General features: G+C 44.1%; 2 protein-coding genes and 1 long non-coding RNA gene across 3 annotated transcripts; 1 reads left to right on the top strand and 2 right to left on the bottom strand.

Moving 5' to 3' along the window:
* Positions 1–9,324: 9,324 nt before the first annotated feature.
* On the top strand, positions 9,325–13,011 carry INO80E (INO80 complex subunit E). Its single transcript, XM_063429065.1, is given in 8 exon segments — positions 9,325–9,526; positions 9,529–9,563; positions 11,451–11,521; positions 11,644–11,696; positions 11,831–11,906; positions 12,069–12,162; positions 12,328–12,456; positions 12,626–13,011. Coding segments are annotated over 8 exon segments (750 nt in total). The 5' UTR covers positions 9,325–9,456; the 3' UTR covers positions 12,848–13,011.
* A 2,233-nt stretch (positions 13,012–15,244) lies between these two features.
* Positions 15,245–20,366, bottom strand: LOC134572037 (uncharacterized). The gene is made up of 2 exons (XR_010085221.1): positions 20,190–20,366; positions 15,245–20,115 (listed from the first exon to the last, which is right to left on the bottom strand). It is a non-coding gene; the product is annotated as an uncharacterized LOC134572037 (long non-coding RNA).
* Positions 20,367–20,507: 141 nt separating this feature from the next.
* Positions 20,508–73,470, bottom strand: DOC2A (double C2 domain alpha). The gene is made up of 11 exons (XM_063429064.1): positions 73,315–73,470; positions 71,671–71,928; positions 68,287–68,366; positions 54,365–54,439; positions 53,841–53,950; positions 52,021–52,147; positions 44,964–45,023; positions 39,675–39,832; positions 29,724–29,805; positions 21,601–21,697; positions 20,508–21,233 (listed from the first exon to the last, which is right to left on the bottom strand). The coding sequence occupies exons 2-11, from the start codon at positions 71,918–71,920 to the stop codon at positions 21,097–21,099; spliced, it is 1,176 nt and encodes a 391-aa protein (XP_063285134.1). The 5' UTR covers positions 71,921–71,928; positions 73,315–73,470; the 3' UTR covers positions 20,508–21,096.
* Between the last annotated feature and the right edge of the window lie 51,934 nt (positions 73,471–125,404).

The raw sequence follows: 125,404 nt of genomic DNA, 5'->3' as shown, positions 1-125,404 counted from the left end.
AAGTCTCTCTTTACTAGAACTCCACAGCAGCACAGAAAAAACAACCAATCAGAAAAAAGTTAGGTACTATAAAACTCCCCTCTCCATGCATCATTTCCTCTTTCTTTGCTGCTCCGCATCAGTACAGGTCAGAGTACCACTGCCTCCTGCTTATAGTGGGTGGCTTTGGGTTGTATTATGATTTATTAGGTATGTATATTTGATATCTTAGTATATTTACTTTTTTGTTATCTGTACCTTTTATTTAGTACCATGTGTTCTGTACTTCTATATATTATATGTTATTTTTTTGTGTTATTGTCTGCTTATATATATTTACTTCTTGCCTGTCTTCATAGGGATTCCTTCCCTTTCATGTGGTAGTTTTAGGGGAGTTCTTGGGGGTTTTTCCCTTTTCGCCATGCCTTTCCCCCCCCCCCCCCCTCGCTGCCCACTTTCTTTGCCCGCCATTTTCCGCGGGCTGCCTGCGCGGTATAGGGGTTTCAGGAGACTAGCCTCTGGCTGCCTCCTGATTTCCCCGTTCCCCTAGTTCCATTCCGGCAACCGAGGTACTCGCGGTCGGACGCGAGTACCCGGCGGTCGCTCCACTCACCCACGTGGCCGACCGCCGCGCTCAACTTCTTCACAGAGCCGCAGGCGGCCGCCCACGGTGGTCGGATCGCGGCTATTGTTGCCCTGCTTTTTCCCCGGCGGATTGCCTTCAGCTTTTACTAGGAACGGAAGGCAATGTAAGGTATCCTATGTACTATCTCCTATGTACTATATATTTTCAGTGTGTCCCACAGATTACTGTGTGTCTTTGGGCATTTTTCACATCAGATATATGGTAATCTGTGAGTTTTTTAGTGGAATATATCTCCTATCTGCTGTGAGTTTTTATTGGCAAATATTCTGTTTTGCTGTGGTTTTCACTGACAGTGTACATCACATATTAGTTTTCTGTCCGTGTATATCACAGACAGTGTATATCACATATTAGTTTTCCTGACAGTGTATATCACATATTAGTTTTCCTGACAGTGTATATCACATATTAGTTTTCCTGACAGTGTATATCACATATTAGTTTTACTGACAGTGGATGTCACATAATAGTTTTACTGACAGTGGATGTCACATAATAGTTTTACTGACAGTGGATTTCACATATTAGTCTTGCTTTGCTGACAGTGTATATCACGGATTCTGTGAGTTTTACCGACAGTGTGTATCACGGTTTACTGTGGGTTTGTTGTCGGTGTAGATCGCGGATTGCTGCGTGTTTCTGTTGACTGTGTATATCGCAGATTGATGTGAGTTTTTGCTGACAGTGTATGTCACGGATCGCTGTGAGTTTTACTATCGGTGTATATCAACAGGTTTCGGTGAGTGCCTGATGGGATATATCACAGGTTATTGTGAGTTACAGGTATATATGAACTCAGTTACACAGACTCTGTACAGGGTGTTTACAGTGCCAGTTAGCTCTGGGATTCATCTCCTTCTCAGTATATATTTTTTCCGTCCTGCTGGAGGTCTCTAATGAGACTACTCTGGTATGATTTCTCTGTCCATGGCATATATTTCTCGCTTACAGACCTGGCTCTGACTCAAACTGGTAAGGGAGACCAGTCTACGCTGATACCATAATTTTTTATCAGATTCCCGGGGGAATTCATTGAGTTGGCTATCGTTAGCCCTCCTCCTGGAAGTGCCCATGGTTACAATACCCTTCAGGTGGTATGATGATGGTAATCTATAATATGATAAGAAATTTACAACAGATCTGTGTGAACATGGGCATAGCAATTCACAGTTTAAGGAGAGTATTGCTCAGTGTATCTTACATTCATGGACATGATAGCCTCTGGTACAACTTCCGCTTATACCCAATACGGATGGAATACCACTATTTGCCTGCTGGGCATTTAGGGACTGCCAGTCCCGGTTCAGGTTATTCATACGGCATTACGCTGCCTAATGGGTTGGCGTCTAGAGGTCCTATGTCACAGGATGCTCTGAGGACCTACTATTCTTAGGGACCTCTACTGAAACTCGGAGGTCCCCATTACTCATTCCATACCCATTGTAACGCGCTACGGAATCGGAGGGCGCTATTTTGAATAACATGTTATCATAATATAACAATAATACACAACCCAGGATTGGCCTGCTATGTCTGTGCCCCATTGATTGGCCTGCTATGTCTGTGCCCATAAGAACGGCCTGCTATGTCTGTGCCCATAAGAACGGCCTGCTATGTCTGTGCCTATTAAGACGGCCTGCTATGTCTGTGCCTATTAAGACGGCCTGCTATGTCTGTGCCTATTAAGACGGCCTGCTATGTCTGTGCCCATAAGAACGGCCTGCTATGTCTGTGCCCATAAGAACGGCCTGCTATGTCTGTGCCCATAAGAACGGCCTGCTATGTCTGTGCCCATAAGAACGGCCTGCTATGTCTGTGCCCATAAGAACGGCCTGCTATGTCTGTGCCCATAAGAACGGCCTGCTATGTCTGTGCCTATTAAGACGGCCTGCTATGTCTGTGCCTATTAAGACGGCCTGCTATGTCTGTGCCTATTAAGACGGCCTGCTATGTCTGTGCCTATTAAGACGGCCTGCTATGTCTGTGCCCATAAGAACGGCCTGCTATGTCTGTGCCCATAAGAACGGCCTGCTATGTCTGTGCCCATAAGAACGGCCTGCTATGTCTGTGCCCATAAGAACGGCCTGCTATGTCTGTGCCCATAAGAACGGCCTGCTATGTCTGTGCCCATAAGAACGGCCTGCTATGTCTGTGCCCATAAGAACGGCCTGCTATGTCTGTGCCTATTAAGACGGCCTGCTATGTCTGTGCCTATTAAGACGGCCTGCTATGTCTGTGCCTATTAAGACGGCCTGCTATGTCTGTGCCTATTAAGACGGCCTGCTATGTCTGTGCCTATTAAGACGGCCTGCTATGTCTGTGCCTATTAAGACGGCCTGCTATGTCTGTGCCTATTAAGACGGCCTGCTATGTCTGTGCCTATTAAGACGGCCTGCTATGTCTGTGCCTATTAAGACGGCCTGCTATGTCTGTGCCTATTAAGACGGCCTGCTATGTCTGTGCCTATTAAGACGGCCTGCTATGTCTGTGCCTATTAAGACGGCCTGCTATGTCTGTGCCTATTAAGACGGCCTGCTATGTCTGTGCCTATTAAGACGGCCTGCTATGTCTGTGCCTATTAAGACGGCCTGCTATGTCTGTGCCTATTAAGACGGCCTGCTATGTCTGTGCCTATTAAGACGGCCTGCTATGTCTGTGCCTATTAAGACGGCCTGCTATGTCCATGCCTAGTTGCTTGGCCGACAACCCTGTGCCCATTCATTTGGCCTGCTGGGCCTGTGCCCTTTTGACGGGCCTGCTCTATTGGTGCCGAACCCCTTCTAGGCCACAGGCCTGGGGGAATATCACTGAGGAAATGCCGGTGCCCACCAGTGACAGGCACCATTGCCATACTATCCAAGAGGACACCAGTATACGGCCATCCGAATATGGTGGGTAGGGTGAAGGCCCTATACCTCATGCCTGAAGGGCAGGGTTTTTTTATAAGGACCCCGATCATACATCTCCAAGGAAAACTTTGCACAGGCAAGGATCGGTGCTCAGACACCTAAAGAGAACGCTGTGTTTTTCCTTGTTTTTTACATCTACCTCCGTATCTGCTTCCCGGTATCCTTAGAGGTATCGGTGGTTATTTCCCACGTTAGGTTAGCTCCTGGCTCTGTCCAGTGGGGCTTACCTGTCTTACCTTCCGGCCTGCTATTTGCTTTCTGTCTGATCTAGAATTTATGTATCTTTCTCTTGTCTACGTTATTTTTTTCGTTTTCGCGACTTCCTTTTCCTTTCGCTCGGGTCGTCGAGAGGCCTGACTAGACCTCCCCCGACCTCCCGGGCGCTTGTGGATTGCAGAGAACGTCTCCAGCTTTCCTCAGGCTACCGACGGTCGTCCTGGACCCCGCGCGCGCGCACGGGATCCGGGCGGTCAGTTGGTAGTTTTCTTTTTCATTGTTGTTTTTTCCGTAGATTGCCATCAGCCTTATACTGATATTGGTATTCGGTGTACCCTGCAATTGGTCACCCTGAGTCTCTAGGGACTCTAGTTCGGAAAACAGGAGGGTGCGACCCTCCATCATCTCAGCTCTATCATACACTCGACACTCTACGGGGCCGGCCATTTGCTCACCAAACAGGCTTGTACCTGTGCGAGACATCGTTGACTACATAGAGGGGCGTCCCTCCTGCATTCAATTGGAGCTGACGTCCATACTACTGATTTAGTTATAGAGGACTGCCTAGTCATACAAGATATACATTTTAGACTGGATCCCTCTATTCTATCTCCTGTTATGGATCTGCTGGATCCAGACCGCTCTAACCCACGCAAGACATTCTCACTGAGGTATAACGGGGGGAGTCTCCCACTTATTTACACACACTCCTGGTGATGATATAGCTAACGGAGGGTCCTCAGGTATTACGGGAGTGCAGATTTTGGTATATGCTGCACTATTTAAACAGAGGATTGCTTTCTGTTTTGGATATCCAGACCATTGCGGAAAACTGCGCAGACAGTTTCTCCCATATTTAGGTCACAGGAGATACGGAGACCTTCATAGAGCGAACGGGCACTGCCCTGCTCGAGTAACTAGATTAAGGAAGGCCTTTTACCTGGTCTGAAGGTAAATCGTTCGCATGGATCACATGGCAAGACCGGTAACCCCGGTTGTAGTGAGTACTCCGGCCATTACGATCTTGGGATGAGATGACAGGATTACCCCATCTCCTTGGAAGGCATACCTGGTGATCAGGGTTCAGAGATGGGGGTCTTCCGTCTATACTCTATTTATCCCTCAAGGGAGCCGTTCGGTTCTGGATTTGCACTAACCTACTTTTCAACTACCGTCATGGAGACCTACAAGACTTTATGGGGGTACCTGGTGTTCCCCCGACTCCTACTCAGACACCTTTCACTCTTAGACGAGGACATATCTGGTTAGAATTCTGCACTCCGGTTTGGCACTGCCCATCACTTTATTTATTCCTTGGACTCGCTACTCCCAGAATAGTCGACCACCGTTCCTCCAGACAAGTTCAGTTCGGATCCCTGAATGGACGTCCCGTTTGGAGTCTTGCAGCTACCGTGTCCGAAGATTCCAATATTCCAAGTGACCTGTGTAATCACTTGGGATACGGCTAGTTTGATCACACTCTTGCCTGCATTATAATTTATTCTCGGAGGAAACATCTCATCGAGTAGGCCAGGAGGGAATGACAGGTCCTACTCGGTTCTATTGCGATTGGGTGGTGGTCTTAGACGCATTACTTGAGATTGAAGATCTGCCTGCAAGGCCACATTGCCAGGTGACCCTGGCACGATCGGTGGAGCAACCTTATACATCAAGAGTTGAGACATGGTGGCAGTGTCTTACCGCGGCTCTAAGTCCGCAAATGACCTTCGAAATTTTATGACTGCAAGGAAATGGCTAATAGGCCAGTTTGCCAGCTCAATGGACCAGCTGGTAGGTAACAGGTCGCGACCCCACGTACATTGGATCTATCAGCAGAGGATGTTTTCCGTTTTTTGGGATACTTCATCAACTGGCATTCCCATCGGTCGCTGCATTGTCATCTATCGCAGTTGGAAAGTCCATTTGGGATTGCTCGGGTAACCCCGAGTATAGGTACCAGCGAAACAAACAGCGTTGGATTTGTTGACTGAGCGTTAAAACAGCAAATACGAAGCCTCCTGTCATGTTATAAAATTGTAGATTATGCTAGCTTTAGTGTACCTATAATCTTAATTTTATTAATGACAGGAGGCGAGTATTTCCCACCCATTCTTTTCCCACCCTCGTTTTATGTTAAAAATTTGGATTAATCAGGTACGTATGCAACTTTGTTTGTTGTCTCTGCTACCTGTCGCCTGTTCTTATATCTATGTTTATTTTCATAAGTAGGGTTGGGATATCTACATATTAAGGTTATTTTGGTTGCTACATTGGGTACCTACATGTTTATTCAGAGTACATTTCATTGGATAATCAACCTGTTCGATTCTGTTTTTCTCTTGTTTCTCTCGGATGGTGGACGTCGTTATTTCATCGTATCTAGGACTTCGTTTCTTCCCCATGATGTTCTCTGCCTTTTATTCTGTTTTTGTCGCAGCTTGAAAGAGGAAATGATGCATGGGGAGGGGAGTTTTATAGTACCTAACTTTTTTCTGATTGGTTGTTTTTTCTGTGCTGCTGTGGAGTTCTAGTAAAGAGAGACTTAAGCAAATACTCGCCTCCTGTCATTAATACAATTAAGATTATAGGTACACTAAAGCTAGCATAATCTACAATTTAAGACTATGTCCTCTTGTTGTGGTAGTTTTCTTCTTTTAAATATAGCCGCTAGAGGCGGTTCCGCGCTTCTCAGTGTGATTTTCACAGTGAAGACGCCAGCGTCTATAGGAAAGCCTCTCCCCCCCCCTCTATGACTGATCCCCTCTCCCCCCCCCTCTATGACTGATCCCCTCTCCCCCCCCCTCTATGACTGATCCCACTCTCCCCCCCCCTCTATGACTGATCCCCTCTCCCCCCCCTCTATGACTGATCCCTCTCTCCCCCCCTCTATGACTGATCCCCTCTATGACTGATCCCCTCTCCCCCCCTCTATGACTGATCCCCTCTCCCCCCCCTCTATGACTGATCCCCTCTCCCCCCCCTCTATGACTGATCCCCTCTCCCCCCCCCTCTATGACTGATCCCCTCTCCCCCCCCCTCTATGACTGATCCCCTCTCCCCCCCCCTCTATGACTGATCCCCTCTCCCCCCCCCTCTATGACTGATCCCTCCCCCCCCCTCTATGACTGATCCCCTCTCCCCCCCCCTCTATGACTGATGCCCTATCCCCCCCCTCTATGACTGATGCCCTATCCCCCCTCTATGACTGATGCCTATCCCCCCCTCTATGACTGATGCCCTATCCCCCCTCTATGACTGATGCCCTATCCCCCCCTCTATGACTGATGCCCTATCCCCCCCTCTATGACTGATGCCCTATCCCCCCCTCTATGACTGATGCCCTATCCCCCCCTCTATGACTGATGCCCTATCCCCCCATCTATGACTGATCCCATCTCCCCCCTCTGTGACTGATGCCCTATCCCCCCCTCTATGACTGATCCCATCTCCCCCCCCTCTATGACTGATCCCATCTCCCCCCCCTCTATGACTGATCCCATCTCCCCCCCCTCTATGACTGATCCCATCTCCCCCCCCCTCTATGACTGATCCCCTCTCCCCCCCCTCTATGACTGATCCCCTCTCCCCTCTATGACTGATCCCATCTCCCCCCCCTCTATGACTGATCCCATCTCCCCCCCCTCTATGACTGATCCCATCTCCCCCCTCTATGACTGATGCCCTATCCCCCCCTCTATGACTGATCCCATCTCCCCCCCCTCTATGACTGATCCCATCTCCCCCCCCCTCTATGACTGATCCCATCTCCCCCCCCTCTATGACTGATCCCATCTCCCCCCACCTCTATGACTGATCCCATCTCCCCCCCCCTCTATGACTGATCCCATCTCCCCCCCCCTCTATGACTGATCCCATCTCCCCCCCCTCTATGACTGATCCCATCTCCCCCCCCCTCTATGACTGATCCCATCTCCCCCCCCCTCTATGACTGATCCCATCTCCCCCCCCCTCTATGACTGATCCCATCTCCCCCCCCTCTATGACTGATCCCATCTCTCCCCCCCTCTATGACTGATCCCCTCTCCCCCCCCCTCTATGACTGATCCCCTCTCCCCCCCCTCTATGACTGATCCCCTCTCCCCCCTCTATGACTGATCCCCTCTCCCCCCCTCTATGACTGATCCCCTCTCCCCCCCTCTATGACTGATCCCCTCTCCCCCCCTCTATGACTGATCCCCTCTCCCCCCCCTCTATGACTGATCCCCTCTCCCCCCCCTCTATGACTGATCCCCTCTCCCCCCCTCTATGACTGATCCCCTCTCCCCCCCTCTATGACTGATCCCTCTCCCCCCCCTCTATGACTGATCCCCTCTCCCCCCCTCTATGACTGATCCCCTCTCCCCCCCCTCTATGACTGATCCCCTCTCCCCCCCCCCTCTATGACTGATCCCTCTCCCCCCCCCATGACTGATCCCCTCTCCCCCCCCTCTATGACTGATCCCCTCTCCCCCCCCTCTATGACTGATCCCCTCTCCCCCCCCTCTATGACTGATCCCCTCTCCCCCCCTCTATGACTGATCCCCTCTCCCCCCCCCTCTATGACTGATCCCCCTCTCCCCCCCCTCTATGACTGATCCCCTCTCCCCCCCCTCTATGACTGATCCCCTCTCCCCCCCTCTATGACTGATCCCCTCTCCCCCCCCTCTATGACTGATCCCCTCTCCCCCCCTCTATGACTGATCCCCTCTCCCCCCCCCATGACTGATCCCCTCTCCCCCCCCTCTATGACTGATCCCCTCTCCCCCCCCTCTATGACTGATCCCCTCTCCCCCCCTCTATGACTGATCCCCTCTCCCCCCCCTCTATGACTGATCCCCTCTCTCCCCCCCCTCTATGACTGATGCCCTCTACCCCCCTCTATGACTGATGCCCTCTACCCCCCCTCTATGACTGATCCCCCCCATTACCCAGCATGCTCTGGAGGAGGCTCCATGAGGTGACGTCACGCTGTGGCCCTTACCTGAGGTCCCGGGCTCCGCTGGAAGAGCCCCCGGGTGAAACTCTGCATCTCGGTGTCTCCATCTCCCGCCATATTTAAACAGCCGTGCGCGCTGGCAGCAGGCTCCGCCCACAGCGTACTGATTAGCCGCTCAGACATGGCTCCGCCCACCGGACGCTGATTGGCAGCTCAGACATGGCTCCGCCCAAAGCGCACTGATTAGCCGCTCAGACATGGCCCCGCCCCCGGACGCTGATTGGCAGCTCAGACATGGCTCCGCCCACAGCGCACTGATTAGCCGCTCAGACATGGCCCCGCCCACCGGACGCTGATTGGCAGCTCAGACATGGCTCCGCCCACAGCGCACTGATTAGCCGCTCAGACATGGCCCCGCCCACCGGACGCTGATTGGCAGCTCAGGCATGGCTCCGTCCACAGCGCACTGATTAGCCGCTCAGACATGGCCCCGCCCACCGGACGCTGATTGGCAGCTCAGACATGGCTCCGCCCACAGCGCACTGATTAGCCGCTCAGACATGGCCCCGCCCCACCAGACGCTGATTGGCAGCTCGGGCCAGCCTCTGACTGTGAAGCTCCATTAACTCCTCCTCCGCCCGCTGATTGCTCGGCTCCGAACCGGAAGTGACGCAGGGTACGCGGTGTTTGTGGTTCCTGGAAGTTCGGGGTTCGGGCTGCGGTATCGGGGCGCCCAGCGTGACGTCACCCCCACCCCGACATGTAACGGGATGTCGCTGCTATTCCCGGCCGCGGAGATGAACGGCCCCGGGGAAGGAGAGGTGGATTATAAACGGAAATACAAAACCTGAAACGGAAACTGAAATTCCTCATCTATGTGAGTCACCGGAACCCCATAACCCAGAGAGAGACGGGGGGGGAGAGAGAGAGGAGAGAGAGAGACAGGGGGGGAGAGAGAGAGAGAGAGACTGGGGGGGGGGGAGAAAGAGACTGGGGGGGGGAGAGAGACTGGGGGGGGAGAGAGAGAGAGAGACTGGGGTGGGGGGGAGAAAGAGACTGGGGGGGGGAGAGAGAGACTGGGGGGGGGAGAGAGAGACTGGGGGGGGGAGAGAGAGACTGGGGGGGAGAGAGAGAGAGAGAGAATGGGGGGAGAGAGACGAGGGAAGGAGGGAGAGAGGGAGAGAGGGACGAGGGAAGGAGGGAGAGAGGGAGAGAGAGAGACGAGGGGGAAGGAGGGAGAGAGGGAGAGAGAGAGACGAGGGAAGGAGGGAAGGAGGGAGAGAGAGAGAGAGAGAGAGAGAGAGAGAGAGACGAGGGAAGGAGGGAGAGAGAGAGACGAGGGAAGGAGGGAGAGAGAGAGACGAGGGAAGGAGGGAGAGAGAGAGACGAGGGAAGGAGGGAGAGAGAGAGACGAGGGAGAGAGAGAGACGAGGGAAGGAGGGAAGGAGGGAGAGAGAGAGAGAGAGAGACGAGGGAAGGAGGGAGAGAGAGAGACGAGGGAAGGAGGGAGAGAGACAGACGAGGGAAGGAGGGAGAGAGAGAGACGAGGGAGAGAGAGAGACGAGGGAAGGAGGGAGAGAGAGAGACGAGGGAAGGAGGGGGAGAGAGAGACGAGGGAAGGAGGGAGAGAGAGACCAGACGAGGGAAGGAGGGAGAGAGAGAGAGACGAGGGAAGGAGGGAGAGAGAGACGAGGGAAGGAGAGAGAGAGAGACGAGGGAAGGAGAGAGAGAGAGACGAGGGAAGGAGAGAGAGAGAGACGAGGGAAGGAGAGAGAGAGAGACGAGGGAAGGAGAGAGAGAGAGACGAGGGAAGGAGAGAGAGAGAGACGAGGGAAGGAGAGAGAGAGAGACGAGGGAAGGAGAGAGAGAGAGACGAGGGAAGGAGAGAGAGAGAGACGAGGGAAGGAGAGAGAGAGACGAGGGAAGGAGAGAGAGAGAGAGAGAGAGAGAGACGAGGGAAGGAGAGAGAGAGAGAGAGAGAGAGAGACGAGGGAAGGAGAGAGAGAGAGAGAGAGAGAGAGAGACGAGGGAAGGAGAGAGAGAGAGAGAGAGAGAGAGACGAGGGAAGGAGAGAGAGAGAGAGAGAGACGAGGGAAGGAGAGAGAGAGAGAGAGAGAGAGAGAGAGACGAGGGAAAGGAGAGAGAGAGAGACGAGGGAAGGAGAGAGAGAGAGACGAGGGAAGGAGAGAGAGAGAGAGAGAAGAGAGAGAGACGAGGGAAGGAGAGAGAGAGAGAGAGAGACGAGGGAAGGAGAGAGAGAGAGAGAGAGACGAGGGAAGGAGAGAGAGAGAGAGACGGACGAGGGAAGGAGAGAGAGAGAGAGAGACGAGGGAAGGAGAGAGAGAGAGAGACGACGAGAAGAGAGAAGAGAGAGAGACGAGAGGAAGAAGAGAGAGAGAGACGAGGGAAGAGAGAGAGAGCTCTCCGGCCTCCGTGTCCCTTCCTCTCTCGTCTCGAGCCTGTCCTCTTTGCCGGCTCGCGCGCTTCGCGCTGAGAGAGAAGAGAGAGGGAGACGGTGGAGAGGGGGGGGCTGTCTCCTTATATGGGGAATCGTACTGAAGGTGTATATGACAGGACTTGTTTAAAATCCTTTTTAATAAATTTCAATGGAAACTATTACTGATTCATTGGAATTAGTTTGTTCCCTACCGTCTGCCTGGAAGATGGAGATGGCATGACTGGTGGCTCTAGAGTCCTGTTAATGGCAGTTATGTCTGGGGATTAGTAAAAAATCAGGCTAGGAACCTCTGTATGTGTTTTTCAGGAGCAGGAATGTTTTCAGGAGGAGCTAAGGAGAGCTCAACGGAAACTTCTCAAATTATCCAGAGATAAGAGGTAACCCTGCTACTTGTGCATTCTATCTTGCTATTCTGCTCGTGGGTTAAACACACTGTTAGCCTTCCTTCATATTCACCCACTATTTGACAACTTACACTCCATCTCTCTTATCTTTCCAGTTTCTTGTTGGACAGAATCCTGCTGTACGAGAATGTTGATGACGATTCATCAGGTACAACATAAGTGCTATGACTAGTAAAAGGAAGAAGATGAAGAATTGAATAATAAAGGATAGATAGGAGGGAGAGGAAGGAATCTATAGACGGCTCAGTACCAGACAGTAAAACTGTGTCTTCTCTCATACAGACTCCGATGTCACCGCTTCTTCTGAAAACAGTGATACAGAGGGAGGCCGTGGGCAAAGTACACCCACTGCCAAAAGGTGAGTGCGGCGTCTTGGTTTTAAAGATTAAGTATATTTAAGAAAACGTAAGTAGAACATTTAAAATGTAAGTGAAAAAGTATTTTAATCCACACTGTGCGCACAATCTTTAATTGATGTCAAAGATTGGACAAATTGAAAATCTTTCTTTGTTGCCTTTAGGAAACGGAGCCCTCCTCCTGGAGCAGCCTCCCCACCCCCTTCTTCTTCCACGGCCCTATCCCTGCATTCATCAGGGGGCCCATACCTTAGTGCAGTGAGTATTACCTTCGTCGTATACACCAGTCGCCTCCCGTCATGCACTCATTGCTTTATCTCTCTCATCTCTTCCTTTCTGCTGCTTTCTCTTGCTGACTCTAATTTTGCACCATCCCATCTCATAATTTTTGTTCTCTCCCCTTCACCTTTCCCCCTTCATCAGATGAACTCACCCCCCTACACCCCGTTCCCCTCGGAATACCTGGCTCCTCTCCCCAACTCCACGCCCCCCAAACCTGAGCGAGCCAAGAAAGACAGAAAGAGCCGTGGGGTTAAGTCCAAGAAGCCTAAGGTACCTGTGTGTGTCTGTGTGAGCACGTGTGTATGTACTCTGGGGCTGCCATCATGACAGATGTGTAATAAATGATGTAAGCTTTTAATATTTTCTTCCTTTTTTTTTTCCTTCTGCCTCTTCCCTACTGCTTATGTGTCTTCCTTGCCCCACACCATGTCCTTTCCAGATCCCGCTTGGCTCACCCACCGGCTGTAGTAGTGTGCTGCCTTTCAGTTCCCGAGCATCTGGACTTCCATCACTTTCCTCGTCCAACAAACTTGCCCCACCTTCCACCATCCTCAGCACCGTACCGCAGCAGATGTTTAGTGATGGTGGGGAAGGTAGTGGTGATGAAGGCCCTCTGGATGGCGATGAAGAGGATGATTTGGTTATAGACATTCCTGAGTAGAATCATGAGAAGTTTGCAGATATCTCATCCCATGATGCATTAAAGCAATCCATTCTCTTTTCCTGGGAGTCAAAACACTGATTGAAAGGCAAACTGCTAACCGTTCAGCTACTGTTACTGATTGAGTGGACACTTGGTTTGAGAATGGGCTTGTGTACCCCCCCCCCCCTTTGCGAGAGACACACTGATGATGTTTAATACAGATTCTTCGTGATTTTCTATGAGGTTTTTCTGTCCTTCATCCATAATTGTACAGCAGCGGATACATCCCTGCTCAAACCTGATTACATTATTCTGGGACAAGGCTCGCTGTTTTCCAGAAACAAACGTTATGCATCAATTTAAATGAATTATTTGGAATAAAAATAACTGCAATGAGCTAACGGTGTCCAGTCTTCTGGTCTGACTCTAATAAAAATTGATAATGAGTCTGTCAATTGAAAGGTACAATTTGGTGACATTGGCATTTTTTGTTTCTAGCATGTGAGTTTTTCAATGTGCGTATGGTGTAATGAGAAATAATCGAGGAAGACTTAGAGGGCTTATTTAGTAAACTGTATACAGGTTAAGGATCAGCACACACACAGATAATACCGTGTTAAATTGTATGTACTTAAAATCGCTTATCTTGGCAAACCAATACGGGGATTCAGTTCCACCATGCGCCCACATTGTGTTAGGTCTACCACTATGTCACAGTAGCCCAGTGTCGGGGAGGTCCTACACTAATTCCAACGTGGGAGATAATATTTACGGCTTCCAGAAACTCTCCTCAAACTGTATTGTTTTTGTGTGTCCTGTTCCTTAATCTGTAAATAAATAAATAAAAAAAAATTGTTCTCTGTGTCAGCACCACTCCTGAGAATTGCGTTTTCTGGGTCTGTCCAAAATGTCCCTTTTTCTATTTATTAAACCGTGGAATGCGGAAAACCTAGTCTGCAGTGAAGAAAGTTATTTACGTGGCTCCAACATCTCAAACTGAGCAAAGTATGAATGACCATGTTCAGGCTTTTTGTTTTCAACCCAGTAATTCACGCATTGGCGAACAAATCTGTGTTTAGTGATTAACCATCCCGTGTGATGGTGTAATCAGAAGTGTTTCTGTGTGAAAGGAATATGGGCTGTGGGGCGAAAGTAGATGGGGTAACATACATGTTTGTGCAATAATACATTCTGTTTACAGATTGTATGAGACATTGTATAAATTCAGATCAAGGAGTGCCTTACTCACAGCCTGCATTGATTATCCCTGCAATAAATCAGTCAAACCGACCTCAGATCTGTCCTTTGACTGCTTGCAACACTTGGATCTTCCTCTTTATGCTGGCCAATGAGACAGTGATTGCTAAGCAGCCTATCGTGTGGTGCTATAGTTTATATACAGCTAGGAATCCATTTCAATCTAACGCTGCAAGGAGCGGTATTAGGCAAACTATGGTTCCTTTTATAATGCACCCCAAAGGGTTAATATAAATTACGTCACAGGATGATTGAAGTGCAGGCCTTTGTTAGAAAACTGATGCCTTCACTTAACTATTACAATGTTTTGTTTTTTTAATTTTATTTCTTGTAAAGCATTTAGATAATCAGTTAAAATGCATGTTTTGGGAGTTGGTGTTCAGTTTCCAGCATTCAACTCGAGCACGGGGACTATTGTGGATCTTCTCAGTTTGGCCCACATTCTGCTGCTGGTAAGGACTTTCCTTTTGGCAGCAAGTGGAATCTGTATAGGAGAACTAGTTAGGGCCCCCTCTGTATCTGGCGCTGGGAACGTATTCAGCAGTTGGGTTGTATGGAGGCTTGGTGACTGAGAAATCCCAGTGCATTTTTAGGTTGGAATTCCTTACTTACCACAATTTGCATTGAGAAAACTTTGCACAGAGTGTGTCCCTCTAACCCTTTCTTCTGTTGAGGTTTTTATTAATTAGTTTTTAACATACCTGAAAACTATGTGCCATATATTTTCGAATCCCCTTACACACTCTATATCTCTGTAGAACTATATATACTTTATTAACTGTGCAAGGAAGGTCGAGGGTGTCTGTGGCATTTATAGCTAATCTGAGCTCGAGTGCAGCCGGACCATCAAAAAGAAAGGACTTTGCTTGGACAGAAAGCACTGTGAAGGTAAGTGTGCTTTATACTGACCTCCATTTACTGGGGTGAGGAAAGAAGAAACCATCTCTATCAGAGGAAAGACCGTGCTGTCTGCCTCAGTCTGAAATCTTTAACTTCCATTGTATTGCTCCATCAAAGTGTTAGGAACTGTCCCTCCTCCAGTGACTCTTAGTTCTCAGGTATCTTGGTATCCATTGAACGCTGGCTATTTATAAAATGTTCTAGAACACGCTTTTCATCTAAAGAGGTCTCCACCAATAAATCAGTCTGAGACGGGTGTAGTTTAATTTGCATTTATTGAGTGCAGGTTTCAGGAGGAGGCTGTGACATGCAAATACGGTGAGCCCCTTTTCCCCACGCCAGACCCAACGCAAACAGCAGAACTACCTTCAGCTGGTAAGACTGGGGACATGCCTGGTAATATACCTGCAGCCATCTACTTCATACCAAATATCCAAGCAAGTCAGCTGCTCCCCCAATAATTCACTTTTAACCAACTCGTAACTCATACCTAACTAAGTAACCATCTTTTTCATCAGTATCCTCTCAACATTACTGGAGAATTGGTCAAGATCACATCTTTAACTGTAGTAACATTCCTCATGCTATTTACTATTTGAGGAGTCCGCATAGTCCACTAATTAACTAGATAGTCGATAGGTCTTCCCTTTCCACCTCTTGACAATTCAACAATCGCAATACTTAGATTAGCTGACTTCTTTTAGCTGACTCTACCAGTAGAAAGCCATTAATTCTGCTCACAACCTTTGTGGACATACTTCCAAATGTTCTTCAAAATTCGTCAACAATAGCCTCACAGGTACATGATTTCTCATTAAACATAGTGAGCCACTCGATTGCTACCACTTGGAGATGTCACCCAGGTGAAGGCGCTCTTTAAATATCATAATAGTTATAATAATTCTTCAAACCCCGAAATTGGTACATCTACCATGGCTGCCTTGGTGAAATTTAAAATTAAATGCCCACTGCTGTGGCATAATTATGGGCAGATTTTAATATTTACTTCTTTCCATTGACGCATTAAATATCATCTAATAAGTCACTCTGTCCTCCAATTAGCCCAGGCATCCAGGAAGCCATCTCAATAAACAATGGCGCTATGCCAGTGATCCCTGCAAAGCTACACACACAGTCCTTATACAATAAGTATTCATCATTACAACACGAGAAACCTCCGGTGGTGACATGTTCTACTGGTGAATGAAAGCCTGCAAGCTAAACATACTTTAGGTAGGACAGCCAAAAGGTAGATCTCCAGCTGTTTAGGAACTACAACTCCCATGAGGCTATGCTCCCTCTGCTCTAAACCATTTCCCTACTCACTCGTGTAGGAAGAGAATTTCTCTCTTCACAACTCATTTATAGTCAACTGCTCAACCCCAAGCTACGTCATGCAGCCCGGAGAAGCCTGCAGACCACTGATCTGCTCACTGCTGGGGTACATAGATTTAAAAGCTGCGTAAATTAACAGAGCAATGTCCCCACCAACACAGACCAGCAAAGGATTACACAGCCATCCCATCCACTGTCCAGTGACATCTTATTATTAAAAATCATGAAATGTGATAAAGTTACAAAAAACACAAACCTTGCATAAATGCAGTGCCAGCGTGCAAATCTTGGGCACTGACTCACACCCATTTTAGAAAACAAGTCACACCCCCAACGTACAAAACGAGAAGTCACAAAACAGTGAAAAAAACGTGCAAATAGTATGTTCAGTGTGTGCATAGCCCAGAGTTAGGTGCATGTGCATAGCTGTGTGTGTTATATATATATATAGCGGCATTTAATATCGGTTACAAAAGGTACACAATGTGCGTCTGCAGTCTGACATCTATTGGGACTTCTTCCATTCCCCATAGCCCAGCCTCTCCTATACTGGGACAACCCCTGTACCCCATAGCCACAGCCTTCTGTATACTGGGACAACTCCTGTACCCCGTAGCCACAGCCTTCTGTATACTGGGACAACTCCTGTACCCCATAGCCACAGCCTCTCCTATACTGGGAAACCTCCTGTACCCCATACCCACAGCCTCTCCTATACTGGGACAACCCCTGTACCCCATAGCCACAGCCTTCTGTATACTGGGACACCTCCTGTACCCCATACCCACAGCCTCTCCCATACTGGGACAACTCCTGTACCCCATAGCCACAGCCTCTCCCATACTGGGACAACCCCTGTACCCCATAGCCACAGCCTTCTGTATACTGGGACAACTCCTGTACCCCATACCCACAGCCTCTCCTATACTGGGACAACCCCTGTACCCCATAGCCACAGCCTCTCCTATACTGGGACAACCCCTGTACCCCATAGCCACAGCCTTCCGTATACTGGGACAACTCCTGTACCCCATACCCACAGCCTTCCATTTACTGGAACACCTCCTGTACCCCATACTCACAGACTCCCCTATACTGGGACAACTCCTGTACCCCATACCCACAGTTTTCCCGATACTGGGACAACTCCTGTATCCCATTCCCACAACCTTCCCTATACTGGGATCTTTCCTGTACCACAAACCCACAGCCTCTCCTATACTGGGATCTCTCCTGTACCCCATACCCAGTGGGACAACTCCTGTACCCCATACCCACAGCCTCCCCTATACTGGGACAACTCCTGTACCCCATACCCACAGCCTCCCGTATACTGGGAAACCTCCTGTACCCCATACCCACAGGCTCTCCTATACTGGGTTCTCTCCTCTACCCCATACCCATAGCCTCCTATACTGGGATCTCTCCTGTACCCCATACCCACAGGCTCTCCTATACTGGGTTCTCTCCTCTACCCCATACCCACAGCCTCCTATACTGGGATCTCTCCTCTACCCCATACCCATAGCCTCCTATACTGGGATCTCTCCTCTACCCCATACCCATAGCCTCCTATACTGGGATTTCATACCAACATCCTCTCCTATATTGGGATCTCTCCTGTACCCCATACCCACAGCCTTCTCTGTCCCATGCTCTGTTTGATATCTAATTCTTGTATATATAAATAATTGTTTGAAATGATGGGGCTTGTTGCAAATACAATACACCCACTCTGTGGAGGCAGAACCTGTACCCTCCCGGAAAAACACAAAATCTGAATTTGGCGTAAAACAGGGTAAAATGGCAAAGCCGCCAAGTAGAGCATCAGACATCGAACAGGAATTTGGGGGAAAAAAGCCCTGTAATAGACAGGATTTGTGTGCACAATAGACTAAAAATAAAGGTTTTACAAGAACTTAGAAAGTCTAGATGTTCTTATCGAGTTTGGAATCCAGTCCAATAGAAACCGCCGTGATGGATTCCTCCCTGTGCCTAAGTCACTGTCACCATAGTGATAATGGCTGAATCGGGCTAGATCTATCTATGTACATCTGAGAGTGTGCGCGCCAAGACCATTGGTGTGCGCACATAGTTGGCTGTGTCTGTTTGTGCATAGTACATTGTGTGCAGACCGGAGCGCTATAGGGAGCATTAAGCTACTGATCACATATTTGATTGTGGACATAATGCTGCATTGCCTGTAAAATAGCACTGAATGAGTAATACTGGCGAGGAAAAAAATACATTGTGAACTCTACAGGTGTGTACTCAAAATCCCATGTACAGCGCTACTCTGCCTGCTAGAGATATGACGGAAAATATTATTTTATAGATGACATGAGCTGCTTTGTGGAAACACCGCAATAAATCATTTTCAAACCAGATGCCGTACTCTATAAATGAATATGGTACGTTGTGTGTAGAAATAATCACTAATCTGGCACTGGTAAGTAAAATTCAGTGAATTACCCCCGGGATCTATCCCAACCCTCCGCGTAATGGTATGGGGGAACTCAAACCATACAGAACGCGTTATTGATTAGAATGGAAAGTTGTTTCACGTTGTACGGCCAATGATATTTGGGGGACAAAATAAATAAAAATATATAATTTTGCTACTGAGTAAAATATGGTACTAGTGAATAAACTGATGACATTTCATTGTAATTTAACCCTTTTACCAAGTGTTAATATCGCTCAGACGTTTTAAAGCGACTGTCCTAACGCCAAAATAGCCAATCTGTGACTAGCTGGGTGGAGCACTTTTTCCAAATCCGCAGTTTTTGTGCCCATTTTGCAGTATGGTTTTCGGAGCTTAGTGTATAATCCGCTGTTTGTTCCAGAATTCCAATGGGCTGTTTCTTGCTGCAAAAACAACTACGTTGAAACCCAGGGGAAAACAATACTCAGAGCCAGCATATTTACCAAACTAAAATGCGGAGAATCGAGAGAGAAACTGCAAATTTTGGGCAAAACTAGTTAAAAACAGTCCAGCTGTGCTCATTTGTAAGGTCTGTTCTCCACAATGTCCAGTTTAGTGAATAATCCCTCAGGGGGGAATCGTAAGGAGCAATAAATATCGATATATTGGGATTTCTTAACAAATAGTATGTAAGAACAGGATAATAAGTAGGAGCCACTTCTGACACAATACAAATTATTCGTGTCCAAGTGATCCCAATTATCGAAGCATCCGTGAGAGACGCTAGGGATGTCTCAGGGCATAACCCTGATATCTCTGAATACTCATTCTACTTTAGACTTCATATAATATATTTGATCTAGATATACTGCTATCCACATCTCCTGGTAGAGCTGTAGGTTCACTCTAAGTGCTCCTATATACCTGTCTTTGTATGGTTTTATTAACAAATAGCTAATTTTAATAAACCGATAGCCGAATTGTGGAATTCTGCCTAAAACAATCCCGGTGTGCCTAGATAAAAGCTGGAGAATGTTTTAATTCCAATTTTTGATATTTGTTTTCAAGTTCAGTAGAATTCTCTGTTTAACGAATATGAAACCTATTATAATCAATAATTGATGACCCTCGCATGCAGTGCCTCCCCTATTAACAGGCTCTGTGCGGTACTGCACCTGTCAGCCATATAGTGGGATGCCCAGCATGTAATAAATATTATATAAGTGGCATTTCCTTCTGCTGAAACTATTTAATTTAAATTCTGTATTTTTAGCAACATATTCAGTGTTCTGCGTCTTCTCTACAGTTAGCGGACAATAAGGAGTAAACCTTATATAATCCCTTCCCTAATTTGAACCAACTCCGGGTCCTTATCTTTTAACCTCCCACCCTTCAACCAATCAGCTTTCACCATAGGGGACGAATTAAGATGGCTGCCTCCACAGACATACATTTAATAAATATAGACTGCATTTATACTGTAAATATAATGTAGTTTGCATCTTTAGTGCAGAACATTGGGCAAGGAATTATAAAATTAGGAATTTGGAAAAGTTATAGGTTTATTTTAAATTGAGTCTGAAAATTCTTAGAATTATCTCATCATTGAAACCAAAAATGTAACGGGGCTATTTATTAAACCATGGGATGTGCACAACTGAGGCCAAATATCCAAGGTTTTAAAATAGTAAAAACACTTTTTTGGCTTTTTTTCATTTTAACCACAGAACAAACCGAGTTAAATAATCTGGCCTAAAATTTGCACAATTCTAATTTTTGACAACCCTCCAAATTACGGATAATTCTCAATTACTATTCAGCTATTTCCCCAGCTTGGCTATTTTGGTGTCCGGTTTGTAATACACTTGTAATTTCTACATCTCTTTGGGGATACTGAGAATCAATGAGTTCTTTTTTTTTTCTTTTTTTAAATCTGGCCATCTAATGTGGCATACGTTTCTAAATTATGTGAGATGGGTCCATTGAGATAGATCCGCAGGTTCTGAGAGTCTATCCCCCATCTTTGAAGGTCACCCCACTTTTTGTAAAAGAACAGTTTGTCTCCTCTGGGCACAAAGTGCTTGGTCATAGGCTGGCAGTGAGATGGAGGTCACCCTGACTCTGGCAGTCTGGAGGGATCTTGGAGGACAGGAGGACAAGTCCATTCGGTCCAACAATGACAGGAACAAGCTACTGATACGCTGAATTCCTGGTCAACCCGACATTGTTAAAGTGCCTATGACTTATCTCCCAGCCCAGGAATTAAAGTAGTGAGTAATGTGTGTGAGTGAGAGTGTGTGGTCCATCTTCTCTTGTTCTTCTGCTTGGTTCTTCACCCAAGATGTATCCTTCAGTCAGTGTAAGTGGATCCTGGAAGCTCATTAGTTAGTGTATGCCAGTGCTCTATTCTCTGATTGGAGGATGAGAGACACTCCATCCAGTGCTTCAAACACTCACCCTTGGAATTAATTCCCAGGGTGACTCCCCCTGCAGGATGAGAGAAGGATAGACAGTGTAGAGGACACTTAGTCAAAGGCCAACAGAAGTATCTGCTCCAGGTCAAATATCTCAATAGACTAGAACAACACCTGCCCTATTTGTCAGCTGTGCATTTAATTAACCAATCACAAGATGCAGCAAAGGAAGAGTGCATATACAGAATTAATTGCAAGCTCTTTTAGGAAATAATTTAGGAAATAATTTCCAAGACGTGTTTTACAATATTTGCACCATTTTCACCATCACCCTTGCTTTTGCACCTGGTTAAATAAATACCTATATTCCACCAGCACTGTGCAGCATTCATTGTGACTGTTTGCCAGATACTAAAAGAATATCAGAATATGATCCTCACCTATGAAGTCATTGGATTTTCCAAGGTCGTAATCCCACACAGTCACCTCCAGACTCCTCTTGTGCAGTTCAACCTGACCGATCTTATAGAAGAATTCCTGAAACAAGTATTGAAATATATAACACTATATACAAATGACTAGGGATTGTAACATATTACACATCCTACAGGGACTATCACCGGGATTATAACATATTACACCCCATAGTATAGTAACCGCATCCTATAGGGACTATCACCGGGATTATCCCATATTACACCCCATAGTATAGTAACCATATCCTATAGGGACTATCACCGGGATTATAACATATTACGCCCGATAGTATAGTAACCACATCCTATAGTGACTATCACCGGGATTATAACTTATTACACCCCATAGTATAGTAACCGCATCCTGTAGGGACTATCACCGGGATTATAACATATTACACCCCATAGTATAGTAACCACATACTATAGGGACTATCACCGGGATTATCCCATATTACACCCCATAGTATAGTAACCATATCCTATAGGGACTATCACCGGGATTATAACATATTACGCCCGATAGTATAGTAACCACATCCTATAGTGACTATCACCGGGATTATAACTTATTACACCCCATAGTATAGTAACCGCATCCTGTAGGGACTATCACCGGGATTATAACATATTACACCCCATAGTATAGTAACCACATACTATAGGGACTATCACCGGGATTATCCCATATTACACCCCATAGTATAGTAACCATATCCTATAGGGACTATCACCGGGATTATAACATATTACGCCCCATAGTATAGTAACCACATCCTATAGTGACTATCACCGGGATTATAACATATTACACCCCATAGTATAGTAACCGCATCCTATAGTGACTATCACCGGGATTATAACATATTACACCCCATAGTATAGTAACCATATCCTATAGGGACTATCACCGGGATTATAACATATTACACCCCATAGTATAGTAACCATATCCTATAGGGACTATCACCGGGATTATAACATATTACACATCCTACAGGGACTATCACCGGGATAATAACATATTACACCCCATAGTATAGTAACCACATCCTATAGGGACTATCACCGGGATTATAACATATTACACATCCTACAGGGACTATCACCGGGATAATAACATATTACACCCCATAGTATAGTAACCACATCCTATAGGGACTATCACCGGGATTATAACATATTACACCCCATAGTATAGTAACCACATCCTATAGTGACTATCACCGGGATTATAACATATTACACCCCATAGTATAGTAACCATATCCTATAGGGACTATCACCGGGATTATAACATATTACACATCCTACAGGGACTATCACCGGGATAATAACATATTACACCCCATAGTATAGTAACCACATCCTATAGGGACTATCACCGGGATTATAACATATTACACCCCATAGTATAGTAACCACATCCTATAGGGACTATCACCGGGATTATAACATATTACGCCCGATAGTATAGTAACCGCATCCTATAGTGACTATCACCGGGATTATAACATATTACACCCCATAGTATAGTAACCACATCCTATAGGGACTATCACCGGGATTATAACATATTACACCCCATAGTATAGTAACCACATCCTATAGGGACTATCACCGGGATTATAACATATTACGCCCGATAGTATAGTAACCGCATCCTATAGTGACTATCACCGGGATTATAACATATTACACCCCATAGTATAGTAACCACATCCTATAGGGACTATCACCGGGATTATAACATATTACACCCCATAGTATAGTAACCATATCCTATAGGGACTATCACCGGGATTATAACATATTACACATCCTACAGGGACTATCACCGGGATAATAACATATTACACCCCATAGTATAGTAACCACATCCTATAGGGACTATCACCGGGATTATAACATATTACACATCCTACAGGGACTATCACCGGGATAATAACATATTACACCCCATAGTATAGTAACCACATCCTATAGGGACTATCACCGGGATTATAACATATTACACCCCATAGTATAGTAACCACATCCTATAGTGACTATCACCGGGATTATAACATATTACACCCCATAGTATAGTAACCATATCCTATAGGGACTATCACCGGGATTATAACATATTACACATCCTACAGGGACTATCACCGGGATAATAACATATTACACCCCATAGTATAGTAACCACATCCTATAGGGACTATCACCGGGATTATAACATATTACACCCCATAGTATAGTAACCATATCCTATAGGGACTATCACCGGGATTATAACATATTACACATCCTACAGGGACTATCACCGGGATAATAACATATTACACCCCATAGTATAGTAACCACATCCTATAGGGACTATCACCGGGATTATAACATATTACACCCCATAGTATAGTAACCACATCCTATAGGGACTATCACCGGGATTATAACATATTACGCCCGATAGTATAGTAACCGCATCCTATAGTGACTATCACCGGGATTATAACATATTACACCCCATAGTATAGTAACCACATCCTATAGGGACTATCACCGGGATTATAACATATTACACCCCATAGTATAGTAACCATATCCTATAGGGACTATCACCGGGATTATAACATATTACACATCCTACAGGGACTATCACCGGGATAATAACATATTACACCCCATAGTATAGTAACCACATCCTATAGGGACTATCACCGGGATTATAACATATTACACATCCTACAGGGACTATCACCGGGATAATAACATATTACACCCCATAGTATAGTAACCACATCCTATAGGGACTATCACCGGGATTATAACATATTACACCCCATAGTATAGTAACCACATCCTATAGTGACTATCACCGGGATTATAACATATTACACCCCATAGTATAGTAACCATATCCTATAGGGACTATCACCGGGATTATAACATATTACACATCCTACAGGGACTATCACCGGGATAATAACATATTACACCCCATAGTATAGTAACCACATCCTATAGGGACTATCACCGGGATTATAACATATTACACCCCATAGTATAGTAACCATATCCTATAGGGACTATCACCGGGATTATAACATATTACACATCCTACAGGGACTATCACCGGGATAATAACATATTACACCCCATAGTATAGTAACCACATCCTATAGGGACTATCACCGGGATTATAACATATTACACATCCTACAGGGACTATCACCGGGATAATAACATATTACACCCCATAGTATAGTAACCACATCCTATAGGGACTATCACCGGGATTATAACATATTACACCCCATAGTATAGTAACCACATCCTATAGTGACTATCACCGGGATTATAACATATTACACCCCATAGTATAGTAACCATATCCTATAGGGACTATCACCGGGATTATAACATATTACACATCCTACAGGGACTATCACCGGGATAATAACATATTACACCCCATAGTATAGTAACCACATCCTATAGGGACTATCACCGGGATTATAACATATTACACCCCATAGTATAGTAACCATATCCTATAGGGACTATCACCGGGATTATAACATATTACACATCCTACAGGGACTATCACCGGGATAATAACATATTACACCCCATAGTATAGTAACCACATCCTATAGGGACTATCACCGGGATTATAACATATTACACCCCATAGTATAGTAACCACATCCTATAGGGACTATCACCGGGATTATAACATATTACGCCCGATAGTATAGTAACCGCATCCTATAGTGACTATCACCGGGATTATAACATATTACACCCCATAGTATAGTAACCACATCCTATAGGGACTATCACCGGGATTATAACATATTACACCCCATAGTATAGTAACCATATCCTATAGTGACTATCACCGGGATTATAACATATTACACCCCATAGTATAGTAACCATATCCTATAGTGACTATCATCGGGATTATAACATATTACACCCCATAGTATAGTAACCATATACTATAGTGACTATCACCGGGATTATAACATATTACACCCCATAGTATAGTAACCACATCCTAAAGGGACTATCACCGGGATTATAGCATATTACACCCCATAGTATAGTAACCGCATCCTATAGGGACTATCACCGGGATTATAACATATTACACCCCATAGTATAGTAACCGCATCCTATAGGGACTATCACCGGGATTATAACATATTACGCCCCATAGTATAGTAACCGCATCCTATAGGGACTATCACCGGGATTATAACATATTACGCCCCATAGTATAGTAACCACATCCTATAGAGACTATCACCGGGATTATAATTTATTACACCCCATAGTATAGTAACCACATCCTATAGGGACTATCAGAGGGATTATAATTTATTACGCCCCATAGTATAGTAACCGCATCCTATAGGGACTATCACCGGGATTATAACATATTACACCCCATAGTATAGTAACCACATCCTATAGTGACTATCACCGGGATTATAACATTATACGCCCGATAGTATAGTAACCATATCCTATATTGACTATCACCGGGATTATAACATATTATACCCCATAGCATAGTAACCACATCCTATAGTGACTATCACCGGGATTATAACATATTACACCCCATAGTATAGTAACCACATCCTATAGGGACTATCACCGGGATTATAACTTATTACACCCCATAGTATAGTAACCACATCTTATAGTGACTATCACCGGGATTATAACATATTACACCCCATAGTATAGTAACCACATCCTATAGTGACTATCACCGGGATTAAAACATATTACGCCCGATAGTATAGTAACCATATCCTATAGTGACAATCGCCGGGATTATAACATATTATACCCCATAGCATAGTAACCACATCCTATAGTGACTATCACCGGGATTATAACATATTACACCCCATAGTATAGTAACCACATCCTATAGGGACTATCACCGGGATTATAACATATTACACCCCATAGTATAGTAACCACATCCTATAGGGACTATCACCGGGATTATAACATATTACGCCCCATAGTATAGTAACCGCATCCTATAGGGACTATCACCGGGATTATAACATATTACGCCCCATAGTATAGTAACCACATCCTATAGTGACTATCACCGGGATTATAACATATTACACCCCATAGTATAGTAACTGCATCCTATAGGGACTATCACCGGGATTATAACATATTACACCCCATAGTATAGTAACCGCATCCTATAGGGACTATCACCGGGATTATAACATATTACGCCCCATAGTATAGTAACCGCATCCTATAGGGACTATCACCGGGATTATAACATATTACGCCCCATAGTATAGTAACCACATCCTATAGAGACTCACCGGGATTATAATTTATTACACCCCATAGTATAGTAACCACATCCTATAGGGACTATCAGAGGGATTATAATTTATTACGCCCCATAGTATAGTAACCGCATCCTATAGGGACTATCACCGGGATTATAACATATTACACCCCATAGTATAGTAACCACATCCTATAGGGACTATCACTAGGATTATAACATATTACACCCCATAGTATAGTAACCACATCCTATAGGGACTATCACTAGGATTATAACATATTACACCCCATAGTATAGTAACCACATCCTATAAGGACTATCACCGGGATTATAACATATTACACCCCATAGTATAGTAACCACATCCTATAGGGACTATCACTAGGATTATAACATATTACACCCCATAGTATAGTAACCACATCCTATAGGGACTATCACTGGGATTATAACATATTACACCCCATAGTATAGTAACCACATCCTATAAGGACTATCACCGGGATTATAACATATTACGCCCCATAGTATAGTAACCACATCCTATAGAGACTATCACCGGGATTATAATTTATTACACCCCATAGTATAGTAACCACATCCTATAGGGACTATCAGAGGGATTATAATTTATTACGCCCCATAGTATAGTAACCGCATCCTATAGGGACTATCACCGGGATTATAACATATTACACCCCATAGTATAGTAACCACATCCTATAGGGACTATCACTAGGATTATAACATATTACACCCCATAGTATAGTAACCACATCCTATAGGGACTATCACTAGGATTATAACATATTACACCCCATAGTATAGTAACCACATCCTATAAGGACTATCACCGGGATTATAACATATTACACCCCATAGTATAGTAACCACATCCTATAGGGACTATCACTAGGATTATAACATATTACACCCCATAGTATAGTAACCACATCCTATAAGGACTATCACCGGGATTATAACATATTACACCCCATAGTATAGTAACCACATCCTATAGTGACTATCACCGGGATTATAATTTATTACACCCCATAGTATAGTAACCACATCCTATAGGGACTATCACCAGGATTATAACATATTACACCCCATAGTATAGTAACCGCATCCTATAGGGACTATCACCGGGATTATAACATATTACACCCCATAGTATAGTAACCACATCCTATAGTGACTATCACCGGGATTATAATTTATTACACCCCATAGTATAGTAACTGCATCCTATAGGGACTATCACCGGGATTATAACATATTACGCCCCATAGTATAGTAACCGCATCCTATAGGGACTATCACCGGGATTATAACATATTACGCCCCATAGTATGGTAACCACATCCTATAGAGACTATCACCGGGATTATAATTTATTACACCCCATAGTATAGTAACCACATCCTATAGGGACTATCAGAGGGATTTTAATTTATTACGCCCCATAGTATAGTAACCGCATCCTATAGGGACTATCACCGGGATTATAACATATTACACCCCATAGTATAGTAACCACATCCTATAGGGACTATCACTAGGATTATAACATATTACACCCCATAGTATAGTAACCACATCCTATAGGGACTATCACTAGGATTATAACATATTACACCCCATAGTATAGTAACCACATCCTATAAGGACTATCACCGGGATTATAACATATTACACCCCATAGTATAGTAACCACATCCTATAGGGACTATCACTAGGATTATAACATATTACACCCCATAGTATAGTAACCACATCCTATAGGGACTATCACTAGGATTATAACATATTACACCCCATAGTATAGTAACCACATCCTATAGGGACTATCACTAGGATTATAACATATTACACCCCATAGTATAGTAACCACATCCTATAAGGACTATCACCGGGATTATAACATATTACACCCCATAGTATAGTAACCACATCCTATAGTGACTATCACCGGGATTATAATTTATTACACCCCATAGTATAGTAACCACATCCTATAGGGACTATCACCAGGATTATAACATATTACACCCCATAGTATAGTAACCGCATCCTATAAGGACTATCACCGGGATTATAACATATTACACCCCATAGTATAGTAACCACATCCTATAGTGACTATCACCGGGATTATAACATATTACGCCCGATAGTATAGTAACCACATCCTATAGGGACTATCACCAGGATTATAACATATTACACCCCATAGTATAGTAACCACATCCTATAGGGACTATCACTAGGATTATAACATATTACACCCCATAGTATAGTAACCACATCCTATAAGGACTATCACCGGGATTATAACATATTACACCCCATAGTATAGTAACCACATCCTATAGTGACTATCACCGGGATTATAATTTATTACACCCCATAGTATAGTAACCACATCCTATAGGGACTATCACCAGGATTATAACATATTACACCCCATAGTATAGTAACCACATCCTATAGGGACTATCACCAGGATTATAACATATTACACCCCATAGTATAGTAACCGCATCCTATAAGGACTATCACCGGGATTATAATTTATTACACCCCATAGTATAGTAACCACATCCTATAGGGACTATCACCGGGATTATAGCATATTACACCCTATAGTATGGTAACTGCACCTCAATGTACTATATAGTCCTGTTGTACTGCAGAACATTTTTCCTTTTTTGGGGATAATTTAGTTCAGTTCAATGACGACTCTCACCTCATTAAACTCGGGGTTCAAAGTCTTCTTCTTGACAGCTGTTTTGTGTTTGGACTTTTTTTCTTCATCCGGCTTTAGGTACCTTCAGAAATAGAGATCGCGGGTTAAATATGGAGTCAGTTAATATGTTAAAATCAAGGCCATGGGATGTATGTTTTACAAATTTGGTGACAGTATAGTCCGGGGCCTAAACATCTATTTAGACCAATTGGGTCAGAATGACATATTAGTATCCCTGACACTATAGTGTTCCTTTAATTTGAAAAGCATACTTTGAAGTCTGACATTAGTAAAGAAATCTGTGCGAGTTTTATTTCTGTGGAGCTCTGTGATACATTCACACAAACTGCAGCTTGCTAGGGAGCACTAAATACACTCATAAACACAGCACATTACCGGGAGCTTTATTTCTGTGGAGCTCTGTGATCATTTCAAACACTTCATATATTGACAGGCCCTTTAAAAGATGGTAACTGGGTCTCAAATTGGGACTGTCGCTCCGTATGAGATGGGATACTGGATGAGTTATATCTCATATTGTCAGTGAATGAGAGATAAGTGTGTGTAATTGTGTGTATAAGCATTAACACGCAGTTCTCTCTGTATGTATTATATCTATACATGGTAATATGGCTTGACAGGTTTGGAGATAACCGCTAAACAGATTGATGGATGGGTAGGAGATTGCGTGTTTGCTCGGTATAATACAATGTGTTTGAATTAATGGACAAAGATACTAAGATGCACACGCAGTTACACCAGCACACGCACAACAAGCGGTGCCCCATTTAGCACTGCTCTCTTTGTTAACAATGATGCCAGCTGACAGGGCTCACGTCCTCCCGTGAGAGAAGACAGGCCGAGACAGGCTGAGACTAGAGGGTGCGTAATGTTTGTGCACTGCTGGCATGCTTATAATGATACACATTGTTTTCGTGATGCTGTATAACTCATAGAGACTGGGGGACCCTGTTCTAGTGGGAAGGGAAGGCTGCATGTTTCTGTGGGTCCCTGTAGAAATGTGGGCATGGCTGCCGGCGGCTCAGCTGCGCGTTCACTTGAGAGTGAAGCCGCGAGTTGAAGGTCTTACCCCTTCCTTGCACGGAGGTTGGCAGGCGAAACGAAAAGCAAGCGTGAATCTTTCCAGGTTTCCCTAGGGCCTTATCCGCTCAGTAGTGAATTGTGGCAAATTGACAAGTAGATGGTACATTTTGGGCGAAAACATGCACGTCTAAAGCATTTGCCGATGCAGCTATTTTTCCTGTTTTTTCTTGAATTTACCATTTTCACCCAGCGAGTTCCCTGAGTCACTGGCTATCCAATCAGCCCTTACTGTGCCATTAAACCTGGGTTTGTGTCCATTTCGGATGACTCGAACACATTAGTACGGCTGATTCGTTACTGATTATACTGAACTGTTTAGGAGTCTCATTAATCATTACTTCACACGTTGCACTAAGCGGCTCGGGATTATTGGATTATCTGATATCTGGCCGCCAAGGCGATCTCTAGCAAACGGAAATCCCATTAAGACATTAGTAATGATTGAGTTAAAGAGAAATAAAGAGGAATTAATTAGTTCCTTTGGGATTTATTCACTAGACTGGGACTGGGGAGGACTGGACAGACATGAGAAGTGCAAGCTTCAGGCCGAAATAGCTGAAGATAAACAGCTCTAACTAGCTTTTAGCTCCCTTTTCAATTTTCCACAATTTCCTATTTAGTGAATAAATGAATGGAACGACTGTGAAAGTGGGAATGTCCAAATCCTCCAGTTTTTGGATACTATTTCCCATAATTCTATATAAAGTAGGACGTTTTTGAATTATTTGGGGCAATTTCTTGTCTATTCTAACATTTTACCCATTTCTGATCAATTAAAAGATAAACTGATTTATTTTTGATTTGAGCTCAGTAACTCAACTCCATATTATTTTAAGGAACCAAGATGGCTTCTCCCCGTGAACGATTACAATGAACAGGCAATGACATTTAAGAAACCAGTAAAGATGTTATATATAACTGTATTTATTATATTATGCATGGTTATTAGATTTATAGAGTAATTATGGGGGAAAATGCTACCAATGTTTCCATCATTAGGGTGATGTATTAGTTGCCATGGCGATTTCTCAATTTTTTTTTCAATACTCCCATAGTGGATATGTTAGATCACAGTTTATCTGCCCATGCTGTCAGTTATAGAAAATATAAGTAATAATCCCAGCATGCCTCTGAAGCCTCATGTCTCAGAGTGAATGAAAAATTACTAGGTTTTATTGACAGGGCCGTATTTGCCATAAGGCTACCGAGGCCAATGTTCAAAGTCCTCACCAGTCAATTCTCCTGTCGTAGGGCCAGGCAAGCTGGAGCTCAATATTGTATAACTACTGCCCCTGTATCCCCACCACTGTCAGATTCCCCCATCACAGACCCTATCCACCAACCACAGCCTCTATCCTCCCCACTACTGCCCCTGTATCCCCACCACGGCCAGATTCCCCCATCACAGCCACTATCCACAAACCACAGCCTCTATCCTCCCCACTACTGCCCCTGTATCCCCATCACTGCCACAAGCTACCCATTGCAGCCCCTATCCACCATCCACAGCCCTTATCCTCCACACTTCAACCCCTGTCTTCCCACTTTAGCCCCTAGTCTCCCGCCATGGCCCATGTCCCCCCACCATATCCACTATATCCCCCCACCATAGCCATTGGCACACCCCCACTGCCCCTATTCCTCACTGCATCCACTAGCTCACCACTACAGCACCATACCTCTTTTCCCCAATCACAGCCCTTCTCCCACTCAACACACACATAACAGCCATTGTCCCCCCAACACACAACAGTCTCCATCACGTCAAAATGCACACTATTCCCTGCACATATACACTACAGACCTAATCCTCCATGCATTCTCTAAAACACAAGTTTCCCCGTACACACAAAACAGATTTAGTCCCCCCACGCACACTATGCATCCCCATTCTTCTTCCCAAAACACACAATATAGCCCCAATAAAGCTCAACAACAAAGACAAAAACTCTATTATCCCAAATACAAACACTACAGCCACTATTCCCCATAACACACTACAGCCACTATTCCCCATAACACACACTACAGCCACTATTCCCCTTAGCACACACTACAGCCACTATGTACAAACAGCCCCTACTTACATGCCAACAGACATACTACACCACAAACAGTCCCATCCACACACAACCTGCAAGCAGCATCTCCCACACACACGCAACCCCACAAACAACATCACCACAATCACACAACCCCACAAGCAGCATCTCTAACCCGTATGCAACCACACAAGTAACATCCCCATAGAAAACCATACAGGCAGGATCTCCCACACGCACACAACCCCACAATATACATCATTTATTGCACATTATTGGGTTATTGTTAAGATTGAGTATACCCCTGTGATTTTTTCAGTTCAGTTTGGCGCGGTTTATCACCTGTTGTTTTGACACAACCACACAAGCAGCATCTCCCACACGCACGCAACCCCACAAACAACATCTCCACTATCACAGAACCCCACAAGCAGCATCTCTAACCCGTATGCAACCACACAAGTAACATCCCCCCACACACAGCCACACACAACCACACAAGTAACATCCCCCACACACAACCACACACAACCACACAAGTAACATCCTCACAGAAAACCACACAAGCAGCATCTCTCACATGCACGCAACCCCACAAACAACATCACCACAATCACACAACCCCACAAGTAACGTCCCTCCACAAACACACACACACACAACCACACAAGTAATATCCCCACAGAAAACCACACAAGCAGCATCTCCACACGCACACAACCCCACAAACAACATCACCACAATCACACAACCCCACAAGTAACGTCCCTCCACAAACACACACACACAACCACACAAGTAATATCCCCACAGAAAACCACACAAGCAGCATCTCCACACGCACACAACCCCACAAACAACATCACCACAATCACACAGCCCCACAAGTAACATCCCCCCACAAACACACACACACAACCACACAATTAACATCCCCACAGAAAACCACACAAGCAGCATCTCCCACACGCACACAACCCCACAAACAACATCGCCACAATCACACAGCCCCACAAAAGTAACCTCCCCTCACACACAACCCCACAATCAGCATCTCCCCCACGCATGCAACCATACAAACATACACCGACACACATAAACAGCCCCACAAGTAGCCTACACTCACAAATGCAACACAACAAGCAGCCATCCCACAAAAACAACCCCACAAGCAGCATCTCTACAAGCCTTGCATTAACACATCTAGCATCATACCCCAAGCTATTATATATATATATATGTGTGTATTAAATACGGGGAGCATTGAGGAATCTGGCCTTGGGGCAGCAAGGAGGGTAAATCCGCCCTGGCTGTTGGTGTGTGTGTCCTGTCGCTGTATCACACGTTTCTACCCCGGATGATCCTCCAGCAGCTATCGGGTTAAGTGAGCTCGTTGTATACATAGATCATGCTTGGAATTAATTAACACATCTTGTCTCCATTAAGCACATTATGTACATGTGATTAACAAGGCGGAAAAGGCAGTGTGAGGGAAGTGGGGTCGGCAACAACGAAAGGACTAAAATAAATAGAAAATTCCTCCATCCAACAAACAATAAAAATTCCTGTTTTTGTCTTGAAGATTTGCAGCGATTACATAGTGTGTACACAGTGCTGAGTACACGGCTCTCCTATAGATTCTGGGGGGCTGACAGCAGTAAATGGACGAGGTGGGAAAGAATAGGAGAAACCACTTGCTAATCTGTGTGATGATAAAATAACATAAATGGCACGTGTGCGGCCACTGGACAGATCTGTATCTTAATTTATATTTATTTGCGTTTAACACTTCGTACTGGCGTATATTTTTAACAATCCTTTTAGGGCGGTGGAAGGGGAAAGATTTTAAAAGTGTTTTTTCACTTAATTAGCGATTGGGGGAATTGACTAGGGAGATGTAAATCTCAGACCAAAATAACCGAACTGGAAAAATTCTCAAACGCAGCTAGTTTGACCTCAAGGTTACAATTCTCCTGCCTATTCTCCACAATCCCCAGTAGGATATGTCCTGCACGTGTAAATATTTGATTGAATGCTCATCTGCTGCAATCACAGCCCATTATATGTCTTTACATGCTTCATGCCTAAAGGGACACTGCCCTCCATGCACCGTTACCATTATAGCCCACTGCAGTGGTTATGGTACATGAGCATTTTTATCATAACTGTTTTAGTATTGTCCCCCAAGAGTGCTAAGCTGATCCTCTTAACAGAAGAGACAGGAAGCACGGTCTGTTGTTTTGGGCACCTGTCAGAACCCTGGCAAGTTCTCAAACCATATTAAAAAGGTTTGACTGCTTAATCTGTGATAGCGCCAGGGCACCTCTGGGACCATAACCACTACAGTGTGATTGGAACGTTTCTTACGTAGCAGGCCTGAAATCCCCTGGATACAATTTTGTTCGCTGGTAAAAATAATCCCAACAGACTCAGGCCCGACTGAGAACCATTCACAAGTATGGGATTTAAGGAGAAAACAGAGGCAACTGTACTAACTAGGTAAATAACCAAAAACAGGAATTTAGAGCAAAATAAGGAACGGAATTGATCTAGCTTGTTCTGAACTATTGCTTCATGCTGATTTACAAATTTATTCGCTAACGTGAACTCTTAGAGAATTTCAAACTAGTCGTACTGAAAGCATCGCTGACGTTGGAAATGTTCCCAATTTGTCCATTTTGACCTTAAATTTGAAATTCTATTTGAATTATTTAGCATTTTGACTTTAGTAAATAACCCTGAAAATGCTTAGCAAAACAAATCTCCCGGCGTCCATCTTGGACGGGATTGAAGGCAACAGAATCTCCTTGTGTTCGTTTTCCAACCAATATGTCCGACAAGATGTAGGTGATGGATGGAGGTAAGATTTTAATGGAATATTTGAGTAAAAGTGGAATCGAAAATCGAGAAGACACTGGAGTTGAAGGTGAGAGTAAATAATGGCCTAACTAGAATTATAAACAAAGTGTCAGTACCGAGTCAGCAGGTCTCCGTAGGTAGGTACCCCTCGTACTTGGTGAGAATTGAAGATAACGGGCATGAGATTTTTTAATATAGAGACCCACAATAAGACTGCTATTACAAAAGCAGCCATAAAAAAGGGACACGTCTTTCAGTGATCGTACTTCACGCTGAGTTCACTGGGTGGCGTTTTACACTGACTGGTCTAGTTTAACGTCTTGTTCAGTACATTCGGCCTAAAGCAGTAAATGTCACTTTTATCCAAGTAGGTGAATATAGAGAAACAATACTGGCTGACATATCAGGCACAGCCTTCAACTCATTCACCACAGAAACCGCAAAGGACCACATACGGAATAGACCAGACCCCAATATTCTCACCATGGACTGTGATACCCAGAATGTCTGGACAGGTCCCAGAGATTCCTCCGATTCACCCTGAGAATCTGCCCATTCACTGGAGAATCTGCTTGTCAGGATCTGTGTTCCTGAGTAACTGCCTGCTCTCTCAGAATCTGAGAATCTGCTCATTTACCCCAAGACTGTGAGAATCTGCCCATTCCCTCTGATTCACTATAAGAATCTGTCCATTCTGGATGTAATGCTAAATGAATAAAACAAATACAATTATTTATTCCTTTAGTAAAGTGATGGTAATAATTTACTACCATATGTTACTACCTAATAAATTAATAAATATAACAGTCTCATTGGATTTCAATTTGTAGAATCAGCAGACTGAATAATGGAAAGAAAATTAATTAGTGAAAATATTAGTCTAATCTAAGTGACAATATATCATAGTAACCGAGCCATATTTAATGTGTATGATGGTCAGTGTAAGTGACAATATATCCTAGTGACAGAGCCATATTGGGGGTCAGTCTCGTGACAATATATCCTAGTGACAGAGCCATATTGGGGGTCAGTCTCGGTGACAATATTTCCTAGTGACAGAGCCATATTGGGGGTCAGTCTCGGTGACAATATATCCTAGTGACAGAGCCATATTGGGGGTCAGTCTCGGTGACAATATATCCTAGTGACAGAGCCATATTGGGGGTCAGTCACGGTGATATTATATCCTAGTGACAGAGCCATATTGGGGGTCAGTCTCGGTGACAATATATCCTAGTGACAGAGCCATATTGGGGGTCAGTCTCGGTGACAATATATCCTAGTGACAGAGCCATATTGGGGGTCAGTCACGGTGATATTATATCCTAGTGACAGAGCCATATTGGGGGTCAGTCTCGGTGACAATATATCCTAGTGACAGAGCCATATTGGGGGTCAGTCTCGGTGACAATATATCCTAGTGACAGAGCCATATTGGGGGTCAGTCTCAGTGACAATATATCCTAGTGACAGAGCCATATTGGGGGTCAGTCTAGGTGACAATATATCCTAGTAACCGAGCCATATTTATCGTGTATGATGGTCAGTGTAAGTGACAACATATCCTAGTAACCGAGCCATATTTAATGTGTGTGATAGTCTGTCTCGGTAACAATATATCCTAGTGACAGAGCCATATTGGGGGTCAGTCTCGGTGACAATATATCCTAGTTACAGAGCCATATAGGGGGTCAGTCTCGGTGACAATACTATATCCTAGTGACAGAGCCATATTTAATGTGTGTGATAGTCTGTCTCGGTAACAATATATCCTAGTGACAGAGCCATATTGGGGGTCAGTCTAGGTGATAATATATCCTAGTGACAGAGCCATATTGGGGGTCAGTGTAAGTGACAATATATCCTAGTGACAGGGCCATATTGGGGGTCAGTCTCGGTGACAATATATCCTAGTGACAGAGCCATATTGGGGGTCAGTCTCGGTGACAACATATCCTAGTGACAGAGCCATATTTAATGTGTGTGATACTCTGTCTCGGTAACAATATATCCTAGTGACAGAGCCATATTGGGGGTCAGTCTCGGTGACAATATATCCTGGTGACAGAGCCATATTGGGGGTCAGTCTCGGTGACAATATATCCTAGTGACAGAGCCATATTGGGGGTCAGTCTAGGTGACAATATATCCTAGTGACAGAGCCATATTAGGGGTCAGTCTAGGTGACAATATATCCTAGTGACAGAGCCATATTGGGGTCAGTCGAGGTGACAAAATATCCTAGTGACAGAGCCATATTGGGGGTCAGTATAGGTGACAATATATCCTAGTGACAGAGCCATATTGGGGGTCAGTCAGGGTGACAATATACCCTAGTGACAGAGCCATATTTAATGTGTACGATGGTCAGTGTAAGTGACAATATATCCTAGTGACAGAGCCATATTGGGGGTCAGTCAGGGTGACAATATATCCTAGTGACAGAGCCATATTTAATGTGTATGATGGTCAGTCTACATGACAATATATTCTAGTGACAGAGCCATATTGGGGGTCAGTCACGGTGATATTATATCCTAGTGACAGAGCCATATTGGGGGTCAGACTCGATGACAATATATCCTAGTGACAGAGCCATATTGGGGGTCAGTCTCGGTGACAATATATCCTAGTGACAGAGCCATATTGGGGGTCAGTCTCGGTGACAATATATCCTAGTGACAGAGCCATATTGGGGGTCAGTCAGGGTGACAATATATCCTAGTGACAGAGCCATATTTAATGTGTACGATGGTCAGTGTAAGTGACAATATATCCTAGTGACAGAGCCATATTGGGGGTCAGTCAGGGTGACAATATATCCTAGTGACAGAGCCATATTTAATGTGTATGATGGTCAGTCTACATGACAATATATTCTAGTGACAGAGCCATATTGGGGGTCAGTCACGGTGATATTATATCCTAGTGACAGAGCCATATTGGGGGTCAGACTCGATGACAATATATCCTAGTGACAGAGCCATATTGGGGGTCAGTCTCGGTGACAATATATCCTAGTGACAGAGCCATATTGGGGGTCAGTCTCGGTGACAATATATCCTAGTGACAGAGCCATATTGGGGGTCAGTCTCAGTGACAATATATCCTAGTGACAGGCATATTGGGGTCAGTCTCTGTGACAATATATCCTAGCGACAGAGCCATATTGGGGGTCAGTCTCAGTGACAATATATCCTAGTGACCGAGCCATATTGGGGGTCAGTCTCGGTGACAATATATCCTAGTGACAGAGCCATATTCAGGGTCAGTCTTGGTGACAATATATCCTAGTGACAGAGCCATATTGGGGGTCAGTCTCTGTGACAATATATCCTTGTGACAGAGCCATATTCAGGGTCAGTCTTGGTGACAATATATCCTAGTGACAGAGCCATATTGGGGGTCAGTCTCGGTGACAATATATCCTAGTGACAGAGCCATATTGGGGGTCAGTCTCGGTGACAATATATCCTAGTGACAGAGCCATATTCAGGGTCAGTTTCGGTGACAATATATCCTAGTGACAGAGCCATATTGGGGGTCAGTCTCGGTGACAATATATCCTAGTGACAGAGCCATATTGGGGGTCAGTCTCGGTGACAATATATCCTAGTGACAGAGCCATATTGGGGGTCAGTCTCGGTGACAATACATCTTAGTGATAGAGCCATATTGGGGGTCAGTCTCAGTGACAATATATCCTAGTGACAGAGCCATATTGGGGGTCAGTCTCGGTGACAATATATCCTGGTGACAGAGCCATATTGGGGGTCAGTCTTGGTGACAATATATCCTAGTGACAGAGCCATATTGGGGTTCAGTCTCGGTGACAATATATCCTAGTGACAGAGCCATATTGGGGGTCAGTCTCAGTGACCTTAATGAGGCATATTAAGGGTTCCTGTTCTGTTGCAACTACCATTTAATGAAACAAGGCACTCACGTTTTAACGTAGGGATCAGAAAATCCATTGACGTCCATGGCAGCGAGGTGAGCGCAGCGTACGATTCCCACCACCAATCCTCCTCGCTCCGCACTGTATGTTAAAGACAGAAGGATCCTCCCCCGTTCCTCCAGCTCCCACTCCTGACAGCGCTCCAGCTAAGGACACAGGGTCACAGGTTGGGGTTAGCGCATGGTGCTGGGTGCAGGTAATTAACCAGGTTAGTACAATGTGCTGGGCGCAATTAACCTGGGTTAGTACAATGTGCTGGGCGCAATTAACCTGGGTTGGTACCATGTTCTGGGGGTAATTAGCCTGGGATGGTACAATGTTCTGGGGGTAATTAGCCTGGGATGGTACAATGTTCTGGGGGTAATTAGCCTGGGATGGTACAATGTTCTGGGGGTAATTAGCCTGGGTTAGTAGAATGTGCTTGTGGTATTAGCCAGGGTAAGTACAATGTGCTGGGGTAATTAGCCAGGGTAAGTACAATTTCCTGGGGGTAATTAGCCTGGGTTAGTAGAATGTACTTGGGGTATTAGCCAGGGTTGACACAATATGCTGGGGATAATTAATCGGGGTTGGTATAATTCTGGGGGTAATTAGCTGGGTTAGTACTATGTTCTGGGGGTAAGACGTTCTATAGAATACTGTGTAGCGAAGTTGCTGGAAGCCATTTCTGTGAATTAGTTTCCCATCTCACACTCTCTATACTCAGACTGTTTCCCAGCCCCCGCAGGAGGTGAACGCGCAAAGGGAATAAAAATAGGAGAATAGAGAAAAATGTCACATCACAAGGACTGGGAGAATGGGAGACTGGGGGAGAAGGAGAAAAGAGGGGGAGAGAGAGAGAGAGATGGAGAGAGGGACACAGAGAGATAGAGACAGAGAGAGAGAGAGAGAGAGGGACACAGAGAGATAGAGACAGAGAGAGAGAGACAGAGGATGGAGAGAGGGGGAGAGATAGAGATAGAGAGAGGGACAAAGAGAGAGAGAGAGAGACAGAGGATGGAGAGAGGGGGAGAGATAGAGGATGGAGAGAGGGCGAGGGAGGGAGAGACAGAGTGTGAGACAGAGAGAGAGAGAGAGACAGAGGGAAAGAGAAAGACAATGAGAGTGAGAGAGACACAGAGATAGGGACACAAAGAGAGAGACAGAGTGAGAGAGGGTGAAAATGAGAGAGACAGAGGGAGAGAGAGAGAGGATGAAAGTGAGAGTGATGGAGAGAATGAATGAAGTGAAGGTGAGAGGAATGGATGTTAAAGGAATATATTATAGAGAAATAACGAGCGGACAGTAGAATGTAGCAGCTAATGAGCAGAGCAGACTGAGCTGGCTGAGAACTAATGAGAGAGAGCATTCCTAGGGAAATAATGAGACCTAATATAATATGGTAAAATGACAGTAATGGATGGAAATGAGAATAGAGGTCTCCTGGCACACAGGACATTACCCAGCACTTCTCATTGTGTTTACACCTGAATGCACGCATGGCTAGACAGCCTGGCACCACGCTCACCCACATGATTTAATGCCCAGCGGAAAGGACTGTATCATTGGTATGAGTTTAATATCACTATACTGAATGATACAAAATAACTGCTCGTACGGTACGCGAACACACAGAGCCATATCACACACACACACACACAACCATATTATACTCACACACATAAACAAATGCACACATGTAGCAATATCGCAATCAAACACACACAAACACATAACCATATCACACATATGGAAACATACCATACTGACACACATACACAAACTACATGCACACAGACCACTACAGTCACCCAGTAACAGGATATACACACACACACACACACAGTTACAGACACACAGTAAGAGGAAACACTTATACACTGATAAACAGCTACAGACACACAATAACAGAATACATTCATGCACACCCTGACAGAGAGTTACAGACATGCAAAAACAGGATACACAAAATCTCACACTGACAGACAGTTACACACACACAGTTATATGATATTCACAGACACACATAGGCAGTTACAGTAAGACAGTAACAGGATACACTCAGCCACTCACTGAAAACTTTACAGACATGCAGTAAGAGGATACACTCAGCCACACACTGACAGACAGCTACAGACACACAGTAACAGGATACATTCAGTCACATTAACAGACAGCTACAGTCACACAGTAAAAGGATATACTCACTCACACACAGAAAGACACACACAGTAAATGGATACGCTCAATCACGCACTGACACACAGCTATAGGCACACAGTAACAGGATACACTCAGTCACACACTGACAAACAACTATAGACACACAGTAGCAGGATGCACTCAGTCACACACAGACAGTTACAGTAACACAGAAACAGGATACAGTCAGTCACACACAGACAGTTACATACACACACTCAGTCACACACAGACAGTTACACACACAGTAACAGGATATATTCACTCACACTGACAGCTAAAAGCACACAGTAACAGGATACACTCAGCCACACACAGACAGGTAGTTACAGACACACAGTAACAGCATACACCCAGTCCCACACAGACAGTTACAGACACACACTCAGTTACACTGACAGCTACAGACCCATAGTAACGTGATACACCCAGCCACACACTGACAAACAGACAAACAATAACATAATACACTCAGTCACACTGACAACAAGAGACACACAGTAACAGTGTACACTCAGTTACACTGGCAGCGAGAGACACACATTAACATGGTACACTCAGTCACACTTACAATAACACAGTAACAGGATACACTCAGCCAAACACACACACAGACAGTTACAGACACACACTCAGTCAGTCACACTGACAGCTACAGCCACACAGCAACAGGATACACTCAGCCTCACACTGACAAACAGCTACAGACAAACAATTACATGATACACTCAGTCACACTGACAGCAAGAGACACAATGTAGCAGGGTGCACTCAGTCACACTTACAATAACCCAGTAACAGGATACACTCAGTCTCACACAGACAGTTACAGACACACAGTAACAGGATATATTCACTCACACACAGACAATTACAGACACACAGTAACATGCTACACTTAGTCACACACTAACAGGCAGCTACAGACAAACAGTAACATGATACAATCACTCACACACAGACAGACAGACAATTACAGACAAACAGTAACATGATACACACGGTCACACACAGGGCCGTCTTTAACATCGATTGAACCCTGGGCAAGCATTTGCTTGGGCCCTCTGTACCATGCCCTCTCCCACCCTCCCCCCCACTCCCAACACACAGCTCCCTGGCATGCAGTCACTGCCTGCACCCCAACCTACTGATGGAACTAATGTAGAGAGGGCTGTGGTGCAAGAATTTTTAGGAGGTCTCCCATAGCGCAAGAGTGGAGAAAAGATAGATAGATATTGTGAATTTGAATGTAAGCATGTTTTTGTATAGAGTATATGTGTGCATGTAGGGGTGTATTTGTATGTAATTTTACCATTGGAATGCAGCTGTGTATTTGTGTGTAGTGTTTGCGTTTAAATGCAGGGATGTGAGTTTTGTATGTAGTGTTGTATTTTAAAAGTTGTGCTTTTGTGTATTGAGTTGGTGTTTGTATATAATTTTAATGTTTTAATAAACTGTTGTGTTTGTATGTAACATTTGTAATTGCATGCAGGGGTGTGTTTGGATGTAGTGTTGTATTTTAGATGCAGATGTACATTTGTGTGTATCATTGGTGAGTAAAGGGTGTGTTTGTATACAATTTTGGAGTTTGAATTCAGGGGTGTGTTTGTATGTAATGATTGTGTTTGCAGCGGTGTGTTTGATTACCTGGATGTATGCACATACATACTAACACAGATATACATACACATTGACACGCAGATACGCACATAAACACACTGATACATGCACACACCTGGACACATGCACACATCTTAGCACACAGATACACACTAACACAAACACACTGGCATATACACACACACTAGCACATGCACACGCTCAGATACACACTTTGACACACAGATACACATACTTTGATACAGACACTGGTGCACACACACTGGCACATCCAAGGGGCCCGGACCAGAGCACTCTTAAAGGGCTGACGGCCCCTGATTACATCAGGTGCTGCAGTCAACAGGGTTTGGATGCCAGCAGGGGTCTGGGCGGCTACTTTGGGGCCCCCAGGAGTAACTGGGCCCGGGGCAGCTGCCCCTTTTGCCCACCTTTAAAGACGGCCCTGGTCACACACAAACAGACAGACAATTACAGACACACAGTAACATGATACACATAGCCACACACTGACAGACAATTACAGACACACAGTAACATGATACACACAGTTACACACTGACAGACAGACAATTACAGACACACAGTAACATGATACACACAGCCACACACTGACAGACAATTACAGACACACAGTAACATGATACACACAGCCACACGCTGACAGACAATTACAGACACACAGTAACATGATACACACAGCCACACACTGACAGACAGACAATTACAGGCACACAGTAACATGATACACACGGTCACACACAGACAGACAGATAGTTACAGACACCCAGTAACATGATACACACGGTCACACACAGACAGACAGATAGTTACAGACACCCAGTAACATGATACACACGGTCACACACAGACAGACAGATAGTTACAGACACACAGTCACATGATACACACGGTCACACACAGACAGACAGATAGTTACAGACACCCAGTAACATGATACACACGGTCACACACAGACAGACAGATAGTTACAGACACCCAGTAACATGATACACACGGTCACACACAGACAGACAGACAGATAATTACAGACACACAGTAACATGATACACACGGTCACACACAGACAGACAGATAGTTACAGACACCCAGTAACATGATACACACGGTCACACACAGACAGACAGATAGTTACAGACACCCAGTAACATGATACACACGGTCACACACAGACAGACAGACAGATAATTACAGACACACAGTAACATGATACACACGGTCACACACAGACAGACAGATAGTTACAGACACACAGTAACATGATACACACGGTCACACACAGACAGACAGATAGTTACAGACACACAGTAACATGATACACACGGTCACACACAGACAGACAGCTTCACTCCCAGTTTTGTGACCTGATAGGATTGTGCTGGGTAGGAAGACTGTGTAATGTCTGTAAGTTTGTAAACTGCCCTAGATTCTGCCCCATCTGAAGGGGTGTTTGCTTACCTCCTTCAGGTAACAGGAGATTCCTCGCAGAGCTGCAGACATGGAGGAGGGGGATGGCAACTAAAAGAAATGAAGACCAAGTAATTCTGGCTGTCTTTCCTAAAGGAGCTGTCTCTGACACTAAATGTATCTCTCTCTACTATAGCGGCTGTCTCTCTATAGTGCTGAACCAATCTCTCTCTATAGGAGCTGTCTCTCTCTATATGAGCTGTCTCTCTCTCTATAGGAGCTGTGTCTCTATATAGTGCTGAACCAATCTCTCTCTATAGGAGCTGTCTCTCTCTATATGAGCTGTCTCTCTCTCTATAGGAGCTGTGTCTCTATATAGTGCTGAATCAATCTCTCTCTATAGGAGCTGTCTCTATATATAGTGCTGAATCAATCTCTCTCTATAGGAGCTGTCTCTCTATATAGTGCTGAATCAATCTCTCTCTATAGGAGCTGTCTCTCTCTCTATAGTGCTGAATCAATCTCTCTCTATAGGAGCTGTCTCTCTATATAGTGCTGAATCAATCTCTCTCGGTATAGGAGCTGTCTCTCTCTATATAGTGCTGAATCAATATCTCTCTATAGGAGCTGTCTCTCTCTATATAGTGCTGAATCAATCTCTCTCTATAGGAGCTGTCTCTCTATATAGTGCTGAATCAATATCTCTGTATAGGAGCTGTCTCTCTATATAGTGCTGAATCAATCTCTCTCTATAGGAAGCTGTCGCTCTCTATATAGTGCTGAATCAATCTCTCTCTATAGGAGCTGTCTCTCTCTATAGTGCTGAATCAATCTCTCTCTATAGGAGCTGTCTCTCTCTCTATAAGAGCTGTCTCTCTCTATATAGTGCTGAATCAATATCTCTCTATAGGAGCTGTCTCTCTATATAGTGCTGAATCAATCTCTCTCTATAGGAGCTGTCTCTCTCTATATAGTGCTGTATTAATCTCTCTCTGTAGGAGCTGTCTCTCTCTATAGGAGCTGTCTCTCTCTATATAGTGCTGTATTAATCTCTCTCTATAGGAGCTGTCTCTCTATATAGGAGCTGAATCAATCTCTCTCTATAGGAGCTGTCTCTCTCTCTATAGGAGCTGTCTCTCTCTCTATAGGAGCTGTCTCTCTATATATCGTGCTGAATTAATCTCTCTATAGGAGCTGTCTCTCTATATAGTGCTGAATCAATCTCTCTCTATAGGAGCTGTCTCTCTATATAGTGCTGAATCAATCTCTCTCTATAGGAGCTGTCTCTCTCTATATAGTGCGGAATCAATCTCTCTCTATAGGAGCTGTCTCTCTCTATCGGAGCTGTCTCTCTCTATATAGTGCTGTATTAATCTCTCTCTATTGGAGCTGTCTCTCTCTATAGGAGCTGTCTCTCTCTATATAGTGCTGAATCAATCTCTCTCTATAGGAGCTGTCTCTCTCTATATAGGAGCTGTCTCTCTATATATAGTGCGGAATCAATCTCTCTCTATAGGAGCTGTCTCTCCCTATATAGGAGCTGTCTCTCTCTATATAGTGCGGAATCAATCTCTCTCTATAGGAGCTGTCTCTCTCTATAGGAGCTGTCTCTCTCTATAGGAGCTGTCTCTCTCTCTATATAGTGCTGTATTAATCTCTCTCTATTGGAGCTGTCTCTCTCTATAGGAGCTGTCTCTCTCTATATAGTGCGGAATCAATCTCTCTCTATAGGAGCTGTCTCTCTCTATAGGAGCTGTCTCTCTCTATATAGTGTTGAATCAATCTCTCTCTATAGGAGCTGTCTCTCTCTATAGGAGCTGTCTCTCTCTATATAGTGTTGAATCAATCTCTCTCTATAGGAGCTGTCTCTATATAGTGCTGTATTAATCTCTCACTATAGGAGCTGTCTCTCTATAGTGCTGAATCAATCTCTCTCTATAGGAGCTGTCTCTCTCTCTATAGGAGCTGTCTCTCTATATAGGAGCTGAATCAATCTCTCTCTATAGGAGCTGTCTCTCTCTCTATAGGAGCTGTCTCTCTCTATATTGTGCTGAATTAATCTCTCTGTATAGGAGCTGTCTCTCTATATAGTGCTGTATTAATCTCTCTCTATTGGAGCTGTCTCTATATATATAGTGCTGAATCAATCTCTCTCTATATGAGCTGTCTCTCTCTCTATAGGAGCTGTCTCTCTATATGGTGCTGAATCAATCTCTCTCTATAGGAGCTGTCTCTCTCTCTATAGGAGCTGTCTCTCTCTATAGGAGCTGTCTCTCTATATATAGTGCTGAATCAACCTCTCTCTATAGGAGCTGTCTCTCTCTCTATAGGAGCTGTCTCTCTATATATAGTGCTGAATTAATCTCTCTCTATAGGAGCTGAATTAATCTCTCTATAGGAGCTGTCTCTCTCTATAGGAGCTGAATTAATCTCTCACTATAGGAGCTGTCTCTCTATATAGTGCTGAATTAATCTCTCACTATAGGAGCTGTCTCTCTATATAGTGCTGAATTAATCTCTCTCTATAGGAGCTGTCTCTCTATATAGTGCTGAATTAATCTCTCTCTATATAGGAGCTGTCTCTCTCTATATAGTGCTGAATCAATCTCTCTCTATAGGAGCTGTCTCTCTATATAGTGCTGAATCAATCTCTCTATAGAAGCTGTCTCTCTCTCTATAGTGCTGTATTAATCTCTCACTATAGGAGCTGTCTCTCTCTATATAGTGCTGAATCAACCTCTCTCTATAGGAGCTGTCTCTCTCTCTATAGGAGCTATCTCTCTATATATAGTGCTGAATTAATCTCTCACTATAGGAGCTGTCTCTCTATATAGTGCTGAATTAATCTCTCACTATAGGAGCTGTCTCTATATATAGTGCTGAATCAATCTCTCTCTATAGGAGCTGTCTCTATATATAGTGCTGAATCAATCTCTCTCTATAGGAGCTGTCTCTATATAGTGCTGAATTAATCTCTCTCTATATAGGAGCTGTCTCTCTCTATATATTGCTGAATCAATCTCTCTCTATAGGAGCTGTCTCTCTATATAGTGCTGAATCAACCTCTCTATAGAAGCTGTCTCTCTCTCTATAGTGCTGTATTAATCTCTCACTATAGGAGCTGTCTCTCTCTATATAGTGCTGAATCAACCTCTCTCTATAGGAGCTGTCTCTCTCTCTATAGGAGCTATCTCTCTATATATAGTGCTGAATTAATCTCTCACTATAGGAGCTGTCTCTATATAGTGCTGAATTAATCTCTCACTATAGGAGCTGTCTCTCTATATAGTGCTGAATTAATCACTCTCTATAGGAGCTGCCTCTCTCTATATAGTGCTGAATCAATCTCTCTCTATAGGAGCTGTCTCTCTATATAGTGCTGAATCAATCTCTCTATAGAAGCTGTCTCTCTCTCTATAGTGCTGTATTAATCTCTCACTATAGGAGCTGTCTCTCTCTATATAGTGCTGAATCAACCTCTCTCTATAGGAGCTGTCTCTCTCTCTATAGGAGCTATCTCTCTATATATAGTGCTGAATTAATCTCTCACTATAGGAGCTGTCTCTCTATATAGTGCTGAATTAATCTCTCTCTATAGGAGCTGTCTCTCTATATAGGAGCTGTCTCTCTCTCTATAGGAGCAATCTCTCTATATATAGTGCTGAATTAATCTCTCACTATAGGAGCTGTCTCTCTATATAGTGCTGAATTAATCTCTCACTATAGGAGCTGTCTCTATATATAGTGCTGAATCAATCTCTCTCTATAGGAGCTGTCTCTATATAGTGCTGAATTAATCTCTCACTATAGGAGCTGTCTCTCTATATAGTGCTGAATTAATCTCTCTCTATAGGAGCTGTCTCTATATAGTGCTGAATTAATCTCTCTCTATATAGGAGCTGTCTCTCTCTATATAGTGCTGAATCAATCTCTCTCTATAGGAGCTGTCTCTCTATATAGTGCTGAATCAACCTCTCTATAGAAGCTGTCTCTCTCTCTATAGTGCTGTATTAATCTCTCACTATAGGAGCTGTCTCTCTCTATATAGTGCTGAATCAACCTCTCTCTATAGGAGCTGTCTCTCTCTCTATAGGAGCTATCTCTCTATATATAGTGCTGAATTAATCTCTCACTATAGGAGCTGTCTCTATATAGTGCTGAATTAATCTCTCACTATAGGAGCTGTCTCTCTATATAGTGCTGAATTAATCTCTCTCTATAGGAGCTGTCTCTCTCTATATATGAGCTATCTCTCTATATATAGTGCTGAATTAATCTCTCACTATAGGAGCTGTCTCTATATAGTGCTGAATTAATCTCTCACTATAGGAGCTGTCTCTCTATATAGTGCTGAATCAATCTCTCTGTATAGGAGCTGTCTCTCTCTATATATGAGCTGTCTCTCTCTATATAGTGCTGAATCAATCTCTCTATAGGAGCTGTCTCTCTCTCTATAGGAGCTGTGTCTCTCTATATAGTGCTGAATCAATATCTCTCTATAGGAGCTGTCTCTCTCTCTATAGGAGCTGTCTCTCTCTATATAGTGCTGAATCAATCTCTCTCTATAGGAGCTGTCTCTCTATGTAGTGCTGAATCAATATCTCTATAGGAGCTGTCTCTCTCTCTATAGGAGCTGTGTCTCTCTATATAGTGCTGAATCAATCTCTCTCTATAGGAGCTGTCTCTCTATATAGTGCTGAATCAATATCTCTATAGGAGCTGTCTCTCTCTCTATAGGAGCTGTGTCTCTCTATATAGTGCTGAATCAATGTCTCTCTATAGGAGCTGCCTCTCTATATAGGAGCTGAATTAATCTCTCTATAGGAGCTGTCTCTCTCTATAGGAGCTGTCTCTCTCTCTATAGGAGCTATCTCTCTATATATAGTGCTGAATTAATCTCTCACTATAGGAGCTGTCTCTCTATATAGTGCTGAATTAATCTCTCACTATAGGAGCTGTCTCTATATATAGTGCTGAATCAATCTCTCTCTATAGGAGCTGTCTCTATATAGTGCTGAATTAATCTCTCACTATAGGAGCTGTCTCTCTATATAGTGCTGAATTAATCTCTCTCTATAGGAGCTGTCTCTATATAGTGCTGAATTAATCTCTCTCTATATAGGAGCTGTCTCTCTCTATATAGTGCTGAATCAATCTCTCTCTATAGGAGCTGTCTCTCTATATAGTGCTGAATTAATCTCTCTCTATAGGAGCTGTCTCTATATAGTGCTGAATTAATCTCTCTCTATATAGGAGCTGTCTCTCTCTATATAGTGCTGAATCAACCTCTCTATAGAAGCTGTCTCTCTCTCTATAGTGCTGTATTAATCTCTCACTATAGGAGCTGTCTCTCTCTATATAGTGCTGAATCAACCTCTCTCTATAGGAGCTGTCTCTCTCTCTATAGGAGCTATCTCTCTATATATAGTGCTGAATTAATCTCTCACTATAGGAGCTGTCTCTATATAGTGCTGAATTAATCTCTCACTATAGGAGCTGTCTCTATATAGTGCTGAATTAATCTCTCACTATAGGAGCTGTCTCTCTATATAGTGCTGAATCAATCTCTCTGTATAGGAGCTGTCTCTCTCTATATATGAGCTGTCTCTCTCTATATAGTGCTGAATCAATATCTCTCTATAGGAGCTGTCTCTCTCTCTATAGGAGCTGTCTCTCTCTATATAGTGCTGAATCAATCTCTCTCTATAGGAGCTGTCTCTCTATATAGTGCTGAATCAATCTCTCTCTATAGGAGCTGTCTCTTTCTCTATTGGAGCTGTCTCTCTATATAGTGCTGAATCAATCTCTCTATAGAAGCTGTCTCTCTCTCTATAGGAGCTGTCTCTCTCTCTATAGGAGCTGTGTCTCTCTATATAGTGCTGAATCAATCTCTCTCTATAGGAGCTGTCTCTCTATATAGTGCTGAATCAATATCTCTATAGGAGCTGTCTCTCTCTCTATAGGAGCTGTCTCTCTATATAGTGCTGAATCAATATCTCTATAGGAGCTGTCTCTCTCTCTATAGGAGCTGTGTCTCTCTATATAGTGCTGAATCAATGTCTCTCTATAGGAGCTGCCTCTCTATATAGGAGCTGAATTAATCTCTCTATAGGAGCTGTCTCTCTCTATAGGAGCTGAATTAATCTCTCTATAGGAGCTGTCTCTCTATATAGTGCTGAACCAATCTCTCTCTCTATAGGAGCTGAATCGATCAATATACCACTGCATACCACTGTATACATCATTGTATATTGCTGCTTATCACCATATATCACCATATACATCACTGTATATCCCATATATTACCGTATATCCCATATATTGCCGTATATCACTGTATATCACTAGATATCACTGGATATGCCATATATTACCGTATATCCCATATATTGCCGTATATCACTGTATATCACTAGATATCACTGGATATGCCATATATTACCGTATATCACTGTATATCACTATACATCACTGTATATCCCATATATTACCGTATATCACTGTATATCACTAGATATCACTGGATATGCCATATATTACCGTATATCACTGTATATCACTATACATCACTGTATATCCCATATATTACCATATATCACTGTATATCACTAGATATCACTGGATATGCCATATATTGCCGTATATCACTGTATATCACTAGATATCACTGGATATGCCATATATTACCGTATATCACTGTATATCACTATACATCACTGTATATCCCATATATTACCATATATCACTGTATATCACTAGATATCACTGGATATGCCATATATTGCCGTATATCACTGTATATCACTAGATATCACTGGATATGCCATATATTACCGTATATCACTGTATATCACTATACATCACTGTATATCCCATATATTACCGTATATCACTGTATATCACTAGATATCACTGGATATGCCATATATTACCGTATATCACTGTATATCACTATACATCACTGTATATCCCATATATTACCGTATATCACTGTATATCACTAGATATCACTGCATATCCCATATATTACCATACATCATTGTAGATCATCGTACATCATGTATCACTGTATATTCTTTGTACATCTCTCTGTCGGTGTGTCACTCACCGGGATCTGTCGTTCCAGACATATATTGAAATGCTTTCTCTGTCCGGGTTTCAGTCGGCGGAGGGGAACCCGCGTCTCTCCGATGAACTCATTATGGCTGAGTTTGTCCTCGTCACACACGGAGATTCTGAGTGGATATGGCACGTTTAGGCTTAAGGAAGCACAGACCAGCACAGGACTGGGATCTTATTAAGAGGGGCTAGATGGAGCCCAGTAGTTATAGAAATGATACCTGGCTAAATTAATAGCACTTAAATTACAGCTGCGATTCACTTTCCCCCCCATTTTACTTAACAAAAATTAATTTAATCAGTAATGCAAAAACCTAAGTTCTAAAACGAACGATGCATTAGAAAACCAAATATCAGCTGTTCATATAACATGAGTGCTTCGGAAATTCACAACAGCCGATTCGCAAGTGAATTCTTTAATTTGGTTATTCCAGTGCCGCACCCACAAATCTAGTCTCTTTAACCCTACGCCACTCTTTCCAAACTCCCCATAACCGTAACAATATTTTCATCCTAAATCCCCCTAGAAACTACCCCTTACCTTATAGTCATTTTTTTTTTTCATGTAACGTAAAATGTGGGTGATTTGATTTAACTATTTTCAAACCATTGTCACTGCTGTCATGAGATCCCAGGAACCATTTGGTTAAATGTGGCTATCATTCTGTTTTTTAGTAAATGCAATGAACCTTGGGAAATGTTAAAATTGTAGAAGAATTTGAGCTGAATTTGAGCCAATTTAACGTTTACTGAATAACCGTGAATTTCAAATTTAAGTTCAAAATTGTCAAACTGGAAAAATTCTGCATTCCGTTTGGCTACTTGGCCCTAAATTTGAAATTCACTATGAGTTCTCACTTTAGTTAATGACCCTGACAGTATGTCTTAAAGGAACACTATAGGATAAGGAACACACACATGTATACCTGACTCTATAGTGGTAAAAACACTATCTGACTCCCTTTTGCCTTACTAAATATAGTAAAATATTACTTGTATTCAAGTCTGTAGCTGCTGCCTCTGCCCCTGATCTGCCTGCTCACAGCTGACATCATCAGAAGTGTTTATGTCAGCCAATCACAATGCTTCCCCATAGGATTGGCTGAGAATGTGAAGGAGGCAGGCCAGGGGCAGAGCCAGCACAAGCCAAACACAGCCCTGGCCAATCAGCATCTCCTCATAGAGATTAATTGAATCCATGCATCTCTATGAGGAAAGTTCAGTGTCTGCATGCAGAGGGTGGAAACACTGAATGTCAGTCACACTGTGCAGCACTGCCCCAGGAAGCACCTCTAGCACTATCCAGTGGAGGTATCCCTAGGCTGTAATATAAACACTGCATTTTTTCTGAAAAGACAGTGTTTACAGCAAAAAGCCTGAAGGGTATGATTCTATTAACCAAAACAAATACAATAAGCTGTAGTTGTTCTGGTCCCTTTAACACCTTTTGAGAGAGTGTTCTATGCTGTTGTTTCCCAATCTGGGATCATTCTGCAGTCTATGGTTTAAGAAGATGTGTTGTGGCCATGCAATACGTTGTGTATGATATGTTTATATAGTTGCCATATTTGTTCAGTTACTGTGTATACATTATGTAGTTGTGTGAGACTCCATGTTAATGAACACTATGGCTAATTTTACAGCTTCTGTTTAGTCATGAAGAAGTTTCTCTAACAGGACCAAACGACCACAGCTGTCTTTTAACCAAACCGAAAGACAAGTTACATTTATCGATAGAATGAGAGCTTCAACATAAAGGTCCTATGTATGACTTGTTGGTGGGACTCGAACCCGCGCAGGCTTTCTTACCGTAGGACCTTCTTGCCCATGTCTTCATGGGTGATCCCACAATAGGTCAGGCTCTCGTTCCATGTGGGATTCAAGGTATTCCTCACAGTACGAGTCTTCAGCTTGTTGGCCTGAGACAGAAAGACAGACATTACTAGGAGAGCCCTGAGTCAGACCATTCAGTGGCAATCGTCGAGATTTGACATAAGGACTTAAGGACTATCTAGTGTCTCGACGCCCACTGCTAGAAGAAAAACCTACACAGAGTTTACTGCATTTTCATTGAAACATCTTTTCAAATCAGGTAAAAGCAGGGAAAAGCAGGACACTCAGGGCGAGCTCACATTTGTATTAAAGGGACACTCCAAGCGCCATAGCCAAGCTATATTTTCTGCACAGGTTGCTGATAACTGCAGAAAAATATCACGTATCTGTTTGTAAATCTGCTTCCTGTGATCTCTGGATATTCTTTGCATTATTAGATGGCATGGGGGAACCGTTACAGAATGACTGTGGGGGCCACTAGACTGTGGGGGCCTCATTACCTTGCAGGCTCCCGGGAGGAGATGTATCTTCACGTACGGATCAGCTAATCCATTGAAGTCCATTGGTTTCAGGCCCTAAACCAGAAATAAGATAAGATGGGTCATTAGTGGGCTGGAAGGATAACAATGCCAATTAAAGAACAGTTAAATAAATAAATAGAATTATTGGAATAAATTATTCTTGTTTCATAGCTATCGATATTCAACAAATACCCTTTTACCCCATATTGTGACACCCCAATAGTCAGAAAAAGGAGTTTTATCATAGTCTATTAGAGGATGCCTGGATAGACTGGCGTGACGCTGGATCTGCCATTCTGATTGGTCCGACTGGCGGAATCGGACATATCGTTTGAAGATCTGAAATGTTGATGTAACAGTTTTCTTTGGTAGGAGAAATATAATGCAGGAACCCCACATGGGCTGCGCTATGGCTCCTGCAGCGGCCGCTGTCCAGGGAAAACCCTAGTCTCGTCAGTTTGTAATTTCCAGGACCTTTTAAGCTCAACCCTATTCAGCTCCCAAACAATTAGCAGAACCCAAACACACGCTGGATAGACACAGCCGCTCCTTGCTCCCTCCTCACTGCTCTTTCTACATTAACTGCTGCCCTCAATTAATGACTTCAGAGTTACTTACAGCTAAATATATGCAACGCAAGTAATCAGGACTCATATTGTAGTGTGAATCATGAAACATATTGTAATAGCGGGAAAAAGAGCCATCTTCAATTAATTCTATCAATTATAGAATTCACAGGATTTTACACATTTTCATACTTAGACAGAGGATGTATAAAATACACATCTTTAAGCAGAAAATGTAAATGTGAACAGAATGTTTAATCAAATTTTATTCACTTCTCTGTCTGCAAAGAAAATCCCAAAGACCCAACACAGCCTGTCCTACAAGTAAGTGATCCTCAGATACAGCAGGTAAGTGACTTTCAGATACAGTCAGTAAGTGATCCTCAGATACAGCCAGTAAGTGACCCTGAGATACAGTCAGTAAGTGATCCTCAGATACAGTCAGTAAGTGATCCTCAGATACAGCCAGTAAGTGACCCTGAGATACAGTCAGTAAGTGATCCTCAGATACAGTCAGTAAGTGACTCTCAGATACAGTCAGTAAGTGACCCTCAGATACAGTCAGTAAGTGACCCTCTGATACAGCCAGTAAGAGACCCTCAGATACAGTCAGTAAGTGACCCTCAGATACAGTCAGTAAGTGACCCTCAGATACAGTCAGTAAGTGATCCTCAGATACAGTCAGTAAGTGATCCTCTGATACAGCCAGTAAGGGACCCTCAGATACAGTCAGTAAGTGACCCTCAGATACAGTCAGTAAGTGACCCTCAGATACAGTCAGTAAGTGATTCTCTGATACAGCCAGTAAGTGATCCTCAGATACAGTCAGTAAGTGACCCTCAGATACAGCCAGTAAGTGACCCTCAGATACAGTCAGTAAGTGACCCTCAGATACAGTCAGTAAGTGATTCTCTGATACAGCCAGTAAGTGATCCTCAGATACAGTCAGTAAGTGACCCTCAGATACAGCCAGTAAGGGACCCTCAGATACAGTCAGTAAGTGACCCTCAGATACAGTCAGTAAGTGACCCTCAGATACAGTCAGTAAGTGATTCTCTGATACAGCCAGTAAGTGATCCTCAGATACAGCCAGTAAGTGATCCTCAGATACAGTCAGTAAGTGACCCTCAGATACAGTCAGTAAGTGACCCTCAGATACAGTCAGTAAGTGATTCTCTGATACAGCCAGTAAGTGATCCTCAGATACAGTCAGTAAGTGACCCTCAGATACAGTCAGTAAGTGACCCTCAGATACAGTCAGTAAGTGACCCTCAGATACAGTCAGTAAGTGACCCTCAGATACAGTCAGTAAGTGACCCTCAGATACAGTCAGTAAGTGATCCTCTGATACAGCCAGTAAGGGACCCTCAGATACAGCCAGTAAGTGACTCTCAGATACAGTCAGTAAGTGATTCTCTGATACAGCCAGTAAGTGATCCTCAGATACAGTCAGTAAGTGACCCTCAGATACAGTCAGTAAGTGACCCTCAGATACAGTCAGTAAGTGACCCTCTGATACAGTCAGTAAATGACCCTCTGATACAGCCAGTAAGTGATCCTCGGATACAGTCAGTAAGTGATCCTCGGATACAGTCAGTAAGTGACCCTCAGATACAGTCAGTAAGTGACCCTCAGATACAGTCAGTAAGTGACTCTCAGATACAGTCAGTAAGTGATCCTGACTATATAGGACTATAGGTAAAAGAAGTCTGTAATCTCAGTCCATAGAGGTTGTTCTATGAAATGAATTTGTAATTCTAGCTAATTGGAATATTCCGAGATATACTATAAAATACTATATACAGGTATAAATAGCAATTTGTTGATTGGAAATAAAATCTTGACTCATAAGGAAGTATTAAATCTGACATGGCTGAGCTCTATATCTCGGTGTTAAACCATATCTCTAATTATCGCAGGAATCCTGCACTCACATTCGTTATACTCTACTAACCTGTACCAAGACCTGCATTTTAATCCCATAATCCCCCGCTCTAACACCCACACAAGGCTTGCTGACCCCAAGGCCTGCTCCGGGCTGCACTCTCGCCCTTTGGCAAAACAAAATAAAAATAAACAAAAGTCTGAATGAAACCTCCTTATTCGGTCATTATAGGAACATTTGTCATTATATCAGAAAAGAGGATATAAACAAAGCAACATGTTCCACTCTCCGCACGGTGTCATTCCGATTCCATCACAGAGAGAAATCATAAAAATGACAAAACGATAGGAACATTAACTAATCGAAAACCAACACACATCCAGAGAGCTGCAAATACCAGATTAGAATATCAATACCAGCCTTAGAACAAACACCACGCCACAGAAATAAAACCACCTGCACCATACCACCGAAATATAACCACCTGCACCATGCCACCGAAATATAACTAATAGCACCATGCCACCAAAATAAAACCACCAGCACCATGCCACCGAAATAAAACCACCTGCACCATGCCACCGAAATAAAACCACCTGCACCATGCCACCGAAATATAACCACCTGCACCATGCCACCGAAATAAAACCACCTGCACCATGCCACCGAAATAAAACCACCTGCACCATGCCACCGAAATATAACCACCTGCACCATGCCACCGAAATAAAACTAATAGCACCAGGCCACCGAATTAAAACTGTAACGGCTACCCAGATAGAGAGAGGGTTTCTGCCGTTGGAGACGTCCTTTTTCCCTGCAAGCTGCTGTGGAGAAGTAGGCTGATATAATCCCATCCACGATATCCAGAGCGAAAATCAGGTTCAGCTGCAACAGGAACAGAATAACCTTCCCAAACAATCCCCTTTCAAGAACGAGACGAGGCTACGTTATGAAGGGTCAAGATGAACTGAGGACTGGGACACCCAGCCTGCTTTTTATTAGAAAAGGGTACACACAGGACACTCCCAGGGGGAGGATGAAAACAACCAATTATGCACAGGGTAACACCCCCACGTCTCCTCCCCTCAGATAACCACATAATACAATTAGAACATACAATATTTTGCCCTAGTTCTGGATGTACCCCAAAAACAGGGGGTACACCTTTAAATCCGGCACCGCTTGAGAGATCTTCGTTAGGGGAACACTCTGTCCAAAAATCAGCCCGATTGGATGAACGGTTCGGGAGTTACAGAGTTTCAAAGTTTTGACCGACCGCACAGACCAACTAGCCGAAAATAGTTCCATGAGTTTTGGCCTTGCGGTCGGTCTCTGTTCGCACGGTAAAACGGTATGAAAATCTTGTCATCCATCCGAATCGCGGGGTTCGCTGAAATCCCCATAGGTGACTGAGTGTAACTACCGAATGGTGGGGTGTTCGGTAGTTTCTGTGCGAACTTGTGGAGGTCTGGAGGACTCAGCGGTGTTCGCCTGTTTGCGTATCCGTTTTTAGTTCCATGCGGTTACAGGCAAACACCGCTGTTCGCACACAAGATGGCCGCGAACACGTGTAAAGTCCTGAAATGGCGGCCACCTATATTTCACATACGGACTTCGCACGAAATCAGGCGAACAGAGGCATGAACCGAACAAAAGAAAAGACTAAGTTGGAAGGATCTGTTACACTGCTCCCCTTTTGTGGAACACTCCGGCAGACCCGGATTGATCCTTTTCGGGTCAACTTGGGGCTGTCCGGTCCCTTGTTAGGGTAATAGTTCTGTTTGTCTGGACAGACCATCGGCATTCCCGTTAAACCTGCCCGGGCGGTATTGAATGGAAAAGTTGTAGGGTTGCAGTGCTAGGCTCCATCTCAACAAGCGTCCATTATCTCCCGCTACTCTGTTTAACCACACCAGGGGGTTATGGTCGGTGATTAGTGTAAATTCCTGTCCGTACAAATATGGGGTGAGTTTCTTTAATGCCCAGACCAGGGCTAAGCATTCCTTTTCCACTGCCGCGTAGCTCACTTCTCTAGGTAACAGTTTCCTACTGAGATACGCGACAGGGTGCTCGCCTCCATCTTCTCCGACCTGGCTTAGAACTGCCCCCAGTCCATACATGGATGCATCTGTATGAACGACAAATCTTTTGTTAGGGACGGGGGCAGACAGGACAGGTGCATGAATCAGAGCATTCTTTAGGGCCTGAAAGGCTGTTTCACAGGCGGGAGACCACAGGACTATCCTAGGCAAGTTCTTTTTGGTTAGGTCTGTTAATGGTTTTGCGATGGTACTATAGTCAGGGACAAACCTCCTATAATATCCTGCGGTCCCCAAAAATGCTAATACTTGAGTTTTGGTGTGGGGTGTGGGCCAGTTAGCTACAGCTTCAATTTTAGCGGGTTCTGGGCGCTGCTTCCCACATCCCACTCGATGTCCCAGGTACTGGACTTCTGCCATGCCGAAGTTACACTTTTCTGGTTTCAGAGTCAACCCTGCGGCCCGAATCTGATCCAGTACGGCCTCTACATGCCTTAAGTGCTCTCCCCAGGTTTCGCTATAAATCGCAATGTCATCCAGGTACGCGCAGGCGAAATCCTGGAAGCCATCAAGGAGGCGGTCCACTAAGCGCTGAAATGTAGCCGGGGCGTTTTTCATCCCAAATGGCATGACCTTAAATTGGTACAAGCCAAATGGGGTGACAAAGGCCGACTTAGGGATAGCCTCCTTGGCCAGGGGAATCTGCCAATACCCTTTACACAAATCGATGGTGGTCAGATAACGTCCCCTGGCAATACGATCTAATAGCTCGTCTACTCGGGGCATGGGATATGCGTCTGTCAGGGTTTTGTCATTGAGACGTCGATAATCGACACAGAACCGGGTAGTCCCATCCTTTTTGGGGACTAGGACCACCGGTGAGGCCCACGGGCTGTCAGATGGCTCTATCACTCCTAGTCTTAGCATCTCCTGGATTTCCTTCCTCATCTCATCTTTTACTGCCTCAGGGATCCTATAGGGAGTTTGCCGGAGAGGGGGTTGACCTGGGGTCTCTACATAGTGAGTTGCTAAGGGGGTGTATCCGGGCTCTTGGGAAAATGTCAACCTCTTTTCAGTCAGCAGTTGTCGGATCTGTCCCTTTTCAGCGGGGGTTAGTCGCTCCCCTAGCTGTATGGTATTGAGCAGGGTCTTAGGTTCCGAGTTAGCTAAAAGGTCGGGTATGGGTAAGCTGTCAGGGTCTTCAGTGGCTGGTATACATATGGCTGCTATATCCTCGGGCCTTTCTTGATATTCTTTTAATAAATTTACGTGAAAGGACTTCTGGATCCTTTCATCTTTGCTGCTGGCAATTACATAGGTGGTGTCACATACCTGTGCTACCACTTTGTAAGGGCCCTGCCAGGAGGTCTGGAGCTTATTCCCTTTGACAGGTCTAAGCACCAGCACCTTCTGGCCTACTTGGAACGTTCGCTGGCGGGCGCCCTGATCGTACCAACGTTTCTGCCGGCCCTGGGCCGCATGGAGATGGTCCCGTGCCATCCGGGCTAACTGTTCCATGCGGTCCCGCATTTCTAGTACATATGGCACGATGGGGACACCCTCATGTTCTGTCTCTCCCTCCCAGTGCTCTCGGATGAGGTCGAGAGGGCCTCGTACTCTCCGGCCATAGAGCAGTTCAAAGGGAGAGAACCCTGTGGATTCCTGTGGCACCTCCCGATAAGCGAACAGGAGGTGCGGCAAGAATCGTTCCCAATCTTTGTATTCCGCTGTAAAGGTCCGTAGCAATTGCTTTAGGGTACCGTTAAAACGTTCACAGAGACCGTTAGTCTGAGGGTGGTACGGGGAACTAAGTAGGGGTTTAATACTACAAACCTTCCATAGCTGCTGGGTTAGGTCTGCGGTAAACTGGGTCCCTCTATCGGACAAGATTTCCTGAGGAAATCCCACTCGGGTGAATATCCCGACTAGAGCACTGGCGACAGTGTCAGCCTGGATATTCGTCAGAGCGACAGCTTCCGGGTAGCGAGTAGCATAGTCCACTACGGTAAGGATGTATTTCTTACCAGAGGGACTGGGGTTAGGTAGGGGTCCCACTAGGTCGACTGCCACCCTGCTAAATGGTTCCTCGATCACAGGCATAGGTAACAGTCGAGCTTTAGGGTGATCTCCTCTCTTCCCTACCCGTTGGCATACGTCACAAGTGCTGCAGTAACGTCGTACATCCTTTGAGATCCCCGGCCAAAAGAAGGTCTGGGTGATCCGGAAGGTGGTACGGTTACCCCCTAGATGCCCTGCCAATGGAATGTCGTGGCCGATTCGGAGAAGCTCCAACCGGTACTTTCTGGGTACCACTAGTTGGCGCTTCTGCGAAGGGGGACAGCCTCTCTTTTTCCCTTCCGTCAGTCTGTACAACCTGTCCCCATCCCATAGGAAACGTTCCTGTTTGCCCTCCCTACTGTCTGCTAATTCTCGATACTTTTGGAGGGTGGGGTCCTCTCTAGTTTCCCTCCCAAACTCCTCTGGGGTGTCCCAAGCTATGGGCCTGCTTGTTGTAGTGGGGTTACATGTGGGTGCTTGGCTTACCTGGGTCTCCCGGCCTGTATTAGGGTCATCTGTGACACGGGCCTGTGAGCGGGTGGTTACGGGACAAGCGGCAGCAGGTGTGGGCAAATATGCTGAGGTCAAGGGGCCAATGTCATTTCCCAAGACGACCTCGGCAGGCAAGTTGTCCATGATGCCAACTGTAGTTTTCCCCGATCCGACTCCCCAGTCTAAGTGTACTCGGGCAGTGGGCAAGCGAAAAACAGCGCCCCCTGCGACCCGAACAGCAACAGTGCGGGTAGACACATTCTCTGGCTTTACTAGGTGTTTTTGGATCAACGTGATGGTAGCCCCGGTGTCTCTTAGGCCTTGTGCTGTTTGTCCATTCACCCGAACTTCCTGCCGATGATGCTGTCGGTTATCTGGCGAAGCAGCTTGTATGGGATCTGCTTCATACAAAATCCCCAGGCATTCCTCAGGGCCCATTTCAGCTTCCACACAGTGAGCTGCAGAGGGTCGTGATGCAGGGGCCTCTGCGTTGGGAGTTGTGCGTCTCCAATTGTTACTAGTGGATCTTAGGGGACAATATCGAGCAATATGTCCGAGGTTGCCGCAGTGATGGCACGTCACTTTCGACAAATCTCGGGGGTAGTTGGTAGGTCCCTGAGGACGGGGTGGTCCTGGTGGGACTGGAGCTCGAAACTCTGGGCGTGAAACAGCGGCTGGGGTACGTGGCTCTATCTTATGAGCTGGTCGTGGAGTACCCTGGCTTACTCTCCTTGTCTCGGCGTATTCATCGGCCAGCCGAGCCGCCTCATTTAAATTAGCGGGGCGCCGGTCTCGTACCCAGTCTTGTAGGTCCGCAGCCAAATTTTGAAAGAAATGTTCCATTAAGAATAATTGTAATATCTCCTCTCCGGTGTTGGCCTTACATCCTTGGACCCAATGTGATGCCACTCTTTGTAGTCGGTTGGCCCATTCCATGTGGGAGTCCACAGCTTTCTTTTTGGACTCCCGGAAGCGGCGACGGTAGGCTTCTGGGGTTACCGCATACCTGGTGAGCAGTGCCTCTTTTACTGTTTGGTACTGCGTGATCTCCTCTGTAGTGAGCGCTCGAAAAGCCTCACTAGCTTTTCCTGATAGTTTTCCCGCCAGGATAGTGACCCATTGCCCTGGCGGTATTTGATGTAGCGAGCACTGTCTTTCAAAGTCCGCCAAATACCCATCAATTTCCTCTTCATTTTCTGCAAAGGTTTTAAATGCATTGAAGGGAATTTTCTTTACTGTAGTAGTGGGTAGCGGGGTAGGAACTGTCTGTGTAGTGAGCTGTCTGGCTCTTACCAGTTCCATTTCTTGATCCCTCTTGGTTTGGATCTCTTCCCTTGTTTCCCGGAGTAGTTGGGTTATTAGCTCTGTAGACGTGACTGGATACAACGCTAATCTCCGCTGCACAATTGCCGTAATCACATCGTCCTCACTGATGGGTGCCCTGGGTTCCGTTACCTCCATGGACCTATCCATCTCGTCCAGCTCCAGCAGGTCAGCTATCAGCTCCCTCCGTGGTCTGTTGCTGGCACTCCTACCACGATTCTCCAATAAATCCTTTAGTGTGGGTCTTTTCAGCTTGGCATACTGAGACTCCATTCAGCACTTGCTTCTGGGATAAAAGGACCATCCCACCGCTGCCACCAAGGTAACGGCTACCCAGATAGAGAGAGGGTTTCTGCCGTTGGAGACGTCCTTTTTCCCTGCAAGCTGCTGTGGAGAAGTAGGCTGATATAATCCCATCCACGATATCCAGAGCGAAAATCAGGTTCAGCTGCAACAGGAACAGAATAACCTTCCCAAACAATCCCCTTTCAAGAACGAGACGAGGCTACGTTATGAAGGGTCAAGATGAACTGAGGACTGGGACACCCAGCCTGCTTTTTATTAGAAAAGGGTACACACAGGACACTCCCAGGGGGAGGATGAAAACAACCAATTATGCACAGGGTAACACCCCCACGTCTCCTCCCCTCAGATAACCACATAATACAATTAGAACATACAATATTTTGCCCTAGTTCTGGATGTACCCCAAAAACAGGGGGTACACCTTTAAATCCGGCACCGCTTGAGAGATCTTCGTTAGGGGAACACTCTGTCCAAAAATCAGCCCGATTGGATGAACGGTTCGGGAGTTACAGAGTTTCAAAGTTTTGACCGACCGCACAGACCAACTAGCCGAAAATAGTTCCATGAGTTTTGGCCTTGCGGTCGGTCTCTGTTCGCACGGTAAAACGGTATGAAAATCTTGTCATCCATCCGAATCGCGGGGTTCGCTGAAATCCCCATAGGTGACTGAGTGTAACTACCGAATGGTGGGGTGTTCGGTAGTTTCTGTGCGAACTTGTGGAGGTCTGGAGGACTCAGCGGTGTTCGCCTGTTTGCGTATCCGTTTTTAGTTCCATGCGGTTACAGGCAAACACCGCTGTTCGCACACAAGATGGCCGCGAACACGTGTAAAGTCCTGAAATGGCGGCCACCTATATTTCACATACGGACTTCGCACGAAATCAGGCGAACAGAGGCATGAACCGAACAAAAGAAAAGACTAAGTTGGAAGGATCTGTTACAAAAACTAATAGCACCATGCCAACAAAATAAAACCACCTGCACCATGCCACCAAAATAAAACCACCAGCACCATGCCACCGAAATAAAACCACCTGCACCATGCCACCGAAATATAACTAATAGCACCATGCCAACAAAATAAAACCACCTGCACCATGCCACCGAAATATAACTAATAGCACCATGCCACCGAAATAAAACCACCAGCACCATGCCACCGAAATAAAACCACCTACACCAGGCCACCGAATTAAGACTAATAGCACCATGCCAACAAAATAAAACCACCTGCACCATGCCACCAAAATAAAACTAATAGCGCCATGCCACAGAAATATAACTAATAGCACCATGCCACCAAAATAAAACTAATAGCACCAGGCCACCGAATTAAAACCACCAGCACCATGCCAACAAAATAAAACCACCTGCACCATGCCACTGGAGTAAACCTAATAGCACCACGCCACAGAAATAAAACCACCAGCACCATGCCAACAAAATAAAACCACCTGCACCATGCCACTGGAGTAAACCTAATAGCACCATGCCACAGAAATAAAACCACCAGCACCATGCCAACAAAATAAAACTAATAGCACCATGCCACCAAATTAAAACCACCAGCACCATGCCACTGAAATAAAACTAATAGCGCCAGGCCACCGAAATAAAACCACCTGCACCATGCCACCAGAATAAAACTAATAGCACCATGCCACCGAAATATAACGAATAGCGCCACGCCACCAATATAAAACCACCTGCACCATGCCACCGAAATAAAACTAATAGCGCCAGGCCACCGAAATATAACCACCTGCACCAGGCCACTGAAATAAAACTATGAGCGCCACACCACCGAAATATAACCTTCTGCACCATGCCACCAAAATAAAACTAATAGCACCTTGCCACTGAAATATAACGAATAGCGCCACGCCACCGATATAAAACCACCTGCACCATGCCACCGAAATAAAACTAATAGCGCCAGGCCACCGAAATATAACCACCTGCACCAGGCCACTGAAATAAAACTATGAGCGCCACACCACCGAAATATAACCTTCTGCACCATGCCACCAAAATAAAACTAATAGCACCATGCCACAGAAATAAAACCACCTGCACCATGCCACCAGAATAAAACTAATAGCACCTTGCCACTGAAATATAACGAATAGCGCCACGCCACCGATATAAAACCACCTGCACCATGCCACCGAAATAAAACTAATAGCACCATGCCACCAAAATAAAACCACCTGCACCATGCCACCGAAATATAACCACCTGCACCATGCCACCGAAATAAAACTAATAGCACCATGCCACTGAAATAAAACCACCAGCACCATGCCACCGAAATAAAACTAATAGCACCAGGTAACTAGAATAAGGCCACCGAAATAAGGCCACCAGCACTAGGTCACCGAAATTAAACCACCAGCACCAGGCCATCGAAATAAGGCCACGGCACCAGTCACCAGAATGAGGCCAAAAGCACCAGGCTACCGAAATAAGGCCATCAGCACCAGGTAACCAGAATAAAGCCACCGGCACCTGGCTACCGAAATAAGGCCATCAGCACCAGGTAACCAGAATAAAGCCACCGGCACCGGGCTACCGAAATAAGGCCATCAGCACCAGGTAACCAGAATAAAGCCACCGGCACCGGGCTACCGAAATAAGGCCATCAGCACCAGGTAACCAGAATAAAGCCACCGGCACCGGGCTACCGAAATAAGGCCATCAGCACCAGGTAACCAGAATAAAACCACCGGCACCAGGCTACCAGTCCCAGATCACTTTCAACAGACAACCAGACCACCAGCATCAGGTTACCAGTAACAAGCCACAGGAAAAAAGACCACCAAAACCCCAAACCAGGCAGTGGCATGAGACCACTAGCATTAGACCTCAAGCACCATTCTACCAGTCCCAGATCACTTTCAACAGACCACCAGCATCAGGTTACCAGCCCATGACAACCAGACCTCCAGCATCAGGTTACCAGCCCATGACAACCAGACCTCCAGCATCAGGTTACCAGCCCATGACAACCAGACCTCCAGCATCAGGTTACCAGCCCATGACAACCAGACCTCCAGCATCAGGTTACTAGCCCATGACAACCAGACCTCCAGCATCAGGTTACCAGCCCATGACAACCAGACCTCCAGCATCAGGTTACTAGCCCATGACAACCAGACCTCCAGCATCAGGTTACCAGCCCATGACAACCAGACCTCCAGCATCAGGTCATCAGAGTCCTGTCGAAGGACATCAAAAGCAAAATATGGCAATGCTAGGCTACCTCAGCATAGGCATTCATGGGCAGAGAGCCCTAATGAGGCCCAATCCACAATTAATCCTTCTATGGCCCAGATCTTCGTTAGCTATATTAATAATGAAGTAGCAAGCTTTTATAATTCCGAGGACAGAAGAATCACGACTTTTTAGAAAAGTCCAAACGGCAATTTAATCCTTGATGTTCATGATTGATAAGGTGCTCCCTGTGGAGGGGGAACAAATGCTAAAGTTTGAGAGAAAGAGTGAGAGATCACAAATCTTAGGCCAAAATAGGTAAATCAGAAAACTGGGCAATATTTCAATCTTGGTCATTTTAACCAAAGAAATTTCTCATTTTCACAATGTATACAGTTTATTGAATAAAGTCAATTAAAATTTCAAGACGATAATGTAAGATAATACATACTCCCAGCTAGAATCTGATAAGGGAAAAAAAAAAGGTCTGCATGTCTGAAGCAGTGAAACGGTTAACATTAACAGGAATATAATGTATCATTAAAAGTAAGTCTTTTGATGGAATTTAAACGTGTCCAGGGGTCACAGATAGCCCACCACATGCGGAGATTTGATTGTCAGTGCCGGCTGGCAGCGTGCCAGGGAAGCTGTGTCCGTAACAGGATTAGCAGATATTCTGTGTGTGACCAGCATGGATTTAGAAGTAATACCTGCTACGGGTTATGTTCTCAGGGCTGACGGAGGAATTGTGGATTAAAGAGAAAAGAGAGACATCAAACCATGTCTGCCCTCCTGTGCCCAGTAATACTGGGTGACTGTGACTGTAATTGGCACAGCAGGGGGTCATGGGCATGCAGACACACATTAATCATTATAGTACAGTTAGTAGGGTGCCGTGACATAATAGAGGCAGGTATGGCTCATAATACAAGCTCTGGCAAAGTGTGACACACAGAGTTTATACACAAAACCCCCATCTCTCCCACACATCTCTGACAACAATGCAAAATACATTTATTTCCCAAGGACAAGCCTTTCTCGTTTCTGCAAGTTCCATCACAGAGCACATTTAAAAAGCTCGTTATCAATAATAAAAAAGCAACAACTGCATTTCATTGGAGTTTCAAAGAGGTCGCTCCGTTTCTATTTTTTTCCACGTCTATTTTCTTTTTTTTTTATCTTATCTTCTAATTCTTTCTCCATAAATCTCTCTATATGTCTTATAAAGAGAAAAAAAAATGTCTAACAAAGTAACCAGATTCACACTGAAAAAGTAGGTTACAGAATCTCCAAATTTGGAATTCTGTTTCCAATTACCAGTTCCCAGTTCCCAGTTCGAGGAAATAATCACCTTTAAAGCCTTAGTTTCACATGTGGTTTTGTCGTACAGATAGAATCTGTCTGAAAAACTCCTTTACATTTCCATATCTACATATATAATAATAACATAGCCATTTTTTTTTCAAATACAAAAAAAAATAAAATATACACAGTCATTGCTTTTGTAGTATTTGAAGTGTTTGAGGCCCCAATACTGGCCAGAGACGATTTAAATAATCATCTTGTATAAATAACATAACATGAAACATAAATAAAACAGACTAATAGATTTCCAAATACGGTGAATATAAATTCTACTATTTGGTAGGTAATACATTTGGAGATATTGTGTCAGGAGGTTCTCTCCCAGAGTGACTCCAGTGGGTCATAGAAACTCTATGTTACATTTATCTATTGATTTAACAGCTGAGTGCAGCCTGGTACACATGAAGCCGGTTCTTCCATAAGTATAAACCCAATAGGTTCTCTTAATTATGTTTCAGGTGACCCAGGGGCACACAATCCTCTAATACAAGTAAATCACACCGGTGAGACATGACATTCCTATACATTCCTATACTCAGAGAGAAAGTTAGACTGCTCGTGGCGTGTCCAATGCAAGGCCCTATGGTATTCTGTTACAATGAGAAGTCTTGCTTTCCATGGTTGACACAGCTCTCATTGTGGATGACCCACCTTTGCTCTAAGAATACAGCACTGTAAGATGCATTTATCTTCCTCGTAAAGTAATTCAAATTCCAGCGTTCCCAGGGCTGCTAAAAAAAACAACAGAGAACGGATTCAGAAAACTTGGAGTGGGGAAACAATAATTAGAACATTTATCTCAAAGTTATCCATGGAAAAGACTATTTACTATATGATTAAAACGTGCTTCTGCTAAACTCCATTAAATGACTGCTCAAATATCCATCTCATATCAATCTTCCTCTTCCACTTATTCTCCCATTGTCTTCACTGTGTAATTAGTTTATGGTTGGTGGCAGAAGTGGGATACATTTATAAATACTATTTATAAAGGTATCACACTACTGCCACTAACATTAGCAGGCTGACCTTGAGCCAAACCTTAAAAAAAGACTATGGTGGAAGAGATATCAGGTCCTTCTTGAAAAACACAGTGGATAATTATGCCTAAACAGGAGGATAACAGATTTATTTTGGGTTTCAATAGGTCTACGAAGTTCTACAGGCTCGTGACCATGAGTACCGACTCTCCATAGATTCTGCAGTTGACTTAAAACTACATCAGTTGAGAATCGATGCTTTACGGGAAATGAACTATTGCAATAATCTGGTTTAAATCCCCTGGTCATCCCTGACTTAAAAATCAGGAAAAAAAAGCATTGTTTAGGGGCATTAACTAGTTTACAAATAATAGACAGACAGGGCTCAGCAAGCAGGTACACACAAAAAATATAAATCACAGAATTCCCAGTTAGCAGATCCTTCTCTGTCAGTGGAGGGATGTGTTCAATACGTGGGCAGCAAAAAAAGACATCAGGTTTATTAAGACAGTAATTGAAACCACGAGAGAGTCTTCCTGGGGCTGATACTGACATATGTACTTTAACACGTTTGTAGACTATGTATAGACTATGTATGTCTCTAAATGTATACATTCAATACTCAGAATTCTAATCTCGGATTTGGACAGGGATACACTTTAATAACCATCTTTATATTATTGCTGATTGAATTTGTGACTTGTCCAATCTTTCACACCATCTCCAGTGTGCCTCAGACCCTCCAACAGATGGAATGTATATATCTATAAATATATGTTTTTTTTTCTGATTCAGCCTCAAAAGGGTAAAAAGCTTGTTGACTCCAAGATGACATTTTCGATTCTCCCTGGATCCGTGTTCTTGCATCGTTTTAATTTATTCTTATAAAAAAATTTTTTTGCTGTGAAGCGTTCAAACAGTATAGTGACTTCTCATTGGGATATCTGGTGTACCTGCTCGGGAATCCATCAGTCAAAATGACTTATCCGCCCACACACCAGCGTTAAAGCAGGAATATAAATGACCAGAGATGAGAAGTCAGGAGTACCTCGGTTACTGGTCCTAGCGGGAGCGTGGCGGGATAGAACTATGGATGTTTTAACCCCTTAAGGACACATGACATGTGTGGCATGTCATGATTCCCTTTTATTCCACAAGTTTGGTCCTTAAGGGGTTAAAGAAGGTTATATATGTGTACGTTTCAAACTAATTGTCTTCCCATTATAAGGGAAGATATTCAGAGGGGAAGTCACGCTCGTAAACTCATCACTAAGAGCACAACACACAATTACACACACAATATGTCTGATTAGGAGACTCTTCAACGGAGAGAGAGAGGGGGAGAGGGAGGAGAGAGATAAAGAGAGAGAGAAGGGGGAAGCGAGTCAACTGAATAAAGGGAGAAAGTAAATAATGAAATGGGAGAAGGAGGAAGGTTAAAGGAAAAGAATGAAACCACACAGAGATCGGAAGAGAGAGAGTGAGGGAGGAAGAAAGAAAAAGAGAGAGAGAACGAGAGATGGAGAAAGATGGAGAGAGGAAGAGAAAGTGGGAGAGAGATAGAGATGTAGAGAGGGACAGAAGAAAAGGGAGAAAGAGAGAGAGAGAGAGAGAGAGAGAGAGAGAGAGAAAAGAGAGAGAGAATGGGAGAGGAGAACGAGAGAGATGGAGAGGGTGGAGAGATGGAGAGAAATCAAGAGATTTATAGAGCGATGGAGAGAGACAGTGAAACAGGATATATTTTGGGAGCGCTCAATGTATATTTCAGTATTTTTAAAAATGTTTTTGTGGATTGTGTTGAATCGATGCCACGTGATGCCATATTTATTGTACTGTCTGAGGTTTGTTCACTAAACACTGCACTGTGCTAATAAGAATATCAAAACTGCTAAATTAAGGGAAAAATAACTACATGGAAAACGTTCCCCAATTCAGCTATTTTTCTCACCTGACTGTTTTCCCCTAAATCTGGTTTTCAATTCCCCGCAATTCACTGTTAGAGAAAGATCCCCTGTGTGTGTTCACTAAATGTGATAAATGGACCAATTCACTAAAATCCGAGTTGTGGAGAACTGCCTCGGAGAATTGTGTTTTAATCTTAAAGAGCAAACTGCAAATTAATTGTCCAATCGATCATTTTTTCATTTCATCTGTATAAAAAAATTTAGATTCCCTTGTCGACTCCGCACAATGAAACCTGCAATAATTAAATAATAATCGTGTGTTTATTGTACGCCAGTGGGAATCCCTGTGTGCATCATGTGTGGTTATATGTACTTTTTCATTACATGTGATTTTATATTCATTGTATATAACTATGTTCATTATACATATTGTATGTGATTGTATGTTCATTATACACATTGTCTGTTCATTGTATGTGATTGTATTTCATTATACATATTGTATATTCATTATATGGGACTGTATGTTCATTATACATATTGTATGTGATTGTATGTTCATTATATGTAACTATGTTCATTATACACATTGTCTGTTCATTGTATGTGATTGTATGTTCATTATACACATTGTTTGTTCATTGTATGTGATTGTATGTTCATTATACATATTGTATGTGATTGCATGTTCATTATATGTAACTATGTTCATTATACACATTGTCTGTTCATTGTATGTGATTGTATGTTCATTATACATATTGTATTTTCATTATATATGACTGTATGTTCATTATACATATTGTATATTCATTATATGTGACTGTGAATTTATTACATCTGACTGTGTTTATTGTTTGTGATTGCATGCTCGTTGCATGTAATGTGTCCATTGACAGGTTTGTGTCTTTCTCTGTAGACCTATGTCACCTGCCCATTTCCCTGATAGTGCAATAATAGACGGAGTATCCCGACTGGCTAGGGGTGAGGAAAGTGGGTGTACAATCAGCATTTTAGGACTGCATTACCTACTACAGGTATAACTATGACCTATGTTTGTGCATCCTGTTGAGATCTGAACATTGAATAACCATTGCCATTTTTGTTCTCCTAAACATGACTGAGCTCAGAATCACTTGATAAATACATACTGCCATCATCGGAGTCATAGTTGTCCAATTCTGTAGAGTCTGCGCCTGGATCAGCTGATGGGACTGGTATATTAAGGGGTGAGAGGCTGCGAGGAGGACCAGTTGGTGATGCCGTGCCCTCCGGCCATGGTGTGTATCTGGGGAAGTAGTCAGAGATTTGCTGGATGGGTCGAATTGGCCCCGGGCACACATTTATAGCCATGTGCTCCTGGATACTGATGGGAACTTTATCCCCTCGGCGAACCGTCATCAGGGTGACTAAGGGACACAGGAGAGAAACATTACTTAGAAAGATAGTTGTCAGACAGGAGCTTACCAAAGTAGAAAAACAAGACAATAGATGGAGAGCGAGGAGAGAGGGTGAAAAGAGCAGGTCTGAGAATAGTCATGTCCATAAAGGCTGCATGACTGGAAATGACAAACACGAAGCAGACTGAGCCATGAGAAGACACATGAAGACAGCAGATAAAACGTTTCAGTTTTGCATTCCATCTCATCTTAATTTTATTCCAACTATTGTCCAATGGGCAACTTGACTGAAGACCATCACTTCGTAGACTCTTTCCTAAAAAACAATTGTCCATGAGGCCAGAGTACAAAGACAATATCATGGACCCAGTTTCCAACACACCCACTTCTACACCGGAACCATGACTATTCCTTCTACAATGGGAAACCACAGACCTTTCTCTTCTAGAGAACATATCTTGTAAATGACCAAACCATGAATCACCTCTCTCCTACAGTACCATGGGTCCTGCCTCTTCTAAAACAGTATCAAACTCTGGGCTTTTATTCTACAGTATCCTCTGTTCCTCTCTTCTACACTATCAACATGTACGAAACCTTTCTTCTAGAATATTTAACCACAGATGCCCTGTTTTCCAAAGGGTATCAAACACAGACCCTCTCAATTTTGTAGATCACCGAACCATAGACTAGTTTTCTTACAAAGTAAGAACCCTCTAGCAGTAGACACAAACCATGACCTATGCCTCAAACAGACACTTGTCCATGGACCATTCCACCAAACAGTGTCAAGTCATCCCATCTTCTACAGAACATTCCCATAAACTCACGCTACAAAAATATGTTAACACGTCCTCCCTCTCCTAACGAATACTGCAGTAGCTTTTTCTGCAATATATTAAAACATCTCACTGAGAACCCTGTTTTCGTAGAACATCTCAAATGGTACCCTGTTTCTGGTGTAGGGCTTTCCACGATCGAACCCCTTTTCCTGTACAGACTATCTCACTAGAATAACTGCTAGGTGGAAAGTATTGGGCTTCACAATACATTCTTTACGGTACTATTAACCCTCTACTTTTTGGAAGGTTTTATAATCTTCCCTCAGTGCGGCAAATGATAGACACCCTGTGGCATCTCTTAAGAAAAGCACTGCTACCTTAAATTGGATGAAAATTTGCCCCGTACATTACGCTAGGCAAAGCATAGTGCTGTTAACCCTTTCCATGCTCCCATATTGTTGGAGTTTATTAACCCCATCGTTGATACAAACTTGCCATTCATTGGCCTTTGCCCTCATTCAAAGTATGACCAACAGCCGTCTGACCACCAGTTACACCACTGATTCCTTCCTATCTTTTGAGTCGTCTGACACTCGTGGAGGCACCGTCTTACCTCTCACCTCGGGAGGTCCGAGGGTATCAGAAGTCCAGCAGAACGCAGCAGGGGGAGAGGAACAGGTGACAGGAGAGATGGAGGGAGAGATGCAGAGCTCACAGACTGTTGCTGTTGCTGTACCCTGACTGCTGTTTCTCACAGCAGGGGAAGGAGGGAGGGAGACTGGGAGAGGTGGAGACAAAGAAGGAGCAATGAATACAGAGGAGAAAAGAAAGAGTGTAGACAGAGGTGAAGGAAAATAATTGGGAGATAACTCAGACAATTCCATTTCTAGGTTAACCCATTACTATACTGAGTGGTACATCCCAAAATAATAGAAAAACTACCACAACAACCTCAGACAGCGCTGGGTTTACATCTAATGTAATGACTGCACGTTAACAGGACAGGCTCAGACAGCGCTGGGTTTATATATAATGTAGGGGATCTGACTGCACGTTATCAGGACAGGCTCAGACAGCGCTGGGTTTACATCTAATGTAGGGGATCTGACTGCATGTTATCAGGACAGGCTCAGATACTGCTGGGCTTATATCCAATGTAGGGGATCTGACCGCACATTATCAGGACAGGCTCAGACACTGCTGGGTTTATATCTAATGCAGGGGATCTGACTGCACGTTATCAGGACAGGCTCAGACAGCGCTGGGTTTATATCTAATGTAGGGGATCTGACAGCACGTTATCAGGACAGGCTCAGACACTGCTGGGTTTATATCTAATGTAGGGGATCTGACTACACGTTATCAGGACAGGCTCAGACAGCGCTGGGTTTATATCTAATGTAGGGGGATCTGACTGCACGTTATCAGGACAGGCTCAGACAGCGCTGGGTTTATATCTAATGTAGGGGATCTGACCGCACGTTATCAGGACAGGCTCAGACAGTGCTGGGTTTATATCTAATGTAGGTGATCTGACCGCACGTTATCAGGACAGGCTCAGACAGCGCTGGGTTTATATCTAATGTAGGGGATCTGACTGTACCTTATCAGGACAGGCTCAGGCAGCGTTGGGTTTATATCTAATGTAGGGGATCTGACTGCACGTTATCAGGACAGGCTCAGACAGCGCTGGGTTCATATCCAATGTAGGGGATCTGACCGCACGTTATCAGGACAGGCTCAGACAGCGCTGGGTTTATATCTAATGTAGGGGATCTGACTGCACGTTATCAGGACAGGCTCAGACACTGCTGGGTTTATATCTAATGTAGGGGATCTGACTGCACGTTATCAGGACAGGCTCAGACACTGCTGGGTTTATATCTAATGTAGGGGATCTGACTGCACGTTATCAGGACAGGCTCAGACACTGCTGGGTTTATATCTAATGTAAGGGATCTGACCGCACGTTATCAGGACAGGCTCACACAGCGCTGGATCTAACTGATTTTCTATGTAAAGGTTTGTACAAGGGACATTTCTCACTCCCCCCTTCAGCTTGTCCGTCGCCCTCTCTCCGATTTAGAATATCTGATCATTAATCTCCTAGTCTAGATATAATCCGGTGTTATCCTCAGAAAGCCTAAAAGATCTGCAGTTTGGATTTTAACCCTTACATTGCTGGCTCACAATCCAGAAACACTAAAGAGAAAACTGTTTATTGTTTTCATGATATACTCCCTGACATACTAGCTCAGATCGGTTCGAATCTCCTAGACTTGGATTTAGGTCCCAAGTTGGATTCTTTTCCAATGAAATTACATTTGAATGACTGATTTGGGGGGGGCGGCAGCACCTTTGTCCATCCTCATGTGGACCCCCTATTCCTTCAATCCTCGGGGGGGCCCCCATTTCCACCATAATCAGGTGGGGCCTAATTCTCCAATACATATCAGTGCTGTTTGTGATCATGTTGAAAATAAATGAGAGCAGATTGCAAGCTCCTATGGGCAAAATTTGTAAAAAGTCTTTACAAGGCCTGTTTAGTAAATCTGCTTAATTGTTTCTATAGAAGTCATATCCTGTACCCCTCTCCCTATCACTCGCCATCACAGTAATCGCAGGGACCCCTCCTTGGTTGTCTGGCACTAACAAGCGTTAAAGAGGGAGCAGTGAAAACCGTGGTATTTCTTACAATATTTTCCCAAAGCACAGCGCAATCTGTGGGTTTATGAAAGGCTGAGGGCATTGCTTATTGCAGATCATCTGAGCTTTGAGAAACAATAGGGATTCTTTCTAAACCAGAGCTAGCGCAAGACTATTCCAATTTATAGAAAGCCCTGCGCTCTAAACTCAGATTAGGAGACATGTGAGCACACAGCAGAGCAGGACTGCGAAATGCGTGGGGATAATCCAATATAGTCCTCATCTATCTATCTATCTATAGCGGAGCGCTAGTCTAGTAGGGACTTTCTCCGCTGGTTTTATCCAAGATGACTCAGGAACAAAGAAGGTAATCCACAGGAACAGGTAAATACAGCAAGGCAAGACAAGATTCTCCCAACACATCCCCAGTAACTGGACAGCACTCAGTTTAGGGGGAATAACTGAAGGTTTAATGCTCTTGTGGGGCACCGAGATACAAAGTTAACAGACCAATGAAACAGGGTTATACATAGAGACACTCCCATACAGTATGTACAGTATGTATAAGCCCTCCCCTCTGCCTGGTAGATAATTGAGGTAGATAATGTAATAACTCAATTATCTCCAGGCAGGAAAAACCACATCTTTCACAATTTCTAGAATTACCCCAAAAACATTACAAATCCCTGGATAGCTCTGATCTGGGTGAACAACATATCCAAAAATCACGCAGATCAGAGCAGGGGCTCACAAATTCTGTGGAAGTCACATTTGACCAACCGCACGCTTGATTTTATGCCCCAAAGAGTTCCAGAGATTTAGGCTGTGCGGCCAGTCTATCGTTTTAGTCATATAATGTGTAAATTGCATGAACAGATCCGTTCGTGCATACCTTTATTGTATGTATCTCGTTCTGTAGATTGTTTTTACTGAATAGCGCTCTGTTTGTGCACTTTTAGTTGAACTTCGATGGAGGTGGAAGTCCCAGAGGTGTTCGTGCCGTCGAGTGTCCAATTTTTGTTCCATGCACTCGACGACCAAACACCCCTGTCTTTGTTCGTGTCCCAAGATGGCCGCCGCCACGTGTTTGTCTATATGAACAGCGACCACCGAGCCAACCGTTTAGAACGTTCGTGTGGTTGCGGTTTGTGGAGGTGTGAAATGAGCGGCACACTGCATAGCTGGGTGGTCTGCCGTTCGGTAGTTTGTTTGGTTGTTGTACAAAACCATGGGAACCACTTAAAGGAATGGATTTTGACGAACGGCCAGGCGAAACGGGAATGCTTAGGTAACAAAGCCTGGTGAGTAAGTCTCGCACAGTTAGGGTTACTTTCTCACACAGGGGGTCAAGGAGAGGGGAAAACAAAGGGGATACAGACATCCCAGAGTTGGTATAAATAGGATATCAGGGTCCATTCTGCTACACTATCTATCTATCTGACTGTCTGTCTGTCTATCTATCTATCATTCCTGTTATCAATGGAACTAACATAGCACTATAATTTATTGGTGTGCCTACAATCTGTTAATTTCCGCTGGAAGTGGTAGGTTTGGAAAAGTTTACACATACACATAGTTAACCTTTATGACTTTAGTAAAATGAGTTAAATCAGGTTTGAGGTTCTGTGAGAGAGCTGTCAGGCTACGCATTGTTACGGCTATAACATGTAATTAAACACATTTTTCATGGCAGATAAGTGTTTTATTTAGCCTTTACAATAGATTCTGTTCTATACAGCGTGTGCCGTTCCCCCATTGTGTTTACATATGTTTTTATATGTGTGTAATTGGCTAGGGCCCTGAACTTGATGCGTCACTGTTAACCCCTGAAGAACCTTGATAGTTTGTGCCGCCGTCACAATCTGGTCCCTAAAGGCGCTGTGCCAATATGGAAAGCGTGTATTTAGCATTTACATATCTAAACAGCCCGAGCATCGCTGAATGAGTGAAGCTTTTCATATAGGAATGTTAAAGGCAAATTTATTATGAAATAAAAGATCCAGTCACCAGTCCTTAAGGGGTTAATACTCCAAGGCATTCTGGTTAGTAACGTACAATGCAATAAAGAAAAAACGTACAGATATTTAAAGCAAAGTAATGAACTGCATTTATTCCAGGAAGATTGTAAACGGCAATATGCTCAGTTTGACAAATCAGCTCTCGAATGTACACACACACACACACAGAATTGTAAAGACGTACACACAATCTATACACACACACCTCTATACACATTCTCTCTCACACACACACAGACACACACACACACACACATCTATACACGCATCTATATACATTGACACACACATACACCTATGTACACATTCACACACATACACATCTATACAGACACACACAACCACACACACAAATACACATTGACACACATACTCATATATACAGACACACACACACACACACACACATCTATAAACACATTAACACACACACACACAGATCTATACACACACACACACATATATACACACACTTATATAAAAACCATATACCCATACATACAAACACACATCCATACACACATCTATACAGACAGACATACACACACACACACACCTATGTATACATTAACACACACACACACATCTGTACAGACAGACACACATACACACCTATGTACACATTCACACACACATCTATACAGACACACACACACCTATACACATTCACACACACACCTATACAGTCACACACACACACACACACACACAGCTCTACACACACAAATATATATATATATACACACACACACACACACACACACACACACACATCTTTACACATCCATACCCACACACACATCTATACAGACAGACAGACAGACACACACACCTATGTATACAGTAACACACATACACATCTATACAGACACACACACCTATACACACATTCACACACACACCTTTATATACAGTCACACACACATCTATACACACACGCACCTATATACACATTAACACACACATCTATACAGACACACACACACACCTATATGCACATTCACACACACGACACATCTATACACACACACATTTGCATAAAAACATGTACTCACACATCTTCACGCACCCATACCCACACACACACATTTATACACAACCTTAAATGCATACATACACACATACATGCACTCACATCCTTACAAACATACATACACACACATATACAATCATACACGCATGTTCACATATAAATGCACACGTGAACACTATTAAACAGACACCTCCATAGGTATAAAACAGAAATTTTTAGAGCCAAGAAAATTGTGAATAATTTTAAACTGTTGTGGTTTTAAGGTTGTTTGAACAATCTCACTTGGCGCTCTCTGCTGTTTACTGAAGAAACACCATTTATGGCTTTTCTTAAAACTAACCCCCCACCACCACCCAGAGCAAGGATTTCTGTAAATCAGTAGTCTGGCCAAAGTAATAATACCCATGAATGCCATGTGCTCTATGTATACTGCAGTCGGTATATTATTATTATTATAATTAATATAAAGCTGGAACTCGTTTTTGCTACCGAGGAACGTGGTGCGACTCTCTTATTCAGCGTGCTACTGGCCAGGGTCTATTAAACTCATTACCGCTATACGGCTGTCCCCGTGCTGCAGCGGGTCTCAATGGAAGCTAATTAGGAGCAGATTGCTTCCCTGGGAGCCCCAGGTCTGCCATTTCTATCTGGGAGCGGGCCTGTTGTAATGCACTCAGCGTTTCACAACTCCAAAACACACAGACGCTTAATATAAAGAAGTATATTGCTCTAAGGAGTAGATTTCCCATAAATGACAGGCCTATTCTATTGCAGGCAAAGTAAGATTAACTGTATACCAGCAGCACTGCATAGATTAATCAAACCGGAGTGATTGAACGAAGCGGCTCCCTCTACTGAACCAACGCATCAGGGGCTTATTCCCTAAATATTGTGCTGTCGTTACATCACAGAAGGCCATCCCTCACGGCCCTACAAACTCCATCGTAGCTTCGTTCAGTTTCTTAGCCTATGCAGAACATGACACGTTCCTATCCTTTTTTAGGTATGTTATCTAAAAATACAATATGTGGTAATTGTGGGTTATTAGTTAGCGCACTCGTTAATGCCACTCCACAATACGTGACGCACTGCATGTGTAAAACGCTGGCTTGTGAGTTATTGTATCATGTTAAGGGTATGATTGTGGAACTCACAAAGGCCTACACAAGCAAAAAACGCAGTTAAAGGGACACTATAGGCACCCATACCACGTTATCGCATTGAAGTGATCGTGGTGAAGTGCCCCCGTCCCCTTAGTCCTGCAGCTGCAAACATTGCAGTTTCAGAGAAACGCTTTGCATGAGGACACGCCAATCTGCTGACATCGGTGAGGAAAATCTCACCCCGACACTGAGGGACTTCGGTGCTGGAATCAGGTAAGTGATAAAAAGGTTATTTAACCCTTCACTTGGCACCAGGTCGAGGCTATGAGGGAGTTGGGCAGAGGGACCCTTTAGTTTTAAAAGTACAACTTTCTATTCCTAATACTAACATTTTCCTTCAAAGCACAGATAAATGGTAATTGTAAAGACTAGCCTGTGTGTGAATAACAAGTCACTGTTTATTAAGAACGACACATATAAGAGAGGGGCTTAGCCACTAAAAAGTGATTTGACCAAAGTCCACATTTAGACGTAGGTAGTTAATGTTGCAATATCTTCTGACACTCCAGACCCCTAAAACACTTTAACTTGCTGAAGTGCTTTTAGTGTGAAGAATGTGTCCTCTTTTTAACTTACAAAAAGTGTCAATTTCAATAGAAATTTGCACTTTTAAAAATTAACCTTGTTACACCCCCATGGCTGTCAATCAGATAACCGGTCCTGTTACTTCCTGGTTTGTTTAGCTCAGTGGAGATAAACTCAAGAGGCAGCAATTGGCCAGAGCACCTGCCTTGCAAAGACTTCTCATTGAGTTGCATTGAGAAGTCTGTGATTGGACAGCCCAGAATGCCTGGGAGGGGCTAGAAGGGGAGGGCTTGCAAAGGCTGCAGACAAGCGATTTGCAGCTATTAGAAGTTAGATTTACCCCCAGTGAAAAATGGATAATTAAATGCATGCATGTTTTAAAAATGTGTATATCTATAAAACAGCGTTTTTAAATTAACTCATTTATTTTGTATTTGGGCCGTGGAGGGTCCCTGATTGCACCTATAATGCCTATGTGCTTAAAGACTCCAGACAGCGTACAGACTTTCAAACAAAAAGGTGCATGAATGTAATGTTGTTTTTTTTTGTACTATGACATTTTTACTGCCCCTATAATTCAAAATACAAGATTGCAGAGAATTAGAGTGCAATAAAGGGATTAAAATAAAACCAAAAAAACAACAGACCAACACATTTATACATAATTATATCATGATTTCAGTATGTCACAACTGGTGCAGACATTAACTGTGCCACCATTGTGCCACGTTTCTCCCGGAGACACTTATACACATAACCACAATAGACTCTGACAGCAGATGAAGGCCGGTTGGCCAATCTAGGCCATTTTATATCTATATGGTCTGAGAGCAATAAATTCTGTTTCTATTAAAGTCAGAGTTTATGTGTAAGTGAGTAATAAACAATCTCAGCTCTGACTCCACTGGTTTAAGCAGCGCTTGTAACGTGCGGTGGCCATTGTAGCCCCTGTCTCGGCCTTTATATATTCCAATCAGTCATCCAGCCATTATATTCTGTACATAGCGACACGGTGGGAGTTACTGCCACATTGGAAAATGGGTTTTAATTCCCGAAACCTCTTTAAATTAGATCTGCAGCCGTTAATAACACTTGGAAGCAATTGGTCTCTAAGGGGTTTAATATGAAAACCAGATATTATGGATAATTGGCCTGGGAATCGCAAACTGTAGTCAAAAAAAGGCAACGTGAAGAAAACAAATGAATTGGAGTTTTAGTTTCTAATTCTTTTAGCGTTCAGCTTGTACCCTCCGTTTAATGACGTAACAAAGCAGTGTCAGCCGTGGGAGGTGGTCGTAACGCCACACAGTGCGCGGTGCTTGTGGTGAAGGAGGTGCTTTTAAAAAATAAACATTAAAATAAATCAAATGCAAAATTCAGGTTAAAATTGCCAAATTGTGCCTAAACATGAGTTGCTAAATAGAGACTCTTTCATTTTAGGGGTGGAGGTATGGCCAGAGGAGGGGCTGTTCTGAGTGTGAGTGGGGGTGTGTGACCAAAGACAGGGCTGTTCTGAGTATGAGTGGGGCTGTGTGACCAGAGGCGGTGGTAGTGGAGGTTTGTCCGGGCATTTTTGAGAAATTTTAGGCGACTTACTAATTAACAATTTATGAAACTAAAATGTAATTTAATACAAGAACCATGTATCTTATTTACACAGACTGATTTGTAAACACATTTATTGTATCTTAAAGACACATTACTGGGAGTATTATTGCTGTGGAGCTCTGTTATACACTCAGATACATTACTGGCAGTATTATTGCTGTGGAGCTCTGTTATACACTCAGACATATTACTGGGAGTATTATTGCTGTGGAGCTCTGTTATACACTCAGACACATTACTGGGAGTATTATTGCTGTGGAGCTCTGTTATACACTCAGACACATTACTGGAAGTATTATTACTGTGGAGCTCTGTTACACACTCAGACTAATTACTGGGAGTATTATTGCTGTGGAGCTCTGTTATACACTCAGACACATTACTGAGAGTATTATTACTGTGGAGCTCTGTTATACACTCAGACACATTACTGGGAGTATTATTGCTGTGGAGCTCTGTTATACACTCAGACACATTACTGGGAGTATTATTACTGTGGGGCTCTGTTATACACTCAGACACATTACTGGGAGTATTATTACTGTGGGGCTCTGTTATACACTCAGACACATTACTGGGAGTATTATTGCTGTGGAGCTCTGTTATACACTCAGACACATTACTGGGAGTATTATTACTGTGGGGCTTTGTTATACACTCAGACACATTACTGGGAGTATTATTGCTGTGGAGCTCTGTTATACACTCAGACACATTACTGGGAGTATTATTACTGTGGGGCTTTGTTATACACTCAGACACATTACTGGGAGTATTGTTACTGTGGAGCTCTGTTATACACTCGGACACATTACTGGGAGTATTATTGCTGTGGGGCTCTGTTATACACTCAGACACATTACTGGGAGTATTAGTGCTGTGGGGCTCTGTTATACACCCAGACACATTACTGGGAGTATTATTACTGTTGAGCTCTGTTATACACTCAGACACATTAATGGGAGTATTATTGCTGTGGAGCTCTGTTATACACTCAGACACATTACTGGGAGTATTATTGCTGGGGAGCTCTGTTATACACTCAGACACATTACTGGGAGTATTATTACTGTGGAGCTCTGTTACACACTCAGACTAATTACTGGGAGTATTATTACTGTGGAGCTCTGTGATACACTCAGACACATTACTGGGAGTATTATTGCTGTGGAGCTCTGTTATACACCCAGACACATTACTGGGAGTATTATTGCTGTGGGGCTCTGTTATACACTCAGACACATTACTGGGAGTATTATTGTTGGGGGGCTCTGTTATACACTCAGACACATTACTGGGAGTATTATTGCTGGGGGGCTCTGTTATACACTCAGACACATTACTGGGAGTATTATTACTGTGGAGCTCTGTTATACACTCAGACACATTACTGGGAGTATTATTGCTGTGGAGCTCTGTTACACACTCAGACACATTACTGGGAGTATTATTGCTGTGGAGCTCTGTTATACACTCAGACACATTACTGGGAGTATTATTGCTGTGGAGCTCTGTTATACACTCAGACACATTACTGGGAGTATTATTACTGTGGAGTTCTGTTATACACTCAGACACATTACTGGGAGTATTATTGCTGTGGGGCTCTGTTATACACTCAGACACATTACTGGGAGTATTATTACTGTGGAGCTCTGTTATACACTCAGACACATTACTGGGAGTATTATTACTGTGGAGCTCTGTTATACACTCAGACACATTACTGGGAGTATTATTGATGTGGAGCTCTGTTATACACTCAGACACATTACTGGGAGTATTATTGCTGTGGAGCTCTGTTATACACTCAGACACATTACTGGGAGTATTATTGCTGTGGAGCTCTGTTATACACTCAGACACATTACTGGGAGTATTATTGCTGTGGGGCTCTGTTATACACTCAGACACATTACTGGGAGTATTATTGCTGTGGGGCTCTGTTATACACTCAGACACATTACTGGGAGTATTATTGATGTGGAGCTCTGTTATACACTCAGACACATTACTGGGAGTATTATTGCTGTGGAGCTCTGTTATACACTCAGACACATTACTGGGAGTATTATTGCTGTGGAGCTCTGTTATACACTCAGACACATTACTGGGAGTATTATAGCTGTGGAGCTCTGTTATACACTCAGACACATTACTGGGAGTATTATTGCTGTGGGGCTCTGTTATACACTCAGACACATTACTGGGAGTATTATTGCCGTGGAGCTCTGTTATACACTCAGACACATTACTGGGAGTATTATTGCTGTGGAGCTCTGTTATACACTCAGACACATTACTGGGAGTATTATAGCTGTGGAGCTCTGTTATACACTCAGACACATTACTGGGAGTATTATTGCTGGGGGGCTCTGTTATACACTCAGACACATTACTGGGAGTATTATTACTGTGGGGCTCTGTTATACACTCAGACACATTACTGGGAGTATTATTACTGTGGAGCTCTGTTATACACTCAGACACATTACTGGGAGTATTCTTGCTGTGGAGCTCTGTTATACACTCAGACACATTACTGGGAGTATTATTACTGTGGAGTTCTGTTATACACTCAGACACATTACTGGGAGTATTATTGCTGTGGGGCTCTGTTATACACTCAGACACATTACTGGGAGTATTATTGCTGTGGAGCTCTGTTATACACTCAGACACATTACTGGGAGTATTATTGCTGTGGAGCTCTGTTATACACTCAGACACATTACTGGGAGTATTATTGCTGTGGAGCTCTGTTATACACTCAGACACATTACTGGGAGTATTATTACTGTGGAGCTCTGTTATACACTCAGACACATTACTGGGAGTATTATTACTGTGGAGCTCTGTTATACACTCAGACACATTACTGGGAGTATTATTGCTGTGGGGCTCTGTTATACACTCAGACACATTACTGGGAGTATTATTACTGTGGGGCTCTGTTATACACTCAGACACATTACTGGGAGTATTATTGCTGTGGAGCTCTGTTATACACTCAGACACATTACTGGGAGTATTATTACTGTGGAGCTCTGTTATACACTCAGACACATTACTGGGAGTATTATTGTTGTGGAGCTCTGTTATACACTCAGACACATTACTGGGAGTATTATAGCCGTGGAGCTCTGTTATACACTCAGACACATTACTGGGAGTATTATTGCTGTGGAGCTCTGTTATACACTCAGACACATTACTGGGAGTATTATTGCTGTGGGGCTCTGTTATACACTCAGACACATTACTGGGAGTATTATTACTGTGGAGCTCTGTTATACACTCAGACACATTACTGGGAGTATTATTACTGTGGAGCTCTGTTATACACTCAGACACATTACTGGGAGTATTATTACTGTGGAGCTCTGTTATACACTCAGACACATTACTGGGAGTCTTATTGATGTGGAGGTCTGTTTCACACTCAGACACATTACTGGGAGTATTATTACTGTGGAGTTCTGTTATACACTCAGACACATTACTGGGAGTATTATTGCTGTGGGGCTCTGTTATACACTCAGACACATTACTGGGAGTATTATTGCTGTGGAGCTCTGTTATACACTCAGACACATTACTGGGAGTATTATTGCTGTGGAGCTCTGTTATACACTCAGACACATTACTGGGAGTATTATTGCTGTGGAGCTCTGTTATACACTCAGACACATTACTGGGAGTATTATTACTGTGGAGCTCTGTTATACACTCAGACACATTACTGGGAGTATTATTACTGTGGAGCTCTGTTATACACTCAGACACATTACTGGGAGTATTATTGCTGTGGGGCTCTGTTATACACTCAGACACATTACTGGGAGTATTATTACTGTGGGGCTCTGTTATACACTCAGACACATTACTGGGAGTATTATTGCTGTGGAGCTCTGTTATACACTCAGACACATTACTGGGAGTATTATTACTGTGGAGCTCTGTTATACACTCAGACACATTACTGGGAGTATTATTGCTGTGGAGCTCTGTTATACACTCAGACACATTACTGGGAGTATTATAGCCGTGGAGCTCTGTTATACACTCAGACACATTACTGGGAGTATTATTGCTGTGGAGCTCTGTTATACACTCAGACACATTACTGGGAGTATTATTGCTGTGGGGCTCTGTTATACACTCAGACACATTACTGGGAGTATTATTACTGTGGAGCTCTGTTATACACTCAGACACATTACTGGGAGTATTATTACTGTGGAGCTCTGTTATACACTCAGACACATTACTGGGAGTATTATTACTGTGGAGCTCTGTTATACACTCAGACACATTACTGGGAGTCTTATTGATGTGGAGGTCTGTTTCACACTCAGACACACCAACAATGTCCAAAATATATTTGGTCCAAAATAGGGACTGTTTCTCCTAAATAAGGACACTTGGGGGGTATGGTTCAGAGAAAAAACAAAAACGACAAAATATTTGCTGATAAAAACTATCTGTATCATTTAAAAGTCCTTGGTAAATGTCAAGGCATTCTGGAGGTCTAACCGTGTTTTATTCCAATATCTAAACATATAAGCCATTGTGTGGATGTCGTGTTTCCTGCAAACTAACAATGATTTTTTTTCTCTATTTGTTTTCCTGGTAGAATGCGCACGCCATTCCAACTGCTCGTGCATTTTACCAAACGCGTTATAACATTGGAATTTACAGGACTTACGCAGTCAATAGTAAACTGTAATGAATTAAGAAATCAATTTACAAAATGTAAAATTTAAACTACTTGATTTGAACTACTTGATTTAAACTACTTGATTTGAAAAACTTTAGTTACAACTTGGCTACTTTAGTCTCCGCAGTTTTGTTTTCCGTTTACTTTGGTGCTTAGTGGATGTGACCCCTTGTGTCTGGAAAATAAAATCTTTCTATCAGTGTAAACATGCAATACAATCTATTATACACCTTTAAAAAAGAACTGAAGCTACACACGTGTAATATTTAAATGGAACTTAAAGTGTGTCTGTCACTTTCCGGGCTCTTTACATACTTTGCTAAACCTCGGATAGTGACTGCAGTACGGTGGTAGAAAGTTTTTAATTATCTAAAACTGTCCCTTCTGGCCACAGCCATCTCCTTCTGTGAGGACCTCATCAGCTCCTGACGCGTTATCTACCGCGAACCGGTCTCAGCGCTCAACACTGGTGCATGCGCAAGAGTACAGCATTGATCCTGTAAAACTGCGCAATCCTCCATAGACAGAGCTTTTTTTTACACACTTAGCTGTCACGGTTGAGGACTTGACGAAGCTTAAACAGTGGTAGCTCCGCCATCGTTATCAAACTTTGTCTAGCATAGGACAAATACACGAGACAAAGAAGTCCTAACTTTGTTGTACGCTATCTTCTGACTGGGTCGGAATTTGAGTGAATATGAACATTCAATAAATATTTTATCTTCATGAAATGCTCATTTTGGAGGACGTGGGGCACTGGAAAAATTCTGCACGATAGCCACACTTCCAGTTTAGCTAATTTGGTGTCAAATTTGAAATTCACTTTGAAATCCGACAATTATCCCTTTAGTAAATAACCCTGTTATTCTTTTGTCGTATTGATACAGCCCGGTAGCGTTGCTTCTGTGATAGGTGGCATTTCTGAGAAGCACAATTTGCATTTTGCAATTCCCACACCTGTCAATCAGAGAGCCACTAGGGGCTTCAGACTGGAATAGATTCAGTAATTGAATCTATGTAACAGCCAGCATCGGCCTGCGAGGTAATCTGAGGCAGGAGGCTGTGTGTGTGTTTAATGCCTCTTATCGCTTGCACTGGATTGGCCAATTGCAGTAAAAGTTATGCATGCGCCATATGTCACAATGCCCAACTATGAGAACCATATCATTTTAACAAAGCTCATCACAATTGTTGGCTTTACATTAGAAGGATCGGAGAGCCGTGAGAAAACTCCATCAGGTCATTTTAATTATTGATTATTGTCAGGATTTTTATTTTTTAAAACTGTGGCCCATTAATCTAACTTTTTTAACTTAAAAAAATATTGATTTTGCTCAAACAGACTGTTCCTTTAATACACAGCCGTTATGCGGAAGGCATTAGAGATACACGTATTTGGCAAGCTCATATTTAATGTAATAACCAATTACATGCCTCTAAGACAGAAATATATATTTAATGTATACGCATCAAAGTGGATGCATGTTCAGCGGATATTTACGTCCAAGAAAAATCATGCAATGATTAGTAATTCTATGTATATATTAATGTGGTTTCCCTCTGAGTCATTATTCTTTTTATAAAGTGAATAGGTGTGATATCTATTTCGGTGGGTTTCTTGGTTCTTTTTGACGGCAGTATTTTAGGCCCCGGCTTGGATTGTCTGTTAATAACGTTTTTAATGATGGACGATTTAAGGGAATATTTTCACTAAATTCAGAACTAATGCAGAGGCCTAGCATAGCACTTGGGTCTTATTTACTAAGCTTGGACTTGTGAAGAATTGTCAGGGAACAGGAAACTTTAGACCAGAGTAGCCAAATCAGGACAAATTCACCTGCTTCTCATTATATGTGTTTTGGCCCAAAATATCTAATTCTCAAAAATTTCCTAAATCATGTTTTGGGAGCGGCCACAAAGGACGGAGACGGTGTTGTTATCTGCAATAAAAGAACAAAACTGACTCTTTATCAATATCGAAAAGGAAATCAGATAATCTCAGTCAATAATAAAATTAATCTATAATACCACCGCGAACAAAACTCTTGGTGCTGGAGATATCTTAATGTCAAGGTCCTCCTTATCTCGTCAGATTTCATTTCTAACGTTTATTTATTTTTATACAGTACCACCAAAGTTTGCAACGCAATCCAAAGAGGTGGTAGAACATATCACAATATACATGAATACAGACAGGTATAGGAAAACAGAGACCGGTCTGTAAATATATTGTGCTGTATACCAGGCGGGATCAGTGAGGTCTGAATAGTATCTGTAAATATATTGTGCTGTATACCAGGCGGGATCAGTGAGGTCCGAATAGTATCTGTAAATATATTGTGCTGTATACCAGGCGGGATCAGTGAGGTCTGAATATAGTATCTGTAAATATATTGTGCTGTATACCAGGCGGATCAGTGAGGTCTGAATAGTATCTGTAAATATATTGTGCTGTATACCAGGCGGAATCAGTGAGGTCCGAATAGTATCTGTAAATATATTGTGCTGTATACCAGGCGGATCAGTGAGGTCCGAATAGTATCTGTAAATATATTGTGCTGTATACCAGGCGGGATCAGTGAGGTCCGAATAGTATCTGTAAATATATTGTGCTGTATACCAGGCGGGATCAGTGAGGTCCGAATAGTATCTGTAAATATATTGTGCTGTATACCAGGCGGATCAGTGAGGTCCGAATAGTATCTGTAAATATATTGTGCTGTATACCAGGCGGATCAGTGAGGTCCGAATAGTATCTGTAAATATATTGTGCTGTATACCAGGCGGGATCAGTGAGGTCCGAATAGTATCTGTAAATATATTGTGCTGTATACCAGGCGGGATCAGTGAGGTCTGAATAGTATCTGTAAATATATTGTGCTGTATACCAGGCGGGATCAGTGAGGTCCGAATAGTATCTGTAAATATATTGTGCTGTATACCAGGCGGGATCAGTGAGGTCCGAATAGTATCTGTAAATATATTGTGCTGTATACCAGGCGGGATCAGTGAGGTCTGAATAGTATCTGTAAATATATTGTGCTGTATACCAGGCGGGATCAGTGAGGTCCGAATAGTATCTGTAAATATATTGTGCTGTATACCAGGCGGGATCAGTAAGGTCTGAATAGTATCTGTAAATATATTGTGCTGTATACCAGGACGGATCAGTGAGGTCCGAATAGTATCTGTAAATATATTGTGCTGTATACCAGGCGGGATCAGTGAGGTCCGAATAGTATCTGTAAATATATTGTGCTGTATACCAGGCGGGATCAGTGAGGTCTGAATAGTATCTGTAAATATATTGTGCTGTATACCAGGCGGGATCAGTGAGGTCTGAATAGTATCTGTAAATATATTGTGCTGTATACCAGGACGGATCAATGAAGTCCGAATAGTATCTGTAAATATATTGTGCTGTATACCAGGCGGATCAGTGAGGTCCGAATAGTATCTGTAAATATATTGTGCTGTATACCAGGCGGGATCAGTGAGGTCCGAATAGTATCTGTAAATATATTGTGCTGTATACCAGGCGGGATCAGTGAGGTCTGAATAGTATCTGTAAATATATTGTGCTGTATACCAGGCGGGATCAGTGAGGTCCGAATAGTATCTGTAAATATATTGTGCTGTATACCAGGCGGATCAGTGAGGTCCGAATAGTATCTGTAAATATATTGTGCTGTATACCAGGCGGGATCAGTGAGGTCCGAATAGTATCTGTAAATATATTGTGCTGTATACCAGGCGGGATCAGTGAGGTCTGAATAGTATCTGTAAATATATTGTGCTGTATACCAGGCGGGATCAGTGAGGTCCGAATAGTATCTGTAAATATATTGTGCTGTATACCAGGCGGGATCAGTAAGGTCTGAATAGTATCTGTAAATATATTGTGCTGTATACCAGGACGGATCAGTGAGGTCCGAATAGTATCTGTAAATATATTGTGCTGTATACCAGGCGGGATCAGTGAGGTCCGAATAGTATCTGTAAATATATTGTGCTGTATACCAGGCGGGATCAGTGAAGTCTGAATAGTATCTGTAAATATATTGTGCCGTATACCAGGCGGGATCAGTGAGGTCCGAATAGTATCTGTAAATATATTGTGCTGTATACCAGGCGGATCAGTGAGGTCCGAATAGTATCTGTAAATATATTGTGCTGTATACCAGGCGGGATCAGTGAAGTCTGAATAGTATCTGTAAATATATTGTGCTGTATACCAGGCGGGATCAGTGAAGTCTGAATAGTATCTGTAAATATATTGTGCTGTATACCAGGCGGATCAGTGAAGTCCGAATAGTATCTGTAAATATATTGTGCTGTATACCAGGCGGGATCAGTGAGGTCCGAATAGTATCTGTAAATATATTGTGCTGTATACCAGGCGGGATCAGTGAGGTCTGAATAGTATCTGTAAATATATTCTGCTGTATACCAGGCGGGATCAGTGAGGTCCGAATAGTATCTGTAAATATATTGTGCTGTATACCAGGCGGGATCAGTGAGGTCTGAATATAGTATCTGTAAATATATTGTGCTGTATACCAGGCGGATCAGTGAGGTCTGAATAGTATCTGTAAATATATTGTGCTGTATACCAGGCGGAATCAGTGAGGTCCGAATAGTATCTGTAAATATATTGTGCTGTATACCAGGCGGATCAGTGAGGTCCGAATAGTATCTGTAAATATATTGTGCTGTATACCAGGCGGGATCAGTGAGGTCCGAATAGTATCTGTAAATATATTGTGCTGTATACCAGGCGGATCAGTGAGGTCCGAATAGTATCTGTAAATATATTGTGCTGTATACCAGGCGGATCAGTGAGGTCCGAATAGTATCTGTAAATATATTGTGCTGTATACCAGGCGGGATCAGTGAGGTCCGAATAGTATCTGTAAATATATTGTGCTGTATACCAGGCGGGATCAGTGAGGTCTGAATAGTATCTGTAAATATATTGTGCTGTATACCAGGCGGGATCAGTGAGGTCCGAATAGTATCTGTAAATATATTGTGCTGTATACCAGGCGGGATCAGTGAGGTCCGAATAGTATCTGTAAATATATTGTGCTGTATACCAGGCGGGATCAGTGAGGTCTGAATAGTATCTGTAAATATATTGTGCTGTATACCAGGCGGGATCAGTGAGGTCCGAATAGTATCTGTAAATATATTGTGCTGTATACCAGGCGGGATCAGTAAGGTCTGAATAGTATCTGTAAATATATTGTGCTGTATACCAGGACGGATCAGTGAGGTCCGAATAGTATCTGTAAATATATTGTGCTGTATACCAGGCGGGATCAGTGAGGTCCGAATAGTATCTGTAAATATATTGTGCTGTATACCAGGCGGGATCAGTGAGGTCTGAATAGTATCTGTAAATATATTGTGCTGTATACCAGGCGGGATCAGTGAGGTCTGAATAGTATCTGTAAATATATTGTGCTGTATACCAGGACGGATCAATGAAGTCCGAATAGTATCTGTAAATATATTGTGCTGTATACCAGGCGGATCAGTGAGGTCCGAATAGTATCTGTAAATATATTGTGCTGTATACCAGGCGGGATCAGTGAGGTCCGAATAGTATCTGTAAATATATTGTGCTGTATACCAGGCGGGATCAGTGAGGTCTGAATAGTATCTGTAAATATATTGTGCTGTATACCAGGCGGGATCAGTGAGGTCCGAATAGTATCTGTAAATATATTGTGCTGTATACCAGGCGGATCAGTGAGGTCCGAATAGTATCTGTAAATATATTGTGCTGTATACCAGGCGGGATCAGTGAGGTCCGAATAGTATCTGTAAATATATTGTGCTGTATACCAGGCGGGATCAGTGAGGTCTGAATAGTATCTGTAAATATATTGTGCTGTATACCAGGCGGGATCAGTGAGGTCCGAATAGTATCTGTAAATATATTGTGCTGTATACCAGGCGGGATCAGTAAGGTCTGAATAGTATCTGTAAATATATTGTGCTGTATACCAGGACGGATCAGTGAGGTCCGAATAGTATCTGTAAATATATTGTGCTGTATACCAGGCGGGATCAGTGAGGTCCGAATAGTATCTGTAAATATATTGTGCTGTATACCAGGCGGGATCAGTGAAGTCTGAATAGTATCTGTAAATATATTGTGCCGTATACCAGGCGGGATCAGTGAGGTCCGAATAGTATCTGTAAATATATTGTGCTGTATACCAGGCGGATCAGTGAGGTCCGAATAGTATCTGTAAATATATTGTGCTGTATACCAGGCGGGATCAGTGAAGTCTGAATAGTATCTGTAAATATATTGTGCTGTATACCAGGCGGGATCAGTGAAGTCTGAATAGTATCTGTAAATATATTGTGCTGTATACCAGGCGGATCAGTGAAGTCCGAATAGTATCTGTAAATATATTGTGCTGTATACCAGGCGGGATCAGTGAGGTCCGAATAGTATCTGTAAAAATATTGTGCTGTATACCAGGCGGGATCAGTGAGGTCTGAATAGTATCTGTAAATATATTCTGCTGTATACCAGGCGGGATCAGTGAGGTCCGAATAGTATCTGTAAATATATTGTGCTGTATACCAGGCGGATCAGTGAGGTCCGAATAGTATCTGTAAATATATTGTGCTGTATACCAGGCGGGATCAGTGAGGTCCGAATAGTATCTGTAAATATATTGTGCTGTATACCAGGCGGGATCAGTGAGGTCTGAATAGTATCTGTGACGAGGTGCCCTTCGCCACTTTGTCCTGGAGAGGCCTGCTTGCCCGCCTCCTCCCCTGCGACTATGGTCCTGGACTATATTGCACTGCAAACCCTGTATTCAGGCATATGGACTTGTATTAGACTGTCTTTTTCCCTTTATCTATGCTGTAGGTTTGGACTGCTAATATAACCTAACAGCCAGGGGATTTAGGCGAATATAGTGCATGAGAATGCCATTACTGGAGAATACAGCCGTTCGCATGATTTCATGCGAATTCTTTGTGCTCTGAATAGGTGGCCGCCATTTCGGGACTTTTCCACGTGTTCGCGGCCATCTTGCGTGCGAACAGCGGTGTTTGCCTGTGAACGCATGGAACTGAAATCGGAAGCACAAACAGGCGAATACCGCTAAGACCTCCAGACATCCAGAATTACGCACGGAAACTACCGAACGACCGGCCGTTCGGTAGTTATACTTAACTTAGTATGGGGATTCTAGCGACCACAAAGATGCGAATGGATGGCAAGAATTTCGTCTATTTTACCGTGCGAACGGAGACCGACCGCAAGGCCAAAACTCATGGAACTATTTTCGGCTAGTTGGTCTGTGCGGTCGGTCAAAACTTTGGAGCCCTGTATCTCCCGAACCATCCATCCGAATGGGCTGATTTTTGGACAGACTGTTCCCCTGAACAAGGGCTATTTGGGGATACCAGATTTAAAGCTGTACCCCCTGTTTTTGGGGTACATCCAGAACTTGGGTAAAATAATGTATGTTTTAATTGGGTTATGTGTTTATCTGAGGGGAGGAGACGTGGGGGTGTTACCATGCATGTGATTGGTCAATTTCATCCTCCCCCTGGGAGTGTCCTGTATGTACCTGATCCTAATAAAAAGCAGGCTGGGTGTTCCAGTCCTCAGAGACCTCTTCTGACCCTCAATACGTAGCCGTGTCTCGTTATTGGAGGGAACTGCTATATCACACTGGGGATTGCTATGCTCTGCATATTCCCCTGAGCTCTTAATCACTTAGCTCTTTTAAGAGCTTGTTCCGGATACGCTCTCCTGGAGGAGAGGTCTTCCCCACACGGTCCTGGAGGACAGAAGCCGATCCAGGGTGGAAGGAAGACGGCGCGGCTCCAGTTAAGCTACGGCGGTTGTGGAGCCTGCGGTGGTTGTGGTGTCGTCTGCAGTGCTTGGAGTCCTCTGAGAGCGCTAGGAGCATCCATCAACGGAGGGTACTCGGTCGGAGTACACGGAGCTCCGTTACATTGGTGGCAGCGGTGGGATGGCATCCTAGTGCGAGGAGAAGCAGCTCAGAGACACGGGTAACGTTTGGAGTTACAATTGAGGGCAACGCTAGCCATTGGGCAGCGCCCCTGGCTACAACAGGATGGCTTCCCTAGGGCGAGGAACAGCATCCTGGGAACACCCAGCCAAACTGGACTATTGGTATAGTCACGTACAGTTTGACGCTATGCTGAAGCGGCGGTTGGATATCTACGGGTCCCTTCTAACCGAGGAAATGGTACCAAGAATAAGGAGAGAACTGGCGGAGTATCTGCAGATGGAAGCCGAATATCGGGCAGTGAGGGCAAAGTATTCCGTCCCTGCGCCCCAACAACAGCGTGAGTTACAGGGGGCCGAAGGGGCCGTCCTTTCCCCCCGGCAGCAGTATGTCCTACAGAGAGCAGAGACAGTTGGTCCCTCTCTACAGCAACAGGACCATGGTAAGGGAGCGGAGACAGGCGGTCTCCCTCTCCAGCGGCAGTGTGTACCCCAGGGGGCCGAAGGTGCCGTTCTTCCCCCCCAGCAGCAGTGTGTCCTACAGAGAGCAGAGACAGTTGGTCCCTCTCTACAGCAACAGGACCATGGTAAGGGAGTGGAGACAGGCGGTCTCCCTCTCCAGCGGCAGCCTGTGTTTCCAGGAGAGGAGCACAGCACCCCCTCTCCCCAGCGGCAGCTTCCCCCAACAAGGGGAGACACCAATCCTCCAGACGGCGCAGATGGGACCGTGGTCTCTGTGCCTGACCTACAGGGATGCTGGACAGCCCTTCCAGATCCCCAACTACCCTCACCGGGACACCCAGAGGAGGGGGTAAGTTCAAATTCCCCTCCCCAGCTAACCCCTAGCGCGGCACCAGGGTTAACGGAGGCGATGCTAACCCCTCCTGACGTCCATGTTCCCTTGACTACTGAGCCGGACTATGGTCTCAGTACCCCAGCGGAAGAGCTGGCAGCTGGACAGAGCGCAGTCGGCCTCTGCCCTACCCTTGTCCCTGGTCCAGAGCCTGATGTCCTGCAGGCTACCCCAGCGGAAGAGCTGGCAGCTGGACAGAGCGCAGTCGGCCTCTGCCCTACCTTTGTCCCTGATCCAGAGCCTGATGTCCTGCAGGCTACCCCAGTGGAAGAGCTGGCATCTGGGCAGAGTACAGTCGGCCTCTGCCCTACCTTTTTCCCTGGTCCAGAGCCTGATGTCTTGCAGGCTACCCCAGCAGAAGAGCTGGCAGCTGGGCAGAGTGCAGTCGGCCTCTGCCCTACCTTTGTCCCTGGTCCAGAGCCTGATGTCCTGCAGGCTACCCCAGCAGAAGAGCTGGCATCTGGGCAGAGTGCAGTTGGCCTCTGCCCTTCAAGTACCCTCGGCATGTGGCCTCATTACCACAGCCAAATACCCAGGTGCAGTAACTGTGTGTTGTGGGTAGGCTGTTCCTGTACTTTGATGTTGTGGGGGGGCCACTCGGACATCTGTTTATTGTGGGTTGGTGGATCGACTAACGGAGGCACTGACCGACAGAAGGTCAGGTGCCTGGTTAGTCTTCCCCCCAAAGGGGAGATGTGTGACGAGGTGCCCTTCGCCACTTTGTCCTGGAGAGGCCTGCTTGCCCGCCTCCTCCCCTGCGACTATGGTCCTGGACTATATTGCACTGCAAACCCTGTATTCAGGCATATGGACTTGTATTAGACTGTCTTTTTCCCTTTATCTATGCTGTAGGTTTGGACTGCTAATATAACCTAACAGCCAGGGGATTTAGGCGAATATAGTGCATGAGAATGCCATTACTGGAGAATACAGCCGTTCGCATGATTTCATGCGAATTCTTTGTGCTCTGAATAGGTGGCCGCCATTTCGGGACTTTTCCACGTGTTCGCGGCCATCTTGCGTGCGAACAGCGGTGTTTGCCTGTGAACGCATGGAACTGAAATCGGAAGCACAAACAGGCGAATACCGCTAAGACCTCCAGACATCCAGAATTACGCACGGAAACTACCGAACGACCGGCCGTTCGGTAGTTATACTTAACTTAGTATGGGGATTCTAGCGACCACAAAGATGCGAATGGATGGCAAGAATTTCGTCTATTTTACCGTGCGAACGGAGACCGACCGCAAGGCCAAAACTCATGGAACTATTTTCGGCTAGTTGGTCTGTGCGGTCGGTCAAAACTTTGGAGCCCTGTATCTCCCGAACCATCCATCCGAATGGGCTGATTTTTGGACAGACTGTTCCCCTGAACAAGGGCTATTTGGGGATACCAGATTTAAAGCTGTACCCCCTGTTTTTGGGGTACATCCAGAACTTGGGTAAAATAATGTATGTTTTAATTGGGTTATGTGTTTATCTGAGGGGAGGAGACGTGGGGGTGTTACCATGCATGTGATTGGTCAATTTCATCCTCCCCCTGGGAGTGTCCTGTATGTACCTGATCCTAATAAAAAGCAGGCTGGGTGTTCCAGTCCTCAGAGACCTCTTCTGACCCTCAATACGTAGCCGTGTCTCGTTATTGGAGGGAACTGCTATATCACACTGGGGATTGCTATGCTCTGCATATTCCCCTGAGCTCTTAATCACTTAGCTCTTTTAAGAGCTTGTTCCGGATACGCTCTCCTGGAGGAGAGGTCTTCCCCACACGGTCCTGGAGGACAGAAGCCGATCCAGGGTGGAAGGAAGACGGCGCGGCTCCAGTTAAGCTACGGCGGTTGTGGAGCCTGCGGTGGTTGTGGTGTCGTCTGCAGTGCTTGGAGTCCTCTGAGAGCGCTAGGAGCATCCATCAACGGAGGGTACTCGGTCGGAGTACACGGAGCTCCGTTACAGTATCTGTAAATATATTGTGCTGTATACCAGGCGGGATCAGTGAGGTCTGAATAGTATCTGTAAATATATTGTGCTGTATACCAGGCGGGATCAGTGAGGTCCGAATAGTATCTGTAAATATATTGTGCTGTATACCAGGCGGGATCAGTGAGGTCCGAATAGTATCTGTAAATATATTGTGCTGTATACCAGGCGGGATCAGTGAGGTCTGAATAGTATCTGTAAATATATTGTGCTGTATACCAGGCGGGATCAGTGAAGTCCGAATAGTATCTGTAAATATATTGTGCTGTATACCAGGCGGGATCAGTGAGGTCTGAATAGTATCTGTAAATATATTGTGCTGTATACCAGGCGGGATCAGTGAAGTCTGAATAGTATCTGTAAATATATTGTGCTGTATACCAGGACGGATCAGTGAGGTCTGAATAGTATCTGTAAATATATTGTGCCGTATACCAGGCGGATCAGTGAGGTCTGAATAGTATCTGTAAATATATTGTGCTGTATACCAGGCGGGATCAGTGAGGTCCGAATAGTATCTGTAAATATATTGTGCTGTATACCAGGCGGGATCAGTGAGGTCCGAATAGTATCTGTAAATATATTGTGCTGTATACCAGGCGGATCAGTGAGGTCCGAATAGTATCTGTAAATATATTGTGCTGTATACCAGGCGGATCAGTGAGGTCTGAATAGTATCTGTAAATATATTGTGCTGTATACCAGGCGGGATCAGTGAGGTCTGAATAGTATCTGTAAATATATTGTGCTGTATACCAGGACGGATCAATGAAGTCTGAATAGTATCTGTAAATATATTGTGCTGTATACCAGGCGGGATCAGTGAGGTCTGAATATAGTATCTGTAAATATATTGTGCTGTATACCAGGCGGGATCAGTGAAGTCTGAATAATATCTGTAAATATATTGTGCTGTATACCAGGCGGGATCAGTGAGGTCCGAATAGTATCTGTAAATATATTGTGCTGTATACCAGGCGGGATCAGTGAGGTCCGAATAGTATCTGTAAATATATTGTGCTGTATACCAGGCGGGATCAGTGAAGTCCGAATAGTATCTGTAAATATATTGTGCTGTATACCAGGCGGGATCAGTGAAGTCTGAATAGTATCTGTAAATATATTGTGCTGTATACCAGGCGGATCAGTGAAGTCCGAATAGTATCTGTAAATATATTGTGCTGTATACCAGGCGGATCAGTGAGGTCCGAATAGTATCTGTAAATATATTGTGCTGTATACCAGGCAGGATCAGTGAAGTCCGAATAGTATCTGTAAATATATTGTGCTGTATACCAGGACGGATCAATGAAGTCCGAATAGTATCTGTAAATATATTGTGCTGTATACCAGGCGGGATCAGTGAGGTCCGAATAGTATCTGTAAATATATTGTGCTGTATACCAGGCGGGATCAGTGAAGTCCGAATAGTATCTGTAAATATATTGTGCTGTATACCAGGCGGGATCAGTGAGGTCCGAATAGTATCTGTAAATATATTGTGCTGTATACCAGGCGGATCAGTGAGGTCCGAATAGTATCTGTAAATATATTGTGCTGTATACCAGGCGGATCAGTGAAGTCTGAATAGTATCTGTAAATATATTGTGCTGTATACCAGGCGGGATCAGTGAGGTCCGAATAGTATCTGTAAATATATTGTGCTGTATACCAGGCGGGATCAGTGAGGTCCGAATAGTATCTGTAAATATATTGTGCTGTATACCAGGCGGGATCAGTGAGGTCTGAATAGTATCTGTAGATTTTGTTGGTGGAATTGCTTGCGAGGAGCAAGGCAGATACAGGCACCATTTTGGCCATTTGGTGAAGCATCGCCTGGATGAATGAACTGTCAACATATATGTCAATGGGCGATAGTGTCGGCTTCCATTGATGTCAGTATGGCGCTGGGTTTTCAGTTCCTGGCTGAAAATTCCGGTGTAAGGTTTCAGAAGAACCATGCACCATCAGCCATGTTCTGCCTCGAGAGTATGTGGCTATGTGACCTATTTGCACATCTCAGTGCTCCTGGTTTTGCAACCAAAACTACAGATAAAGCGATTAAATGTGTTAAATTCCTCTTCCCGCTCTCTTTACGAAGCTACGCATGGCTCTGTATGCAAATGAATTATTCAGCATTGTAGTTGTTAATTTGCATTTGGTGCTGCACAGGGATTATGGGGGGAATCTGAAGCAGCTTGTGTTTGGGACCAATTAGTCATAATTCTGCTTTTATTCCCCCAATCAGTATTGTGTTGTTCTGTTTATTTATCATTTCTATATTGCCTCTTACCCAGCTCCGTACCCTGTGTTCTGCCTCTTTCATTCCTCGGTGCTGGAGGCTCTGCCAGCGACTCTCCCTGTGAATATCAGAGTATTTGGATTGAAAAAGCAGAAACAATGAGGGGGACACGTCAAAAAGTAAAACGAAACACATACAGGTCTAAATAGACATACTGTAATCATGGGAATATAGGACTATCACAGGAAATGTTGCAGATACATGGAATAACCTTCCAGTTGGGGTGGTAAAGACTAGTACGATATAATGCTGGGGAGAGACTCCCTGCTCTCCATCCCAATGAGGAGACTACATGGGTCGAATGGCTTTTATCTACTGCTGTGATGGGGTCCCTACTATACAGCGAAAATTGATAGGGGCTCTCTCTATACAGTGATCGGGCTCTCTCTATACAGTGATGGGGGCTCTCTCTATACAGTGATAGTGGCTCTCTCTATACAGCAATAGGGGCTCTCTCTATACAGTGATAGGGGCTCTCTCTATACAGTGATAGTGGCTCTCTCTATACAGTGATAGTGGCTCTCTCTATACAGCAATAGGGGCTCTCTCTATACAGCGATAGGGGCTCTCTCTATACAGTGATAGGGGCTCTCTCTATACAGTGATAGGGGCTCTCTCTATACAGTGATAGGGGCTCTCTCTATACAGTGATAGTGGCTCTCTCTATACAGTGATAGTGGCTCTCTCTATACAGCAATAGGGGCTCTCTCTATACAGTGATAGGGGCTCTCTCTATACAGCAATAGGGGCTCTCTCTATACAGTGATAGGGGCTCTCTCTATACAGTGATAGTGGCTCTCTCTATACAGTGATAGTGGCTCTCTCTATACAGTGATAGGGGCTCTCTCTATACAGTGATGGTGGCTCTCTCTATACAGCGATAGTGGCTCTCTCTATACAGTGATCGGGCTCTCTCTATACAGTGATAGTGGCTCTCTCTATACAGTGATAGGGGCTCTCTCTATACAGTGATAGTGGCTCTCTCTATACAGTGATAGGGGCTCTCTCTATACCGTGATAGGGGCTCTCTCTATACAGTGATAGGGGCTCTCTCTATACTATGATAGGGGCTCTCTCTATACAGTGATAGTGGCTCTCTCTATACAGTGATGGTGGCTCTCTCTATACAGTGATAGGGGCTCTCTCTATACTATGATAGGGGCTCTCTCTATACAGTGATAGTGGCTCTCTCTATACAGTGATAGGGGCTCTCTCTATACAGTGATAGGGTTCTCTCTATACAGTGATAGGGCTCTCTCTATACAGTGATAGGGGCTCTCTCTATACAGTGATAGGGCTCTCTCTATACAGTGATAGGGGCTCTCTATATACAGTGATGGGGGCTCTCTCTATACAGTGATGGGGGCTCTCTCTATACAGTGATGGTGGCTCTCTCTATACAGCGATAGTGGCTCTCTCTATACAGTGATAGTGGCTCTCTCTATACAGTGATGGTGGCTCTCTCTATACAGTGATAGGGGCTCTCTCTATACTATGATAGGGGCTCTCTCTATACAGTGATAGTGGCTCTCTCTATACAGTGATAGGGGCTCTCTCTATACAGTGATAGGGTTCTCTCTATACAGTGATAGGGCTCTCTCTATACAGTGATAGGGGCTCTCTCTATACAGTGATAGGGCTCTCTCTATACAGTGATAGGGGCTCTCTATATACAGTGATGGGGGCTCTCTCTATACAGTGATGGGGGCTCTCTCTATACAGTGATGGGGGCTCTCTCTATACAGTGATGGTGGCTCTCTCTATACATTGATTGGTGCTCTCTCTTAAACAGTGATGGGGATCTCTCTATACAGTGATAGGGGCTCTCTCTATATAATGATAGGAGCTCTCTCTATACAGTGATAGGGGCTCTCTCTATACAGTGATGGTGGCTCTCTCTATACAGTGATGGGGGCTCCCTCTATACATTGATAGGGGCTCTCTCTATACATTGAGGGGGTCTCTCTCTATACAGTGATGGGGGCTCTCTCTATACAGTGATAGGGGCTCTCTCTATACAGTGATAGGGGCTCTCTCTATACAGTGATAGGGGCTCTCTCTATACATTGATTGGTGCTCTCTCTTAAAAAGTGATGGGGCTCTCTCTATACAGTGATGGGCTCTCTCTCTATAGATATAGGGGCTCTCTATACAGTGATAGGGGCTCTCTATACAGTGATAGGGGCTCTCTCTATACAGTGATAGGGGCTCTCTCTATACAGTGATAGGGGCTCTCTCTATACAGTGATAGGGGCTCTCTCTATACAGTGATGGGGCTCTCTCTATACAGTGATGGGAGCTCTTTCTATACAGTGATGGGAGCTCTCTCTATACAGTGATAGGGGCTCTCTATACAGTGATAGGGGCTCTCTCTATACAGTGATAGGGGCTCTCTCTATATAGTGATAGGGGCTCTCTCTATACAGTGATAGGGGCTCTCTCTATACAGTGATGGGGACTCTCTCTATATAGTGATAGGGGCTCTCTCTATACAGTGATAGGGTTCTCTCTATACAGTGATGGTGGCTCTCTCTATACAGTGATAGGGGCTCTCTCTATACAGTGATAGGGGCTCTCTCTATAGAGTGATGGTGGCTCTCGCTATACAGTGATGGGGGCTCTCTCTATACAGTGATAGGGCTCTCTCTATACAGTGATGGGGTCTCTCTCTATACAGTGATAGGGGCTCTCTCTATACAGTGATAGGGGCTCTCTCTATACAGTGATGGTGGCTCTCTCTATACAGTGATAGGGGCTCTCTCTATACAGTGATAGGGGCTCTCTCTATACAGTGATGGTGGCTCTCTCTATACAGTGATGGTGGCTCTCTCTATACAGTGATAGGGGCTCTCTTTATACAGTGATAGTGGCTCTCTCTATACAGTGATAGGGCTCTCTCTATACTATGATAGTGGCTCTCTCTATATAATGATAGGGGCTCTCTCTATACAGTGATAGGGCTCTCTCTATACAGTGATAGGGGCTCTCTCTATACAGTGATAGTGTCTCTCTCTATACAGTGATAGGGCTCTCTCTATACAGTGATAGGGCTCTCTCTATACTATGATAGTGGCTCTCTCTATATAATGATAGGGGCTCTCTCTATACAGTGATAGGGCTCTCTCTATACAGTGATAGGGGCTCTCTCTATACAGTGATGGGGGCTCTCTCTATACAGTGATGGTGGCTCTCTCTATACAGTGATAGGGGCTCTCTCTATACAGTGATGGGGGCTCTCTCTATACAGTGATGGTGGCTCTCTCTATACAGTGATAGGGGCTCTCTCTATACAGTGATAGGGGCTCTCTCTATACTATGATAGGGGCTCTCTCTATATAATGATAGTGGCTCTCTCTATACAGTGATAGGGGCTCTCTATATACAGTGATAGGGGCTCTCTCTATACAGTGATGGTGGCTCTCTCTATACAGTGATGGGGGCTCCCTCTATACATTGATAGGGGCTCTCTCTATACATTGAGGGGGTCTCTCTCTATACAGTGATGGTGGCTCTCTCTATACATTAATTGGTGCTCTCTCTTAAAAAGTGATGGGGGCTCTCTCTATACAGTGGATGGTCTCTCTCTCTATAGAGATAGGGGCTCTCTATACAGTAATAGGGGCTCTCTCTATACAGTGATAGGGGCTCTCTCTATACAGTGATAGGGGCTCTCTCTATACAGTGATAGGGGCTATCTCTATACAGTGATGGGGCTCTCTCTATACAGTGATGGGAGCTCTCTCTATACAGTGATGGGGCTCTCTCTATACAGTGATGGGGCTCTCTCTATACAGTGATGGTGGCTCTCTCTATACAGTGATGGTGGCTCTCTCTATACATTGAGGGGGCTCTCTCTATACAGTGATGGGCGTTCTCTCTATACAGTGATAGGGGCTCTCTATACAGTGATAGGGGCTCTCTATACAGTGATAGGGGCTCTCTCTATACAGTGATAGGGGCTCTCTCTATATAGTGATAGGGGCTCTCTCTATACAGTGATATGGTCTCTCTCTATACAGTGATAGGGGCTCTCTCTATACAGTGATGGGGACTCTCTCTATACAGTGATAGGGGCTCTCTCTATACAGTGATAGGGGCTATCTCTATACAGTGATGGGGCTCTCTCTATACAGTGATGGGAGCTCTCTCTATACAGTGATGGGAGCTCTCTCTATACAGTGATGGTGGCTCTCTCTATACATTGATGGGAGTTCTCTCTATACAGTGATAGGGGCTCTCTATACAGTGATAGGGGCTCTCTCTATACAGTGATAGGGGCTCTCTCTATATAGTAATAGGGGCTCTCTCTATACAGTGATAGGGGCTCTCTCTATACAGTGATGGGGACTCTCTCTATATAGTGATAGGGGCTCTCTCTATACAGTGATAGGGTTCTTTCTATACAGTGATGGTGGCTCTCTCTATACAGTGATAGGGGCTCTCTCTATACAGTGATAGGGGCTCTCTCTATACAGTGATGGTGGCTCTCGCTATACAGTGATGGGGGCTCTCTCTATACAGTGATAGGGCTCTCTCTATACAGTGATGGGGGCTCTCTCTATACAGTGATAGGGGCTCTCTCTATACAGTGATAGGGGCTCTCTCTATACAGTGATGGTGGCTCTCTCTATACAGTGATGGTGGCTCTCTCTATACAGTGATAGGGGCTCTCTCTATACAGTGATAGGGGCTCTCTCTATACAGTGATGGTGGCTCTCTCTATACAGTGATGGTGGCTCTCTCTATACAGTGATAGGGGCTCTCTCTATACAGTGATAGTGGCTCTCTCTATACAGTGATAGTGGCTCTCTCTATACAGTGATAGGGCTCTCTCTATACAGTGATAGGGCTCTCTCTATACTATGATAGTGGCTATCTCTATATAATGATAGGGGCTCTCTCTATACAGTGATAGGGCTCTCTCTATACAGTGATAGGGGCTCTCTCTATACAGTGATAGTGGCTCTCTCTATACAGTGATAGGGCTCTCTCTATACAGTGATAGGGGCTCTCTATACAGTGATAGGGGCTCTCTCTATACAGTGATAGGGGCTCTCTCTATATAGTAATAGGGGCTCTCTCTATACAGTGATAGGGGCTCTCTCTATACAGTGATGGGGACTCTCTCTATATAGTGATAGGGGCTCTCTCTATACAGTGATAGGGTTCTCTCTATACAGTGATGGTGGCTCTCTCTATACAGTGATAGGGGCTCTCTCTATACAGTGATAGGGGCTCTCTCTATACAGTGATGGTGGCTCTCGCTATACAGTGATGGGGGCTCTCTCTATACAGTGATAGGGCTCTCTCTATACAGTGATGGGGGCTCTCTCTATTCAGTGATAGGGGCTCTCTCTATACAGTGATAGGGGCTCTCTCTATACAGTGATGGTGGCTCTCTCTATACAGTGATGGTGGCTCTCTCTATACAGTGATAGGGGCTCTCTCTATACAGTGATAGGGGCTCTCTCTATACAGTGATGGTGGCTCTCTCTATACAGTGATGGTGGCTCTCTCTATACAGTGATAGGGGCTCTCTCTATACAGTGATAGTGGCTCTCTCTATACAGTGATAGGGCTCTCTCTATACAGTGATAGGGCTCTCTCTATACTATGATAGTGGCTCTCTCTATATAATGATAGGGGCTCTCTCTATACAGTGATAGGGCTCTCTCTATACAGTGATAGGGGCTCTCTCTATACAGTGATAGTGGCTCTCTCTATACAGTGATAGGGCTCTCTCTATACAGTGATAGGGCTCTCTCTATACTATGATAGTGGCTCTCTCTATATAATGATAGGGGCTCTCTCTATACAGTGATAGGGTTCTCTCTATACAGTGATGGTGGCTCTCTCTATACAGTGATAGGGGCTCTCTCTATACAGTGATGGGGGCTCTCTCTATACAGTGATGGTGTCTCTCTCTATACAGTGATAGGGGCTCTCTCTACACAGTGATGGGGGCTCTCTCTATACAGTGATGGTGGCTCTCTCTATACAGTGATAGGGGCTCTCTCTATACAGTGATAGGGGCTCTCTCTATACTATGATGGTGGCTCTCTCTATACATTGATTGGTGCTCTCTCTTAAACAGTGATGGGGGATCTCTCTATACAGTGATAGGGGCTCTCTATATACAGTGATAGGGGCTCTCTCTATACAGTGATGGTGGCTCTCTCTATACAGTGATGGGGGCTCTCTCTATACATTGATTGGTGCTCTCTCTTAAAAAGTGATGGAGGCTCTCTCTATACAGTGATGGTCTCTCTCTCTATAGAGATAGGGGCTCTCTATACAGTGATAGGGGCTCTCTCTATACAGTGATAGGGGATCTCTCTATACAGTGATAGGGGCTCTCTCTATACAGTGATAGGGGCTCTCTCTATACAGTGATAGGGGCTCTCTCTATACAGTGATAGAGGCTCTCTCTATACAGTGATGGGAGCTCTCTCTATACAGTGATGGGGCTCTCTCTATACAGTGATGGGGCTCTCTCTATACAGTGATGATGGCTCTCTCTATACAGTGATGGTGGCTCTCTCTATACAGTGATGGTGGCTCTCTCTATACATTGAGGGGGCTCTCTCTATACAGTGATGGGCGTTCTCTCTATACAGTGATAGGGGCTCTCTCTATACAGTGATAGGGGCTCTCTCTATATAGTGATAGGGGCTCTCTCTATACAGTGATAGGGGCTCTCTCTATACAGTGATGGGGACTCTCTCTATATAGTGATAGGGGCTCTCTCTGTATACAGTGATAGGGTTCTCTCTATACAGTGATGGTGGCTCTCTCTATACAGTGATAGGGGCTCTCTCTATACAGTGATAGTGGCTCTCTCTATACAGTGATGGTGGCTCTCGCTATACAGTGATGGGGGCTCTCTCTATACAGCGATAGGGGCTCTCTCTATACAGTGATGGGGCTCTCTCTATACAGTGATGGTGGCTCTCTCTATACAGTGATGGTGGCTCTCTCTATACATTGAGGGGGCTCTCTCTATACAGTGATGGGCGTTCTCTCTATACAGTGATAGGGGCTCTCTATACAGTGATAGGGGCTCTCTCTATACAGTGATAGGGGCTCTCTCTATATAGTGATAGGGGCTATCTCTATACAGTGATGGGGACTCTCTCTATATAGTGATAGGGGCTCTCTCTATACAGTGATAGGGTTCTCTCTATACAGTGATGGTGGCTCTCTCTACAGTGATAGGGGCTCTCTCTATACAGTGATAGTGGCTCTCTCTATACAGTGATGGTGGCTCTCGCTATACAGTGATGGGGGCTCTCTCTATACAGCGATAGGGGCTCTCTCTATACAGTGATATGGGCTCTCTCTATACAGTGATAGTGGCTCTCTCTATACAGTGATAGTGGCTCTCTCTATACAGTGATAGGGCTCTCTCTATGCAGTGATAGGGCTCTCTCTATACTATGATAGGGGCTCTCTCTATATAATGATAGGGGCTCTCTCTATACAGTGATAGGGCTCTCTCTATACAGTGATAGGGGCTCTCTCTATACAGTGATGGTGGCTCTCTCTATACAGTGATAGGGGCTCTCTCAATACAGTGATGGGGGCTCTCTCTATACATTGATGGTGGCTCTCTCTATACAGTGATGGGAGCTCTCTCTATACAGTGATGGGAGCTCTCTCTATACAGTGATGGTGGCTCTCTCTATACAGTGATGGGGGCTCTCTCTATACATTGATTGGTGCTCTCTCTTAAAAAGTGATGGAGGCTCTCTCTATACAGTGATGGTCTCTCTCTCTATAGAGATAGGGGCTCTCTATACAGTGATAGGGGCTCTCTCTATACAGTGATAGGGGATCTCTCTATACAGTGATAGGGGCTCTCTCTATACAGTGATAGGGGCTCTCTCTATACAGTGATAGGGGCTCTCTCTATACAGTGATAGAGGCTCTCTCTATACAGTGATGGGAGCTCTCTCTATACAGTGATGGGGCTCTCTCTATACAGTGATGGGGCTCTCTCTATACAGTGATGGTGGCTCTCTCTATACAGTGATGGTGGCTCTCTCTATACAGTGATGGTGGCTCTCTCTATACATTGAGGGGGCTCTCTCTATACAGTGATGGGCGTTCTCTCTATACAGTGATAGGGGCTCTCTCTATACAGTGATAGGGGCTCTCTCTATATAGTGATAGGGGCTCTCTCTATACAGTGATAGGGGCTCTCTCTATACAGTGATGGGGACTCTCTCTATATAGTGATAGGGGCTCTCTCTGTATACAGTGATAGGGTTCTCTCTATACAGTGATGGTGGCTCTCTCTATACAGTGATAGGGGCTCTCTCTATACAGTGATAGTGGCTCTCTCTATACAGTGATGGTGGCTCTCGCTATACAGTGATGGGGGCTCTCTCTATACAGCGATAGGGGCTCTCTCTATACAGTGATGGGGCTCTCTCTATACAGTGATGGTGGCTCTCTCTATACAGTGATGGTGGCTCTCTCTATACATTGAGGGGGCTCTCTCTATACAGTGATGGGCGTTCTCTCTATACAGTGATAGGGGCTCTCTATACAGTGATAGGGGCTCTCTCTATACAGTGATAGGGGCTCTCTCTATATAGTGATAGGGGCTATCTCTATACAGTGATGGGGACTCTCTCTATATAGTGATAGGGGCTCTCTCTATACAGTGATAGGGTTCTCTCTATACAGTGATGGTGGCTCTCTCTACAGTGATAGGGGCTCTCTCTATACAGTGATAGTGGCTCTCTCTATACAGTGATGGTGGCTCTCGCTATACAGTGATGGGGGCTCTCTCTATACAGCGATAGGGGCTCTCTCTATACAGTGATATGGGCTCTCTCTATACAGTGATAGTGGCTCTCTCTATACAGTGATAGTGGCTCTCTCTATACAGTGATAGGGCTCTCTCTATGCAGTGATACGGCTCTCTCTATACTATGATAGGGGCTCTCTCTATATAATGATAGGGGCTCTCTCTATACAGTGATAGGGCTCTCTCTATACAGTGATAGGGGCTCTCTCTATACAGTGATGGTGGCTCTCTCTATACAGTGATAGGGGCTCTCTCAATACAGTGATGGGGGCTCTCTCTATACATTGATGGTGGCTCTCTCTATACAGTGATAGGGCTCTCTCTATACTATGATAGGGGCTCTCTCTATGTAATGATAAGGGCTCTCTCTATACAGTGATGGTGGCTCTCGCTATACAGTGATAGGGGCTCTCTCTATACAGTGATGGGAGCTCTCTCTATACAGTGATGGTGGCTCTCTCTATACAGTGATAGGGGCTCTCTCTATACAGTGATGGGGGCTCTCTCTATACAGTGATGGTGGCTCTCTCTATACAGTGATAGGGCTCTCTCTATACTATGATAGGGGCTCTCTCTATATAATGATAGGGGCTCTCTCTATACAGTGATGGTGGCTCTCTCTATACAGTGATAGGGGCTCTCTCTATACAGTGATAGGGCTCTCTCTATACAGTGATAGGGGTCTCTCTATATAATGATAGGGGCTCTCTCTATACAGTGATAGGGGCTCTCTCTATACAGTGATAGGGGCTCTCTCTATACAGTGATAGGGGCTCTCTCTATACAGTGATAGTGGCTCTCTCTATACAGTGATAGGGTTCTCTCTATATAATGATAGGGGCTCTCTCTATACAGTGATAGGGGCTCTCTCTATACAGTGATAGGGGCTCTCTCTATACAGTGATGGGAGCTCTCTCTATACAGTGATAGTGGCTCTCTCTATACAGTGATAGGGTTCTCTCTATATAATGATAGGGGCTCTCTCTATACAGTGATAGGGGCTCTCTCTATACAGTGATAGGGGCTCTCTCTATACAGTGATGGTGGCTCTCTCCATACAGTGATAGGGGCTCTCTCTATACAGTGATAGGGCTCTCTCTATACAGTGATAGGGGCTCTCTCTATACATTGAGGGGGTCTCTCTCTATACAGTGATGGTGGCTCTCTCTATACAGTGATAGGGGCTCTCTCTATATAGTGATAGGGGCTCTCTCTATACAGTGATGGTGGCTCTCTCTATACATTGAGGGGGTCTCTCTCTATACAGTGATAGTGGCTCTCTCTATACATTGATTGGTGCTCTCTCTTAAAAATTGATGGGGGCTCTCTCTATACGGTGATGGGCTCGCTCTCTATAGAGATAGGGACTCTCTATACAGTGATAGGGGCTCTCTCTATACAGTGATAGGGGCTCTCTCTATACAGTAATAGGGGCTCTCTCTATACAGTGATAGGGGCTCTCTCTATACAGTGATAGGGCTCTCTCTATACAGTGATGGGGCTCTCTCTATACAGTGATGGTGGCTCTCTCTATACATTGATTGGTGCTCTCTCTTAAAAATTGATGGGGGCTCTCTCTATACAGTGATGGGCTTTCTCTCTATAGAGATAGGGGCTCTCTATACAGTGATAGGGGCTCTCTCTATACAGTGATAGGGGCTCTCTCTATACAGTAATAGGGTCTCTCTCTATACAGTGATGGGGCTCTCTCTATACAGTGATGGGAGCTCTCTCTATACAGTGATGGGGCTCTCTCTATACAGTGATGGTGGCTCTCTCTATACAGTGATAGGGGCTCTCTCTATACAGTGATGGGGGCTCTCTCTATACAGTGATGGTGGCTCTCTCTATACAGTGATAGGGCTCTCTCTATATAATGATAGGGGCTCTCTCTATACAGTGATGGTGGCTCTCGCTATACAGTGATAGGGGCTCTCTCTATACAGTGATGGGAGCTCTCTCTATACAGTGATGGTGGCTCTCTCTATACAGTGATAGGGGCTCTCTCTATACAGTGATGGGGGCTCTCTCTATACAGTGATGGTGGCTCTCTCTATACAGTGATAGGGCTCTCTCTATACTATGATAGGGGCTCTCTCTATATAATGATAGGGGCTCTCTCTATACAGTGATGGTGGCTCTCTCTATACAGTGATAGGGGCTCTCTCTATACAGTGATAGGGCTCTCTCTATACAGTGATAGGGGTCTCTCTATATAATGATAGGGGCTCTCTCTATACAGTGATATGGGCTCTATCTATACAGTGATAGTGGCTCTCTCTATACAGTGATAGTGGCTCTCTCTATACAGTGATAGGGTTCTCTCTATATAATGATAGGGGCTCTCTCTATACAGTGATAGGGGCTCTCTCTATACAGTGATAGGGGCTCTCTCTATACAGTGATGGGAGCTCTCTCTATACAGTGATAGGGCTCTCTCTATACAGTGATAGTGGCTCTCTCTATATAATGATAGGGGCTCTCTCTATACAGTGATAGGGGCTCTCTCTATACAGTGATGGTGGCTCTCTCCATACAGTGATAGGGGCTCTCTCTATACAGTGATAGGGCTCTCTCTATACAGTGATAGGGGCTCTCTCTATACATTGAGGGGGTCTCTCTCTATACAGTGATGGTGGCTCTCTCTATACAGTGATAGGGGCTCTCTCTATATAGTGATAGGGGCTCTCTCTATACAGTGATGGTGGCTCTCTCTATACATTGAGGGGGTCTCTCTCTATACAGTGATAGTGGCTCTCTCTATACATTGATTGGTGCTCTCTCTTAAAAATTGATGGGGGATCTCTCTATACAGTGATAGGGGCTCTCTATATACAGTGATAGGGGCTCTCTCTATACAGTGATGGTGGCTCTCTCTATACATTGATAGGGGCTCTCTCTATACATTGAGGGGGTCTCTCTATACAGTGATGGGAGCTCTCTCTATACAGTGATGGGGCTCTCTCTATACAGTGATGGTGGCTCTCTCTATACATTGATTGGTGCTCTCTCTTAAAAATTGATGGGGGCTCTCTCTATACAGTGGATGGGCTCTCTCTCTATAGAGATAGGGGCTCTCTATACAGTGATAGGGGCTCTCTCTATACAGTGATAGGGGCTCTCTCTATACAGTAATAGGGGCTCTCTCTATACAGTGATAGGGGCTCTCTCTATACAGTGATAGGGGCTCTCTCTATACAGTAATAGGGGCTCTCTCTATACAGTGATGGGAGCTCTCTCTATACAGTGATGGGAGCTCTCTCTATACAGTGATGGGAGCTCTCTCTATACAGTGATGGGAGTTCTCTCTATACAGTGATGTGGCTCTCTCTATACAGCGATGTGAGCTCTCTCTATACAGTGATAGGGGCTCTCTCTATACAGTGATAGTGGCTCTCTCTATACAGTGATGGTGGCTCTCTCTATACAGTGATAGGGGCTCTCTCTATACAGTGATAGTGGCTCTCTCTATACAGTGATGGTGGCTCTCGCTATACAGTGATGGGGGCTCTCTCTATACAGTGATGGTGGCTCTCGCTATACAGTGATGGGGGCTCTCTATATAGTGATGGTGGCTCTCTCTATACAGTGATGGGGGCTCTCTCTATACAGTGATGGTGGCTCTCGCTATACAGTGATGGGGGCTCTCTCTATACAGTGATGGTGGCTCTCGCTATACAGTGATGGGGGCTCTCTATATAGTGATGGTGGCTCTCTCTATACAGTGATGGGTGCTCTCTCTATACAGTGATGGTGGCTCTCGCTATACAGTGATGGGGGCTCTCTCTATACAGTGATGTGGCCCTCACTGCCTCAGGGCTGTTGATGCCGGATTTGTTCCCCCTTTCCTTGGGTTAAGCCCCCAGTCTCTCTGCCTGATCGCTGACCCCAGCTGGTCCGGTGTGTGCAGCTGATGTTGTGAATTAATTGTTCACTGAGATAAGAGTTAACAGGGTGTATCTGTGCCTCCAGGGGGAAAAGGAGACCCCAGGGGACATAGTGATTTAGAGAAAGGAGGGAGATACACAGACAGAGAATGGGGGGGTAGAAGTGACGGTAAGAACTGTAAAGACACAATGAGGGGGGGGGGGTCTGAGGATTAGAAAATAGAATGCGGATGTAGAGACAACACAATGGATGGGGGGTGGGAGGGAACAAACTCTGGAACTTGCTGCCAGGAGAAGATAAAATGAAATAAAGGGATTCTATGCAGCAGAATGACTTAGGGGAGAGGTAAGTGAACACCGTGGCTGGTGATTAATGCGATTGATTAGATGTCATTGATCTGCAGGTTCACAAACTCTCCCCCGGCTCCACAACGTGACACGAACAGCGAGCAGTAACAAACGCTAATTCCTTATAGAAAGTAACCCGTTCCCTGCCGCTGAGCGGAGTACTGCAGAATTTCAAGGAATCATTCCACGGACAGCGGCAGAGAAGGCCACACAGAGCGAAGCTGACATTATCACGTTAAATCGTCAGTGAATATCAGGAACATCCTCCATAAACACATTCACCTCTAATATATTGGTTAAATTCCTTATACGATCCCCTCCTATTAATCCAGACCTGACACGTTACATGGCGCAGCATGTGATACGCAACACGCCCTAGAATCTCCCAATCACACAGGAGCTCGGCGCTGTCACGCTGTGTATAACCCCTCCTACTACTTAATTTAACTCCTCCTATTATTCCATATAACCCCTCCTATTACTCCATATAACCCTCCAGGTTCTCTCTCCTATATATCCAGGTAATCTCTCCTATATCTCCAGGTAATCTCTCCTATGTCTCCAGGTAATCTCTCCTATGTCTCAAGGTAATGTCTCCTGTGTCTCCAGGTAATCTCCCCTATATCTCCAGGTACTCTCCCCTATATCTCCAGGTACGCTCCCCTATATTTCCAGGTAATCTCCCCTATATATCCAGGTAATCTCCCCTATATCTCCAGGTAATCTCCCCTATATCTCCAGGTACTCTCCCCTATATATCCAGGTAATCTCCCTTATATATCCAGGTAATCTCCCCTATATCTCCAGGTACTCTCCCCTATATCTCCAGGTACTCTCCCCTATATCTCCAGGTACTCTCTCCTATATCTCCAGGTAATCTCTCCTTTATCTCCAGGTAATCTCCCCTATATCTCCAAGTAATCTCTCCTATATCTCCAGGTAATCTCTCCTATATCTCCAGGTAATCTCTCCTTTATCTCCAGGTAATCTCTCCTATATCTCCAGGTTCTCTCTCCTATATATCCAGGTAATCTCTCCTATACAGGGAGTGCAGAATTATTAGGCAAATTAGTATTTTGACCACATCATCCTCTTTATGCATGTTGTCTTACTCCAAGCTGTATAGGCTCGAAAGCCTACTACCAATTAAGCATATTAGGTGATGTGCATCTCTGTAATGAGAAGGGGTGTGGTCTAATTACATCAACACCCTATATCAGGTGTGCATAATTATTAGGCAACTTCCTTTCCTTTGGCAAAATGGGTCAAAAGAAGGACTTGAGAGGCTCAGAAAAGTCAAACAAAAGTGAGATATCTTGCAGAGGGATGCAGCACTCTTAAAAATGCAAAGCTTCTGAAGCGTGATCATCGAACAATCAAGCGTTTCATTCAAAATAGTCAACAGGGTCGCAAGAAGCGTGTGGAAAAACCAAGGCGCAAAATAACTGCCCATGAACTGAGAAAAGTCAAGCGTGCAGCTGCCAAGATGCCACTTGCCACCAGTTTGGCCATATTTCAGAGCTGCAACATCACTGGAGTGCCCAAAAGCACAAGGTGTGCAATACTCAGAGACATGGCCAAGGTAAGAAAGGCTGAAAGACGACCACCACTGAACAAGACACACAAGCTGAAACGTCAAGACTGGGTCAAGAAATATCTCAAGACTGATTTTTCTAAGGTTTTATGGACTGATGAAATGAGAGTGAGTCTTGATGGGCCAGATGGATGGGCCCGTGGCTGGATTGGTAAAGGGCAGAGAGCTCCAGTCCGACTCAGACGCCAGCAAGGTGGAGGTGGAGTACTGGTTTGGGCTGGTATCATCAAAGATGAGCTTGTGGGGCCTTTTCGGGTTGAGGATGGAGTCAAGCTCAACTCCCAGTCCTACTGCCAGTTTCTGGAAGACACCTTCTTCAAGCAGTGGTACAGGAAGAAGTCTGCATCCTTCAAGAAAAACATGATTTTCATGCAGGACAATGCTCCATCACACGCGTCCAAGTACTCCACAGCGTGGCTGGCAAGAAAGGGTATAAAAGAAGAAAATCTAATGACATGGCCTCCTTGTTCACCTGATCTGAACCCCATTGAGAACCTGTGGTCCATCATCAAATGTGAGATTTACAAGGAGGGAAAACAGTACACCTCTCTGAACAGTGTCTGGGAGGCTGTGGGTGCTTCTGCACGCAATGTTGATGGTGAACAGATCAAAACACTGACAGAATCCATGGATGGCAGGCTTTTGAGTGTCCTTGCAAAGAAAGGTGGCTATATTGGTCACTGATTTGTTTTTGTTTTGTTTTTGAATGTCAGAAATGTATATTTGTGAATGTTGAGATGTTATATTGGTTTCACTGGTAAAAATAAATAATTGAAATGGGTATATATTTGTTTTTTGTTAAGTTGCCTAATAATTATGCACACTAATAGTCACCTGCACACACAGATATCCCCCTAAAATAGCTAAAACTAAAAACAAACTAAAAACCACTTCCAAAAATATTCAGCTTTGATATCAATGAGTTTTTTGGGTTCATTGAGAACATGGTTGTTGTTCAATAATAAAATTAATCCTCAAAAAATCAACTTGCCTAATAATTCTGCACTCCCTGTATCTCCAGGTAATCTCTCCTTTGTCTCTAGGTAATCTCTCCTATATCTCCAGGTACTCTCCCCTATATCTCCAGGTAATCAATCCTATACTTCCAGGTACTCTTCCCTATATCTCCAGGTAATCTCTCCCATGTCTCCAGGTACTTTCCCCTATATCTCCAGGTAATCTCTCCTATATAAATACAAAAAAACAAGTCTTGTGCTCACACCCATCACTGGGCAGCAGCAACGACCACAGTACACATCAGCCCCAACACATACACTAAAAACCAAAGTTACCTGCCCCCTCTCCTAAATCCCTAGGTATATTTAAACAAATGGAGGTAATTTAGTTACTCCAATGGTCACTGGAGGGAATGCCCGCCTGCCAACGTCAAGGTAAACCTCTTGACGTTGCCTTGGCGTTGGCAGGCGGGCATTCTCTCCAATGGCCATTGGAGTAACTAAATGACCTCCATTTTTTGAAACATAGGGATTTAGGAGAGAGCGCAGGTTATGTTAATCTCCCCCATATCTCCAGGTAAATCTTTGCTGTGGTGTTGCCCTGCTGGGGGTATTAAGGGTAATGCTCCTGTTATGACCTCCCTGGGAAAGCTGTGATCTATTGCCTAAAGCCTGAGATTTGTTATTGTGAGGCTGCGATGAAAGGAAACTATATATAACCATGGCCAGACGGCAACAATAAGCCGCCGATTCGATTTTTACCCACTCACAGTGACCCCATTTCACGTTCAGCCAGGAGCTGGGAAATAAAACCAGAGAGAAGGAAAAGACCCCGGGGTCTGCTCTCGCTCCTTCCTCCCCGTGTCTGGATGTTTCATCCTCCGCATCCTTGCACTCTTTCCTCTCTATTACTCCCCGTGTCTGGCTGTCTCATCCTCAGCATCCTAGCACTCCTTCCTCTCTATTACTCCCCGTGTCTGGCTGTCTCATCCTCCGCATCCTAGCACTCCTTCCTCTCTATTACTCCCCGTGTCTGGCTGTCTCATCCTCCGCATCCTAGCACTCCTTCCTCTCTATTACTCCCCGTGTCTGGCTGTCTCATTTTCCGCATCCCAGCACTCCTTCCTCTCTATTACTCCCCGTGTCTGGCTGTCTCATCCTTAGCATCTTAGCACTCCTTCCTCCCCATGTCTGGCTGTCTGATCCATCGCTCTCTCAGTCTGCGGTCTGTCATTTTGTCCATCGCTCTGTCTGTCTGCGCTCTGTCACTTTGTCCATCGCTCTCTCTGTCTGCGGTCTGTCACTTTGTCCATCGCTCTCTCTGTCTGCGGTCTGTTACTTTGTCCATCACTCTCTCTATCTGCGGTCTGTCACTTTGTCCATTGCTCTGTCTGTCTGCGGTCTGTTACTTTGTCCATTGCTCTGTCTGTCTGCGGTCTGTCACTTTGTCCATTGCTCTGTCTGTCTGCGGTCTGTTACTTTGTCCATCGCTCTCTCTGTCTGCGGTCTGTTACTTTGTCCATGCTCTCTCTGTCTGCGGTCTGTTACTTTGTCCATCTCTCTCTCTGTCTGCGGTCTGTCACTTTGTCCATTGCTCTCTCTGTCTGCAGTCTGTTACTTTGTCCATCACTCTCTCTGTCTGCGGTCTGTTACTTTGTCCATCGCTCTCTCTGTCTGCGGTCTGTTACCTCCCTCATTCTTTTCCTTCCTTTCTTTTTTCTGTTCACTTATCACTCCGTTACTCTTCCTCTAACTTTCCTTTCTTTTTACACCCCTCATTTTCATCCCTTTTTCCTTTCCTAACAATAACCCATTTTTTGTGTCACCTCTTCATTGCCTCTTGTCTCTCTCTCTCTCTCTCTCTCCTATGGGCTCTCCCTTTATTTCTCTCTCTCTCTCCTTCTGTCGTTCTCTCTCATTCCCTCTGCAGTTCAGCACGGGATGTATTATATTGTTACTGTGGTTGTATGATAGACAGTTTGTCACTTTGCTCCGTGTTTGTGCTGGGGGTGTTCTACGTGTCTATAAGGTGACGGGCTACGTCAATGCGTACATCATATTCACACCGCCGGAGTTTACATTAGATGATTGACGTAATACAGAGTGAAATTAAACCGCAGCGTGAAACCGCCAATAAAACCACCATGGTTCTATCGCTTCACCTGTTCATTCTCTCTAATTATCTCCCCCTGTCAATACAATTAGCTCTCTCTGCTCTTGCTCCACATTAGTGTTCTCACTCTTTGTACTCCTGCACCCCCCTTCTTTTTCGTCTCTTCTCACTTTTCATATTTTCTTTCTTACTTCCCACGCTTCCTTTTCATGTGTTCTCCCTCATTTCTCTTCTTCTAACTTTTCGTTTATCTTCTCTAATTATTCCTCTCTTCCTTCTCCTTCGATTATCATTTCTACGTTCTCCAATCCCCGTCCTGTCACTCACGGTCTCATTGTTTCTCTATTCTCTTTTTTATGCCGCCCACCAGGTATATTATCTGCTGACTGATAAAACTGTGGTTTTAAACCAACGGCAAAACAGAATCCATAACTATCCTACCATCATCCTACCCTTCTCAATTTATTTCTCCCTCTGATGAACTGAACCTTGTTACGGGATCTTGGAGGGGCCTGCTGGCCAGCCTCTTATCTCAGGACTATGGGCCTTGCAATTTACCTTGCCCAATGCTCTATTCATGTGATTTATGCACTTTTGTACTCCAGACAGAGAGACCGACCGTTAGCCCTGATTCCCTGGAACTGTTTTGGGCATGGGACAATGCGGGCGGGCGGTCAAAATTAAGACAAACACAAAGATAAAGCACCGCGCTTACAGCAGCAGTAGCTTAGTATCCAACAGCTTAAAATACATAGTAAAAACAAAGAGAACGTTACCTGCGCTCTGGCCGTAATCCCCATGTACATTTAAACAAAATGGAGGCTGTTTAGTTTTATTCCAATGGCCATTTGAATATATAAGCTCACCTGACACGTCAAGGCAAGCCTCAAATCAGGGCTATCAGGGCGATGTAACTTTTGTGGGGATTTTGTGTGTTTTAAGGTACTTTTGGGGTGTTTGTAAAAAATTATGTTTTTCTGTGCTTGGAGTTAATTGGGTTAGATTAGTACAGTTCCTGATCCAATTATCTCCCAGGCACAGAGGAGGGATTATCTGATTTTGTATGGGAGTGTCTTGGACCTGAGAGCCGATGTGATTGTATATTTATTTATACTGTGGTTTACTCTCAGATCCAGGGGGGAAGTGCCCCTTGCATGGGGACTGTCATAAAAGGCCAGTTGTGGCTACTATTAAACTGAGATTCGTTTTACCCCTTCATGAAGTCTTGGCTCATGTTTGGGGGGATTGGAGAGCTATCTTCACTCTGGGGATTGCTATAATCACTATACTCCCTTGGATCACAACGATTGAGAGCAGCCTGCTACAGTCTGTGGACTAGGAGAGGTCTACCCACTGGAAGCCGGATCCTGGTCTTGGGTCCAGGGTGGACGGAGGACAGCGAGACCCCAACCAAGCTGCGGCGGTTTGTGTGGTTTACTGTGGTTATGGTGTTCCAGTGCCGTGCTTATGGTGATCGCAAGTACTAGGAAGCAGCGACTGACGGAGGTACCCAGTCGGGGTGCCAGGCAGTCCGTCACACTCCCCTACACTTTTCTCATCTCCCTTTACTTACCCTTGTTCTCCCCTACACATTTCTCATCTGCCTTTACTTACTCTTGATCTCCCCTACACATTTCTCATCTGCCTTTACTTACTCTTGATCTCCCCTACACATTTCTCATCTGCCTTTGCTTACACTCGATCTCCCCTACACATTTCTCCTCTACCGTTTCAAACACTTGATCTTCCCTACTGATTTCTCATTTGCCTTTACTTACCCTTGATCTCCCGTAAACATTTCTCATCTGCCATTTCTAACACTTGAACTTCCCTACACATTTCTCATCTGCTTTTACTTACCCTTGATTTCTCCCCTACACATTTCCCATCTGCCTTTACTTATACTTTATCTCCCCTACACATTTATAATCTGACTTTACTTACCCTTGATCCCTCACCTAACCATTTCTCATCTGCCTTTGCTTACTCTTGATCACTCCACTACACATTTCCCATCTCGCTTTACATACCCTTGATCTCTCCCCTACAAATTTCTAATTTGCCTTTTCTAACCCTTGATCTCCCCTTCACATTTCTTATCTGCCTTTACTTACCCTTGATTTCTTCCCTACACATTTCTCATCTCCATTTACTTACCTTACTTACACTTGATCTTCCCTACACATTTCTCATCTGCTTTTACTTACCCTTGGTCTCTCCCCTACACATTTCTCGTCTGCTTTTACTTACCCTTGTTCTCCAATACACATTTCCCATCTGCCTTTACTTGCCCTTGGTCTCTCCCCTACACATTTCTCGTCTGCCTTTTCTAACCCTTGATCTCCCCTACACATTTCTCATCTGCCTTTACTTACCTTTGAGCTCGCCTACACATTTGTCATCTCCATTTACTTACACTTTATCTCCCCTACACATTTATCATCTGCCATTACTTACCCTTGATTTCCCCCCTACACATTTCTCATCTGCCTTTGCTTACCCTTGATCACTCACCTAACAATTTCTCATCTGCCTTTACTTACCCTTGATCTCCCCCACACATTTCCCATCTGCCTTGCTCTCCCCTACACTTTTCTCGTCTGCCTTGCCTTATCCATGATCTCTTCCCTTTCCTCACCCTTGATTTTCCCCTGCCCATTTCACGGCTCCTTTCCATTACCATTTCCTTTCCCTGCCCAGACTCCTGTTGCCAACCCCTCCATTTCTGTGTCCTCAGTCTTTCACCTAAAACCCTCTCCTAGTTTCCTTCCCTCCAGCCTGCCTCTGCTTTCCCCTAACTTAGTCCCTCTCTTCCCTTTCTCCTTTCAATGTTCTCTTAACGTGATCCCCCCCTTCCTCCCCTAACTTCATCTCTCTAGATGTTTGGGAATTAACACGCACATCTCGTCATTTATTCATATCTCTTTTACTTGGATTATCTTGCACATTATCCCGGCTCACTGCTCTGCTGCTGGCCAGGCCTTGCTGGGAGGAAACTTAGATATTAGACATGGGGTCTTCCCATGCTAAACGAGGGATTCCCCTTTATTGAGGGGAGACTGGGGGCTGGGGGGAGGTTATTGTAGCCGGGATGCCTTGCAGAGGAGGGGGGAGGGGGGGGGGGCTTCAGAGATCTTGCCACTGGATGAGTTTCTTTAATCTGTCCTCATGTAACCGCAGGCTTTAAATCCTTTCTATTAAGACACCATGTCCGTCCACATATAAATATCTCTGTACACGTGTGTGCACATGCACATTCTTGTGTATATATATATATATATATATATGTGTGTGTGTGTAGGTATATACATATTTGTGCGTGTTTCTCGGTGTGTATGTGTAGATATTTGTACGTGTGTGTGACTGTTGCTCTGTATGTATATGTAGATATTTGTACGTGTGTGACTGTTTCTCGGTATGTATGTGTACATATTTGTACATGTATGTGACTGTTTCTCTGTATGTATATGTAGATATTTGTATGTGTGTGCCTGTTGCTCTGTATGTATATGTTTATATTTGTATATGTGTGTGACTGTTTCTCTGTATGTATATGTAGATATTTGTATGTGTGTGCCTGTTGCTCTGTATGTATATGTACATATTTGTACATGTGTGTGACTGTTTCTCGGTATGTATGTGTAGATATTTGTACGTGTGTGACTGTTTCTCGGTATGTATATGTAGATATTTGTACCTGTGTGTGACTGTTTCTCGGTATGTATGTGTAGATATTTGTACGTGTGTGACTGTTTCTCGGTATGTATATGTAGATATTTGTACGTGTGTGACTGTTTCTCGGTATGTTTTTGTATATATTTGTACATGTGTGTGACTGTTTCTCGGTATGTATTTGTAGGTGTAATATCTTGGTTTGTGTAATATGTATTTGAATAGGAACATATAGAATATGTAATATTCGTCAGTAGGTGTGTGTATGTGTGTGTTTGTGAGATCAGGTGAAAGTATAAATAGAAGCACATGTAGATATATATAGGTATATGCATATGATGTGTGTATATATTTGAATTTGCATGTTTAGATACGTGTACTTACAAACAGACGCCTTTACGTTTATTTTAAGCTCTCGCCAAACGCTATTATTTCTTTTATAAACTAATGTATTCTCTCTCACCCCACTCAGAATATTCCCAGCCCCTAGAGTCGCTTTTGTTTGTTTAGATTTCTATTTTGCCTGCGTTGGTTAGTTCTGTATAATATCTGTCCTGTTAACACTTTAACCCCTGGATTACTGATTGCGTTTGAGCTGCAGGTTTTACATTGTCTCACGAAACCTTGTCATTCCAAATTTCTCCAAATTCTCCAAAGTCCAATAAAAAAAATTTATTAGACGATGCTGCAATCTGCTCCTCTGTGGACATGCTTGTCGGTCTGTTTCGGTATAATCCTGTGTAATAAGGCGTCCAGATGTCGTGTTTTCATGCAGTTTCTCCTCCCTCGCTGCGTGACAGGGGAATGGGGTACATAGCTAAATCCAGCACAACTCTATGCAGAGAGCGTGAGCCACTAATTTCAATATCGACGCACGGTCCCTGGAGAAAGCCTTTACGTGGAGGGAAGACAGGAGGACAGGGGAATTAGGAGGGCGATTCTAGGTATATGGAGGGGTGACGTTATATTGTTTAAAGGGATACTACAGACCCTTATAATATATTTGCTTGCTGAAGTGCTTTATTGTGAAGAGATTTCATTTTCATGCAGTCGCCACATGTGAGCTCCTCTCACTTCCTCTCGGTACTGTTCCTAGAACCGCCATGATGGATAACATAATAATTTTAGAAGGTCCAGGACTCCACTTCCCCCTGGGGGAAACAGGTCTTCTCTTTTTAGGGTCACTCATGGGGTGGCTGTACACAGCCACATTTACCAGACTACAGTTGCCAAATCTACCATATTTCCTTAAATGGACACTAGGGTCACCAAAATAACTTTAGCTTAATGAAGCAGTTTTGGTGTATAGATCATGCCCCTGCAGTCTCACTGCTCAATCCTCTGCCATTTAGGAGTTAAATCACTTTGTTTATACAGCCTAGTCACACCTCCCTGACTTACACAGCCTTCCTAAACACTTCCTGTAAAGAGCCATCTAATGTTTACACTTCCTTTATTGCAAATTCTTTTTAATTTAGAATTTCTTATCTCCTGCTCTGTTAATAGCCTGCTAGACCCTGCAGGGGCCCCCTGTGTGTTATTAAAGTTCGATTTGCAGAGCAGGAGATGACAACTAAACCTAAAAATACATCTGATTAAAAAGGAAACCATTTTTTTCATGCAGGCTGTGTCAGTCACAGCCAGGGGAGGTGCGACTATGGCTGTATAAACAGAAACAAAAGTGATTTAACTCCTAAATGGCAGATAATTGAGCAGTGAGACTGCAGGGGCATGATCTATACACCAACACTGCTTAAGTTGTTTTGGTGACTATAGTGTTCCTTTAACTTGAAGCACCGAAATCACTGTTATTATGGGTGCGGGGTATGGTTAGATCCTACATTCCCATAAATTCTCATATTTTCAGATAATACGCATTTAATTGCGTTGTAAGTATGTGCGTATGGATCTTATATTTTTTAAATTCATTATCCATCTAAAGCATTAGAAAATTCCCCAGAGTTTACCTTTAATTAATCACGGCATGGCTGGTTCCCAAGAAACTACTAAGATTATCTAATTGTTTTCTCTCTTACAGCTTGTGAATTTAACATAACCACAGGGAAACACAAGTCATGTCCTGCCCATGAGGATGACAGAGATAGGAGTCCAGGACAATATGGCAGATCTGGCACCCTGATGATCTCTGGGGCTTACTAAGCGCAATCGCATAGCGTCTCCTTCCCTTACTCTTCTATCGGCGTGGGTTCTGACACGGAGAGCAACTGGACTTAACTCTCATACCTCCACCTACCCGCCCACAATATTATCACGCCCTACCCTTTATCCACTCTCTATCCTCTTCGGAATAAAATGGAAATTGAACATTCTTTATTACTGCGTTTGGATTAGCACCACTAGTTTTGGGTATATTTACATTTTTTTTTAAAAACATGAGAACTCGTAAGCCTTGAGCAGATTGAGGGTATTTACCTGCCCCTGTCTCTCTACCTAAATTCAAAAAGAAATTATTTACGTATCTCCTCTCCTCTGCCAGCCAGGACGGACTACAATACGTGATGCCTTAAAGGGACACTCTGAGCACTATAACCACTACACTGAGCTGTACTCGTACAATTAGCTGTGCTTAATACATTGCACAGGGTGTCCCTTTGAATTAATCGCCCACTCGCCGTAACATTCGCAACCAGTGTTTGCTTACACCGACCGCGCCAGAGCAGCCATAATATGATAAACCCCATTAATAATCTGCTCAGGTTTCCCTGAAATGAAAGACTCTGTGAGAAGGAGAGTACGGGGGAAATTAGCAAGAATTATTGCACGTGTAAATAGGGAGGGTCCAAGAAGAAGAATTCATGGAAATCCGTTTCCAGTTCCCTGATACCTTTTCATTTCCAGATTCATGTCTTTCATATTAAAAAACTCATAATAATTTTTATGGCACCTGAATTACTGAAGGTGCATCCGTCGCTCTGCCTGAGTCTACTTTTTTTACTGCGGCTGATTTTCTTCCTAGAAGCGTTGGCCCCGCCCCCATCGCTTTAATTTATAGACCGTGACTCTCCATCTGTTTGAAAAAAATCTCTGATTACCTATTAAACATCTCACTGACTCCTCAACTGTTCGCAACCAAAACTGCATTTTTTTCTAATACTCAATATCGTCTATTCTTTTTCTTAACCCATTAGATTGCAAGCGCACTGGACAACTTATCTAATGATTTATCTCCCTTTCTGTAAATCCCCTTAACCATCCCCTTTATGAATTTTATGAAGCTCCCGTGATAACATTTCTCGATGACAAAATATTAAAATAACGGTTATGTCACTTTTTGTTTATTACGGGGAGAAAATGCGTTTCTTCATAAGCCCCTCCCACTTTAATTACATCCAGCTGGGTGTACTTTATCCCACCTGCTATACGGGATTATCACGCTGCGGATTATTTGATAAAGAGAAATTGCACAGTTTAGGCAAAAATAGCTAAGGTTGGACTAAAGCGGGATCGGAAGAATACCATGTATGTACGTAGTGGGGAATCGCGATGCAGCCTAGAACAAAAACTAACCCCATTCAACCCCCCAATAATGACAGACCACTTAGTATGGATGAACAGGCCACAGCATTTATTATCACAAACTAAATTACTGCATAACACATCCATAACTTTATTTATTAAATCTCTTTTTTTTCTGTAACCAAAAACGTTAGACATAAATAAGCATAAATTAACATATATACATATATAACTCCACCCATAGTGTTATACAGTGACCCAACCGTCCTTGCCAATAAAAACCATGGAGTGGTTCCTAATCACCACTTCCTCTCACCTCCCCCCTTGTCATAAAAATCATATCTTTCCAATGCCCGCCATCAGCCGACCTTATCCACGCTCGATGGGCACGAGACCTCAGGCAACCTAATGTTAAACCTTTGAAGCAGGGGAGGTTGAGACCTTAAAAAACAGTAATTTTACTTACCGTAAATTCCTTTTTTCTTAGTATAGTGGCAGTACTTACAAGTGGGATGTTCCTTAGGATTCTGGACAAGAAGCTCCCCCTTCTTTAGAATTTAAATGCTGTGCTCCGCCTGCTGCCTCCATATAAGCTGTAACCCAGAGACACTCACCAGTAATACAAAAGAACCAAACGGAGACCGAATGATGCATAGAATTTAATCTATTTGAAAGCGGAGGGAAAGCCAGTACTGCCACTATACTAAGAAAAAAGGAATTTACGGTAAGTAAAATTACTGTTTTTCCCTTCGTATAGTGGCAGTACTTACAAGTGGGATATAGCAAGACCCCTGCAAACAACAAAGGGTGGGAACTCAGCAGGCCACAGCTTGTAGCACCTTACGCCCAAAGCAGCTTCAGATGATGAGAATACGTCCAGCCTACAATGCTTGATAAAAGTATGTAAGGAAGACCAAGCAGCAGCTTTGCAGATGTCTTCAGGTGAGGCGGCTGTTCTTTCAGCCCAGGAGGTCGTCATAGC

This window comes from Pelobates fuscus, chromosome 8, assembly GCF_036172605.1.
Source record: "Pelobates fuscus isolate aPelFus1 chromosome 8, aPelFus1.pri, whole genome shotgun sequence".
NCBI lineage: Eukaryota > Metazoa > Chordata > Amphibia > Anura > Pelobatidae > Pelobates > Pelobates fuscus.
The sequence above is the reverse complement of the archived record's forward strand: the minus strand, read 5'-3'. Positions and strand labels throughout refer to the sequence as shown.

Excerpts from the sequence above, each read along its gene's own strand:
- DOC2A (XM_063429064.1), bottom strand. The coding sequence starts at position 71,920 with ATGACGGTTCGCCGAGGGGATAAAGTTCCCATCAGTATCCAGGAGCAC. Across the intron at positions 39,833-44,963 it reads TCTCCTGTTACCTGAAGGAG|CTGGAGCGCTGTCAGGAGTG; the intron begins GTAAGCAAACAC and ends CTGTGTCCTTAG. Across the intron at positions 21,234-21,600 it reads AAAATCCAATGACTTCATAG|GGGGAGTCACCCTGGGAATT; the intron begins GTGAGGATCATA and ends CTCATCCTGCAG.